This window comes from Vulpes lagopus, chromosome 7 (genome assembly GCF_018345385.1).
Source record: "Vulpes lagopus strain Blue_001 chromosome 7, ASM1834538v1, whole genome shotgun sequence".
Lineage (NCBI taxonomy): Eukaryota > Metazoa > Chordata > Mammalia > Carnivora > Canidae > Vulpes > Vulpes lagopus.
The window spans coordinates 109930737-110074915 of NC_054830.1; the positions used below are offsets into that span (position 1 = coordinate 109930737).

The 144179-nt window shown below is 39.5% G+C and overlaps 3 protein-coding genes across 6 annotated transcripts; 2 read left to right on the plus strand and 1 right to left on the minus strand.

Moving 5' to 3' along the window:
• Positions 1-32286: 32286 nt before the first annotated feature.
• On the plus strand, positions 32287-39610 carry CDKN2AIPNL (CDKN2A interacting protein N-terminal like). 2 transcript variants are annotated; one of them, XM_041764210.1, is made up of 3 exons: positions 32293-32587; positions 34084-34183; positions 39242-39610. In XM_041764210.1, exons 1-3 carry the CDS (start codon positions 32349-32351, stop codon positions 39251-39253), a joined length of 351 nt encoding a protein of 116 aa, XP_041620144.1. In that variant the 5' UTR covers positions 32293-32348; the 3' UTR covers positions 39254-39610. The 2 variants fall into 2 exon arrangements, with proteins under 2 accessions (XP_041620145.1, XP_041620144.1); XM_041764211.1 differs by lacking the exon at positions 34084-34183 and having other exon boundaries at positions 32287-32587.
• An 8000-nt stretch (positions 39611-47610) lies between these two features.
• On the minus strand, positions 47611-64733 carry UBE2B (ubiquitin conjugating enzyme E2 B). Of its 2 annotated transcripts, XM_041763098.1 has the most exons (6): positions 64562-64723; positions 62461-62541; positions 60525-60550; positions 56012-56101; positions 51081-51169; positions 47611-49420 (listed from the first exon to the last, which is right to left on the minus strand). In XM_041763098.1, exons 1-6 carry the CDS (start codon positions 64603-64605, stop codon positions 49292-49294), a joined length of 459 nt encoding a protein of 152 aa, XP_041619032.1. In that variant the 5' UTR covers positions 64606-64723; the 3' UTR covers positions 47611-49291. The 2 variants fall into 2 exon arrangements, with proteins under 2 accessions (XP_041619032.1, XP_041619033.1); XM_041763099.1 differs by lacking the exon at positions 56012-56101 and having other exon boundaries at positions 64562-64733.
• Positions 64734-67227: 2494 nt separating this feature from the next.
• Positions 67228-120884, plus strand: CDKL3 (cyclin dependent kinase like 3). Of its 2 annotated transcripts, none has more exons than XM_041760553.1 (12): positions 67228-68031; positions 73772-73966; positions 87742-87920; positions 101047-101159; positions 102927-103066; positions 110149-110237; positions 112822-112975; positions 113272-113603; positions 115043-115136; positions 117086-117248; positions 118038-118135; positions 120825-120884. In XM_041760553.1, exons 1-12 carry the CDS (start codon positions 67843-67845, stop codon positions 120882-120884), a joined length of 1806 nt encoding a protein of 601 aa, XP_041616487.1. In that variant the 5' UTR covers positions 67228-67842. The 2 variants fall into 2 exon arrangements, with proteins under 2 accessions (XP_041616487.1, XP_041616488.1); XM_041760554.1 differs by lacking the exon at positions 120825-120884 and adding an exon at positions 120092-120145.
• The last annotated feature ends 23295 nt before the right edge of the window (positions 120885-144179 follow it).

Consider the following 144179-nt stretch of genomic DNA (forward strand, 5'->3'; position numbering starts at 1 on the left):
GACCCAGGCAGAGGGAGAAGCAGGCTCCATGCCAGGAGCCCGATGTGGGACTCGATCCTGGGACTCCAGGACCACGCCCTAGGCCAAAGGCAGCCGCTAAACCGCTGAGCCGCCCAGGGATCCCCGACAGTGTGACTTCTGAACATCATAAAAGACATTGCAGCTTCTGTCTTCTTCTTCTTTCTTCTTCTTCTTCTTCTTCTTCTTCTTCTTCTTCTTCTTCTTCTTCTTCTTTCTTTTTTTTAAAGATTTATTTATTTATTTGAGAGAGAGAGAGAGAGAGAGGGTAAGTAGGGTGGGGGATAGGAACGGCAAAGGGAGAGGGAGAGAGAAGCTTTAGTAGGCTCTGAGGTCAGTGCTGAGTCCAACTTGGAGCTCTATCCCACAACCTGATCACGACCTGAGCCAAAACCAAGAGTTGGACACTTAACTCACTATACCACACAGGCACCCCTGTCTCACTTCTTTTTCAATCACTTGCTCTACATGTGTAGAAGCCAGCTGCCAGGTTGTAAGCACACTCAAGTAACCCTATGGAGGATGACTGGTGGTGAGAAATGGGAGCCTTATTGTCACCAGCTGGAACTTGTAAGCAGTATTGCAGTCCCAGTTAAGGCTTCAAATGACCAGAGCTCCATCTGACATCCTGACTGCAATCTCATGAGAGAGCTCAATCCAGAAGCACCCAGATAAGTACTCCTGAATTCCTGATGCACAGAAAGTGTGAAATAATAAATGTTTATTGTTGTTTTAAGCCAATGAGTTTTGAAGTGATTTGTTATGGAACAATAGAGGAGAGCAATAAAAGAGAAGGAGCCTTAGACTCTGAAATTGTGGAGGGCCACAGCAACCTTGACCCTTGATCTACCTCAGACTTTTTTTTTTTTAAGATTTATTTATTTGAGAGAGAGAGAGTGCACAAGGTGGAGGAGGGGCAGAGGGAGGGGGACAAGCAGACTTTCCACTGAGCCAGGAGCTGGACATAGGGCTCGATCCCAGAACCCTGGGATGATGACTGAGCCAAAACCCAGAATCAAACACTAGACCCATTGAGCCACTCCAGTGCCTCTCTCTCTTTTTAAAAATTTTTTAAATTTATTTTTTATTTTTTAAATATTTTATTTATTTACTCATGACAGACACGAGAGAAAGAGAGAGAGAGAGAGAGAGAGAGAGAGAGAGGCAGAGACACAGGCAGAGGGAGAAGCAGGCTCCAGGGAGCCCGACGTGGGACTCGATCCTGGGTCTCCAGGATCACGCCCCGGGCTGATGGCAGGTGCTAAACCGCTGAGTCACCCGGGCTGCCCTCTCTTTTTTTAAAGAGAAATAAACTGCTCTTATTTTTACAACTATTATCTTGAGTATTCTGCTGCTCCTACTCTTGTTTTGGCACCTTTCAGGAGATCCAGTCTCTACCCCATCTTGAGGAATCTCACTTAACATTTTGGTGACTCTACCTGGCATAGAGAGATACCATCTTCATATGGGTGTCCCTGAGATATCTATGAGGTTCAAAAGGATATGTAAATAAGCACTTTGGAGAGTGCCACGCTGCTCTACCAATTAAAGATAGCACTCTTGCTGCAGGTCAGGCTGATTCTGGTTGGAGTGAGCCTACCTCAGCATTTATAGGTGTTCCTTTCATAGTCCAGCTTTCAGGTGTGCATCTCAGGTGGCCTAGTGGGAAAATCCTAAGCAGCGACAGATGTACTGCTCAGGTCCAGTCAGCCATGGCACAGGACTGAGGGATGGCAGTCCTGCTAGTCTTTTCTTTTTTACTAAAGCACTCCTTCTTGGTGTCCTGGTTGCAAGAGGAGAGCCAGTCCTCTGAGGCTTACTCTCTACTCCACATCCTGCTTCATCACAGACTATGACATCCAAGTGGACTAACCAGCCAACACAATTCCTGACTTCCAGCATCACGATTCCTGAACCTGCTTACTGTTCCTCGCCTTCTTCTACTTGGCTCTTGCCACACAGCAGGATAGATTCTCTCTGAAATCTTAGCCTCCTGAATTCTACCAGAGGCTTTGATCCCCTACTTGTTAGATATTTCCAGTCCTCTCTCCACTTCTGCTCTTAGACTTTAACAAAAACCTTCTGTCCCTGGAAGCCTCAATTGTTTCCCCAGCCTAGCCCCATCAGAACCATCTGAACAATGAAGAATCTTCTTAAGCTCTGTAATAATTAGGGAAATGTTAGATGATGTAACAAACAAATCCCAAACTGTATACTGACTCAGACAATATAGTTGGTTTCTTGCTTACATTAAACCCAAACAGGAGTTCCTGTTTGGTTAGTGTCTCTCCTCTAAGTGATGAGTCAGGGACAACGAACCTTCTACCTTGTGGCTCTGCCATCTCCAACATGTGGTTTCCAAGAGGATCTTAATTTGGAAGCAGGAGAAAGGAAAGGTGGAGATGGTATGTCTGCTACTTAAATATCTTGGGCTGCAAAGGACACATGTCTTCCCTGATCAACATTCTATTGGCAAGAATAAGTCACTTGACTCTTCTGAGATGCAACAGATGTAAGGGGAGGGTGTGTTTTGAAAAATGTCATCTCTGCCAGGAGACTCCTTCCTACCCTCAATTTTATTCTATAGAAAGACAGAGGGTGACGGTTTTTTGGCAAATAGCTAGCTGTCTCTGCTCCATACCTCTTACTTTCTTCTGCCTCAACCTTCTAGCAAGACCATAAGCCCAGGCAATAGAGGCCAGCCTAGCCTTCTTGGCTTTTACGTCCTATAGAAAATCCTGAGGGGGACAGATCTGTGCCAATGCAGATGTATCACCTCCAAGCCAGCAGGGCCCCTGTGTTGCTAGGCCTGGATCAGATTCTCTCCTATTTCCCATAAGGAGGCTTTGCCCTGTCCCCTCCTCTCACCTTCCTTCTCATCAGGGGAGGATTTTGGGCCAAAGGTGGCCCCTCCACTTCTTTTCCTGCTCTCTCCTCCCTGCCACAGTCTTATAAATCTGTGTGTGCCCATGGTCATTCTAGCTTCACAGCCCGAACTGCTCCCTAGGTTTCAGACTTACATATCCACCTTCCCCCTGGATGCTTCCACTCAGATGCACGTAGATCTTTCATATTCACCATGTCTCAGACTGAATCATTTCACCCAGCCACTCCCCCACTACTTGCTTCTCTTCCTGTGGTTTCTCTTTCCTAGGGTGGTACCACTCTCCCCACACAGTCACCGTTGCTAATAACCTGAGGATCATTGTTGTCTCACTTCTCAGGTTAAATCTTGGCCCAACTATTTCTTGAATCAGTTCCCTATACTTCTTTCCTCAGGTCATTGCTTCTTGTTTGGATGCATATAACTATCTCCTGAAGGGTCCTTAGGCCTCTACTCTGTTCCCTTCAAATCTGTGCTCCATGGGCAGAGTAACTGATCTACAGTACAAATCTGACCATAACACTCACTTTCTTTTTTTTTTTTTTAAGATTTTATTTATTTATTCATGAGAGACACAAAGAGAGAAGCAGAGACACAGGCAGAGGAAGAAGCAGGCTCCCTGTGGGGAGCTCGATGTGGGACTCTATCCCAGGACTCTGGGATCACAACCTGAGCCAAAGGCAGACGCTCAATCACTGAGTCACCCAGGTGACCCAACAGTCACTTTTTTTTTTTCCAACAGTCACTTTCTTAAGCATAGAATTCCCTCTGAGGCCCCCAAGTCCCCACATGACTAGCCCAACTGCCCACTTCAGCCAGTCCCATGCTTCCCTCAATACTACAGCAACACCCAACTTTACTCGTTACATGCTCTGAAGATCCTTGAAGCCACTGGGGTCATAGGTGGGTGTTCTGCCTGGATGCTGCTGGAATATCCTCTGTCTGTGCTTATTATACCCTTCATAAAGCTTTTTGTATGTCTGCCTCCCAGTACCATAAGGGCAGGAGCTAACTCTTTATCTCAGAATCTCAGTGCCTAGGACAGTGCTTATCATACAGCAGGTACTCAATACATGCTCATGAATGAAGATTCTGAGAAGGTACCTGTTGAAGGTATGGAAAACACTCATTTAGATATGCTTGCCTTGCTCTGAATGAACATTTCCTTCTCAGGAGAGCCAAAGTGTGTGTGTGTGTGTGTGTGTGTGTGTGTGTGTGTGTGTATTTATCTGTGAAATCTGATCCTTTGCCTGAGAGCCTCTCCATCAATTAATCATGATTGGCCATTTGCACAAAACCTCTTCTCCCAAAGCACTTTGCACAGAGGGGGCGAGCTCTCCATCCTGCCAGAGCTGTGGGCTCATTTCCCACATGACTGGCCTTGGCAGTAGACTCATACCCGATGCCTCTCACTGGAACCCCATAGCATCCCTAGGAGGCAAGCCAGAAAGGAGTATTGCCCCCCCCCCCCCCATTTTTAAAATAAGAAAACTTGTTCATGGGCACTTGGCTGGCTCATTCAGAAGAGTATGTGACTCTTGGTCTCAGGGTCATGAGCTCAAGCCCCACATTAGGTGTAGAGATTACTAAAAAAATAAACAGGGAAAAAAAGAAAAAGAAAAAAGAAAACTTGTTCATAGGAGGTGAGGCGATGGTCCAAGGGTGCAAAGTGAGTCAGGTATTTGTTCTTTCCTACTGTATCGTGGACAATTCTGCCCTTTGCCCTTTGGGGCTGCTGTAATACTCTGTAGTGTCAACACAGACCATGAGCTCTGTGGGAAATTGCCTCAGACAAGGAGGATTGAGATGCTACCCCTGCCCATCAGTCATAATACATCTTACATGTCAGCTGTTCTCTTAGGTAGGGAACAGGCACCCACCCAAGCTGACTCAAACAATAAAGGAGGACTCAGAATCCAAATGCACAAAGTCATCCTAGGAACTAGACAAGCACTTTGTCTCTTGTGCTGGACCACAAGTCTTTCCTCTCTGTATTTCTTTTCTTTTTCTTTTTTTTTTTTTAAGATTTATTTATTTATTCATGATAGACATAGAGAAAGAGAGAGGCAGAGACAGAGGCAGAGGGAGAAGCAGGCTCCACGCCAGGAGCCCGACGCCGGACTTGATCCCGGGACTCCAGGACCACACCCCAGGCCAAAGGCAGGCGCTGAACCGCTGAGCCACCCAGGGATTCCCCCCTCTCTGTATTTCTAATCTGATCCCTTTTCATAAAACCTTAAGCATTGTTTTTACGAGGTCCCAAGTGACTGCCAGCCCTGAGTTGGCCTGGCTCACAACTGCAGGACCCACCACCACAAAAGCAGAGTCAGAGCCTTAGGAGCACTTGGCTGGCTCAGCCCAGGCAATAGTTGTTTCTCCCAGGTTGGGCTTCCAGCTTCCAGCTTCATCATCTGGAACATGGGCGAAGGAGTTGGGCAATCTGGTAGTGGGTAGCAGAGGTAGTGGGTAGAGGAAATCCTAGGAGGGATATAGGTAGGGAGCCAATTACAAGTGGAGGGAACAATTGTGCGATGTTGAGATTGAGTGGGTGTCCTGAGTAACCAACCCACTTAGGTTCTCTCTGCCTTCTGCTGTCTTTGACTAGACACCTCTCAACTCTAAAGATGGAAGTTAAGTTGTAGAAGCTTGACAGGAATGCAAGCAATTCCCATTCACTGAAACACAGACTGCTTGGTGGAGTACAACTGACTATTGCCTTGTGGGTATTGACCAGTTTCGAATCCATTTCTAAAATCACATCAGCATTCCTTATCTATCTATGGGTAATACTTTGAGTTCTCTTTTGAATTGGTTGTAATATTTTAGTGCTTCTCTCATTAATTGATGAATTAAAATAAATCTTCAACACATGTTAATTTTATATCTGAGGAGAATCATGATTGTATCCACTTTTAAAATGTATCATGGGGGACGCCTGGGTGGCTCAGCGGTTGAGCGTCTGCCTTTGGCTCAGGGCATGATCCTAGGGTTCTGGGATCAGGTCCTGCATTGGGTTCCCTGCATGGCGCCTACTTCTCCCTCTGCCTACGTCTCTGCCTCTCTCTCTCTCTGTGTCTCTATGAATAAATAAATAAAATCTTTAAAAAAAAAAGTATCATGAAGGGGCAGAGTCTGGCTGGCTCGGTGAGGTAGAGTGTGTAGCTCTTGATTTTAAGGTCCTGAGTTTCAGTCCCATGTTAAAAGAATTTCAGTGGAAGTTGTCCTGGCAAAAATTTAAGGGCCATTTTTTTCTTTTTCTTTTTCTTTTTTTATTATTATCTTTATTCTTTTTATTTATTTATATTTTTTAAAAGATTTTTAAATTTATTTACTTAGAGATTGAGAGAGATTGAGCATGAGTAGAAGCAGATTCCTCACTGATCAGGGAGCCCAATGTGGGGGCTCAATCCCAGGACCCCAAGATCATGATCTGAGGTGGAGTCAGACACCTAACTGACTCAGCCGCCTAGGCACCTCTCTATTGTTTGGACTTTTCAGACAATAAAAAAAATTTGCAAACCTAATATATGTTAAATTCTAAAGGAAAAAGCAAACTAAATAGTGCAAAATTACATTTTGGCATACTACTACAAGCCAGCCATGGGTAGGCAGAGGTAGTTGTTAGGACATGCTGCCTGCCCCTCAGGGAAGAGCATGAGGTTCAGGCTCCATCCATAGGCCAAAGTGTTCCAGGCACCCACAACAGTCACCTTGTGTCAGAAGCTGCCCAGGTGAGCAGACTTCCTCATTGTTCAATACATGCTGCATTTCCTCCCTCCTGCCCCTTGGCAGCCTAACCCTGGAACACTGATGGAAGCTCATGCCAGAATGGGATTTCTTCCTCCTGCCTTTCCTCCCCTAACAACCTGAGAGGTATCCTGCCCTCCCTAGCTTACAGTTGAAAGGGAGAATCACTGCCAAATCTCTGCTTCCACAACAATGCACTTCTGAGAAGAGGACATAGAATTTCAGTCAACTGAATCCTGTTTTCCTCCTGACTTACATGATGGTCTAGATATGCTCTGGCTTCCATTGCTGTGGGTGGTTCATCCACTGTCAATGGTCCCAACACTTCATATTTTTCTATCTTCATGAAACCAACCTATAAACTGGGATTTATTTAAGTACAATCTCTGGGATGCCTGATGGCTCAGCAGTTTAGTGTCTGTCTTCGGCCCAGGGAGTGATGCTGGAGTCCTGGGATGAAGTCCCACATCAGGCTCCCTGCATGCAGCCTGCTTCTCTCTCTGTGTGTCTCTCATGAATAAATAAAAAAATATATATATTTTTTAAAGTACAATCTCTTATAAAAACAAAACCTTCCTTCTAGGAATCCTTCTGTCAATCAAACCTGGACATTTGTCTATGCTGTTTTCTTTTCTTTTTTCTTTTTTAATTTTTATTTATTTATGATAGTCACAGAGAGAGAGAGAGAGGCAGAGACAGAAGCAGGCTCCATGCACTGGGAGCCCGACGTGGGATTCGATCCCAGGTCTCCAGGATCATGCCCCGGGCCAAAGGCAGGCGCCAAACCGCTGCGCCACCCAGGGATCCCTCTCTGCTGTTTTCTAAGCATATATGTATGGTAGGGGAGATAATATCCACAGGCAGTGGGACCATGTCTCAACCCCAGGAGGCCCCCTGACCTTTGGCATAAGTGCCTGTAGTCCTGTAGTCCCTTGCATTTATCACATCAGCACAGGAGTGCTTCCTTAATGAACTCTGGCCTAGAAGGACCAAGGACAAAGGAAGGCATGAGCCCTGTGCCTCCCATTACTTGCTGGACACTCAACTGGCCTGACAAGGGCTGGCCTTTCCCACTTTTACCCACTAAGCATGAAGCCACAGCCACCCCTGAATCCAGGGTAGGATGCTCCAGGTGCTCCAGAAAGCTTCCCAAGGAGCTTACCACTGTTGTACAGAGGGAGTCTTACCTTTATTGCCTCTACTTGAGAATGTTTGAGCCTGGACTCCCAGTGTTGTCTGACTACATCCCTTTCTCCCTTAAGTCCTTCGGTGGCTCCCTATCACTTGCATGATCAAGTATAAGCTTGGCTTTTTTTTTTTTTAAGATTTATTTATTTATTCATGACACACACACACACACACACACACACACAGGCAGAGACATAGGCAGAGGGAGAAGCAGGCTTCCTGCAAGGAGCCTGATATGGGACTCGATCCCAGGACTCTGGGATCACGACCTGAGCCAAAGGCAGACGCTCAACCACTGCGCCACCCAGGCATCCCTAAGCTTGGCCTTCAAGTCTCTTGCTTCCCAATATGGCTCCAACTATATTTCTGGCATCCTCTCCCTATACCATGTACTTAAATGTCCAACCCCTCATTCACTTCATGCATACTAGAGTCCAACTTTCATTTAAGTCTAAAGGTAGTTTCCAAGTTCTCTTAGCTGCTCAGAATGCCCCATTTCCATGACAGCCTCTCTCTTATTAATTGATATCATCAGAATTGCATTACTTTAGCTGCAGACGAAAGCATGCTAGTGCCTGTTCTAATGCAGTGCCTTATTCTGGTGTTCACATCACCTCCATGGCTGCACCTGGGTGAACATCACACAGACCACTTTTCAGAATGGCTCTCTCCACAGGAGCAGCTGCAGATTCCTCCCATCTCCTAAAAGCTCACTGCTGTGGAGCTGAGGCAGTTGTATTAGGACACATCACAGCATCTTGCTGCCAAAGTGACAGCTACAATTATGTTTTGGCCGACAGCTGTAGATGAGAGAATGTACAAACAGCCAAAGCCACATGAGCCTTCATGAATCAGCAGTTTGTAATGCATGTCCAGCTGGTAGGTGAGGTGGGGAACCTGCTGGCTACAGACCTCACATTATTGCCAGGAACCCTCAGGAGAGATCCTCTACTAGATGGTGATAGTTAATGCCTTCAAGGGCTACCCCAGGACCCAGAAGGGCAAGAGAGTAGGGTGATCAAGCACAGGTATAGTCTAACCTCAAGGGATAGGCACCTGATTCCCAGGCAAGGGAGGGAGCAGGCAATGCAAGGGGACAAACTTCCCAGTGGTGAAATCATTCTTGCTAAGCTGGCTGATGAGAGGTATATTCATACTGGGTAGAGGGTTCCTGTCGAGACACCAAGGGCACCACCTCCATAAAGGAGCCTCAGTGCCTTATAGGAGTGGGGTCAGGAGAGGGGCCAAGACAGCATAGCACAACCCAACACGGCAGCAGGGGCTGCAGCTTCCACATGCTGGGCACTGTGCTGACCCCTTTGCATACATTTCTTCTTTTCATCTTCCTCACAATCCAGTGAGGTAGGTTCTGTTACTATCTCCATCTTCCCAGTGAGGAAACTGAGTCTTAGCGGAATGTGATGGAGGCCAAGTAGCCAGCAATTATGGAGATGAAATTTGAGTTCAAACCGTCTGGCTCCAGAGATTGCCTGGTTTATGCCTCATTATCCTGGTTGGGTCCTTTCAACTCCGTCTTGGTTGAAGGAAGCTGAGATCCCTGGTGCATTCCACGCATAGGGTGAGTTGACTTAGGGCCTCCAAGTAGACTTTGGCCTGAAAGCCAAGACATTACCAAAGGAAAATAACAACAGCTATTTCAGGCAACACGTGCTGGGCTATGAAATTGGGGGAAAAAATAAAAAAGCTACCAGGATTTCCTCATTGTACCTTTTTGTACGTCCTGCGGAACAAGCATCATCCGGAAGCTGCTCCATGAGAGTGCTGCCTCTAGAGACAGAGGGCAGGAGCAGGAAGCGTCCTTTCTTTCTGGCAGCACCACAGGTGGCCTCCAGAGGCCAGGGCTTGGCTCTGACTCAGCCTGACCTGGGTTCTGGCCAAGGCCTCTGGGAGGGGTGGGCTCAGGCTCTTGGTGTCCTCCAGGGAGTGCTGCTGCCCTTCTCAGGCCCCTGGTTGGAGCAGAACCCACCTATCCTCACTTTCTGTCCACACACATGCAGACAGGGAGGCCGCAGGCTAGCAACTCTGTTCAACAAGCTTCCAAATGGGGCGTCTGAAAGGCGAGTGGGGCTGGGGCACAGAAATGTTTGTATTTCATGTGGCTGCTGCCCATGAATCACCAATTGCATTTTGTGCTCTCAGCTCTGCGAAGGCATCATTTCCAGCAGCCTCACACCGAGCTGGCGAGCTGGCGGCCAGAGCCTCTTAGTGTGGCTATAAATAGCAGATCATCAACTCACCTCTTCTGAGCTCAGCACAGGCTCCTCAGTTCACCGTGTGTCTTCCTGCTGCCTGCATGTCAACGTCACTCAGATTTCCCAGGTGAGGCCTGGCTGAGAGACTCAGGGTATGCTCTGGGGGTGGGGAGTGGGGGTTGCAGGGTTTGGGTTCCCAGAACTGATTGGGGTGACAGTGAGGGCAATGGCAGGCTTTTGAAGAGCTTGACATTTTGGGCGTCATAATTATAATCTCCTGTCTCTGAGCTCCTCTCCAATTAAATACAGCACCAAGGGACTGTCATTTCTTTAGGAGTCCTAGAAATAAAAAGCAAAGGACTCATCAAAAACACATCCAGGGAATGCCACCTGGAATGGGTAACAACAAACTAAAGGTTTCATGCCTTCCTGAGGACTTGTTCCCTAACACTGAATGAAATACTTTATGGCTCTCTGGCTGCTGGAGTGAGACACACTGAATGAAAGACTTGATGACTCCCTGGCTTGAGAAGTTAGCTTACATATTTTAGTATTACTACCAGCTTCACAGAGTGCTCCCTGTGTGCCAGGCTCTGTGCCCAGCCTCTGCAGGCAGCATCTCATCAAGTCATCCCAATTGCCATACTGCTAGCATCTTGCCTTTCTGCCGCTGAAGAGGCTGGGGCTTCTGCAGTCAAGTGAACAGGGCTGCTGACTTCCAGAACCCAATCTCTGAACCACCATGCTTTCTGACTTCTGCAAGAGAGGACTGTTGGGGTATCTACATGTACCCATGTGTGTGTCCACACACTTGGGTGACCAGCAGTGTGAACTGTAGTCTCCTTTCCCCAACTCCGTGCATTTCATGACTTTAAGTAGGAGCCAGATGCTCAAGTCCCAGGCTCCTTTGGCACTTGAATGTCGCCTAGCACCATCTTCTTCTAAATCTGATCTTCTTCTAGCTCTCTTGTAGGGAAGGCACCAGCCTCCACTTGGCTCTCCAAGCCCAGTTCGATGGTCTTCTTCATGTCTCCTTCCCCCTTAAGCCCTGAAACTGGCAGGGCTCAGGTGGGACTCCCTCCTCTCCTTCCCCTCCCTAGGGGGAAGCCTCCCTCCAAACTGTTTCCTCCTCTGCCTCCCCACTTTGAGGCCGGGTCTCCTTTATTGGTTTGTCACAGTAGCTCAGGGCTCCACCCAGGGAATGTCTTAAGAACACAGATTCTTATTCCCTCCCTCCCTTGGTTCAGACCACCTGAAACCAAATCTCAGGGTAGAGGCCCAGATCTGAATTTTTTTAAAAAGCTCTTCCAGTGATTATGCAGCCAGGGTTAAGAACCACTTTGTCTAACTGGCCGCCTAGATACTAGCCTCTTCCTGTTCTGAACCCTCCCAACCACAGCTATCAGTTTAATTTTTTTTAATGAAATCATGGATATGACAGCATTTATTCACTATAAAGAGTGATATCAGGCCACAGTATTATTACAACTTAAGGGTTTTCTTTTTTCTTTTTGCTGCACAAAATAAACTAAATGTTACTTTAATTTTCTTTTCTTTTTTCACTTAAATTTTTTTAAAGCATAGTTTATCTCATGTTACTCTCCTGCTAAAGATCCTTGAGTAGCTCACCCTGCCTATAGGAAAGTATGAAGTCCTTAGTGTGGTATTCAAGGTCCTCTCCATCCTGGTCCTTTCATTCTCCTGTAAACCCTATACTCCACCTACAGAGCTACCTCCCCCTGTGACAGCCTCCTGGCTCTGCTCTCTCCCCTTTGCTTATCTGGACTTAGTGTCAGCTGGGCACAGCAGAACACACCGAAACAACAGTGATCCCTCCTTAAGACTTTGAGCCCTCCAATAAAAGGAATAAGGAATTATTGCTAAAATGCCCCTCTTAATTCAAGAGCCACGTGTGCAGCTCTCAATGAAGAGAGTTTTGTGTGGCCTGTAGATGAAAGGAGATCCGCCAGCAGATACAACACAATAGCAGTCATGTGTAAACACAGAGAGCAGGGAGCGGTGGGGCTCGTGATTAATTCCAAGGAGAAGGTATTCAGCTTTCTTGCTTTTACTCAAGCTCGGGAGACGGAACAGGTCTGGTAAAGCACTGGGGCCAGGGTCATGTCTCAAAATACCTCTCATGCTTTTTGTCCCCTAGTCCTAGACATAAGCAGAGGGCCACATTTGGATCTTGTTCAAAAGGTCAAGAGTGTTTTACTAATATGATTAGTGTATGTGTGTGTGTGTATGTGTGTGTGTGTGTGTGTGTGTGGACTTTGAAATCCTTTTCCTATAAAGAATGACCTACCTCCAAGTAAAATAAAAAGTGATTGTGTTGACTGACAGCAAGTGTTATTTCAGAACGGGGTCTGGAAATTGTTCTCCTCAAGTACTTCAGAGTGAAAATGAACCTGAAAGAACTTCTGGGTAAATGAGGCAAAAGAGCCTCTTAGGAATCTCCATCTGCTCCCTCCCAAAACTCTGCTGAAAACACCTACAAAGGAGTAAAAAGAGTTGCAAATGCACAAGGTCCGTGAGAACAGGCGAGGAGACAGCAGCAGACAAAGGATGGTACACATTTTTGGAAGGTGGGAAGCAGAGGAAGGAGCAGTGAGTCACATAGCAGCAGGGGGAGGCTGAAGGCCTGATTCTTGCACATTGGCTCTGGAGGACCGCCAGGGCAGAGCTGCAGGTGGGAGGGCTGCTGAAGGCGGTGAGAGAGCACAGTTCCGGGGGCATTGGGGTCCCACACCTTGCCCATTCCTATAGGTCATCTGAGGTGCTCACTGGGGAGGGTGGGCATAAAGTGCAGAAACTGTAAAGAACAGACAAAAAATCTAGATGCTAAAAGGTCAAATCCCAGCTCCTTTTCCTCACCTTGTTTTCAGAAAACCTGTGGGTTCAGGACAACCCTTACCCCCAGGACAGAGACTACAGAATGCTTTTCTGTAGCAGCTGAGCAAAGTCAAGGGAGAGACCTACACATAAAGACACGATATGGATACAAACTGTCAATGGAAGAGCCAGGTCATGACCATCTATCCTCTACAGGGAAGTCCACTGTTCAACAGGTTCCACCCAAGCATGCAGACCAGCAAATCATTGCTTCAAAACATAAATCTTAGATATTATCAGACAGCCAAGATCCCCAGACATTTAAGGAAAGTGTCAGACATGAGAAACAGGTATGTGGGGTGGTGAGGAAAGGAAGAATGTCTAGGTTGAGGGAGAAGAAAGCTTTAAAAATGCTATAAAATCATCAGGGACAAAAAAATAAGATTTCTATTTCAAGATTTATTATCCATGAAATGTCAGAATACCAAGGATAAAGAAAAGACCCTAAAAGGACCCAGAGAGGGAAAACAGGTCAATTGAGAGGATCCGGAATCAGAATGGCACCAGACTTCTCAACAGCAACACTGGCAGCCGGGAGATAATGGAGTGAGGCCTTTAGAACTCTAAGTGAGACTTATTTATAGCTTAGAAATCTAAACCCAAACCATTAATTAAGAGAAATGGTAGAAAAAGAGATGCTTTCAGACACAAAAGCTCACAAATAATGGGCCTCTCATGCTCCCTTTCTCAGGAAGCTCTCTACCCAAACAAAAGAATAATTCAAGGAGGAGGGGTGCCTGGGTGGCTCAGTCAGTTGAGCATCTGTCTGATTCTTGATTTTGGCTCAGGTCATGATCTCAGAGTCATGGGGTCAAGCCCTGCTTTAGGCTCTGTGCTCAGCGGGGAGTCTGCTTGTCTTCTCCCTCTGCTCTTTCCTCTGCTTGTGCTGCACACACACTCTATCTCTGAAATTAAACAAACAAAACTTAAAGAAAAAGGGAGGAATCCAAGGATGAGGACAACATGCCCAGAAGAGACCAAAGGGATGCCCAGGGTGATGCTGAGGAAAGCCTTGATGACAGTGGGATGGAAGACCCAGGGGCAAGAGCTCCCCTCTGAGCCAGAGGATAGAGAGCTTCAGGTGAGAGATGGCCAGATCACCTGATAGGTATCCCCAGGTAGAAAATTATGTTGAGGGGCTATCAGACAGTTGTAAGAATTAGTAATAAGTTTATATATAAAAAAAACTGAGTAGGGATGCCTGCGTGGTTCAATGGTGAGTGCCTTTGATTCAGGTCATGATCCTGGGGTCCTGGGATTGAGTTCCGCATCAGGCTCCCTGCAGGGAGTCTGCTTCTTCCTCTGTCTCTCTTTCTGTGTCTCTCAAAAATTTACACAGCCATAGTAACATAAATACAGATTATTGATTTAGCCAAAGACTGTAATAAACAGTGTTGGGAAGCTGGAGGAACAAGAAGGAGGGTGCAGGTGCCAATGGATAAAAGAAGCAAATCCACATCTCCCATAATTGCAAGAAAACAGATAATGTCTAAAATTGACAAATCCACAAAATAGCACCTTAAGCGTATTATCTAGAGAAATGGAGGAGGAAGTTAAAACTGGGAGAAACAGCTGAAAGAGTTTATTTAACTGGGTACCTTTGGGTTATCAGTCTGGGGTAGGAGTTGCTATTTTTCACATATGTCTTTGAGAACTATTTCAATTTTCATGTATACATTATTTTCATAAAAATAAAAAATAATTTTAAAAGAAAAATAAAAAGAAAATATTATAAATTGACAAAAACGTGTTTGATATTCATTAATTACATCTCTGCAATTTCTTTCTGTCTTGTGGATCATTCTCTTCATCCATCCACTCACCCATTTTTTTCTTTCGAAGTCTAAATATGGATTAGAAAATGTTGTAGGGGGACACCTGGGTGGCTCATTGGTTGAGCATCTGCCTTCAGCTCAGGGCATGATCCTCTTCTGGGGATCCAGTCCATACCGGGCTCCCTATGGGGAGCCTGCTTCTCCTTCTGTCTATGTCTCTGCCTCTCTCTCTGTCTCTCGTGAATAAATAAATAAAAACTAAAAAAAAGAAAAAGAAAAAGAAAATGTGGTAGGGTTGCCAGAGAAAACACATTTGGGATATACTTACAACAAAAAAATGACTTGTTGTTTATCTGAAATTCAAATTTAACCGGATGTCTAGAACTTTTATTTTGCTAAATCTGGTGCTCTAAAATGTGAGATCCCCTGCTTACTCCACAGGCCAGGCAGGCCTATGGCTAAATAGATAATGGAACCAGAAAGTTTACCTACAATTTATATTCACAGCACAGGGGACATGTATATAGAAACTGTCAAAAAACTACGTGGTCAGATGCTGAGCAGTGATTTGTGATGTAGTCAAGATGAGAATGGTGTGGTGCCAACCAGTCCCTGGTCAGCTTCTGTGAGTGTATTAAAGAGGTGCAGTTCTTGCTCTGTGACTGGCAGCTAGGTCCCCCAAGGGCCCAACACCTGGAACTCATCCCTCCATTTGTTCCTCAGAGCTCAGGAGCTGAGCCCAGGGTTCCTACTCATCATCATCACCCCTCCTGCAACATTTTCTCCCCTAAGAGGGTCAAGGGTAGGATGACAAGTGATTTTAAATTTAGCTAAATTGGGGATCCCTGGGTGGCTCAGCAGTTTGGCGCCTGCCTTTGGCCTAGGGCGTGGTCCTGGAGTCCTGGGATGGAGTCTCACATGGGGCTCCCCGCATGGAGCCTGCTTCTCCCTCTGCCTGTGTCTCTGCCTCTCTCTCTCTCTCTCTCTGTCTCTCATGAATGAATAAATGAAATCTTAAAAAAAAAAATTAGCTAAATTCAGGAGTGGGATTCCATACGTCATCCCTTATTCCTCTCCCCCTTTTAAAATTATATTTTATTATTTTTTTAAAAAAGATTTTCTTTATTCATGAGACACACACACACACACAGGCAGAGACACAGGCAGAAGGAGAAGCAGGCTCCATGCAGGGAGCCTGACCTGGGACTCCATCCAGGGTCTCCAAGATCACGCCCTGGGCTGAAGGCGGCGCTAAACCGCTGAGCCACCCTGGCTGCTCCTCCCCACCCGCCTTTTAAAAACTATTTCTTGGGATGTTTGAGTGGCTCAGTCCGTACAGCATATGACTCTTGATCTCAGGGTTGCAAATTCAAGCCCCAGGTTGAGTGTAGCAATTATTTAAATATAAAAAAACAAAAAAAACTATCTGTTAAACAAATTCTTATAGATATGCCTTATCTTGTCTACAGTGTCCTAACTGAAGAGTTTCATTCTCAAAAGAGGATTTTTTAAAAAGATTTTATTTATTTATCCATGAGAGACACACAAAGAGGCAGAGACATAGGAAGAGGGAGAAGAAGCAGGCTCCATGGAGAGAGATTGATGTGGGACTCGATCCAGGGACCCCGGAATCATGCCCTGAGCCAAAGGCAGAGCTCAACCGCTGCGCCACCCAGGCGTCCCAAGAGGATTTTTTTCTTGAACTGTCGGGAGATTGTCTACCACCACTGACTAATTAATGGTAGGAATGATGTAATCATTTTCTTCTTTTTGTGCTGGGGAAAGTGGTCTTTGGAGTTAACAGAAGTAACGCTGAGGATATGTGAGTCCTCCAGAAGCAAAAATCATCTCTGGGATATGCAAATATATAATTTGGAAATACATAGATGTATATAGAGAATCAACTACAATCCAGATATTTTAAAATGAGGAAGAACACAAATATGAAGTATTTCTGTTGTTTTGCTATTATTTCTTATGTGAGTAGATGTCAAGGGTGGCCAGGCAGGCAAGAGTTTTCCAAAATCTGATTGGGATCAAAGTCATTACTTACAGGGTCCTTTTCTACAAAACTAGTGTGAGAATAACTAAAGAGTTTGCTTTGCTAAGGCATTTTTAAGATTTTCTAAAAACAAATAGCGTTGGCCATGTGTTTTTAAACTGTAAAATCATTAATTATGTATCTCATTCAAAATTAATTTATTATAGATGTGAGATGACTGGAAGCTCAGTTCAACCCAAGGAAGTTATTTTGTATTTTTCAGACAACTATAATTGTTTAAAGTCTTTCTATTTAAAGATAAGTCTGACTTCATATAGCTCTAAATCTTTGGCCCTATGCCTTCCTTGAACAGCAAAGAATGAGCTATCTTCTACAAAATAGCCCTTCAAAGATCTGAAGACAGTCCTAGGGCCTATCCAATTATGTCCTCTGCTGCCCTGCCACCTGGTCTCCAGCTCCCCTCTGCCATCTCCTCCCTCAAGAGCACAAAGTTCATCAATGTGTGCTTGCAAAAAGGCCCTCAAACTGAACTCCTGGTATGGCCTGAGGCGTACAAAATAGGAAGAGCTGTAACTTTCTGTGATCTGAATGCTGAACATTCATTTGGTTAGGTAAAAGCAGCCACTAGATTGCTGTTTAAGAACATCAACTTCATGGTTTCTGGCAGGGAGACTTGTCTAATTCAATAGAAAAAAACCTTACATTTACAACAGATTAAAATATTCATGCATTTGGATACAGAAACACCAACTTTTATGAATATAAATAATGGATTAACAGAAAAACTTTTGCACAACAGAAGCTAACCTGATTTTTATGTCCCTACCTTGCAGTTACCTTTGCACAGTAACTTCCTGCACTAGGAAGCCTTTGGGGAATGTAATTTCCACTGCCTTGTGATGTTAATTTGAGGCAATTATCATAAGTAGACTAAAAAAAGTTTTGCATATTATTTGTTCTTGTGGGAGCCCAGGGCTGTTGGCGAGTCAGGATACAGGAGAGACCATGGGAGAGGAATATTCAGAATTTAGAAATTTCTTTAATAGCAGTGGATCATAAGGTTTCAAAGCTTTTAATGTTTCCCAGGCTTTGGCTGGTAAAACCTTCCTCTGCAGATGCTGGAAAGCCAGCTTGAAGGGTTCTGAGACTTCTGCAGACTCTCTGCACTTGATATTTTTAATGCACTTGCATTTTCAGGTTTTCCAAGGCAGGATGGGCAAGAATAAAACTGCTTCTCTAGTCCATTTAGCTGTTTTAGAATAGTTCTGTCAGGTATAGAGGGGAAAATATTACCTATTTTCCAGGTAGGAGTGCTTCCAGGATCACTATGAATTTGGGTTACTTGCTGAGCTTATCAGTGATGGGAAGAAATAGGAAACCCTGGCATCCATGGTTCAGTGCACTCATCTGACCACCCTCTAGGAGACTTCCTTGAGCCATTTCCAGGGGCATTTCCACCTGTTGGACTGGCCCACCTTTTCAAGACCAAAATCCGAAGAGCTTATGGTGCTCTTACTATTAAGTGACTTTCTGTATTTCCAGACACCTGTCCCTATATTAGGGCATCTAGGCCGGGGGCTTCTGTGTATCAGTCTCAAAGCAGGAGGTTTATCTATTTACTTTTAAAGATTTTACCTATCCATTTATTTGAGAGGGTGGGGAAAGAAGCAGGAGAGGGAGAAGCAGACTTCCCGCTGAGCCTGATGTGAGGCTCTGATCCTCAACCTGGAGATAAATGACCTGAACTGAAATGAAGAGTTGATGCTCAACCAACTGAGCCGCCCAGCCATCTCTACCCACTAGCTTTAAAAAGGAAGTCCAGGGATCCCTGGGTGGCGCAGCGGTTTGGCGCCTGCCTTTGGCCCGGGGCGCGATCCTGGAGACCCGGGATCGAATCCTGCGTTGGGCTCCCGGTGCATGGAGCCTGCTTCTCCCTCTGCCTGTGTCTCTGCCTCTCTCTCTCTCTCTGTGTGACTATCATAAATAATAAAAAATAAAAAGGAAGTCCACAACTGGTACAAACGTTCTACGGTACTTTGGCAAAACACAGTGAAAGCTTCAGAAGTGTGCCTGCTCTTTTAAATCAGGAATGTCACTTCTACAAGTTTATCAGAAGGAAATGCAGACAAATAAATCTATTTTTATTTATTTATTTATTTATAATAGTCACAGAGAGAGAGAGAGAGGCAGAGACACAGGCGGAGGGAGAAGCAGGCTCCATGCACCGGGAGCCCGATGTGGGATTCGATCCGGGTCTCCAGGATCGCGCCCTGGGCCAAAGGCAGGCGCCAAACCGCTGCGCCACCCAGGGATCCCCAGACAAATAAATCTAATGTCCTTAAAAGTTCAGTTGAGGGATGCCTGGGTGGCTCAGCGGTTGAGCATCTGCCTTTGGCTCAGGGTGTGATCCTGCGGTCTCAGGATCGAGTCCCACCCACGTTGGGTCCCTGCATGGAGCCTGCTTCTTCCTCCGCCTCTGTCTCTGCCCCCCCACCTCTCTCTCTGTCTCTCCTGAATAAATAAATAAAATCTTAAAAAAAGAAAAAGGAGAAGGTCCCATTTCAGAAGGAACACGGAAGTATCTTGGCTCGGAACTGTCACACTCAATCAACAAGGATAACAACACTCAATAAGGATAACAACAAACCCACCAACTGCTTATTTGGTGAAATCAGGACGCAACTTTCAAAGTGTTAAGAGTTGTTGGAGATGAAAAAAAAAAGATAGTTGTTGGGAGATGAAAAAAGGCAGAATAGATGTTGAAAAACCTTGAGGAGGGGATCTAGGGCCTTAGAGAGTTCAGAAATCTCCAGCAATTATTCCCTTTCAGAAAGAGAGGATTCTACCCTGAAGGGAACTACAAGAACCAGGCCCAAACTGAACAAAGTGAGATTGCTGGGGATGGTGGGAAGTCTTGGAAAGCAGTGAAGGGGGTTATAAAAAAACTTTAAAAAGTGCTCTTAGAAACAAAGGCTGTAAAAAATTCTGAGAGAAAGACGAACAGAGAAGCTCTCCTCAACCAAACTCTGAAATCACAGAAGCCTTTGTGAGGTCCATCATCATGCTAACAGTGAGGGCTCCCCTGATCCCACCTCTCCACTCCTCTAGCACTTTCTTAGGACAAAAATCACTACAACAAACAGTGGAATAACACCTGCAAGATACTCAAAGTCAGAAAACTATGGGGTAAGAATTTTATCCACCAAACTGATCTTCAAATAGAAAGCTTAAAGACAAACATTTTAAAACCTGTAAGAAATTAGAGAATATTATTTTCATGAGTTCTTTCTGAAGAACCTCCTAGAATCATAAATCAGCAGTCAGAGCACCACTTGGCAAGGCTGATGAAATTGGGGTAAAGGGATCTTCCTTGAGTGTTGGATGTATTTAACTGTAGAAGTAAGAGTAAAACAAACATAGATCAGGGTGCCAGATCAGAAGGCAAATGTTACACACCTAAATCATGTAGAAATTTCTCATAATTAATAAAATACTGCAGAGAGAGAAGATAGGGATAAAAATGAGCTTGCTAATTGCCTCAAATCAATAGATTCAAGGGATAGTATTTAAAATTTCCAAATCAGGGCAGCCCGGGTGGTTCAGCGGTTTAGCGCTGCCTTCAGCCCAGGGTGTGACCCTGGAGAACCGGGATGGAGTCCCACATCAGGCTCCCTGCATGGAGCCTGCTTCTCCCTCTGCCTGTGTCTCTGCCTCTCTCTCTGTGTCTCTCATGAATAAATAAATAAAATCTTTAAAAAAAATTAAAAAAAATAAAAATTCCAAATCAAGTAGAATCTTAAGCATATTTAATATAAATACTAAGATTGATAATATATTGACTGTATGATGAGGGGGGAAATGGATTAGATTACAAGATAATTACATTGTGCTCATGGTAGGAAATCAAAAGATACCGTGCCAAAAGAGAGTAAATCAAGGGTATTTTTACATAGGAAACTTCTAGAGCAAAATTACAAACCTTCCTAAATATCAAAACTACATTTAGAATAAGGAGAAATACAAAACTACATTATCAAGCGTGCCTGGGTGACTCAGTTGGTTAACTTTGATTTCAGCTCAGGTCACGATCTCATGGGTCCTGGGATCAGCCCCACTTCTGGCTTCTCAGTCAACACGGAGTATGCTTGAAAGACTCCTTCTGCTTCTCCTCTCTCCAAAGATAAATAAATAAATCTTTAAAAAATACATTATGAAAAGACAATGTAACATAATGACAGAATTGTGAACAAATAGATGTCATCTCAATAAAAATAAATGAGTTTAACTCATTTTTTTAAAATGGTTGTCAAAATGGAATTCAAAGTACAATCCAACTTTACACTGTACACATCTAAGACAAAATGATTTAGAAAGGTTAATGATGAAAGGATGGGCAAAGAAAGGCATACCAAAAGATTGCAAATATTAAAAAGCTTAGGATCTGACAACATAAAATTCAGGACCAAAAGCTTTAACCAAGATAAAGATAAGTGCCTCTTAGGGACACCTGGGTGGCTTAGAGGTTGTGTGTCTGCCTTTGGCTCAGGGCATGATCCTGGAGTTCCGGGATTGAGTCCCACATTGGGCTCCCTGCATGGAGTCTGCTTCTCCCTCTCCTATGTCTCTGCCTTCTCTCTGTCTCTCACGAATAAATAAATAAAATCTTTTAAAAAAAGAGAGAGATAAGTACTTTTTAATGCTAAAGACTACAACTCAATGTGAAAATTTAAGTTATAAATATCTATGTACCAAATAATAGCAGGAACTTTCACATAATAGAAACTATAGAGATTCAAGGAGATTTAGGCAGAGAGACACTAATAATAGAGGACTTTGATTTATGTTTTCCAATCCAAAACAGATCAAGTGGTCAAAATTAATGATCTAGAAGTCCAAACAACATAACCCAAATAGTAGGTGTTATTGATATGTATCAAACATTGTGCCCTGAGAATAGAGAATATACTTTCTTTTCAAGTGCTCTGGAATATTCATACACACACACTTACACACACAGAAAAGATATTAGGCCACAAACCAAACTTCATTAAATTCCTACAGTAAAAAAATACATCTAGATAGCATTTTATAATACCAATACAACAAACATGGACATTTACAACATGTTCAGAAAACAAAAATTGTCCTTCTCTTTGGATATGTATGGGGGAGGTGTCTATATTATGTAACTCCATGATCAAAAGGAAAATATAAATTAAAAATACAGAATTTCTAGAAAATAACAATAATGAATATACCATATAGAAGGATCTATGAGTTCAGCTAAAGTAGTACTCAAAGAAAAATTCATTACCTTGAATAATTATATCAACATAAATGAAAGAAAAATAAATGGATTAAACTGGCTCAAAAAGCTAGGAAAGGGGGCACCTGAGTGGTACAGTGGTTGAGTGTCTGCCTTCAGCTCAGGGCATGATCCTGGAGACCTGGGATTGAGTCCTGAGTTGGGCTCCCTGCATGGACCCTGCTTCTCCCTCTGCCTATGTCTCTGCCCCTCTCTGTGTGTCCCTCATGAATAAATAAATAAAATCTTAAAAAAAAAAAAGTTAGAAAAAGAGTTTTAAAATAAGCCAAAGGAAAGCAAAAGGAAAAATTAATAAAGATAAATACTGAAATTAGTTAATATAACAAAACTATAGAGGAACCTATTAATAAATAAGCTTGTTCTTAGAAAAATTCAATTATGTTAACCAATTGGAATTTAAATAAAAACTTGAAAAAAGAGGGATGCCTGGGTGGCCCAGCTGTTGAGCATCTGCCTTTGGCTCGGGTATGACCCCAGGGTTCTGGGATCGAGTTCTGCATTGGGCTCCTTGCAGAGAGCCTGTTTCTCCCTCTGCTTATGTCTCTGCCTCTCAATCTGTGTCTCTTATTAATAAATAAAATCTTAAAAAAAAAAAAACTTGAAAAAAGAAAAATTTAATTCAATGAATTAGGTAAGCCACAATCTAAATTAACTTGTTAAAAAACAGAAAATGTACACTCAAAATAAAAAATTACAAGCAGGAGGGAAATAGTCACACAAACATTAGGAAATAAAAAAAAAAAAAAACAATACACTGTAAGAGAGGGACTCCTGGGTGGCACAGTTGGTTAAGTATCCAACTCTTGGTTTCAGCTCAGGTCATGACTCTGATCTCAGGGTCTTGAGATGGATCCCTGAGTCAGGCTCTGAGCTCAGCACAGAATCTGCTTAAGAATGTCTCCTCGGGCAGCCTGGGTGGCTCAGTGGTTTAGCGCTGCCTTCAGCCCAGGACGTGATCCTGGGGACCCAGGATTGAGTCCCACGTTGGGCTCCCTGCATGGAGCTTGCTGTGTCTCTGCCTGTGTCTCTGCCTCTCTCTCTGTCTCTCATGAATAAATAAAATCTTTTTTAAAAAGAATGTCTCTCCCTGCGCACCTGGGTGGCTCAGTGGTTGAACATTTGCCTTTGGCTCAGGTCATGATCCTGGAGTCCTGGGATGAAGTCCCATATCAGGCTCCCCAGAGGGAGTCAGCTTCTCCCTCTGCCTATGTCCCTGCCTTTCTCTCTGTGTCTCTCATGAATAAATCAATAAAATAGCTAAAAAGAAAAAAAAAGAATGTTTCTCCCTCTCTCTTTGCCTCTCACCATCTCTGTGTTCTCTCTCCCTCTCTCAAATACATAAATGAATCTTAACAAAAAAAAAATTAAAAACTAAGAGACTACCTTATACAATTTTTTTAAAAAGACTGTATTTATTTGAAAGTGAGAGAGTGAGGGGGAGGGGCAGAGGGAGAAGGAAAAGCAGACTCTCCACTGAGCAGGGAGCTCCACTTAGGCTCCATCTCAGACCCTGAGATCATAACCTGAGCCAAAGGCAGATGCCATACCAACTGAGGCACTCAGGCGCCCCAACCGTATACAATTTAATGCAAATACATTTTAAAACCTGTAAAAAATGTACAATTTTATCAGAAAACTAAAAATAGAAAACCAAAACTGACATATCTGCATAAAATAGTCTGTTAAAATAATTTGAATAAAACATGCATAGATACATGCAGATATAATATTGTATAAAATATAATAAATAATTTTAATAAACAATGTCAAAATAATTGCTTACCCCCTCCCTCCCAGAAAACCCCCAAACACCAGGACCATTGTTTTATAGGTAAACTCTACAAGTCTACTAACCTTTAAAGAACAGATGATTCAATGATTTTTAAAATGCTCCATAATCTAGGAAAGAATAAAGACTTAACAGTTTCTTTTCATAAAGTAAATAGAAGTATATCCAAACCAAAATTAATAAGAATAAAGACAAAAATAAGATAATATCATTTATAAATATCAGTGCAAAAATTCTACATAGAATTTTAGCAAGTAGAATCCAAAAGCACATTGGAAGAAAAAAATTGTGGCTAAATGGAGTTTATTCTAGAAATGGAAATGAAGTTCAATATTAGAAAATCTACCAATGTAAATCATCATAAATCATCATATTAATAGTTCTAAATATAAAATTATATGATTGTGTTTGTAGGTACTGACAATGCTTTTGATAAAATTAAATATTCTTGATTAAAAACAAGACATTCAATGAAATGGAAACCAATGGGTACTCCCTCAAAACGAAGCAGTATGGTTTTTTCATACCAGAAAAGCAACAATTTACTTAACAGGGATATAGTAGAGACTCAAATATTTAGGATATGTTGGACATAAAAACCAATGCAATGTAGAAACAAGAAATAAATTTGTGGTAAAAGAAACAGAAGAGAAACATTCTAGATCTTTTTCTAGAGTATCTTCTAGAATTCTCTTAAGATTTTCAGGGTCACAATCAAAAGAACTGATGAGGAAGTTTCTAGAAGATAAACTGAGGAGATGGAAGAAAAGATGAACAGAAGAGGGCAGGGGAGAGGGAGAGAGAAACTTGCAGACTCCTTGCCAAAGGCAGAGCTGGTTATGGGCTTTGATTCCACACTCCTGAGATCACAATCTGAGCTGAAACCAAGAGTCTGACACTTAAGCAAGTACACCATCCAAGTTCCCCCTAAATTACTGTTTTATGCAGATTGTGAAATAATAAATGTTTATTTTTCTTAACTCATTAGGTTTGGGGGAAACTTATGTAGGCATATAAGTAATAGAGGACAAAATAATGTCATTTTCAGATTGGCAAAGTGAGCTTGTCTCCAGCAGATCTGTACTAAAGGAAATACTAACAAAATTTTTCAGGTCAAAGAAAAATGATACCATACGGAAGGTAAGAGATAGGGGAAAAGTGAAGGACAAATAAAGTAGTAAATATGTGTATTAATCAAGTGTTTCATCAGGTTTCATTTTTAATTTTTATTATTTTTTAAAGATTTTATTTATTTATTTATTCATGAGAGACACAGAGAGAGAGAGAGGCAGAGACACAGGCAGAGGGAGAAGCAGGCTCCATGCCAGGAGCCCGATGTGGGACTCGATCCAGGGACCCCAGGATCATGCCCTGGACTGGTGGCAGGCACTAAACCGCTGAGCCACCTGGGCTGCCCCTCGTCAGGTTTTAAAATACACAACAAGGGATCCCTGGGTGGCTCAGTGGTTTAGTGCCTGCTTTCAGCCCAGGGCAAGATCTTGGAGTCCCAGGATCCAGTCCCACCTCGGGCTCCCGGCATGGAGCCTGCTTCTCCCTCTGCCTGTGTCTCTGCCTCTCTCTCTCTCTCTCTCTCTCTCTCTCTCTCTCTGTCTCTAATGAATAAATAAAATATTAAAAAAAATACACAACAAGAAGACCTAATAAATGGAGAGATCTACCATATTTATGTATTACAAGATTCGATATTATTAAGTGTTAATTTTCTCTAAATTGATCTATAGATTCAATACACCCTCAATTAAAAACCTAGCAGCCAGGGATGCCTGGGTGGCTCAGCAGTTTGGTGCCTGCCTTTGGCCTGGGGTGCGATCCTGGAGCCCTGGGATCGAGTCCCGTGTCGGGCTCCCGGTGTGGAGCCTGCTTTTCTCTCTGTCTGGGTCTCTGCCTCTCTATGTCTATCATGAATAAATAAATAAAATCTAAAACAACAACAACAACAAAAAACAACAGAGGGACGGCTGGGTGGCTCAGTGGTTGAGCATCTGCCTTCAGTTCAGGGCATGATCCTGGAGTTACCGAATTGAGTCCTGCATCGGGCTCCCTGAATGGAGCCTGCTTCTTCCTCTGCCTATGTCTCTGCCTCTCTCTTTCTGTGTCTCTTATGAATAAATAAATAAAATACTTTTTAAAAATTTAAAAATTAAAAAAAAAAAAAACATTAGAAAAGGTTTCCTAACTTCTGAGTCACAATAATCAAGACAGTATAGTATTGGTAAAAAGATAGACACATAGATCAATGACACAGAATAGAGAGTCCAGAAATAGACATACACAAATATGGTCAATTGATTCTTGACAAGGATATCAAGGTAATTGAATGGAAAAAAGATAGTCTTTTCAACAAATTCTACTGGACCAATTACCTGACCATATGAAAAAAAAAAAAAAGGAGAAGGAAGAGGAGGAGAAGAAGAAGAAGGAGAAGGAGAAGAATCTCAACATCTGTTGGGAGACAATTCTTACAATTCTCAGTGAGTCTCATGTATCTGCACATCTTTAGATTTAGATACTAATTGCTCTTTTGTTGCAGACTGTCTTCTTAAGGATGTTTGTCCATTAAACAGCTCAGAGATAGTGTCCACCTTCAGAGTAAAAGGCAAGTTTGTTTACTGTCCAGATTAAAAAGGTAATGTATTGTTCTGGGCCAAAGGTTGGACAGGTTAGCTTGTAGTGCTTTATAAAAAGACTGCTGTTCCCTAAGCTTAGGGTTTCTCAGCTGTGATGCAAACCTACTGTGTGTACCTCCTGTACTTCAGCCACCTGACCCTTCAGCATAGCTTCTCTGGGACTTGTGGACAAGGGGAACCACCATAAGCCTGAGGCCCATGCTGCTCCCTATGTTGTGAGTCATAAAGTTCTTTGTCTCTGTCTAGGAGGCTTTCATCTTTTGCTAGCAGCCACTGAAACTGTGGCATGGATCTTATTAACTTGCCAGTAGAGTAAAATCTTATATCCTTTACCCCTCCTGACAACCCATACCTTGCATCATATACAAAAATTAACTTGAAATGAATCATACAACTAAATGTAAAATCTAAAACTTCCAGAAGAAAACAGAAAATCTTCACATCATTGGGTTAGGCAAAGGTTTCTTAGACCAAAAATCATGATTCAGGGGCACCTGGGTGATTTAGTTGGTTAAGCATGTGCCTTTGGCTCAGGTCATGATCTTGGGGTCCTGGGATCAAGCCCCACATTGGGCTCCCTATTCTGTGGAAATTCTGTTTCTCCCTCTCCCTCTGCCTACTGCTCTCCCTGCTTGTGCTCTCTCTCTCTCTCTGTGTGTCAAATAAATAAAATCTTAAAAAAAAAAAAAAAGCATGACTTGGAAAAAATAAGTTGTATTTCATCAAAATTTAAAACTTGCTGTTTTGGGATGCCTGTATCACTCAATGGTTGAGTTTCTGCCTTTGGCTCAGAGCGTGATCCTGGAGTCCCAGAATTGAGTCCCACATTGGGTTCCCTGCATAGAGCCTGCTTCTCCCTCTGCCTATGTCTCTGCTTCTCTCTCTCTCTGTGTCTCTCATGAATAAATAAATAAAACCTTAAAAAAATAAAAATAAAACATTTGCTCTTCAAAAGACAGGATTTTTAGGGCAGCAAAACTATTGTGTATGTTACTATAATGGTGGAAGCATGTCATTATACGTTCATCAAAATGCATAGAATGTACAATTCCAAGAGTGAACTCTAATGTAAACTATATGGACTTAAGATGATAATGATGTTCCAATGTAACAAACGTACCACTCTGGTGCTAGCTATTGACAGCTGTGGGGGTCTGGAGAGAGAGGAGGGAAGGGGGAGATGGAACTGCATTTTCTGCTCAATTTTGCTATAAACTTATAACTGCTCTAAAAAATAACATCTGGGTCTTTTTTATTTTTAATGGCAAGAAATCTAAATAGACATTTCTCCAAAGAAGATATACAAATGGCCAATAACCACATGAAAGATGCTCAACATCATTAGTTCTTAGGGAGATACAAAACCACAATGAAATACAACTCTGTACCCACTAAAATGACTATAATCAAAAAAAGGGAAAATAGTAATCGATGGCAAGGATGTGGAGAAATTGGAACCCTTATACAGTGCTGGTGAGTATGTAGAATGGTGCAGACACTGTGGCAAACAATCTGTTAGCTCTTCAAAAGATTAAACATAGACCAAGCAATTCACTATATATCCAAGAAAATTGAAAACGTATGTCCACACAAAAATGTATACATGAATGTTCATAGAAGCATTATTCATAATAGCCACAATGTAGAAACAAACCCAGATGTCCATCAAATGATGAATGGATAAACAGAATGAGGCTTATCCATATAATAGAGTGTTTTTCAACCACAAAAAGGAATGAAGAACTGACACACACTACAACATGGATGAACACTGGAAACGTAAGTGAAAGAGCTAGTCACAAAAGACCACATACTACATGATTTCATTTATGTTACACATCTACGATAGGAAAACCATAGAGACAAAAAGTAGGTTAGTGGTTGCCAGGTGTTGATGGGAATGGGGAGTAATTTCTAATGGTATGGCGTTTCTCTTGGGTTTTATATTCAGCTTGTTTTGATACTTGGACAAATCTGTGAATATACTAAAACCATTGAATTACATACTTTAAATGGGTGAGGTTTATGGGATGTGAATTATATTCCAATAACAATTAAGAAAAAAAAGATGAAGTAGGTGGGCGTCTGGGTGGCTCAGTTGGCTAAGTGTCTGACTCTTGATTTTGGCTCAGGTCATGATTTCTGGGTCATGAAACTGAGGCCCATGTGGAGGCTCTGTGTTTAGAGGGGAGTCGGCTCAAGATTCTCTCTCTATCCCTCTGCCCTTCCACCTCCCCTACTCTTACATGCTCTCTTTCTAAAATAAATAAAAAAATCTTAAAAACAAAAAGATGAGGTAGGAAAATTGATCCTTGTCTATGTAAGTACTCCATTTTGAGGAAATTTGAATCATAAACAAGTTAGAAATAATTACCCGTGGGGCACCTGAGTGCCTCAGTCAGTTAAGCATCTGCCTTTGGCTCAGGTCATAATTTCAGGGTCCTGGGATCAAGCTCCATATTGGGCTCCCTCCTCAGCAGTCCCCTGGTGCTGGGCCTGCTTCTCTCTCTCTCGCTCTGCCTGCCTGTATATGAGTTCTCTCTGTGTCAAAAAAATATATTTTTTTAAAGAAATAATAACCTGGGCAGTAATTGGACTTGCCACAGGGTCATATTAAATGTTAATACTAACATTTTTAGACAACTTCAGATTTTTTTTTTTTAAAGATGTGGGAATTGTTTTTTTTTTGTTGTTGTTGTTGTTTTTTTAATTTTTATTTATTTATGATAGTCACAGAGAGAGAGAGAGAGGCAGAGACACAGGCGGAGGGAGAAGCAGGCTCCATGCACCGGGAGCCTGATGTGGGATTCGATCCCGGGTCTCCAGGATCGCGCCCTGGGCCAAAGGCAGGCGCCAAACCGCTGCGCCACCCAGGGATCCCCAACTTCAGATTTTGAAAGAATAATGTAACAATATATTATTTTTTATTTTTAAAAAATATTTCATTTATTTATTCATGAGAGTGAGGGAGGCAGAGGTAGAGGGAGAAGCAGGTTCCCCGCAGAGCAGGGAGCCCCAAGCAGGACTCAAGCCCTGGACCATGGAATCATGATCTGAGCTGAAGACAGATGTTTGACTGAGTCACCTAGGTGCCCAATATATTATTTTTAATAATACCTATTTGTGCACTTTTGGGTTCTTATAACTTGCATGCATGTTTGAATATATTAGTATGTAGGTATATAGACATATATGCATATGTTCCATCATTATCAAAATGATGCTAAATAAGTTATTTGCTGGGTGACCCCTTAGCTTTTCCCACCTCAGTGGCCAAGTTAGCTGTGTAGCTATAGTTGTTGATAACAAAGCCTAGGTTCCTATTTTAGGGCCAGCTTCTCAACGGTACATCAGATGATTAAGAATTTGGTTCACAGAAGCCTGATCAATGTTTTTCTTTTCTTTTCTTTTTTTTTTTTTTAAGATTTTACTTATTTATTCTTATTTATTCATGACAGACACAGAGAGAGAGAGAGGCAGAGACACTGGCAGAGGAAGAAGCAGGCCCCATTCAGGGAGTCTGATGTGGGACTTGATCCTGGGTCTCCAGGATCACACTCCGGGCCAAAGGCGGTGCTAAACCACTGGGCCACCAGGGCTGCCCTCTTTTTCTTTCTTTCTTATTTTTTTTTTTTTTTAAGATTTTATTTATTTATTCAGGAGAGACACAGAGAGAGAGGCAGAGACATAGGCAGAGGGAGAAGCAAGCTCCTCTCAGGGAGCCCGATGCAGGACTCTATCCCAGGACCCTGGGATGACACCCTGAGCCGAAGCCAGATGCTCAACCACTGAGCTGCTCAGGCATCCCAATCAATGTTTTTCAAAGTCTGGTCAGTGGCAGATGGAATCAGTTACCTGGAACCTTGTTTCTGAGCATCCAGTGATAGGCTTGAGAATCTGCTATTTCAACAAGTCCCTTAGGGAATGTGATCTGCACTCAGTTTTTAGAGCCCCAGCTGTGGGCACCTATTCCTGATTGCTGTGGAGAAGCTAAGATTGTCTTTGGTTTCAAGGTCCTGTTCACATTTTTCCTGCTTGCCAGGGTGAGAGTGGTATGCCTCCCTATTGTTAACCATAATGGGACTTTGCTGAGCCTGGTACTGGGCCTGCAGGCACAGTCTCCTCATTACACCACCTGGTATTTCCATTTTGGATGGGGTTTCTGCCTGCTGGGGTCCTGACATCCTATCAGGAGCTGCAGAAGCAGCAGACAGCACAGTTGGCTCTGCCCCTGACCCCTACTCACAATATATTACACTGGAGCCCTGGATTGTGAGCTACTCTAGGCCTAGCTCTATAACTTTTTAAAAATATTTATTTATTTATTCATGAGAGAGACAGAGAGATAGGCAGAGGGGAGGAGCAGGCTCCATGCAGGGAGCCCAACGGGGAACTCGATCGATTCCAGGTCTCCAGGATCACGCCCTGGGCGTGAAGGCAGGTGCTAAACCACGGAGCCACCGGGGCTGCCCACCCCCCCCAGCTCTAGATCTTGACCCACAAGTGATGAGGGATGAATAGGCATCCTCTTAATCTCTCAACAATCTCTCAATGGGGGATCAAATGATTTCCCAAATATTGTACTTGAATGCTTCCAGGGATGGGAAATTCACCATTTATAAGTAAGCTCTTTAGTCCATAGATCTGCTACCTGACCCTTGAACAGGCAGCAGAATTATGCTAGTTCACCTGCTCATCTCTTGTGAACATATCTATTCTGGCTCTTTCCAACATCTTTTGGAAACAGAGGTGTCGTTGCTCTGGTTAATGTCCTTCAGAGGCTCCCATTCCTCTTAGGATCTAGACTACAGCCCCTACCATGGCCTAGTATCCTTGCTGATCTTTGCAGCCTCATCTCCTCCACTGTCCTCCACTCTAGGACCCTGTCATACAGATTCTGGCATTCTCTTCTTAGGCCAGTCTGTGTCTTCCCATGGCCCAAGTCTCTTTAGTGGTTAACTTCTATTTTTTTTTTTTTAATTTATTTATTCATGAGAGACACACAGACAGAGGCAGAGACAGAGGCAGAGGGAGAGCTTCCTAGCCCGAAGCAGGACTCGATCCCAGAACCCTGGGATCACGACCCGAGCCAAAGGCAGATGCTCAACCACTGAGCCACCCCAGTGCCCCTATGTGGTTAACTTTTGTTCATCCCTCCACCCTCCAGCATCATTTCCCTGATCCCCAAGTCTGAATCAGGTCCCTTGCTTATTCATGCCAACACTCTGGGCCTCCCCTTACTAACATCTGCCAACGCTGAAATTCTTCACTCAAGCAATTCACTGTCTCCCCCAGTAGAAGCAAAGTTCATTAGCGAAGGGATCTGAGCTTGCTCTCTTGCATTCCCGGCATCTAGCAAAGAGGCCTGGCAGGTATTCAGTTGGAAGGATGGCTCGATCCAGCGGGGCGGGCCACCACCTGAAAGGGTGTCTAGACCTCTGGGAATTCATCAAAGACAGACCCCCCCAGCAAGCAAGCTACACGTATAAGCCCTCCGAGCGGGCCGGGTGCCCGGGGAGCCACCAGGGCAAGGACACAGCACAACTCTGGCTGGCACCTAGCAGCCACGTGGGAGAGGGGCGCTCCGTCTTTGCGCCGCGGGACCTCAGTTTCCCTACCGGTTCCCCGCAGGGTCGACTGAGAACCGGCCTGCCTCTACCGCAGAAGATGCACGCCAGGCGCCGCAGGCTGGGGAGGTCTGAGCGGGCAGGAGCCGGCGAGGCCGCCGGTCCCGCGGAGGGCGCTCCAGGCCGGTCCTCCGGAGCAGTCGCGCGCCGCCGGGGTCCCTCTAGCGGCGCGGAGGCGGCGCGGTGCGAGTCGGGAAGGCGGCGGGCGGGTGCGGCCCTCGGCGGCGGCGGGCGCCATGGTGGGTGGCGAGGCAGCCGCCGCGGTAGAGGAGCTCGTTTCGGGGGTGCGGCAGGCTGCGGACTTCGCCGAGCAGTTCCGCTCCTACTCGGAGAGCGAGAAGCAATGGAAGGCTCGCATGGAATTCATCCTGCGCCACTTGCCCGACTTCCGCGACCCTCCCGATGGCGGTGGCCGCCTGGACCAGCTGCTGTCCCTCTCCATGGTGTGGGCCAACCACCTCTTCCTGGGTTGCAGGTGCGAACCCCTGCGGGAGGGCTGACCCCGTCCTCCGCCTGCAGACCCGCAGCCCTCCCCTAGGGCTGCCTGCTGCCCAGGGCTGACCCCGCCCCCAGCCCCCAGCCCCCAGCCTCCAGCCGCACCGGCCCGGCCGATGGCAGATTCGCGTGCTCTTGGGAAAGACGATTAACCTCTCCGAGCCTCAGTTTCCGCCTTTGGAAAATGAGTTGTGATGGCTACAATATTAAAGAGTTAAAAAAAAAAGGGGGGGGGGCATCTAGTACAGGCTGCTGTTTAGCAAGAGCTCAATTTATGGTGGGCACTAAAATGCCATTGTTATTTGTAGTATTTTTAGCTTAAACCATCACCTTTGTGAACTCCATTGTAAGTGTCTTTGCTCCTTCCTCCCACGTGGCAAACGTGCAGAGACAGAAACCGAGATTCCTTCCACGTCCATACGAAGAAGCTGAGAGAGGAGGTCTTCTGGCAGGATTGTGGATTTTACCATTTATGGCAGCATGTAATATGTGGCCTTTGGCTTTTTCTCCCCACTCCCCAGTCTGCTGGCCTCTTAGTAAGAGCCAGCCTTTGCCTCTCTGCTTTTCCTGTTATGAAAATAACAGATGCCTTCAAAGTACTGTTTCTGAAAGTGCCCCCTCAAATGAAGGTGTCAAATCTTGAGGCTCCCACAATCTTCTGTTTGAGTGTCCCGGAATTGTGTTAGGATAATAAGATGATTTGTCTTCGTCCTGATTTCTCTGCCCCTTATGACCGGCTGACTCTAGTCACCTGCTCCCTCCAACTCTTAGCCACTTGGTTTTGTTGTCAGATGTTGGCATCAATAGAACAGGATTTGGAGAAGCAGTGCCAAAGGCTTTTTCTCTATTTTTCTGGGTGCCCCTGGGAAATCATAGTTAATGGGTTCCAAGATTAGGAAGGTGTCCGAGATTGGACAAAATGAAGAAATGATGTTGTTTACATTAGACCAAAATTCCGTGTTTATAAAAATAAAAAATTTTGGCCTTCATACCGTATCCACTAATATGTACTGCCAGATGTATAGTTACCTCTATTTTTGTAAATCTTTTTTGTTTTGTAAATCTTGAAACACCTGCTCTATTGGCATTCCTACAGTCACTTCTGAATCCACAAGCCAGAAAAAATGGTTTCCAACCTGCTGCTGAACATGTGGCCGTTTCCCCTGTAGTATCACATCAGAACTCTGAGAGTTGGAATAGCTGCAATTTCTTGTTAGCCCACAGAGACAAGTAATTCCTCCAGGGTTTTTGATTTTTTTTTTTTTTAAAGATTTTATTTATTCATGAGAGACACACACACAGAGAGAGGGAGAGACACAGGCAGAGGGAGCAGCAGGCTCCATGCAGGGAGCCCGATGTGGGACTCGATCCTGGAATTCCGGGATCATGCCCTGAGCCAAAGGCATATGCTCAACCACTGAGCTACCCAGGCATCCCTCCTCCAAGGTTTTTATCTAACTACTTTTTATTGTGCAGTTACAACAAAGACCTTTTAGACAAAGTGATGGAAATGGCTGATGGGATTGAAGTAGAAGACCTGCCACAGTTTACTACCCGAAGTGAATTAATGAAAAAGGTAAACAGGATTTCTAAGTGCATTTGAAATGATATAGAGTTAATGGCCTCTGCTTTTATGTTGATGTGTTAGAGCATATTGTTTACTGCTCAAGGATCTAAGTCCTTTTATTAAATTTTTAAAAAAAATTTCCTGAAGTATAATTGATATGCAATATTCTATTCATTTCAGATGTACATTCTAGCGTTTTTATACATTACAAATAATCTCTACTTATTGTCTGGTTACCCATCTGTCACCATACAAAGCTGTTACAGTATTACTGACTGGATCCTCTGCTATACATCATTTCCTCATGACTTGATTTATTTTGATTGGAAGTTTGTAGGTCCTAATCTCCTTCACCTCTGTGCCCCGCCCCCCCAATCTAGTAACCCAACAGTTTCCTGTATCTATGAATTTGTTTTGTTTGTTCATTTGGGGTGTTTTTTGTTTTTTAGATTCCACATGTAAGTGAAATCATACAGTATTTGTCTTCATTGGTCTTCATTTAGCGTAATGCACTCTAGACCCACCCATGTTGTTGTAAATATCAAGATCTTCCATTGCCAAGTTGTATTCCATTATATATACATATGTATAGCAGCACATTTTCTTTATCCGTTCATTTATCTGTGGACACTTAGGTGCCTTTTCACTTTTATTTCTCTGTAAATGGTATAAACCTTTTCATAGCTAGATAACTAAATTATACATTGTTAGTGGAGTAATAGATAAATTCAGCCTCTAAGTTTCCTTTATGAACATTGTTTTGAGCTTTTTGCTTAATTTTTAATTTGTGGTGAGAGTGCTACAGTTTCCACTTACTAAAAAATCTTGTTGGTAAAAAAAAAAAAAAAAAAAAAAAATCTTGTTGGTAACATTAATTCATCTTTACCCCAATGGGTTAGGGCCTAATAAGACCTGTTTGGCCCATCTGACTTGTTGATGGGAATGTAGATGGAATAATGCCCACATACAGCTGTTCCCTGTTCTGTAGGACTTAGTCTGATCTGAGATTGAGGACTTTACATGGTGAGTTTATTGCCTGTGGAGCCTTGTATCTGGGTTCTGGTGCTAGAGCATTGGAAAGAGTGTGGTAGAAAGCAGCTCAGATTATGGGCTGGGCATCCCAGTGGCTTTTCAAAATCCCCTAAGACCTGCTTTTTTTTTTTTTTTTTAAGATTTTTATTTTAGAGCAAGCATGAGCAATAGGGGGGCGGGGAGGGCAGAGAAAGAGGGAGATGAGTCTCCAACAGACTCCCTATTCAGTGCAGAGCCAGATGGAGGGCTCCGACCCAGGACCCTGAGATCAAGACCTGAGCCAAAGTCTGACACTTAACCGACTGAGCCACCCAGGTACCCCTAGACATGTTTTTTCTCATTTGCCTGGGCCTTTTCAGGCAGAATTAATTGCTTCCTCTCCCCCAAAGTTTGTTTCTTTTGTACTCTACCTAGGCCTCTTTTGAAAGGTTGTAAGCTTTTTTGAAAAAAAAAAAAAAAAAAGCTCTTTTTTTGAAAGGTTGCCTAAAGTTTTAATCATGTTTCTAAAACCTAGTGTAGACTTATCTAAGAGCAGCTCAGAAAATGTTTACAAAATTGACCAGAACAAGAGAGTGAAAGGTTGCAGGCCCCTTGTTTTATTTCTGTCCTCAGAAACATAGGTAAATCCTTTCCTCACTCCTGTTGGATCTTGTTTAGGTAGGGTGTATAAAGAGGTTCCCTTCTGTATGGATATCAAGGAACTAATCAAAGCCTTAGCTTCCCAGAAAGTACTTCAGTCTCAAATAGTACACCCCACTTGATTTCAGATAGTTTTGCTAAAGAAAGTACTATTTAAAATCTGGATTTGGGGGATGCCTGGGTGGCTCAGTGGTTGAGTGTCTGCCTTTGGCTCAGGGCGTGATCCCGGAGTCCTGGGATTGAGTCCCACATCGGGCTCCTCCTGGGGAGCCTGCTTCTCCCTCTGCCTATGTCTTTGCCTCTCTTTCTGTATCTCTCATGAATAAGTAAAATCTTTAAAAAAATAAAAATAAAAATCTGGATTTGGGGTCAGGAATTGGAAGTTTGTGACTCTTTGGGTTATCTCATGTAATACTTTAAAAAAATATCTGGGCAGTCCATCAGTGTCCCATAGTGGTGAGGTTCCTTAGGGCTCCGTCACCACTAGATAGTTGCTGGCTACCTGAGTGCACCCCACAGGGAGGGGTAGGCAGGAGAAGAATGAGCTTTTACTTCCTAACTGCTTGTGGCAGATTCTTTCTTTGCTTTTTACTCCCAAGAGGTATTTTGACCTCCTTAAAACTTTTTTCTTTCTTTCTTTTTTTTTTTTTTTTAAGATTTTATTTATTTATTCATGAGAGACATAGAGAGGCAGAGACATAGGCAAAGGGAGGAGAAGCAGGCTCCATCCCCAGGACTCCGGGATCATACCCTGAGCTGAAGGCAGATGCTCAACCGCTGAGCCACCCAAGCATTCCCAAAACTTGTTTTTTCAAATCAATTTTTTTGTTGTACTTCTCTTTTTTAAAGATTTTATTTGAGAGAGAGAGAATGACTGGGAGGGAGGGCCAGAGGGAGAGAGAGAGAGACAGATTCCCCCCTGAGCAAGGAGCCCAATGTGGGGCTTGATCCAAAGATCCTGGGATCATGACCTGAGCCAAAGGCAGACACCTAATCGACTGAGCCACCCAGGCACCCCTGTACTTCTGTCTTGTAAATAGCTGTAGTCTTTCTAGTTATGCTGGAATATTAGAGATCAGAACCCTTCATGGTGTTTGAATCGCAGACCAGGGGAGACTAAGACTTTGTAATTGATAGGCATTTCCATAGACCAATGTGAAGAAAATATATGTATGAAAGTTGGGCCAGGGTGTTTCTCTAATCTGTTAATTGTAAATTAATTTTGTAACTTTGCCAGTTTTTAAGACTTCTAGATTTCTAGATACTTCAGTCCTGAGAAGGAATCTTCTGACGCATGTGCCATGACAGACTTGTGTGGTGTGGAAGGCTGTCCCTTCTTCATTGAAGGCCACCCTGGGAGGCCACTGGAAAGACTCATGGGAACTTCCCAGCAGTTCTTTTGTTTCTTGCCTGAAGTTTTTGCATGTAATAGAGGCTGGCGAACATTAAGCAACATTGCCAGCCCTCATACCAAGAAAAAAAAAAAAGAAAAAAAACCTTGATAGTGAGCCATGCACCTGAAAGTGTCTGTCGTAGTTCTGCCTGGAATAGATCCCCAGCTCTAAAATTAGAGTTTAGGTGGGTCTTAATGCTAGCTAGCAAGTAGAAATGAGTCACCTGGTATCGTTAGCATCTTGAGACTGGACAGTGAAGGTAACTTAGGACATAATTTCTTCAAAGTAAATTAAAAAAAAAGTGTGTGTGTGTGTGTGTGTGTATGTGTGTGTATTCTGTAGTTTTGAGGCAAGTAAATCTTTGTAGTCTATCCAATTCTTATTTTTTTGATCTGAGAAAAGAAATGAGCATTGTTCTCTGACAGGTGGTATTTATCAAACAGTTGCAGTGTATGATTTTTCTATGGATTCAAATTCATTGAGCAAACAATCTCAGTTATCTATCTCAGTCATCCCTAGACACCTACGAGGAGCCTTTGTGGTGGACCAGCTTTACCCACTAGCAAACAGTAACAGCAGCAGCTCACTCAGGAAGGGTGTCATTACTAGGACTGTCAGAGTTAATATTTCCAAGCCATTGTCTTAAGGAGAAAAAGAGGAATGATTAACTAGAAAGCTATCATTATTGGCTCACAGAAAGAATTTGTTAACTTACTTTCTTGGCCCTTTTTTCCTGAGAACATTTTTATCCAACAAGAAAAATGGCAGTATGGAAAGTGACTGAATATGAAATGTGAATGAGAAGGTAGGAAAACAAGCATACTTGCATTTCAAGAAGTTCTTTTCTGTGCACTGTGTCCAGTCTTGGCAAGGTCTAAGGTAATGGAATAGCCACTCCCTTGGTGAAAGATGATGTGATTTTAAGGCGGCAGTATTTGTGAGTATTAAAACAAATACAGCCTGTCAGATTAGTGGAGCTACCTTTTCCCTTTATCCACTAGAAAGAGAAAAAGCTAGAAAAGCTGTATCTGACCCCATATGCAGTCTGTTACCTGGTGCCCAGGATGAGTAAGTCACATGCCAACACCTTGTGTCAAAGACCATACTTGGAGCAGCCAAAACTGTGGCAGCTTCTGTGCTGCTGTAGTCTTAGTCTGTCCTATGGGAAATCTGAAAGATGTCTTAGGGGATTTTCTTTTCCTTTGGAGTAATGATGGTTTCCTTAGGTGATACTGCATTCTCCTAAAAGGGGAAGGACATTTTACATTTTGTTTTTCCTGAGGAATTTTGCTTTTTCATTGCTCAAAAAGACTGGAGTGACAGGCTTAGCTAGGAAATAGGTCATACCTTGAAAACTCTGATTACTAAAAAGACTCTCAGATTGATTCACTTCCACTGCTAAATGTTAAGGAAATCCATTCAAATACAAGGTGACAGCCAACCATGATTTCTTCACACCCAGCTTAGAAGTTGTCTAAAGCCAAGTTTAAATTTACCAAAGGTGCTAGAGAGCACCCAGAAAGAATATATCTGTTTCAGTTCGCCACTATTTGAAGACATGCGTTTACAGTTTCTAATAGTGTGAAATCCAGAAATACATAACCTTCACATCTCCTAAATATCCTGAGTCAGTATGAAATCTTGTGAATTACTACCTGGATTCAACTGATTTTAATTTAGAACAGTAAGTGTTTGTGTGATTCTGCTTTTAGAACCCTTCACTGAAGAGCATGCCATGAAGAAAGTTATATTTTAGGTATTTCTGTTATCACTTTAAATTGTGAACATTTATAGATCACAGGTGTCAACAAAAATTAGGCTCTAGCATCCAAATGGATAGTATGTTCAATGTTTTGTTGAATTTTCTGTATGTAATAAAATGATTTCTGAGTTTACTTTCCATCTGAGTAGTACATAAATATTATATCACTGCTGTGTTTTAATTTATAAATTTGATTTGCTGGACTACATGGCAAAATAACCTTTTCTCTTTTTTCCCCAGCATCAAAGTTAAGGCAGAAGATTCATCACATTTTTCAACATCAGCTACAGGCTCAGGAAGGAGGCGGGGATGAATGTGACATTGACCACAGGAGCTCTCATAAGATCCCTGATATTTCCAGCATGTAGGAAAAAGGCAGTTGGAATGACAATCTTGTCTAGATTGTAGTTTTAAAAGGTCTCATGCTTCCAGTAGCTATCATTGTAAAAGTGTGCATGGATATTTATGTATTTATAAATCATGCCCTTTTTAAAAAAATTTTTGAATGTCAAACTTTTTGTTAAAAATGCCTATTTTTTTATCTTGTAATAACTGCAGGTAATGAATTTTATAATTTGGATTTTTTTAATAATGTATCTTCAAGTCTGATTCTGTTTTATGGTCTTTTTCCCCTTGCACTGAAGCAAACCGGCTCTTATTATATTCCTTTCTGAAGTTTATCCCATCTTTTTTCAAGAGATGAGTAAGAATCAAGTCATAGGCCTCAGGTACCTACCAGCTCATGGGGAGAGGCAGTTTTGAAAAGGCATCTGGCCATATTTTAAAATGGACACCAGAGGGCAGCCCAGATGGCTCAGCGGTTCAGCACTGCTTGTAGCCCAGGGCATGATCCTGGAGTCCTACATCAGGCTCCCTGCATGGAGCCTGCTTCTCCCTCTGCCTGTGTCTCTGTGTGTGTCTCTCATGAATAAATAAATAAATAAAATCTTAAAAAAAAAAAATGGACACCAGAAGCCACAGCTTAGTCCAGGCAGCCAGCTGATTTATAGAATCTCTAGAGGTCTCCCAGGCAGCTGAGTAAAGCCCACATTCTCTTTTTATGGAGGGAGCCTGAAGATTTGGTCTTCTAGACTTGAGATCTTCTAGACTTGCATATAGCCCCTGAAGAAATACCTGTTTAGTACAATGTTATTTTGCTCTGAAATTCTCACAGTAATTTTCCCCTTTTAGTTAATTTGCTCTTTATCCCTCCTCTTCCACTCACATTCATTATTTTTTAAGATTTTTAAGTAATCTCTTCACCCAAGTTGGGGCTCAGACTTACAGCCTTGAGATCAAGAGTTGCCATGCTTTACCAACTGAGCTAGCCAGGAGCCCTCTATTTCTTATTTAATACTCACCATTAAGAACTTACCTCCAGGAGAGAAAAAAAAAAAAAAAAGAAATTACCTCCAGGCATAATTACTGAGAGAGGGACTTCATTTGGGGTCAGCAATATAACAATCACAGCAGGATTCACTCATCACTGAGCTTGGTATTGGGGATAATAGTGAATAAGACAGTGCCCCAGTCTTAGCTTAACCAACAGTAAACCGAGATAATTAAAAAACCAGAAATCGGGATCCCTGGGTGGCGCAGCGGTTTGGCGCCTGCCTTTGGCCCAGGGCGCGATCCTGGAGACCCGGGATCGAATCCCACGTCGGGCTCCCGGTGCATGGAGCCTGCTCCTCCCTCTGCCTGTGTCTCTGGCTCTGTCTCTCCTTCTATCTCTCAAGAATAAATAAATAAAAAAAAATCTTAAAACCAAAAACAAAAACAAAAACAAACCAGAAATCCTGACAAGGAGAGCTGGCTGTGGGAGCATGTTGCCTGAGAACAGATGAGTGGCATGACTCACCCATCTCTCAAGCCTAAGGCCAGGCATCACACCTTGGATGGGCCACATCTCTGCAGCTCTAATCTGTAGTGATCACTGGAGTGGACCAAGTGAGGTCAAGGTCTCTGATATAACCTTGGACAAGTGACTTCTTTCCCTAGCTTTACCTGGGAAATGGAGATCATAGAAATACCTAGCACAAAGAGCTGTGGCAAAGACAATGATGTTGCAGGGCTATGCCAGTGCTCAGTGAGCCTGAGACTCTTCCTCACATGCACCCTAGCCTCTTTCTCTTTTGGTCACCTATATAAATTTGTGAGGCTTAAAAACCATATTACAAGTTGGGAAATACAAGAGTGGGGGTGTGAGAGCATCTTTTCTGTTCAAGACTTAAGTCTCAAACCTTGTAAGAAGCAAGTACTAACAGTACAGTTTAGGGTGCTCAGTTAACCATGATATCCTTTTGTTACCCAGAATTTTTTTTTTTTTTTTTTTTTTACAATATTCATTAGAGTCTATAGCCCACCTGATGAGTTCTGTGCCTTTGCAGAGGCACAGATTTTCCCCTGCCCATCCTGAGGCTTTGCTATTTGTAGTAAACGGCACTGAAAATACATTGTCACATCTGAAATGAGATTTATACTATTCTAAATGTCAGGTAATTCTGTGTTTCTCTGTTCTTCGGCTCTAAAGTCTCTGCTGGGTATTCTTGTCTGGAAAGAGCCTGTCAACTTCTGGAGTCTGAAGACTATGGTCTAAGTATATCATCTAGTCATGGCTCTCATCGTTGACTAGTTCAGGGACACCTTTTGGTTCTGTAGGACTAAACACAGATCTTTAAGAGGCAAGAGTTTTAGAACTTAAACAGTCATGGAAATTGCTTCCTTTAATGAATGCTAAATGCACAATAAGAAAACTGCTCTCATGGAGATTATAGATATATATATGTGTGTGTGTGTGTGTGTGTGTGTGTATATACACATATTTATATAAATAAATGTTACAAAATATATATTACATATACATAATATATATTATGTAAAAATTATATGTTACATAAACTCTGGGGGAAGAAAAAAATCTCTCTGGGCTTTTCATTAAAATAAATACAGAGGGATCCCTGGGTGGCGCAGCGGTTTGGCGCCTGCCTTTGGCCCAGGGCGCGATCCTGGAAACCCGGGATCGAATCCCACGTCGGGCTCCCGGTGCATGGAGCCTGCTTCTCCCTCTGCCTGTGTCTCTGGCTCTCTCTCTATCTCTCTGTGACTATCATAAATAAATAAAAATTTAAAAAAAATTAAAAAAAAATAAATACAGAGCAAGCACGTTAAAGAGCCTATTTATTGATTAAGTGAAAAGCAAGCCAGACAAGATTCTGTTTCTTCCCCAAAGTTTACTCTGTCCCTTCCAAGTTAGGACTTCCAGGTCTAGGGGTGGCAGTGTGTTGGCTACCCTTTCTCATTTTGGTTGTTTTTCTCACGATGCCAGCAGTAGGGACAGAGTTCTTTGCATATGTGCTCTTGTCAGGGAGGTCGGTCGGCCTGAAGCCTTGCCCACAGACAGGAGGACCAGCTGAAGAAGTGGGAGTAACAAAATATATCATCTGAGGGACACCTGGGTGGCTCAGTGGTTTAGTGTCTGCCTTCGGTTCAGGTCATGGTCCCAGGGTCCTGGGATCGAGTTCCACATTGGGTTTCCTGCATGGAGCCTGCTTCTTCCTCTGCCTATATCTCTGCCTCTCTGTGTCTCTCATGAATAAATAAAATCTTAAAACACACACACACACACACACACAAAATATATCATCTGAACAGACTCCCTTAGGAATCAAGAAAGAAAGATTGAGACTATTAAGTTCCCTTTACAAGGAACTATAAATTAGCTTAACATATCCTAGACATAGGCATGTGAACCAGAACTTTCTTCCTTGACAATACTGTCAAGGAAGGATGGGTGGCTCTTTAGAAATAATCCAAGTGGAAGCAGGCTCCATGCGGGGAGCCTCATGTGGGACTGGAATACTGGGTCTCCAGGATCACGCCCTGGACTGAAGGCGGTGCTAAACCGCTGAGCCACCCGGGCTGCCTAGGGCATCTTGAGGCAGGTCTTGGTCTTCCTGGTTTAGTGAAAGGGCAATTAACAGTTCAACCTTGCACTCTTAGGCCTGTTGATTACTAAAGACTTTGCGCTTTGCTGTGAATCCTAGGACCAGAATCTCACTGCTTAGGCTGCATTTCCTTTCTCTTTGACATCTTCTCATATTAAGAATATCTAACTGAACCTAGATGTGAACTGGTAGATAATTTCTTCTTCCTGATTTACTTCACCTCAGTGTAAGGATCTTCAAAGTGGGGGGGATGATCCTTTTAACTTTTTTTTTTTTTTTAAGATTTTATTTATTTATTCATGAGACACAGAGAGAGAGAGAGAGAGAGAGAGAGAGAGAGAGAGAGGCAGAGACACAGGCAGAGGGAGAAGCAGGCTCCATGCAGGGAGCCCGACATGGGACTCGATCCCGGGACTCCAGGATCATACCCTGGGCTAGGCGCTAAACTGCTGAGCCACCAGGGCTGCCCTGATCCTTTTAATTTTGATCTTTATTGGAGAATTCAGTGGAAAATTTCCTTTTTAAGTACCTGGCATTTAGTGAGCTGTCCCTGCTTCATTCTAGCCCTTCTCTCCCTTTGAGGCCAAGTGGGGAAAACACAACATGTTTTAAATAACAAACTTACACAAAAGAAAAATGAGCAGCCACAATAAGCCCCACAAGACCAGGCTCCATCCCCAGGGCTGCAGAAGGGCAGACCACTTCAGTTCCAGTTGTGGAGTAGGGCCGAACATGGATTGGCACCCATTAAGTACTATGTAGTTATGCTGACAAAATGAATGCCAGCTGGCCCTGAACGACGTAGCCTCAATCAAATGCCTGGCAGTCCTGGAGAGGGAGGTAGAAGCAGAACCTCTGGCGGGATAAGGAGAGAGGGTCAGCAGATGGCCAGAGCTTACAGGTCCACCGCAGTTCTCCTCTAACACTAGGCACCTTGGAACCCCTGTACCACCTGTATCTAGGGTCTGGGGCTTGCAAAGGCAGAGGATATGCTCCTTTTTCCATGAACATGGCCTTTGCCATAGAACTGGCTGCACTGCAGATTGCCCAAGTCTCACCGCGTAAATCGATGAGACTGTACCACTTGGTGTGAGTTGTGGGCCCCAGATGACTGGGAACACTTGGGCTTGGACTATCACCTACAGTCCCACTTCCCCTTAAACCAGTTGTTTTCAACTTCTCAGGTGGCAAGACAATGACTCATGCTTCCTTCTACCTTTGTGTTTACCAAATTATTTTTTATGATTACATTTCTCCTTTTATAACAAAACCCAGAAACCTGCTAATCAGTGTCTCCAGAGGATTTGGAGCTAGGACCCTGGATGTCCTCTGCTGTCCTACTGGCCTCCTGCCCAGGCCTGTGCACGGATTTCCAGAGGCTACCTGAAAAGGAGGTTCCTTTTATTTGGATTTATATTCCGATCTTTGGAACTGTACTTGTATTGTTGCTCTTTTTTTTTTTTTAATTTTTTATTATTTATTTATGATAGTCACACACACAGAGAGAGAGAGGCAGAGACACAGGCAGAAGGAGAAGCAGGCTCCATGCACCGGGAGCCCGATGTGGGATTCGATCCAGGGTCTCCAGGATCGCGCCGAACCGCTGCGCCACCCAGGGATCCCGTATTGTTGCTCTTATAACCTGATCTGTCACACTTGGTCTTGAGAGAGTGCCCTGAGGACTGTGCTATTCTCGAGCTGCTCTGTGCAAAGGAATATGTAGCTCATCAAAGAACCAATGTGTAAGGGCTAATAAAAGCCAGGGAGGGGAATTGTCTCCCTGGACAGATGGGTTCATCAACCTCTTGCTAGCTTGCAAAAGATCCCTTGTACTCATCCCTGGGATCGACACTGTCTTCATTCTAAAGGCAACCTTCCAACTGTTCTGAGGAGTCTCGACCTGAAACCAGATTCAGGTGCTTGTGCCGGTACAGGCTTATAACCACAGCCCACTAAAACAGCAAGATTACTAATCCAGCTTTTATTTGGAGGTGATATTCTGAGCCTTTGGCCTTAGCTGACATGGGCTGGAATCTGATTTCTTTTCTTATTCTCTGCCCAGGATATTACCAGGACAAGAAGCTTCCAGTTTCTTGTGGTCTTTATACTCACAACTACCACAGTAACATAAAATCTCCCAACTCAGTTTTGTAAAATGACTATACAGAGGCCAAAGAGGTATAAACCTCTCTGCATTTGACATTCTCTTATTCAGGAGTGCAGCCAATCCAATTCAGTTGGTGGGCTGTGCAATTCTTGGCCAAAGGCATGGTTCGTAAAGGGGGAAGGGAAAGGCAACTTACACCTTCGGCTGTAGACAGGAAGCAGCATTAAGAGGTCTGCCTTAAGTGCTCTTAATGTTTGCATTTTGGCAGCCTTCAAGATACCACAGAAACCCTCCTGCATCCCAGAAGACTGACAACTAAATGGTAAAGGATGATGGACCCTGAGGAGATCCTTTTAGAGATAAGCTCTGATCCTCTCTAGACAAGTACCCAACCCAGCAGCTTTAAGGATCCCAGTCTTCCAGGTAAGACTTTATTTAGATGGCTAACCTTTCTGCAAAACACTGCAGAAGCATCATACTTGTAAACCAAGACTGTCACCATATAAAGACTTCTCTAACCAGCTAAAAAGTTACTTGCTTTGTCAGCAGAGTACATTCTCTCTAGTCTTTTCAAACATATTATTCTACAAGTGACTGATAAAAGCATCATGTGGCCAAGCTTTACCACTCAACTCAGTGGCAGTTCCTGAAAGTCAGCCCACACAGGCTTTTCACCCAGCCTGAATCCTCCATATGCCAACGAGGAAGCTTGGAGCCCTTCTTTCCAGGGTTCTTGATTTCAACTGGCAAGGAGCTCACGTTGCTGAGCCTGAGGTGAGTCATATACTCAAAAAGGTTTGTGCAAGGCACAGCTCATTTGGTCTTCCTGGCCCAACTAAAAAAAAGGCCTAGCCTATGCTATGAATAGGAGATGTAAAAACCTCAAGACATTATTAAAACCGTTTTAAACCAATGCAGCTGGGGGAAGGGAGAGGTAGGAAAATTACTGAAAGAGGAATGGCACACACACTTCTATCTTCTTTTTCAAAGATAGAGAAGTAAACAATAAAATTTTGTTTCTAATCTCTTTTCTCTGTCATACACTTGAACTAAAGATAACTAATCTTTTTACTCCTATCGGACAGACGCTGTTTTTTTCCTAACTAGATGGGAACTGAAGTAACAGGGCTACCCTTGGCACAAGGCCCTTGCTCTTTGGACAATTTCATTTACCTTTAATAGCTTTCCAACTACTGACTTTTCCATTTACATAATAATCCCCACATAACTGAGATTCCCTTGGGACTCTGCATTACACTAAATGCAAGAAGAAAGGAATTGTAATAAATACCATGGAGACCTAAAAAGTTGATCCCTATCTCTTAAAACCTGGGAGAACTTAGAGCTCAAAATATCTTAGACATCACTCTAAATTGTACTTTATGAGTCCCAGGGTTCTTTCTTAGGAGTACTAAGTGAATCGATGAAGTAGACAGGTAGCTTTGTTTACTGAGCAGAAAATACAGTTATTAAATAAGGCACCTTTAATAGATTTCCCCCCCACTATCTTCCACCTACAGGAATAAGACTTTTTAGATCAGTTTTAGAAGTTATTCGTGGAACTTTTATTGGTGTGGGGACTGGTACTGGCTGAAGGATGAAGGGGAAAAAAATGTGATCTATAGAAAAGTCATAGGTCTTTTATATCGGAGACTAGAAAGTGTTCCTATATGCAAAACAAAAATGAAGAGGGAGAAAATGGTGGTCGAGAAAATGTCTTCACTGGGTAGATACCAGTCTGTACCCAAGTCTAAACTCAAGTATTTTTAAAAATGGGAGGGCATTTTAAAGTCTATTAGACTTTAAATAATTAGACTAATAGATTAGTATTTTTAAAAACAGGAGGACATATTAAAGTCTAATAGATTTTCTAAAATAGAACTCAATCCCTTAATATCTCTTAAGGAATAGTCTACTTCTTGGCTAAAAGACCAGATTGCCCAGATACAAATCCCAGCTCTATCACTTGCTAGCTTGCTGATCTTGAGCAAGTCACTTAATCTGTACACTATACTCATCTGTAATTTAATTGTACCAACCTCACAGGATTACCGTGTGTCTGAAATGTGGTCATATATGTTAAAGTGCTTCAAATAGTGCTATGTGCTCAGAGCATTCTATGTTAGTACTACTGGCAGAGAAAATGCACCACAAATGCATTTAAACTTTAGCATGAATCCAACTTCATACCAAAATAAGTTATTAACTTAGTTCTAGCCTCCTGCTATGCCACACATTTAGAAGATTTCCCTAGTTTAAAATTAAACCTTTTTAGTACGGTATAACCTTGTAAATTGAAGGTTTACATCTAGTACTTAACTAAAGAAACAGGAATCTGTTCCAAAGCTGAAGAAAAAAATGGAGGAGTAATTGGGAGAGGAATATTCCTAAGAATTTTCTCCAATGGGAATGTGAACTTGGTGGTTTTAGGTGTTGAATTTAGGACCTAGAGCTCAGAGACTTCCTGCAAAGTGAGATGTAACCCCCTTCTAAGTATCAATACTTGAAATATTTCAATTTTACATAGGGAAAGGAAAAGAGATTAGGATAAAAATAGATTCTGAAGCAGTACAAACAGCATTTAATAAAATAAGAGGGGAGACTCTCGTATACCTACTGTATATTAAGAGTCAGTCATTGGAGTAAATGTCTCCAGAAGCTACACTTTGTCTCAGAGCTGAATATGAAAGCATCACATTTACTATGACCAAAAAAGTAACTGTAAGCATCTTTTTTTTTTTTTTTTGGCCATTAATTCCAGTGAATGGACTCTCATTTGTATGAAAAGCTTTCTAAGACCATACAATTACTCCCAAATTTGCCAAGTAATAACTTTTAAAGGGAAACATCAACATTTAGTCTTCCAGTGTCAAACTTGGCTTAATAAACAGAAGCTGTAGACACTGCCATCCTGCAGTCTTCCAACAGAGAAACTGTTAGCTTACTAAACTAGTAAGAACAGGACAAGAAACTATTGGGGTTACTCAAATAGCTGTTTTTAACTACTAGAAAGACTACACAGGTGGTTCAACAGAATTTACTTGTATATTTTCCATTTTCTGTACTATTTGAAGGCATAGGATAGCTTTGTATAAGCTTTCTACAATACTGTGTTTTAAATTTATCCAGTAAACTAAGATGCAGTACAACTTTTATACAACTTAGGAGATTAAAAAAAAAAAAATCTCCACAAGAGAAAGCAACTCAGCAGGCCCTGATATTAAAACATTTTTCCAGAATAAACAGATATGCAATTGCATTAAAAGGCAGTTTTCAAATATTTTAAGTTACACCAAGAATCCTTCCAAGTATCTGCCTTACTAAACCAATGCAACCAATTCTTACTCAGTGTTAATAGTGGGGCGTGAATTTTAATAAATGTTTACTGTTTTACTTTCTTCATTATCAAAAACCTTTTAAAGTGCTATCAAGCAGCAAAGTAAGTTGCATTAGCTCTCTATTCCCGTAGAGGTGCCAATTCCTCATGGCAGAGGTACAAACTGTGAAATTGCAAAAGGTACAGTTTAACAGTAAGTAGTGCATGAAGAAACAGTAACAAGTGGCCTAAATACAGAGTTGGACAGAATCAAACCAGTTATGTCTATAATTGCTCAAGTGAAATGGATATAGTTTCATTCAAACATTCAAAATAAAGTTTGAAAATTATAATTGGTGGTTAGAATCAAATTTGAAGAATTTCTTGATAAAATATAAATCTGTTCTTTTGAAATTGGAAATGAAACTACTATCAATTGATGGAGAGCTAGAGACTTATTAACCCCTCCTAAACAGATAAGGAAATAAGTGACAAAGTCTCTTGCACTGAAGTTATGTATTTTAACAGCTTTACATGTAATATTCATATATAAAAAACTTTAAGTGCTTTTCTCCAATTTAAAAATCTAAAGAATTCAAAAATAAGGCATTCAATATTTGAAAAAAGTACAGATTTACAAAATGTGTATTATTCTGTCATGAAAACTCCACACCAACATTATACACTTGGAAAAAAATACAAACAGGATATATTACAAATTTATGTAAGCAATAACTTAGTTCACACCATGCAATAAAAAGTACATTAATCAAGATACACAAGCTTTTGTAGGTTCTAAACTGAAGGACTTTTTTTTTCTGCAGAATCCTTAAAACCTGTGGCACTTAAAATTTGTTAGCCTTTCTACTGAGAGGTAAATTATACACAACAATGATGAAAAAAATTAACAGACCAGTTGTCTATTATGAATCATTCCAGCTTTGTTCAACAATGGCCGAAACTCTTTTCTCATATTCTCGTTTGTTTTCCTGATAAAGCTGTGCTGCCTGGCTATTGGCTGGACTGTTTGGATTCGGTTCATCCAGCAGAGACTGAAAGGAAAGAGAAAAGGGAAAAAAGGATTAGTTGAATTGCTCTTTACATTAACATGGGTCAGATATGGAGCAGAGAGGTTGTATAAAAGAACAAATTACTCAGGAAAGAAATGGCAGATATTAGTATTATCTTCTGTATTTTTAGGTCTTAAATACTTTCAGAAATGGCTTGATCAATTTAATAATTTCCTGCTGCTAGAGAACTGACGTTTCCAAAACACAGTACTCAACTGCAGACCTCTAATTTCAAGGAAATTAGAAAAGTATATATGTATGTGTGTATATATATATATATATTTTTTTGTTTTGTTTTAAGATTTATTTATTCATGAGAGACACAGAAAGAGAGAGAGAGAGAGAGAGAGAGAGAGAGAGAGAGACAGGCAGAGGGAGAAGCAGGCTGCATGGAGAGAGCCCGACGTGCGACTCAATCCCGGGTATCCAGAATCACACCCTGGGCAGAAGGTGGTGCTAAACTGCTGAGCCACCCAGGATGCCCCAGAATATTCTTCTTTAACATACTTAAGCATTAGCCAGGAAATAAACAGCTTGATTTGGTTAATATACAATATTTGGAAATAGCACAGCAACTAACATAAGTTAGCTGTATAATATTAGTTATTGTATAATAATATACAATACTTGGAAATAATAGCATAGCAACTAACATTTTCCAAAGTTAAACTTTATTTTTATGGTTTACTTTGCAAATGTCTGATAGTAAGCTGGGTGGGGAATCTTGTTTCCTTTAATATAGAAAATATATACACCTAGCAGCAAGGGAATGAAATAGAGAAGTTCAAAATGTTTATAAAATGACTTGAATTAAAGCAGAAATGCAAGAGAAAAAGTTTTAAAAATATCACAAACCAAAATTTGACTTCTGCTCCTTTTACACCCACATAAACTAAAACATCCCTCACTTTACTTCTAAAACTGTCATTCAGGATCAACTCTGAAATAATCTGCCAGACTGGTTTGGCAAATGGTTACACTATCTTTTCTTTCTTTTTTTTTTTTACACTATCTGTTTTTAAAAAAGGATTTCTTGGATGGGGTAACATACTTAATGCTTCTCTGCACTTGGCAGTTTCCTGAGGTCACTATGGTTTTTCTAAGCAATCATCTTTATTTCCAAGAAGAGTTTTCCTTCTCCACATCCTCTGGCTATCCTTGATGGTCATAAATAATACTTGACCTGTGAGAACACTTGATTTACACAAGGACCAGGAAAATGACTGTAGGTTTGATCCAATGTGATCACTAAGAGAAAGGTAGGCCAGGGATGCTGGGTGGCTCAGTGGTTGAGCAATCCACCTTTGGCTCGGGGCATGATCCTGGGGTTCCAGGATCGAGTCCCGCATCGGGTTCCCTGTATGGACCCTGCTTCTCCCTCTGCCTCTCTCTCTCTATTTCTCATGAATAAATAAAATAAAACCCTAAAAAAAAAAAAAAAAGAGAGAGAGAGAGAGAGAGAAAGAAAGAGACAGAAAAGCAGACCAGCTGTCTGAAAATCATGGGATTATCCAAGCTGTGCTATTGGTTACATGGGTGCTAGGAAGCAAAGTTTCCTCATGTGGTCTTTAGACTGCTCCTAAAGAAGCTGACTATCCCACAGAATTTTGAAAATTCATGATGCAACCTAACATACACTTACCTGAATTGATGTTAAGATAGAAGATACATCATATGTTGGACTCCATCGATTCTGAAGGATATCTAAACATATGCTACCATCAGCATACACTGTAAAGACAATACTAAAATTGGTTACATATTGACTTTATCATATTTAACAGTTAAAGAGAAATCTTTGCCACAAACAGAATGCTTGGCCCAGTCAGAAGTTTTGAACATTATTTACCAAACCCTCTTGTCTCACAGAAAAACCACTGTTATAACTAAGGTCTCTTATTTTGCATCTTTTTGTCAGGAGGCTTTGTCACAGTTAAATTTTTTCAAATACCCATCTTCTATCCAATCTTTTTAAATCCCCTATTTCTAAATTCCTTAAATAAAGCTCCGGAAAAAAAAAATATTTTTTTTTTTAAATATTTTTTAACATCATAATTACATTCCCAGAAATTACATCTAAAAGAAATAAGTGTAAACATATGAAGTTTTATTTATAGGAAGTTCACTATAATACTGTTTATAAGAGTATAAAATTAGAAACTACCTTGTGATTCATAAAGAAGTGACTGGCTAAATAATAGTACATTCATATCACATAACCAACAGCAATGTAGCCAAGAGAAATGATACATATCTACCTTCTGTTAACTAATGCAGAAAGACCTCCACAATGCATTACACCTAAGATTCCATTTTTAGAGGATGTCATTTTTTTTTTTACAAAATATTTAAATATTTTCACTTGAACCACGTAAATATTTTGACATTCTGTGTAGTCACAAAACATCTGTAAGACTAAATGCCAAAATATAAGTACTGGCTCTCTGTAAATAAAAGGATTCTTGTATTTCATGATTTGTTTTTACGAATATGCATTCCTTTCATACTCAAAAAACAAACTAAAAATCAAGTGATTAATAGTTTTTTTTTTTTTTAAAGATTTTATTTATTTATTCATAGAGACAGAGAAAGAGAGAGGCAGAAACACAGGCTCCATGCAGGGAGCCCAATGTGGGTCTCGATCCAGGGTCTCCAGGATCACGCCCTGGGCTGCAGGCCGTGCTAAACTGCTGCACCACCGGGGCTGCCCTGATTAATAGGTTTTAAGTCTTTAATATCTGGACGGTTCTCCTCCCTCTGAAACTGAATAAATTTTTTTACCTGCTTGTGAGACTCTTGTCTATATGACAAATTTCCGTAACTGCTGTGTTGACAAAGAATAAATGCATTTAAATGTTATACTTTCAAACTTTGGAAAGTTTCACGGAGCAAGCCAGATCCTCTACATAAAGACACAACTAAGTAAGGCTTTTGGGAGGAAGAGGAGGCAAATTATATCTAAATACTGTCATTTCTCAGGGCTCTATCCTCTATCCTCTTCCTCCTTGCCCTCCTGTATATATACTTTCTGGGCATAGTTATTCACTCTCATGGCCTCAATCACCATTCATGTGCTAGCTACTTCCACTTACTAGTTTTTTGTTTTGTTTTTTTTAAGATTTTATTTATTCATGACAGACACACAGCGGGGGCGGGGGGGGGGGGCAGAGACACAGGTAGAGGGAGAAGCAGGCTCCATGCAGGGAGCCCGACAACGTGGGACCCGATCCCCGGACCCTAGGACCACACCCTGGGCTGAAGGCGGCGCTAAACTGCTGAGACACCCAGGGCTGCCCGACTTACTAGCTTTAGAGCAGATTTAAATCTCCACTTTAAAGCAGCCCAGTCAACTGTCTAGTATTTATCCCGCATGAACATCAAACTTGGCAAGCCTAAAGAACAATGATCACCCCTGTAAAATCCATAAAAGTACAAAATGATTTTAAAATTCTGAACTAGTAACTACTTCTAAGAAGTAATCCAAAAGCAAACAAGAAATAAACATCAACTAACAAATGAGTAAACAAAATATAGTATATACCCATAAAACGAAATTTCAGCAATAAAAGGAAATGGAATAAATACAGTTACAACATGGATGAATCCTGAAAAACTATCCCAGCTGAAAGAAGTAGAGACAAAAGACTATATTTATTATAGGATTTCATTTTAATGAAATGTCCATAACAGGCAATCCTTTTTTTCTTTTTTTTTTTTTAAGATTTTATTTCAAATAGAGAGAGACAACATGGGCAGGAGGAAGGGCAGAGGGAGAGGGAGAAGTAGGCTTGCCACTGAATGTGGGAGGCCAATCCAGGCTCTATCCTAGGACGCTGAGATCATGACCTGAGCGAAGGCAGATGCTTAACCAACTAAGCCACCCCAGCACCCCCCCTAACAGGCAAATCTATAAAGAAACTACAACTGCCTAGGGCTAGGGTGCTGGGAGAAAAGGGAGTGAGTGCCAACTGTCATGGGATTTTTTTGGAGATGAAAATGTTCTAAAATTGATAGGGTGATGGTTGCACAACTCCGTGTACCAAAACTCCGTGAGTTGTAAAATTTAAATGAATGAACAGCATGATACGTGAATTATATTTCAAGTAAAGATGTTTAAAAGGTAGACCAGAAAGTTAATAAAAGTACTGATAAAAGACAAAAGAGAAACCATTGTTATAATACATTGTTAAATTGTATATAATACAATGTATATATAACATTGTTATAAACCATTGTTAATACAAAGAGATGAAAAATAATCTAATACATTGTTTCCCTAAGGATGAAAATACTACACCTATACACAGATCCCCTCTGCACATTCTACAGTCTTTCCCACCTTGATTTACAAAACCTTACTATATTGTGGGTCAATTCAATAACAAGTCTAAGTCAGACAAAACTAAAGTGGAATAAATGTAAAGTGACTCCTTCTAAAACTAAGTTAACTGATGGAGAAGTCCATATTTAAATGAGCAAAGGCTACAAAATGGGAAGCTTAAATATTTTGGAAAATAACTTTTGTAATTTGTAATCCAGATATATACATGCATTAGAAGTGAACAAGAAGTTACGGAAGAGCATATCAATTACATAGAGTCACTCAGCATTTATGGAAAATAGGAATAAAAAAAATTTCTCCAAATGAAAATAGAAATGAGAGAAAAAAATGGAAAACTGTATTTTAAAAAGCCTTAAAAACATATGAACTTAAAAAAAAAAAAGATCTTATTTATTTATTCATGAGAGAGAGAGAGAGAGACAGAAAGAGACACAGGCAGAGGGAGAAACAGGTTCTCTGCAAGAGCCCGATTTGGGACTCAATCCTGGGACTCCAGGATCACACCTTGAGCCAAAGGCAGATGCTCAACCACTGAACCACCCAGGCGTCTCAATGTATGAATTTTTTACCCAATAATACCACTTCTAAAAATTTATTCTGTAATACTCTCACAGGTATTTGGGAAAAATTTTCAGGAATGTTCAAAGTGCTGTTTAAAATTACAAACAGGGGCATCTGGGTGATTCAGTGGTTGAGCCTTTGGCTCAGGTTGTGATCCCAGGGTCCTGGGATCGAGTCCCTTATCAGGTTCCCTACAGGGAGCCTGCTTTTCCTTCTGCCTATGTCTCTGCCTCTCTCTCTCTCTGTGTCTCTCTCATAAATGAATAAATAAAATCTTTAAATAAAATTACAAAAAACTTGGGGTACCTGGGTGGCTCAGTTGGTTAAGCAACTGACTCTTGATTTTGGCTCAGGTCTTGATCTCAGGGTCATGAGACAGAGCCCCAAGGCAGGCTCTGCTGAGTGTGGAGCCTACTTAAGATTCTTTCTCCCTGAACATAAAGACTCCTAACTCTGGGAAACGAACTACGGGTGGTGGAAGGGGAGGAGGGCGGGGGGTGGGAGGGAATGGGTGACGGGCACTGAGGGGGACACTTGACGGGATGAGCACTGGGTGTTTTTCTGTATGTTGGTAAATTGAACACCAATAAAAATTAATTTATTAAAAAAAAAATTCTTGGGATCCCTGGGTGGCGCAGCGGTTTGGCGCCTGCCTTTGGCCCAGGGCGCGATCCTGGAGACCCGGGATCGAATCCCACGTCGGGCTCCCGGTGCATGGAGCCTGCTTCTCCCTCTGCCTGTGTCTCTGCCTCTGTCTCTATCTCTCTGTGACTATCATAAAAAAAAAAAAAAAAAATTCTTTCTCCCTCTCCCACCTCACGCTCGCACTCTCTCAAAATAAAAAGTCTTAAAAAAAAAAACCTGAAAATCACCAACAACTGGACATCATTAATTATGATAATCGCAGAGAACATTTTGTAGCCATTAAGAATGATGCAAAAGAAAAAAAAATGATGCAAAGGATATTTAACAAGGAAAGATGTTCAATATATTAAAATAAGTCATTTTATATACATGACCTCAATTTTGTATAAGCATTAATTTGTGTTTTTTAAAAAATATTTATCTGAGAGAGAGAGACAGAGATAGTGAGAGAGCACAAGTTGGGAGGAGAGGAGGGAGAAGCAGACTCTCCGCTGAGCAGGGAGCCTGATGTGGAGCTCAATCCCAGCACCCTGGGATCATGACCCAAGCTGAAGGCAGATGCTTAAGTGACTGAGCCACCCAGGCACCCTTTTTTGTGTTTTTTAAAAGCTAAATTTTAAGTGACAAGTTCTTTTTGGTATCCTTCACATTTCTACACATGGATAGTATTTTAAAATCAAAAGTATAGGAGCATCTGAGCTCAGGTCATGATCCCAGGGTCTTGGGATTGAGTCTTGCTTCCGGCTTCCTACCAGGGAGCTTGCTTCTCCCTCTGCCTATGTCTCTGCTCCTCTCTGTGGGTCTCTCGTGAATAAATATATAAAATCTTAAAATAAAAAGTATTAAAACCTCACCTGAAATTTGGAACCTTCTAAAGATTCTAGGGTACAAAAATGTAGCTAATACTGACATGGAAGCAACATCTAGAATAGTGGCCCCTAGCAGTGAGAAGTATGGGTCAACTCTTAAAAGGAAGGAAAAAACTACCCCCCATCATTTGTGAATTTTAATAAAATGTTACTTACCATTTGGATGAAACATTTTGGATAAAAACCTAACAGTTGGTGGTTTATTTGGATACTCTTCAGAAAATTCTATTACTAGTTTAAAAGTACCTAGATAGAAAACAAACCAAAATAATTATGGTAAAGACAAGCATTAATTTTTAATCTCTTCATCAATGAATTCCCAACCCATACTAATTTTTGCACAACCATACAAAAATTAAAGTCACTTCTGGCTTAGCACATAAAACATACTAAATATACTTTGATTTACATTAGACTGGTAACATGCAGCATTGGCAAGCACTTGGGAACACACTTTCATGTGCTATTGGTGGGAATGTGAAACTGCCATACTTTTGGAAAGCAATTTGGCCCTAGCTACTGAAGTTTAAAATGCACATTTGGGGAACTACAGCTAGTTTATTATAGCTTAGAAGAGGGTATGTAAAAGATTTCAAGAGGGGCTAACGACCACATGACAAAGGACTTAGATTGGAGGCATGGACATTAATCTAAAAGGTCTCTTCTGTCCACACATGAATCCTTCCACTTAAATATGCCAAAACCCAGTAAGTATTAGTGTAACTGCCTATAGACCAATGTGGTACATTCTGCAAAGCAGTATTTTATGGTCAGTACAGACACAGGCTTTTAAAAAAATTACACATCTCTAACAAAGTCAATCTGTTCACAGGGTACAAAGTAGAACTCTCAACTCCCAATTCCAAATCTGTTTTGCAGAAATGACCATTATTACTGGTTTGGTAGGTCTTTTAGACTTCTATTTATTCATTATTTAGAGTTCTTTTATTTTGAGGAAATCCACCTGAAGGTTGGAGAGGTATTTTAACTACAGGCCCTTAAACATACTTGGTAAATTGAGACTTTTTCCTAATGAACTCAATAAAAGACATTCCAGATGTCCCTACAAGGTTCTTCCCTTATTTCATCAATGTAGTTTTAGAAAAACTAAACAATCTTCTCTAATTATTTTATCTGATATTTTATCTTTACGTATTTGGTATACAACCGCTACCTTTTAATCTTTTAAAATTATTATTACTATTATTTTTAAAGATTTTTATTTATTTATTCATGAAAGACACAGAGCGAGAGGCAGAGACACAGTGAGAGGGAGAAAAGCAGGCTTTCATGCAGGAAGCCCGATTTGGGACCTGATCCTGGGACCGCAGGATCACACCCTGAACCAGAGGCAGACGCTTAACTGCTGAGCCACCCAGGTGTCCCAACCTCTACCTTTTTACATTTTTTTTGCCCTTTGGAAATTTGGCATGAGGGAAGCCAAAGATACAAGCAAAATCTGTTATCTATTTTATATTCCAAATATATCAGATTATTATGAAACATAGTGAAGACAGCCTTGTATCTAACCTGTATTTTGAAGGTTTGAATTTTAATTAAAAAAATGTAATTTTAAGAATTTCAGCCTACAAAATATGGAACAGCCATTTTCAAGTTTTTTTCCTTCCACTTTATGGAGTCTCAGGACCCCCTTATACTCCTATTCCCAACCAACACCAAGCTTCCAATGGGAAGTCAACTGAATGTGAAGCTGGAAAGAGATACATGGGACAGCATACCATTTTATGTATTTCCAAAGATGAAAAATCATTTCACTTTTAAATATTGGTTCTTTAATAAATAGCCTGCAGAAATTCCCCCAATTTTTAACAATCTGTTCTCACGAACTCGTACAAACTGCCTCCAGTGCTACTGGATGTAACTATTAGTATTTCCTGTATTAGACAGTATTTAACTTATGAATTTCCTTAAAAAGTAATTTCTATTTTCAATGTGAGGCTGTAACTCATGACCCCGAGATCAAGAATCACATGCTCTACCAACTGATCCAATCAGGCACCTCTAACTCAGAAAAATTTAAAAAATTCACTAATTACTGTAAACTCACTACAAAATAACCTGAGTAACATTTAATGAGAAGTAATATATTTCCCCACAAAGTTAGTAAAAAGCTTAGCACTGTTTTACATTTTTGCAAATCTCAAATGATTGACTTAATACAAGACAGCTGGATTCCCTCAGCTGCCTCTGCATTCGATTTGTTGCAGTATGTTGTTTTGGGATGAGATACAGAAGAAAATAAGGCCTCACAAAAATACATAAATGAAAAAATATTTTCATAGTTTTCTCAGATAACTGTAGATACTCTTTTTTGGTTACTATACTAAGGAAGTGGTAAGCTTTTAAAGGTTAGCTGCAATGTAGACTGAAATCATATAAACTTTTTGCATCAGTTAAACTAAAATCTGTTACTCATTGCATAAATGTTTTATCCATCCATAATCTACTAACATGATACACTGGTCATTCAGAAAATATTGGTTCAATGAATTATACAAATCTTGTAAATGTTGCCACATTTCATTACACACTATCCATAAACATATAACAACTAGGTAATACTGCCTACTGATGTTTATCAGAGAAGTCTTGAAGTACTGGGAAACCATTATTTTATCAGCAGCAACAATACTGTCAGTTACTTTCCTTGATCTAACAGCTCATTTCAGTCACTTATGAGTCTAAACAGTTGAGTCTAAATTATCAGTTTGTCTCTCATTCAAGTAAAAATGTTCCATGAAAAAAAGTGTAAGTTGCAACTCAAAACAACTGCAAAAGTGCTTTTGCCTCCAGAAAATCATGAGAAGTGTTTTATGTATATTTCCCACTTAATCACACAGATTATTTTAAAAAGGCATACTCAAAGGTCAACAATTAATAATATCTACTTTTTTCATCAAGATGAATTTCCTTTGCTATCAAGACATTTTTAAGTGAAAATGACAAGTTTTTTAAAAATGCAAAGAATATGGGGCACTAGGCTGGCTCAGTCAGGCTCTTGATCTAGGGGTGTGGGTTCAAGCCCCACATGTTGGGTGTAGAGATGACTTCAAAACAAAACAAAACAAAAAACAAAACAAAACAAAACAAAACAAAACAAAAACCAGGGACGCCTGGGTGGCTCAGCGGTTGAGCATCTGCCTTTGGCTCAGGTGTGATCCTGGATTCCTGGGATAGAGTCCCACATCAGGCTCCTTGCATGGAGCTTATTTCTTCTCCCTCTGCCTGTGTCTCTGCCTCTCTTTCGGTGTCTCTCATGAATAAATAAAATCTTAAAAAACCAAAACTGAAACCAACAAATAAAATGCAAAGAATAGGGGTGCCTAGGTGGCTCAGGTCAAGATCTCAGGGTCCTGGGATTGAGCCCAATGGGCTCCCTGCTCAGTGGGAAGCCTGCTTCTCCCTCTACCTCTGCTCCTCCCACTATTTATGCCCTTTCTCTAATACATAAAATCTTAAAAAAAAAAAAAAAAGCAAAGAATACCATGACTATTTGTACGTTTAGAGACAGTCTTAATTTGTACCAAGATGCTAAACTGCATAGGTCCAAGTTTAGCCACTAATGTTTTTGTACCATCACTGCAAACGCTGATAGAGCAAAAAAAGACAAATGCCTCAAATTATAAAGACAGTTTTAATTATAAGGAACCCATGAAAGTCTCAGGGACTTGAAGGGGGTTTATGGACCACCTGAGAACCCCTGGTACAGTGCAAAAAGTTGAAGTCCTTAGAGCTACTTCTCTTCAATTCCTTATCCCCACTTAGAAGAAACCACTGATAATGGTGTGGTTTGTAACCCTTTAATACCCACACACTTGAATATATGTGTTTAGTAAAAATATACGTTATTCTAAAACTGTCTCGAGACATATGTCCAGATTTGCCTTACTATTCTTCAACAAGTACATAATATTCCATAATATAGATACCTCGTAATTTGCTTAACCATTTTCCCCTATTAAGCATTCAGGTTATCTCCTTAAAAAATAGTATCTTTGTTCAAATATCTTCAATGGGTTAATTCTGGAGACATTTTGATAATTAAAACAAATCTGTTCAATAATTCTTAAAAATCTATGCTGTAATTAGAGAAAATCTAAGAACCCGATTACAATCAATTTGAAAAGTGCAATTATAAATACGTATCAGGACCAGTTTCCCATTTTCCTGGCTTTTGGTGGAAATACTAAATTTAAGAAATAAAAGATTACACAGAATGCTACTTACAGGTGTCAAAAGCCAGCTGTATGTGAAGCTACTGGCAGGTCTTTCTTACTTTAATATTTCAGTTATTTTATTTTTAAGTAATCTCTGCACCAAATGTGAGGCTCGACCTTACAACCCTGAGACAGAGTCACGTGCTCTACTGAATGAGCCAGCCAGATGCCTCAGCTATGAAAGTTTAAGAACAATTTCAGCTTGACACCTTATCAACATAGATAACAATATTAAAAAAGCACGATTATCCACCATTAACCTACTATCTAGGCCTTCAGTTCTACAGCCAAATACCAAAGTAACACAAAGAACTGGCAATGGAGGTGGTCAAGCTGATACAGAAAATAGTTTTAAGTATGTTGGTGTTAACAATTATGTACTGAAACGCAGCATCCTAATATTACAGAAAACATAATTGAGAATGACTTACCATCTTCAAAGGGTGTCCCTTCTGGTCTGAAAACAAGAAGATTTCTGATTAAAAGATGTTTCATTCTGCCTTTTCTTGATTTTTTTTTTTTTTTAAAGTAGGGTCCAGGCCCAATGCAGAACCCAATACAGTGCCTAACTCCAGAGATCTAAAACCTGAGGTGAGGGATCCCTGGGTGGCACAGCTGTTTAGCGCCTGCCCTTGGCCCAGGGCGCGATCCTGGAGACCCGGGATCGAATCCCACGTCGGGCTCCCGGTGCATGGAGGCTGCTTCTCCCTCTGCCTATGTCTCTGCCTCTCTCTCTCTCTCTCTCTCTCTCTGTGGGACTATCATAAATAAATAAAAATTAAAAAAAAAAAACAAAACTTTTTAAAACCTGAGGTGAGATGATGAATCAGTTGCCCATACAAGCCACCCAGGCACCCCTCTTTTTCTTGATTTTTAAGAGTCAAAAGGATAAACACACAGAGAAAGAGGGGGCTTATTCTAATGATTTGTGGAGTTTTAAAGATACTGTTAGTTTAGTACCATCTTAGCTCTAGATTTTTATAGAGATAGGCATAAAGGATAACTATTCTATGTTTTCATTTTAGGGGGGATTTACAAAGACAAGCCTCATAGTTTTAGCACCAAAACAATTCAGTTCATAAATACCAACCAGTCACTTTGTAAATGTATATTCTTAAGAGAAAAAAATCATATTTTCAATTCACATCAATAAGATGGAAATGCCCCTGCAAAATAATTATATAACACCAAACCAAGCATCCTGCTTCCCAACAAAGCAACACTTCTTGTTCAAAACAGCTAGAGAGAACTGATGTAACCAAGAAAACCACTTTCTTTTGCTCAAACCTTTTCCCTGCCTCCATACCCCAATTTGATCTTTCCTAAGCAGCACCATCAAGCGTTATTTCTTCTTGCAAGGCACATTCAGGACCTCAAAGCATGTTAGCCTGAATTTAACGTAATCTATTTTTAAAAAGATTTTATTATTCATTCACGAAAGAGAGAGAGAGAGAGACAGGGGCAGAGACATAGGCAGAGGGAGAAGCAGGCTCCATTGGCAGGGGTGGGGGTGGGGGGGTGGTGGTTCCTGCTTGATGCAGGACTCCATTCTAAGACTCTAAGACCTGAGCCAAAGGCAGATGCTCAACCGCTGAGCCACCCAGGTACCCCAAATATAATCTCTTTAGAAGAATACACTCATTTTTCCACTATTATTTAAGATAGTTTCATAACTAATTCAATGGCTACTCAGAACTGTTTATGAAGGTGTTCCTTTAAGGTTTTAGTACAAACCCCTGGTTTTAAAAAGTGTGAAAGAAAAAGAGATCAAGTCCAGAAAAATAAAAGGCATAAGGAAATTTTAAATTAAGAGGCATATATACAGGGCACCCATATAGCTCAGTGGTTGATTTGGGCTCAGGTCATGATCTCAGGGTTGTGATATGGAGCCCTGTGTTGGGCTTGGCACTTGGTGTGGAGTCTGCTTGAGATTTTCTCTCTCTCTCCCCACTCTACTCCTACCTCTATTTAAAAAAAAAAAAAAAAGTGTTATATATATAACACGTGATACATTTCTCATGAATTCTTGCCACACTGGAAGCTCTGGGTATTTTTTAGTTTTTAGTCTTTTTACAGTTCCAAAAGAATGCAAGCATAAACATTTGCTTGGTACATTTTATTCTGTACAATAATTTACCTTTTCTTGTTTAATTTTTATCAGATAAAACCCAAAGTGATTGTAAAATCATAAATAATACAACACAAATTTTAGTTAACTGCAGAAACACTTAACAGAATTTCTTTTCTAATTTACTTTGCAGTTTCTGTAAGAGCCCTCAATTCCACCTCAGCCTCTTTGCCTACTTGCTACATTCACTTTTCTTAAAGAATTACTATACCTATCATTTGTTATATCTTTCCACTCACCCAAATATAACTGCATTCCACTGCATAATGTTGTTTTCAGATGGTGCGCCACTGACACCCACAGGTGGGTCCTCTTGCAATCTAGAAATCCAGAGTAGTAATTTTCAAAGTTGAACATTAAGGTCGCTATGAAGGCCAAAGAGAACCCTTATGGACTATTCTACCTACTTTAACACCATTTCCTTGTTCTTGTGCTTAGGAGGAAAATAATATGACTTAAAAAAAAAGAAATCAATCACATATATACTTCTTAAACACCTCTCCAAATTGACTAAAATTCCAAAGGCCTTTGGACTCATCCTTTTTTGAATATCAAGCTTAAGATGTACCTTTGAGAAGTGATACACATAGAATGCCATCAACAACAAAAATTAAAGGCCCCAAGTCCGATTTTCACAGACCACCTTTTTTCGTGCTCTAAAGATGCAAAGACGGTCTGATTCCAAACCACAGCTACCTGTGCAACATGACCACCCCCACCAAAACCAAAAAAAGGATCCTCAAGGCAAACACTAAATGACTGAAAACACTTATATTCAATTTAATTAGGAAACTAGTTTTAGGAGAGTAGCCTTCTCTTATTTGCTTCAATTAGCAGTAGCTTTTAAAGTAATCAAGCTTCAGTTAGGTTTTTTTCATCAGTCGCTATTTTAAAGATCTGCCCTACAAGCTAAATCTACCTCTTTTATCAAGAGACTCGATACAAAGCTACCTTCCAACACTTGTCATAATCAAATTTTTGTAACCTGAAGCCCCTTGGAAAACTACCAAAGGTGCCATGTGTTCAATTCAGAATTAACAGAGAAAGGCAGTAAGAAACCAGAGTAACAATGGACACGAACTGCAAGTTTTATTATTTGGATTTCACTCTTTGGAGCTAAGCTTTGATTTGACTTTAATCTTCAGAAGACAAACTTTTAAAACAAATATAGCATTTTATATACAGATATCAATATGTAGTGATTGTCACATAATAAGATACTTTGAAATTAGTCTACATAAAAATAGTTCTCTCCAGTCAACCTCAAACACATCAATCCAGAAGCCTTAATGGATTTATTCTGCTTCTAGCCCACTGAAGGTACATTAGGAATATATTCAATGATAAACTGCCCAAAGCCTAAAACAATGGCTTCCAAATGCCTCACCTATGGCTTTATAATGGCGAAGTTAAAAGGTTGCTTCCTGGGCAGCTAACCCAAGTTTCTATATTTTGTCAGAGCAGGTCTCCCGAGGAAAGCAACAAAACCCCCACAAAACGTGCAGTGGATCGTAATGGTAAGTTTTCTTATTTTTTTCCGCCTCCGTACTTCCAAGTATCCAAAGGTAAACTGAAAAAAAGGTCACTTCCTCCTTACTAACCCCAACACCTCCTAACAAAACCCTATTTTACAAAAGGAGGCCGAGCGAGTATCAGGTTAGCGCCAGTCTCGAGGAAGGCATTTTTCCAGACTTTGGAGGCTATAGATAGGGCTTTAGACACCAGGCCACAGAGCTGAGTTCCAGAAGGCCCTGGCAGCCCAGCCCGGGCTCCCAGCCCGAGACCCAGCTCTCTAAGCCAGTTCTCAAGGTCCTTTCGGGCGGCGAGGGAGAGTCGGGTTTCCGAGGATGGGTTAACAACCTCCGGACCTCGCGCTGCAGACCCCACCCTCGCTGCAGAGAGAATGAGAGGGGGGGGGCGCTTTTCATCCCAACCCTGCCCCTCAGCTAAGACCACAGGGCCATCCAGCAAAACTGGTGCAGCAAGCAGGGAATAGGATTCTGCAAGGGTTTGCTTTTGGGGGACAGAGGAAGGGGAAATGAAGCTTGAGCTCTAGGACTAGACGTCGGGGGGCTGACCCAAGTGGGCAGCGGGGAACCCTAGGACAAACCATAGCCATCTTTTTACTTTTGGGGGAGGGGGTACCGAAATTTCTTACGTCGGCAGAGTGAGCAAGGATGAAGGAGTGCGAACCGGGACTAGGGCTGGGCTTCCTTCGGGACCCCTGGGCCCAGAGGAGGCCCTCTTAGGGTTAGGAGAAGAAGGTGTCCCGGATCCCCGCCCTGCAGCCCCATAGCTGTGGGGAGGAGCCGTCATCCAGGCGGAGGTGAGCGCCCTTACCGCTTGAAATCCCGCATGAGCCTCCTCCGGGCCGGAGTCGACATGCTCCCCAGCTGCCCCGCGGTCAGTCTGAGAGAAAAGAGTCCCGCGCAGCCCCCCCACCCCCCGGCGCGGCGGCCGAATCACTGTGGGTCACCGCCGCCGCCGAGGCTGCACAAACAACCCTGCAATGACGTCTCCCTCCGCCGCCTCCAGATCCCTCCGCCCTCCGCCAGTACCACGGGGGGAGGGGGTTGGGGGAGAAGGGCACGGGGCGTCTGGACGCGTTTTGGGAGCTCTGCGGCAGGGCTCTATCAATCTTGGCTTCCTAATCTAATGGATAAATTAGTCCTCTCTGTTCTATTATTGGAAGTTGTGGATTAAGAGACCCCGAAACCGAAACACCATCCTATGCCTCCCCCTTTTAGTAGTTTAAACTCGACCGGGTGGGGACAGAGAGCCGCATCCGGGGCCAGAGATTTCAGGGAAAGGAGGTGGGATGACGTAAGGTCACGTGACCGCCGGCGGCGTTGTCAACAATCCACCCCTGAGGGGGAGGGGACGAAGTATCTAGAACCACGTGTCCCTATGACGAGGTTGGAACGGATCACGTGAAAGTGTCGTCTGAATGAGTCTCAGGTCTAGGCAGCACCGGGTAGTTAAGTTTATGGGGTTGAGGGCGCGTATGGGTCTTTACTAAGTTTTCCCTCCAGTTTGTTTCATGAAAAGGGTCGGCGGTCGTGGCAGAAGCAAAAGCTTGTTTTGCTTAAGTTTTAAAAACAGCTCAAAGTAATACGGACTTAAAATCTTTTCTGGTTGATTCAGTGGCTTATCAAATCTGGTACATGGGGCAGAGTGAGGGAACCTCTGTTTTTTATAAGTAGCCCAGCATTGAAATGTTGAGGCCCACACCAACTAAAATTCCCCGAAATGCTTCCATGAGGCCACCAAAGAGCCTGTATGCGCATCACAATGGGGTTTGCAGGGTTGGAAATTCCGGAGACAAAAAAAAAAAAAAAATGGTATAGAGATTGTCTTAAGGTTTGTTGACTATCTCTATGGAATTACAGAATTTTATTTTAACATAAGCCTCATTTGAGGATTGGTGTCAAAATGTGTCAAAGTCCATGACTGGCTAAGATAGGGTACATGGAGATGAGATCGCAAAGCATTTAGAAGGGTGGCTGGATGTCACGAAAGCCTAAAAACTTGGATGTGGGGAAGAGATTTTGCAGACGTGGGTGGGAGTTATATAGCTAACCTGGATAACTCATTTCAGGTTTCCTACACCAGCAAGTAAGGTGCAGATGGGTCTGAGATGTCCACCAGGTTGCTCAGAGGTGTTGAGTTCCCTCCTTCCATTGCCTTTGATTCCTGGCCTCAGGGCTTTGCTGGTCTGGAGGACTCTGAACACCTTATATCCTTCTGGGTAATTCTTCAGCCCAAGGCATAGTGGGAGCGTTGCACCAAGTTGCCCATAGTTTCCTGGAAACTGAAAGCGTTAATTTCCCTCACTTTCTTGCTACCTCTTTTTCTCAAAACCCTGAATTCTGTCTTTTGCTTTTATAACTTCATTGGTGATCAAGTAAGCCAAGCCTGACTCTTGATAGGTTCTGCGATGCATCCACAAATGAAATTCTGTAAGTTAAAAGCTGAATATTCTCATCTTTTGCCTCCCCCAGTAGCGATCCTAATCCTCACCGTAGCTAAGGATGAAGACATACGGGTCAGTATGTATGCAGTAAAATGCCAAAGAAAATCTTCAAAAAATATCCCTATCGGGTCATTAGCTAGCAATGTATAATTGTTCTGGAATCTCACAGTGTATGGAGGCTGTCAGGCCAGCAGAACCCCATGTCTAGTTTTTAAGCAATTAGATAATGTTTATCCCCCCTTTGCTGTGTCCTTTTATGTCGTTTTTTTTTTTTTTCCTCAAGGAGGGCGTTTTTAAAAAGGAGTACTACGTGGGATCCCTGGGTGGCGCAACGGTTTGGCGCCTGCCTTTGGCCCAGGGCGCGATCCTGGAGACCCGGGATCGAATCCCACATCAGGCTCCCGGTGCATGGAGCCTGCTTCTTCCTCAGCCTGTGTCTCTGCCTCTCTCTCTCTCTCTCTGTGACTATCATAAATAAATAAATAAATAAATAAAAAAAAAAATAAAAAGGAGTACTACGAGTTCGAAAAAATTTCTAAGCATATAGCAAGTGTTCAAGAAACATTAAGAACCGTCTTAAGGATGAATGCCGACCCCTGTGGTCGAACTCACGTCTATGGAATATTAATATAAATAGGTAACTTAGACGACCGTAATTACACAAGACTTCCCTGGAAGACTTGTTTTACAGTGTATCTCTATTTCACGACTCAAACCATCCTTTTAGGACCCAGCACCTGCGGCAGAATTGTTCTTTGGCCTGGGGGCAAGCTTCCACCCTTCTCTAGGAGACAGACTCTCGGGGCAGTAAAATGTGGATCCTCCCCTCCCCTCTGCTCAAAACTCAAAACCAACCTTGTGAGTTGGTCTCAACCCATATAATCCCCACCCTGACCCCCAGAAAGCTTTCCCTGAGCCTAAGCCCACCGGCAACTCGTTTTCAACCCTTTATGATTTTCTCTTCCGGGTCGGGCCGGGCCGGGCCGGGCGGATGTTCCTGTCTTGCGCAGTAGGTCCCGAGAGCGGGGTCTGCGGCGCCGTTGCCATGGTAGCGGGCTGCCGGAAGCTAGCCGGGCTCGCCGGCTGAGAAGCCTCGGTGTCCGGTTGTTCCGCCGGGTCTGCGCGGAGCCAGGCCGGCGGGGCTACAAAATGGGCTGAGAAGTCTGCGGCTTGACCGGACGAGGTCGACTGCGGGGGAAGGGGCGCAGCGCAACACTGGTCCGGGACCATAAGACGTCGGGTTTGAGGAGCCGGTGGGGCTGAGGTTTTCTTGGGTCCGGGGGCCAGAGCTGTAGGTGACTTCCGTCTTTCGGAAACCATGCTTTTGACGGGGGTATGGCAGGAGGTGTGCGGACCACGCTCCTGATGGCTAGGTGGCACGTAGTGAGGGGCTCTGAAGCCTTCGTGTGGACGGGGATGCCTGAGGCAACAGGAAGCCCCCTCGTGGCTGTGAGGTGTGCAGCCCCACACAGACACCCTCCTGCCTCGTTGGCGGAGTTCCTCAAGACGAGCAGAGCAACCGTCTGTGGAAAAAGAACAGTTTTCGCGTTCACGAATGTCAAAATACAGGTTTATTGTGGAGATGCATTGGCCAGCTTGTATGCATGAACTTACAAATGTCTAACTTTTTTTTCCCCCCTTTCTTTTTATGAAGAAGAATCCGGGCTTGAAAATGGAGATGTATGAAACTCTCGGAAAAGTGGGAGAGGGAAGTTATGGAACAGTCATGAAGTGTAAACATAAGGATACTGGGCAGATAGTGGCCATTAAGATATTTTACGAGAAACCGGAGAAATCTGTCAACAAAATTGCAACAAGAGAAATAAAGTTTTTAAAGGTTTGCTTCTTTTACCTTCGTTGGTGTAAGTCAAAAGAGGAATTGTTAATGGAACAGAATTTTTTTTTTCCTTTAAAGATTTTATTTATTCGTTCATGAAAGACACAGAGAGAGAGGCAGAGACAGAGGCACAGGGAGAAGCAGGCCCCATGCAGGGAGCCCGACGTGGGACTCGATCCCGGGTCTCCAGGATCTCTCCCCGGGCCAAAGACAGGCGCTAAACCGCTGAGCCACCTAGGGATCTCTGAAACAGAAAATTATATGGGGAATCTTTTAGGTAACATGTATCAAGACACAGAATAGGGGGGAAAAAGTGTAGTACCCTATCTTATTGTCTATATTTTGGAATTTTATAGTGATACAAGATGTTTATGCTTATATCTAATGTAACAAAAGCTTTGCCAAATATTATGAAATATTTATTCATAAATATCCAGGTATAGTTATTAATAAAAATACTTGCTTCATGTGAGGCATTTTGCCAGATGCTGAGATTATAGTGTGGCAAAAGAAAGATGGGAGGGCACATGACAACAATATTGAATAAAAAGTGACTCATAATAAATGCCAAGTGATTAACAAAGTCCAGTTGGGTAGAGAAATTTTCTTGGAGGAAGTGGGACATGCATTTGGCCTTAAAGGATGTGCACAATTTAGGTAGGAGAGAAAAACTATTGTATTCTAGGTTAGAGGAACAATATAAACTTAGAGATGCTCAAGCAGGACAGAGGACAGAGAGCAGAGACATTGGGCTGTAGAGTTTTTGTACAGAAGTAGAAAGAGGTGAGATTAGAGAAGTAAAGTAGAGTTAGGTTTTATTTTTTTGTAAAAGATTTTATTTATTTATTCATAAGAGACACACAGAAAGAGGCAGTGACCTAGGCAGAGGGAGAGGCAGGCTCCCTGTGGGGAGCCCAATGCGGGACTCGATCCCAGGACCCCAAGATCACAACCTGAGCCAAAAGCCGACATTCAACCACTGAGCCATCCAGGTGCCTCTAGGTTTAGGGCTTAAAGTCTTGTCTTAAAGGGACAAAATTTGGTTTTGTAAGACATGGAAGATTTTAAATTCAAAATAAAGCAAGTATGCATATTAATCTAGAACTACCTTTTGGAAAAGATTGGAACACTGGAAAAAAAAAAAAAAAAGATTGGAACACAGTAAAAATAGAGAGGTCTCTTGTAAGTTTAATTCAAGAATCCTGGTAGGTAATACCTGGGTGACTGGGAATCCCTGGGTGACTCAGTGGTTTAGCGCCTGCCTTTGGCCCAGGGCATGATCCTGGAGTCCTGGGATTGAGGCCCACATCGGGCTCCCTGCATGGAGCCTGCTTCTCCCTCTGCCTTGTCTCTGCCTCTCTCTCTCCTCTGTGTCTTTCATGAATAAATAAATAAAATCTTAAAAGAAAAAAAAAAAAAAAAGAATCCTGGTAAATAATGAGAGCCCTTGCTGGATTGCAGCAATTTGAATTTAAAGTTAGGAAAGCAAAGTTAAAATAGAATATATTGCAAAAGAAGACATGAAAGAATGTAGAAGGAGACAGAGGGAGACAAAAGAATTAGTGAAGTTCAGTGACTGTTCTCACTGATGGAAATATGAGAGACCCAAACAAGGAATGGTCAGGGAATTACTTCAGTTTTAGAAATGCTGAATTTCAGATGGCAAGAACACATTTAAGTGAAGCTAACTAGTATACTTTTAGAGATGGGGAGGAAAATAGAATATTGTGTAGGTATGACACGTCAACTTGGGAAAGAACTCAGGAGTGTGAAGAAAGAAGCATTAACATTCCTTGGGGTACAAAACTAGTGATTAAGTAAATACTTAAATCTACATATTTTATTTATTAGAATTTATCTACATGCTTTAAGGTTTATGATTTTGACAACATAGGCTAGATGTTTTACATGGTGAAGAAAACAAATACTCTTTCATTTTTATCTGATACAAAAGTAATATTCACCTCTTTATAATTGAAGAAGAATTAAAATACAATGTTATATTAATTTCAGGTATACAAAGTAATGATTTGACATTTCTATACATTACTGAGTGCTCATCATGATGAGTGTAGTGGTCATCTGTCACCATACAATGTTATTGACCATATTCCCTGTGCTGTACTTTTCATCTCTGTGACTTTTTAGTTTTATCACTGGAAGTTTGTACCTCTTTATCCCTTTTATCTATTTCACCTACCCACTGCCATCCCTCTCCTCCCCTCTGGCAACCTCCAGTTTGTTTTCTGTATTTAAGAGTCTGTTTGATTTTTATATGTTCATTTATGTTTTTTGGATTCCACATGTAAGTGAAATCATATGATATTTGTCTTTCTTTGACTTATTTCACAGTGTACTACTTTCTAAGTCAATCCATGTTGTCTCAGATGTTAAGATCTCATTCTTTTGGGGGCACCTGACTGGCTCAGTCAGTAGAGCATGCAACTCCTGACCTCAGGGTTGTTTGAGCCCCACGTTCGGTTTAAAATACATTGGGCAAAAAAATAACTCATCCTTTTTTTATGGTTGAGTAGTATTCCATTGTGTATGTGTGTGTGTGTGTATGTATATATACACATACCAAATTTTCTTTGCTCATTGTGGATGGATACTTAGGTTGCTTCTGTATATTGGCTATGCAGATAACACTGCAGTAAATGTAAGAGTGCATGTATCTTTTTGAATTAGTGTTTTCACTTTCTCTGGGCAAATACCCAATAATAGAATGACTAGATCATATGGTATTTCTCCTTCTAATTTTTTTTTTTAAGATTTCTATTTATCCATTCATGAGAGACACAGAGAGAGGCAGAGATACAGGCAGAGGGAAACATAGGCTCCCTCTGGGGAGCCTTATGTCGGACTTTATCCCGGACCCTGGGATCACGCCCTGAGCCAAAGGCAGACGCTCAGCCACTGAGCTATCCAGGCATCCCTCCTTCTAATTTTTTTCAGCAACCCTCATACTGTTTTCCATAGTGGCTGCTCTAATTTATAGTCCCCTCCCCTGACAGGGTACCCTTTCCTCCACATCTTTGCCAACACTTGTGATTTTTCTGTCTTTTTTTTTTTTTTTAAGATTGTTTTTATTTATTCATGAGAGACACAGAGAGAGAGACAGAGACAGAGGGAGAACCAGGCTCTTTGCAGGGAACCTGATGTGGGACTCAATCTCAGAACTCTGTGATCACATCCAGAGCCAAAAGCTGAGCCACCCAAGCGTCCCTTTTCTTGTCTTTTTAGTACTAGCCATTCTGATTGGTGTGAGGTGATATCTCATTGTGGTTTTGATTTGCATTTCCCTGATGATTAGTGATGTTGAGCATCTTTTATGTATCTGTTTGCCATCTGTATATCTTCTTTGGAAAAATGTCTATCCAGGTTCTTGACCCATTTTTTTAAATAGTGTTTATCATTTTTAGTGCTGAATTGTGTAAATTTTTCATATATGTTGGATATTAACCCCTTAGCTGATACATCATTTTAAAGTATCTTTTCCCATTCAGTAGGTTGCCTTTTTGTTTTGTTGATGGTTTCCTTTGCTTTGCAAAAGCTTTTTACTTTGGTGTAGTCCCAATAATTTATGTTTTGCTTTTGTTTCCCTTGCCTGAGGACATAGATCCATAAACATGTTACTAAGGGGGACCTTTAATAGATTCCTAATGTTTTTTTTTAGTCTAAAAAGGTTGCCATAATGACTTCATTTGTATTAAATTTTCATCTGCTAGAGTTCTATTAAATAGATTACAGTTAGAGTAGTGAAAATATCTGTGGAAAAGTCTGGTAATGAAGGAAAACAAAAGTAAACAACGTTTGGAGCAATGGAGGATTTCTAGGACCTTCATGGTTAATCTGAGGAAGTACCTGATGCCTTACTTTGGGGGATCTTCTGTAATCCTTACTAACTCACGTTAACTCTTCTTTGCTTTAACCTTTAAAATAAAGACTGGAAAAAATTTTAAAAAGACTGGACAGGGAACCAGTAATTTTCCTTATTTGAAGGATTAGTAGTGTAGTGTCCAAAAGCAGTCAGTTGTTTTTTGCTGCAGCTAGCATGGTGTCACTGCAGCATGCTGGCATCTTGCCAACCAGAGAAATTGGGAGCAAAAATAGGAAAGGAATCTGGCATTATATTCTGGCATGTTTTTCTTTTAGTCATATTTTAAGAACTTTGATCTATGTGTTAGTACAGATAAACAGAAAAATGGATGTTTTGCTGTTAGAATACAGACAAATATTTTTTCATAAAAAGTATAATTTTGTAATGAATCTAACATTAAAAATATATCTCAATATTTAGTCAAATGAATAAACAGTTTTGGTAATTTGAAAATGTTAAATATTTGAGATTGGTAAAAATTAAATTAGTGTGTTAAAAAATAAAGTGGGCAGAATAAAATACTGAATCTCATTTGTTTTCTAAGCTGATAAATTCTATTTTGATCTTTTGAAGCTTTTTTTTTTTAAGATTCTATTTATTTATTCATGAGAGACACACAGAGAGAGGCAGAGACAGGCAGAGGGAGAAGCAGGCTCCCTGTGAGGAGCCCGATGTGGGACTTGATCCCAGGACCCCAGGATCACGCCCTGAGCTGAAGATAGATGCTCAACTACTGAGCCACTTAGGCATCTCAAGAACATCTTAAATTTCAAATGTTAAATTTAAGTATAAACCGAGTTAAAGGATAGAAAGATATGTCTTTGTGGGCACCTGAGTTATGCAGTCAGTTAGGGGTCTGACTCTTGGTGTTCTTGGCTCAGGTTGATCTCAGAGTTGTGAGATTGAGCTCCACATGGAGCTCCATGCTCAGTGCGAAGCCTGCTTGGGATTTGCTCTTTCCCTCTCCTTCTGTCCCTCCTGCTTTTTTTTTTTTTTATTCATCTCTGAGAGATACACAGAGAGAGACAGAGGCAGAGACACAGGCAGAGGGAGAAACAGGCTCCATGCAGGGAGCCCGACGTGGGACTCGATCCCAGGTCTCCAGGATCACACCCTGGGTTGCAGGCGGCGCTAAACCGCGGTAAACCGCTGCGCCACCAGGGCTGCCCCTGTCCCTCCTGCTTGTGCATTTTCTCTTTCTCTCTTTCAAATAAAGAAAAAAAAAAAGATGTCTTAACAGCATACCAAGTTGCATTATAGTATGTTAACTCCACAAATTATTTTAATAAACAATCAAATGGCAACTTGAAGTAAGGCAACACATCTCCCCTTGTTCTATACATATTAATTATGAAATATTTTACCATTTTTAAGTTTATTATTTTTTTTTAGTAATCTCTACCCAACGTGAGACTCAAACTCATGACTGCAAGGTCAAGGGTTGTATGCTCTTCTGACTGAGCCAGCCAGGCACCCCTAGTTTAGCATTTTAAAAGATAGGAATGTAAACAAATAAGTCGAAAGTTTTCTATTGAAATGCATGGAGTAAAATAGGCTGAGGGTATTTCTGCTTTTAAAAATTGTATAGGTGGGATCCCTGGGTGGCGCAGCGGTTTGGCGCCTGCCTTTGGCCCAGGGCGCGATCCTGGAGACCCGGGATCGAATCCCACGTCAGGCTCCCGGTGCATGGAGCCTGCTTCTCCCTCTGCCTGTATCTCTGCCTCTCTCTCTCTGTGTGTGACTATCATAAATAAAAAAAAAAATTAAAAAAAAATTTAAAAAAAAAATTGTATAGGTATTATATGTACAAATTACTGTTCACAAAATAACTTATTATAAATCTGTTTCTTTTACCAATAGCAATTTCGTCATGAAAACCTGGTCAATCTGATTGAAGTTTTTAGACAGAAAAAGAAAATTCATTTGGTGTTTGAATTTATTGACCACACAATATTAGATGAGTTACAACATTATTGTCATGGACTAGAGAGTAAACGACTTAGAAAATACCTCTTCCAGATCCTTCGAGCAATTGAATATCTTCACAATAATAACGTGAGTGCTTCAGAGTAAGCCAAAGTATAGAATGTGTATGAATCATAAGTGCCCTTTAATGAAGGTTTTATTTTTTATTTATTTTTTATTTTTTTTAATTTTTTAAATTTATTTATGATAGTCACACAGAGAGAGAGAGAGAGAGGCAGAGACATAGGCAGAGGGAGAAGCAGGCTCCATGCACCGGGAGCCCGACGTGGGATTCGATCCCGGGTGTCCAGGATAGCGCCCTGGGCCAAAGGCAGGCGCTAAACCGCTGCGCCACCCAGGGATCCCTATTTTTTATTTTTATTAAGATCTTATTTATTTGAGAGAGTGCGAGCATGAGTTGGGGGGTGGGGAGGAGGCAGAGGGAGAAGAAGACTCCCAGCTGTGCAGGGGGAGCCTGACTTGGGGCTCAGTCCTGGTACTTGGGGATCATGACCTGAGCCAGCCAGGTGCCCTTAATGAAGGTTTTTTTTTTTTTTTTTTTTTTTTTTTTTTTTTTTTTTTTTTTTTTTCTTAATGAAGGTTTTAAAAGTATTTTCCTGCGTAGTCATTATTGACACCCTGAAACTGGGGTCACTATGCTATAGTTGCAGAATTGCAAAACATGTTAAGTACATAGTGATAAAGCTGTAACTCTAACAATAGGGCAGACCAAGTATGGGATGCTAAAGGAGGTATGGTAATTTGGTAAGGAGGAATCAGCAGTCAATTGGGGCACCTTTTATTGCGGGGAAAGTACAGCAAAATGTTTGTGGGTGGGAATGAGGGGAAGTTTGGAGGTGGGAACTGGAAATTAGGACAGGGAAACAGCAAGTTAATGTGGATGTCTTTAGGAAAAGAAAGCAGAAATTAAGTAGCTAAGAAGTATAGAGTCTTGTTTAAGATGAAAAAATCAAGACAGTAAAGATCAACTGTTCTGATTTTTATTTTTATTTTTTTAATTTTTATTTATTTATGATAGTCACACACAGAGAGAGAGAGAGAGAGGCAGAGACACAGGCAGAGGGAGAAGAAGGCTCCATGCACTGGGAGCCCGACGTGGGATTCGATCCCGGGTCTCCAGGATCGCGCCCTGGGCCAAAGGCAGGCGCTAAACCACTGCGCCACCCAGGGATCCCTGTTCTGATTTTTAGTGTTTCCTTTGACATTGCCTAGTAAGTGAAGTAGGGCTCAGCAGGCTTTTATGGAGGAATTTCATTCCCAGCTCTACTTTCTGGAAAGTTAGATATATATTCAGGAAATAACAGGAAGAGCCTCAAAAAATTTATTAGTAAATAACATAGGTATAACGTCCACATGTCCTAAGCTTTTTAAGATACCTTGCTTTTAAATTTTCTATTTTGCTAATAGTGCATCTCATTTTGTGGTTTTGAAAAATGAGGTTGTGAAAGTGACTGAAATTCAGATTGTCATTTCCTTGCCGGCTGGATCCATGGGGAGGCAGTATAACAGTTAAGAGCATAGTCTGTGGAATTAGACTATCCTATGTTTTCACCCACCAGCTTTTCTCTGGATAATCACACAACTGTGCAGTTCATGGCTCACTGCAATAGTGCACAATGATAAGCAGCAGACCCATTACCTCTGGTCCCAGGAAAGTTACCTAACCTCTCTGAGCCTCATTGTCCTCATCTGTAAAATCATGTAGTACTTCACAGAATTTCTGTAAAGATCAAATTAGGTGGTAGGTATAAAGTTTTTAGTGCCATGTCAAGCATATTTTAAGTGCTTAATAAGTAGTGCTGGTAGGGAGCCAGGAATAGTTGTGTTATTCGTATCCCTATAGTGCCTTAAGTATTTGAAAGTATTTCTTGAATCAAGGGAGACACCAGTACTGCCTCTACTCAGAGTAGAGGATTTCAAAGAGGAAGTAAAACTAAAGTAAGTAGAAATTGGAATTGTAGCTAGGATTTCTCTTTCTTTCTTTCTTTCTTTTTCTTTTTCTTTTTTTTAAGATTTTATATTTATTCATGAGAGCCTCAGAGAGAGGCAGAGACACAGGCAGAGGGAGAAGCAGGCTCCATGCAGGGAGTCCAATGTGGGACTTGATCCTGAGTCTTCAGGATCATGCCCTGGGCTGAAGACGGTGCTAAACCACTGAGCCACCTGAGCTGCCCTGTAGCTAGAATTTCACTGGAATAGTAAAGGAAATAAATTCAGTTGGGGTCCCACCATGAGAATAGCGGCAGGCCTGAGCAGGGGACTTCAGAGAGTGGTGGTAAGTAAGCTTTACAGAGACTGAGTCAAGGGTGATAAGATTGCACAGATTCCCTGAGAAGTTTCCAGAGTCTTGAAATAAATGCTGAAGAGTTTAGACTTTTTCCTGATGATACTGGAAAACCACGGGATGGTTTTGAACTTGGCTGTTAACAGGATTACAACAAAACCTAAGTTTATTTTGGCAAGCGTAGAGGATAAATATGGGCAGAAACAGATCAGGTGAGAGGCTATTGTGACAGTCCAGCTATAAAGTGGTAAGGGTTTGAAATAGGAAGAGGAAGGATGGCAAAGGGAGAGGATGGAAAGACTTCAAAAGAGAATAGGATATGGGGACTAAGGATGTTATCTAGGAAAGGGATGTGAGCAAAGTGAGAAATCAAAGATAATTACAAGATGTTTGATTTGAGTGTAGGAGAATTATGGTGCCATTGGCAGTAACTGGTTTTACGAGGGAGATTGCTTTTAGAAATACTGATATATTTTAAGAGAGAATTTCTAAGTCAAAATAGTGGTTGACTTATTATTTAACATGGCCTTCCTAGGAATTTGCCAGAACTGGATATACAGTTTGGGGAATATTCCTCTTAGAGACTCTGGTTGAAGAGGTGAGGGTGCATTATTCTCCAAGGGAAAAAAAGAAAAGTAAAAGGTAGTTCTAAGCACCAAATATGGAAGAATATCCATGGGATTGTGGAGGCAGCAGCAAAAAAGGCCTAGACAGTAGAACCTCATCAATTCTTTTATTCTCTTGGTCTCACCTAGGGCCTAAGGTAAAACTATCCCTGTCCCTTCACCTGACAGAATATTGTCAAGTTAGTTACTCCTGAGAATTAAGGCAGCCATGAGTGAAGTGGCTCGTTTGAATATTATTAGGCCTATTGTCTGGATATCTGGGTTCTAGCCTTGATGATTTAAGGTTACCTTCACACTGATAAAAATCAAGAATGTAAAACTTTATTTTCCTAATATCTTCAAATTTCAGATGAATGTTTTTATGTAACTGAAATGTCAGAGATAGTGTCTACCATGGATACTCCTATGTTACTTCTCATAAGAATTTTTGAATTCAGATATGGCCCAGTACCTGAAAAAGCTTTTAATCTCCAGAAGTATTTGTCTACCTTCTTTTATTTAATAATGAAAATATATCTCCTATATAGGTTTCGAGGCAGCTCAAATAAAAATTTACTATTCAGTTACAGTAACTAGTTAATTACAGGAATTTAGTTTATCTTTTTCATTCTGGTTGTTTTGTTTTTAAGATTTTATTTGTTTTTTCATGAGAGACAGAGAGACAGACATAGGCTGAGGGAGAAGCAGGCTCCCTGTGGGGAGCCCGATGTGGGACTCGTTCCCAGGACTCTAGGATCACGACCTGAGCCAAAAGGCAGATGGTCAACCATTGAGCTACCCAGGTGCCCTCATTCTGGTCATTTTTTAAACTTTAAAATTTTGATGTGCCTGAATGGCTCAATCGGTTACATATCTGCCTTTGTCTCAGGTCATGATCCCAGGGTCCTGGAATCACGTCCTGCATTGGGCTTCCTGCTCATCAGGGAGTCTGCTTCTCCCTTTCCTGCTCCTGTTCTCCCTGCTTAGTCTCTCTCCCTCCCTCTAGCTCTCTCTCTCTCAAATAAATAAATCAAATCTTTTTAAAAAAAATAAAATTTAAAATTTTGAGCTGGTTAATAGCATAAGCCTCTTACACCTGAAACAAATGTAACATTGTTTGCCAACTACAATAAAAAATTTTTTTAAAGATTTTATTTATTCACAAGAGACAGAGAGAGAGAGAGAGAGAGAGACAGGCAGAGACATAGGCAGAGGGAGGAGAAGCAGGCACCCTGTGGGGAGCCCGAAGTGGGACTCGATCCCGGGACTCTGGGATCACGTCCTTTTTTTTTTTTTTTTAAGGACTTTATTTTTTCATGAGAGACTGGGGGCGGGGGGGCGCACAGACACAGGCAGAGGGAGAAGCAGGCTCCATGCAGGGAGCCTGATGTGGGACTTGATCCTGGGTCTCCAGGATCACACCCTGGGCTGAAGGCGGCACTAAACTGCTGAGCCACCCGGGCTGCCCTGGGATCACCTCCTGAGCTGAAGGCAGACGCTCAACCATTGAGCCACCCAGGCATCCCTCAATAAAAAAATTTAAAAGATATTTTATAAATTATTGAAACCATGTAGCATAAGATTACATGCTGTTTCTGCTGACATGCACTGCTGGTCTCCCACTTTCAAACATGCAAGTGAGAGTTGACTGTGTTTGGCTTTAGCAAGTGAGATGTCATGTAATTTTAGTTCATTATTTTAGCGCTAATGGGTTTGACAGATTAAAAGTGTGTAAATAGGGCAGCCCGGCTGGCTCAGCGGTTTAGCGCCTCCTTCAGCCCAGGGCCTGATCCTGGAGACCCGGGATCGAGTCCCGCGTCGGGCTCCCTGCATGGAGCCTGCTTCTCCCTCAGCCTATGTCTTTCTCTCTCTCTCTCTCTCTCCTGTCTCTCATGAGTAAATAAATAAAATCTTAAAAAACAAAACAAAACTGTGTAAATAATAAATCTTACCATGCTAATTATTAAAAAATACTCAAAATACTCCAAAAAATACTTTTGGAATTCCTGTGATAATTCAGACTGCTTATTGTTTACTTACAGAGAAAATAACATACTGTACACAAAGTTTTGAACTTCATACAAATCAAAATAATTCTTCAAAGATAGTCCAAGTCCTATAAGCTTGTGAAACTTACCTAAGTGATAGGTAAACAGCTTGTTAATTCTAAATGGATAAAGTTTTGTGAATCCTGACAAAAAGAATATTATAAGCTTCTTTGAAACCATTTTGGAAGCAAATTTTAAATGCAAGTATTTGATTACTTATGGGGAAGAAATAGTTATTCATTCCCTCATTCATTTATCCAATAACTATTCATTGAGCATCTTCTGGTAACAGTCATTGATTGTAGTAGGAGCTGAGGATGCAGCCTAATAAAAGACTTGTTCCTACCCTTCTGGAGCTTCCTAAATTTTATTCAGCTTTCAGTAATCTTTATGAATTGTGAATTATTCTAATATCTAAGGATTGTTGATCTTTCTTACCCCACCCACCTCCTTTTTTTTCCACCCCACTTCCTACTGTACAAAGCCTGTACTCCCTAAATTTAGGCCACTTTTCCATAATTCCTTAACTCTGCTTTGAATTTTAAACTCATAGCCTTCCAAATAAGAAATTGTTGTTATTTGAATAATGTTATTGTCAACATTTTACTATTATTTAGTATGTTTTGGGGTGCCTGGGTGGCTCAGTCATTTCAGTGGCCCACTCTTGGTTTTGGCTCAGGTCATGATCTCAGGGTCATGAGATAGAGTCCCAAATTGGGCTATGCACTCAGCATGGATTCTGCTTGAGATTCTTCCCTCCCTGCCTCCACCGTTTGTGCACACATGTGAACACACATCTCAAATAGATAAATCTTAAAAAATAATATATTTTAATATATTAGTATTTTGCTATATGTGCTTCATCTATTTTGTCTTCTGAGGTGTTTTATTTTTTTAATTTTTATTTATTTATGATAGTCACAGAGAGAGAGAGAGGCAGAGACACAGGCAGAGGGAGAAGCAGGCTCCATGCACCGGGAGCCCGATGTGGGATTCGATCCCGGGTCTCCAGGATTGCGCCCTGGGCCAAAGGCAGGCGCCAAACCGCTGCGCCACCCAGGGATCCCTTCTGAGGTGTTTTAAATTATAGATACCTTAATGTTTTATCCCTAAGATACCTAAGATACCTAAGGTTTTAGGTATCTTTTAGGTATGTTTTATCCCTAAGATACCTAAGATACCTAATGTTTTATCCCTATACATATCACTATGTATCTCTTTATAAAAACATTTTTCTGTGTAACTCAGAGTTGTGATTACATCTGCACAATAAGCAATAATTCCTTAATGTCATGTAATACCAAATTTATACTAAAATGTACCCAGTTGCTCCTAAATGTCTTTTACAAATGATTTATTAAGATCAGGATCCAAAAAAAAAAAAAAAAATCAGGATCCAATCAAGGCCTGCATTTTCCATTTGGTTTTTAGGGCAAACAGGGAATTCCTAGTTTTTTGGTCTACCTCATACATCCTTATTTAGTCTCTTTCTGGAATTTATTGGCTTATTTTTTCACATACACATTAGCATTCAATTGTATAACTTTCCAACTGGAAAGTTTATCAAATTGAAGTTCTAGGTGATTTAGAATCAGGTTCTCTAAGACTGTTAGATGATATGGAAATTTAAGCTCTCTCCTCAAGTGACTTATATTCAAGTACATAGGGCTGCATAAGCAGAGGTGTTATAAGTCAGATTTTTAAAAAAAATTTTAAATGTATTTTTTAATTTATTTAAATTCAAGTTAGTTAACATACAGTGTCATATTAGTTTCAGGTGAAAAATCAGATTTCGACATGGAGTTTTACATAGTTCTGGAGCATTCCACTACAAAGTAAAGGAGAAGCAAACTCTTTGAATCCTAGGCCTGCTAGTTCACCCTATATACAAAAATTAACTCAAAATGAATCGAGGACATAAATATAAGAGCTAAAACTATAAAACTCTTAGACGAAAATGTAGATGAAAAACTGTGTGAGCCATTTATTGGGTATTAGTTCCTTTTTTAAATGGATTTTATTGTTAAGTAATCTCTACACCCAGCGTGGGGCTTGAACCTACAAACCTGATCAAGAGCTGCATGCTCTGCTGACTGAACCAGCCAGGCATCCCTAGGCAATAGTTCTTTAGATATAGCATCAAAAGCAAGAGCAATCAAAGAAATAAATGAACAAATTGGACTTTGTCAAAATTAAAAATGTTTGTGATTCAAAGGCCACTTTTTTTTTTTTTAAGGTTTTATTTATTTATTCATGGGAGACACAGAGACAGAGAGACAGAGACATAGAGGGAGAAGCAGGCTCCTCACAGGGAGCCTGATGAAAAACTCAATCCCCGGACCAGGGATCTCACCCTGAATGGAAAGCAGATGCTCAACTGCTGAGCCAGCCAGGCGTCCCTCAAAGGACACTATTAAGAAAGTAACAAGTTGGGATGCCTGGGTGGCTCAGTGGTTGAAAGTCTGCCTTTAGCTCAGGGTGTGATCCCAGAGTCCCGGGATCGAGTCCTACAGCGGGCTGGAGCCTGCTTCTCCCACTGCCTGTGTCTCTGCCTCTTACTCTGTGTCTCTCATGAATAAATAAATACAATCTTAAAAAAAAAGTTAAAAATTTTACAAAATGGGAGAAAATATTTGCAAATCATATATCTGATAAGTATCCTGTATATGTAAAATACAACTCAAGAGTAAAAAGACAAGCCAATTTAAATAGGGGCAAAGGACTTGAATAGACATTTCTCCAAACAAGATATATAAATGGCTGGTAGCATATGAAATGATACTCAATATCATTAGTCATTATGAAAATACAAATCAAAGTTACAATGAGAAGTCACTTCACGCCCACCAGGCTGGCTGTAATTTAAAAAGCAGACAATGACAAATATTGGCGAGGAAGTAGAGAAATTGGAACCTTTGTACACTGCTGGTGGTACAGTAAAATGGTGCAGATGGTATGGAAAACAGTTTGGCAGTTCCTCAAAAAGTTAAATATAGAGTTACCATATGACATAGCAATTCTAGTTCTAGGTATCTATACAAGAGAATTGAAAACGTGTTCACCTAAAAACTTGCACAAGAATATTCATAGCAGCATTATTTGTAATAACCATAAAGTGAAAACAACTCAAATATATATCAGCCAGATGAATGGATAAACAAATAAGGTATATACATACAATGAAATGTATTCAGCTGTAAAAGGAATGAAGTACTGATACCTGCTACACCATGAATGAACCTGGAAAAAATCATGTTAAATGAAGAAATTCAGATGTAGGGGCACCTGGGTGGCTCAGTAGGTTAAGTGTCTGCCTTCAACTCAGGCGTGATCCTGGGTCCTGGGATCCAGCCCTGCATTAAACTCCCTACTTGGCAGGGAATCTGCTTCTCCTTCTCTCTCTCTGTCCCTTCCCCTACCTGTTTTCTCTCTCTTAGTCTCTTACGCATGCTCTCTCCCAAATAAATAAATAGAACCTTAAAAAACTTCAGATGTAAAAGACCACACAGTATAAATTCCATTAAAATGAAAACTTCAGAACTGTCAAATTCATATTTGTATATATTCTTTGAAGAAATGTCTATTTGAGTCCTTTGCTTATTTTTAAACTGGGTGATTTGTTTTTTTATTGTTGAATTATATTTTTATATATTTTGGGTATTAGATACCTATCAGGTATAGGATTTACAAATATTTTCTTCTGTGGATTGTCTTTTTGCTCTCTTGATAGTGTTCTTCTGTATTTAGTTCTTTTTAACAATTTTTATCTCTATGGATATTCTTTATTTTTAATTTTTTAAAGACTTTATTTGACAGATAGAGGAGGAGAGCACAAGCAGGGGGAGCAGCAGAGGGAGAAGGAGAAGCAGGCTCCCCTCTGAGCAGGGAGCCTGATGTGGGCCTCGATCCCAGGACCCTGGGATCATGACCTGAGCCTAAGGCGACGTTTAACTTACTGAGTCACCCAGGCACCCAAATTTTATCTATTTAAAGTGAGAGTGAATGAGGGGAGGGACAGAGAGAGAGAGAGTCTTAAAGCAGAGTCTCCCTCTGGGCGTGGAGCCCAATGGGGTGCTCAATCTCACAACCCATGAGATCATGACCTGCACAGAAACCAAGGCACACAACCAGCTGACCCACCCAGGCACACCAGGGAAGATTTCTTAGTGACTGCTTTTCTTTCCATTAATGGGCCATACTTTTCTTTGCATATCTTTTTTAGGGGGAAATTTTTTTGAAATTTATAATTTTTTTTTGTTGAAAAGTGAATTAAAAATAGTATAATGTGGAAACTCTGGAAATCAGTTTCCCATCTCTCAGAGTTTGTTGTTGTGGCTGTTTGTTTAGTCACTTTACTGGACTAATTCTGCCAAATATGTATTCTTCCTCATGTGTGACAGAAATCTCTGCTCATTTGGCTTAGTGGTTAGCTAATGGTTGGACAGAAGTTTCCTTAAATGCCTGAAACCAAGAAATCTCTCAGCCTTTTTTACCGAGGGGCTCTTTCAGTGTGTTGGGACATGCCCTCGATGTTCAGGCAGGCAGTTTGGCTCTAACTTAGCCTCACCTTGCTTGCTCAGAACCTCAAGGTTGTCCACAGGTAAGAGCTTCCATACCATCTCAAATCTTTCCTGGACATGTGCACAGCTCTGCATGTGGCCTTTTGCATTCTCAGGAATATGTTGAAGCTTTTTAAACCCTATATGGACATCTTAGTCCCAACCCTTCTTTTTAAGTATTTTGGTCAACTTGTTGTTTGTCCTAATTGTTATAGCCACCTCAGGTGGCTATCATGTTATAAAGTGGCTGCTGATTATTTTTGACCAAGGCCTCAGGAAGAAGGCTGTTTGAAGGCAAGCTCTGCCTTAGGTCAAATAAAGGGAAGGGTTCTGGTGGGATTTTCCAGTGACTTGTCCAAAGGCCAATGACAATTACCTGGGAATGGAGCTTTGGAGGAGATACCACCCATTTTACTTTCTCTGATGGCTGCTAGGCTACTGGTTTTCACCATGATTTTGGGGACTGTTGATTTACAAAGCTCCCAGGAGCGAGGGAGAAGGAAATAAAATAAGGCAATCAAGAATACTATATGGGGGAGTGATTCAGTCAATTAAGCATCCAGGTCTTGGTTTGGGCTTAGACCATGATCTCATGGGTCATGAAATCAAGATACCCACCCCCACCCTCATTGGGCTCAGAGTTCAGTGAGGAGCCTGCTTGAAGATTCTCTCCCTTTGCCCCTCCCTCCACTCATGCACTCTCGTGTGCATACTCTCTCTCAAATAAATAATGAATAAATCTTAAAAAAATAAAAATACTACATGGGTAGGAGTGACTGGTTTCATCAGTAGAGCATGTGACTCTTGATCTTGGGGTTCATGAGTTCAAGCCTCATGTTGGTTGTAGGGTTTACATTAAAACAAAAATAAACCATATGAGTTTGTGATTTATGTTTTAACGAAACTGTCAAACTATTTTCCAGAGTGGCTATATCATTTTACATTCCCACTATCAATGCATTCCAGTTTTCCACTTCCTCCCCAATATTTGTTTATTGTCATTTTGGTTGTAACTATTCTAGTGGGTGTGAAATGGTACCTTTTTTTTTTTTTTGAGAAGTAAAACTGTCTTTATTTATAGATGATATGATCATCTATATAGAAAAGCCTGTGGAATCTGCAACAAAATTAACAGAACTAATTTGTAAAGTTTATCAAGGTTGTGGGATATAAGCTCTATATAACAAAATTAATTATATTATGTATTGGCAATCAGCAATCAGAAATTAAAATAAAAAATACCATTAAACAGGAGTAACTGGCTTAGTCAGGAGAGCCTGTGACTCTTGATCTCAGGGTTCTGAGTTCAAGTCCCAGGTTGGGTGAAAAGATTATTTAAAAATAAAATCTTCCTTTTTTTTTAAACATTTATTTATTTTAGAGAGAGCACAAGAGAGAGTGCATTGGGAAGATAGAGGCAGAGAGAGGAAGAGAGATAGATTCTCAAGCAGACTCTGCACTGAATACAAAGCCCGATGTGAGGGCTCACCTCATGACCCTGAGATCATGATCTGAGCCAAAACCAAGAGTGGGACACTTAACTGACTGAGTCACACAGGCGGGCCAAAAATAAAGTCTTTTTAAAAAAGTAATTAAACAGCTTCAAATATAAGAAATGGGGAGAATCTGATAAAAGATATATAAAACCTACAAACTGAAAACTACTACACATTAAGAGAAATTAAAGAATACCTAAACAAATAGAAATCCCCTATTTATGGAGGTCGTAGTATAATAGTGGAAGACCAAGGAGGATGTAGTCAAACAAAGAGTTTTAGAAATTGGGATTTGGAGAGTGCTTGGTCCTCAAGGATCACAAAGTTCCACATATAGTCATGGTGTTAGTTGTGGAAAAGAAGGAGAATATTAGGCTATCAACCGGTGGATCTTTCTGCCCTGTGTTTAAAGGACTGTGGAGGAGGGTGATGAATGTGTAGTGAGCAGAATATGTGAAGTGTGGTGTCTTGATGTGCTTTTCTATGTCAGTTTTTGGTCATATTCTTAGGTCTTGGTATGGTGCCTGGCATATAGTAGTCATCTAATAAAGCTTACAGAAATAAAAAAGTTGTAGATGGCACATTTAAGGTGGCTCATTAACCCTCAAGTTAGATTATTGACCATTTATAGAGTAAGACTGAGGCAGAATAAGAGCCAATCCCAAAGACTTATAGGAGTAAGCTGTATAAGCAAGGAAAGATCTTAGATTTCTGTCCCTGAGACATTTTCACCTGTGCTCTGACACTTTGTTAGTGATGCTTCATTCATTTCATAAAATTTTTAAATGCTTTCTTTGTTTTAGGGACTGTATTGGCCACTGGAGATATAGCTTGAACAAGACAGACATACATCTTGCCCTTGTGGACCTCACAGTCTAGTGGGAGTTATAGACAAGGAAACAGGCAATTAGTAATATGGCATGACAAATAATGCGATGAGGGAAGAGCAAAATGATGTGAGACTATATACAAGGAACATCTAATATAAATATCTAAGCTAAGACTTAAGAAAATAGTTGGCCAGCCAAAGTGTTCTGGGTAGTTGGAACAGCATCAGCAAAATCTCAAGAGGTGAGACTAACTGTGGAAAATTGGGACATATCCTATAGGTTAGGGAAGGAAGGCTGAGGAAGTGAACAAGGGCCAAATTCTACAAGGCCTTAAAAGCCATTTTCAGGAGTTTCAAATTTGTCCTGCGGAATGGGGAATCCTTAAAGGATGTTAAGCAGAGAAGTGACATGATCACACGTGATTTTTTTTAACTTTAAAATTTTTTTAGTAATCACTACACACAGTATAGGGCTCAAACTCATGACCCTGAGATCAACAGTCACATGGTCTTCCTCCTGAGCCAACTGGGTGCCACACACGTGTGATTTTAAAATAGTATCGTGACTGCTTTTTGTCAACAGTGGATTGGAGGGCATCAGAATGAATTCAGGGAGACCAGTTGGCAATGTAGTAATTTTGGTGAGAGAGTTGAGGAGACTTGAACAAGGGAGAAAAGTATATATGGGAGCTGAAGGAGAAAGATATCTTGGTTTCTGGCTTGAGCTATGGGGCCAATGTTTGTTCCATCCACTGAGCTAAAGGACTGTTGAGAACAAATAGGTTTGGGGGAGAAGATGCAATCAGTTTTGGATTTGCTAAGTTTGAGGGGAATGTGAGTCAGCATTGCTGGACTTCTTGCGGACTTCCACTCCTTGTGGAAATCAGGAGAGAGATCTTGGTTACAGATAGAAATTTGGAAATCATCAGTATATTGTTAGTTACTAAAGGTAGAAGAGTAGATGAGATTGAGATATAGCAGCCATTAGGTGAGAAGAAAACCGAGAGAGTATGGTTTCCCCATAACAAGTGAAGAAAGTGATCAAAAAAACAAATGAGTATATATGATTGCCCAAAGAACATGATGTATGAGAAAAGAAAGGCTGAGGCCAGAATCCTAGTTTTAAGAGATACATAGAGAAAGAGGAAATGCCACAGAAATAAGAGGGACTGGGAGAATTCTAGGCCCCAGAAATCAGGAAGGGAGGAGTAGTTGGCAACATTTTTACACTAGGATATCAAGTAAGTTGTGTATTGAGGGGTGTATATTGGATGTAGCAACAATGAAGTTCATGATGATTCTGGTTAGGGTGGTCTAATAGAAAGTAGAAGCAAAAGACAGATTATATTTAAGGACTGAGTGAGAGTGGTGAGAAAGAAAAGACTTGGTAGAGAGAATGTCTTCAAGAGGTTTAGCTGTGAAGGTTTGAGAGGGCAGTTAGAATGACGTGGGGTTAAAGGAAAGTTAACCTGTTTTTCATTAAGTTCTTTTGATTACTTTTTGAGAATGTGGTTTACCTTTTTAGTTTTATGTTTGTTTTCCTGGCTGCATTTCATTTATTTTTTATTTTTTATTTTTTTTGCATTTCATTTTTTAAAAAAATATTTTATTTACTTGAGAGAGAAACAGAGAGCAAGCAAGAAAGCACAGTGGGAGATAGGGGAAGGGAGAGGGAGGGGCAGAGTGGAGAGACGGGGACAAGTGGACTCTGCGCTGAGCATGGAGCCCAATGCAGGGCTCAATCCCACCACCTTGAGATGGTGACCTGAGCCAAAATCAAGAGTTGGAGGTTCAAACCAACTGAGCCACCCAGGAGCTCCTGGCTTCATTTCATTTTGAGACGATGGATGGGGCAAGAATTGAAACTGTTTAGCTTTTGCATTGTGTAGTTAATCGTTTGCATGTAGTAAGAAAAAAGCTTTACTGGCTTAATTAGTTAGATTTTTCTCTATATAATTTTTGAATGATCCTCTAGATAATGAAACTTCATTTTAATGTATTGCATCCTCTGTTTGTTTTTTAGATCATTCATCGAGATATAAAACCTGAGAATATTTTAGTATCCCAGTCAGGAATTACTAAGCTCTGTGATTTTGGTTTTGCACGAACTCTAGCAGCTCCTGGGGACATTTATACGGACTATGTGGCCACACGCTGGTATAGAGCTCCAGAATTAGTATTAAAAGATACTTCTTATGGAAAGTATGTATATTTTGGGGTCCTGTCTGACCTTTCTTGGTCATCCTTTTTTTCCCTTTGTGTATCTGTCACCCCTTCTACCGACCCTCTGCCTTCTGTTTGTGGATTAGGGATAAGAAAGGGACATGTCTAAAAAACAAGGGACCCTGTAGGCACCTGCCATGCCAGATAATGATGTTACCACACTTGCTCTGTACCATTGAGTGGCCCCAACCCCCGGTGATCTATGCAGACATCCCTCAAGTTATATCCAAGCTTGCTTTAAACTGTGCCCCACCCTTGGCAGAGTTGCCTCCTCTGCTTATCTTTAGCCTCTACATTTACCTCACTCTGCCACTGTTACCATAGGAACTGCCACGTTTCTTATTTTCTGGAATATGGTACCCTCTTTACAAAATCTGGTAAATAATTTTTAAAGTGTACTGTTCTGGATGCCTTAAAAAAGTATCATGGCCTCAGTCTATTGTGAAACAGTAGAAACAGTATATGAAATCGCAATCTAATATACGAATAACAAATCTTGAAGTACATAAAGGGACTAAATGATTGAAATTATTACAATAAATAAGAGAAATAAGTGAATAATTTTCACACACTTTTCTTAGAAACCATTATTCTGTTTTGACAATGGTATCTAACTTTGGGGCACCTGTGTGACTCAGTTGTCATTAAGCATTTGCCTTTGACTCAGATCATGATCCTGGGGTCCTGGAATTGAGCCTGGCATTGGGCTCCCTGCTCAGTGGAGAGCTTGCTTTTCCCTCTCCTCCTGCTACTACCCCTGCTTGTGCGTGTGTTCTCTCTCTCTCTCTGGGAAATGAAGAAATAAATAATCTTTAAAAAAATAGCAAGGGGATCCCTGGGTGGCTCACTGGTTTAGCACCTGCTTTCAGCCCAGGGTGTGATCCTGGAGTCCTTGGATCGAGTCCTGCATTGGGCTCCCTGCATGGAGCCTGCTTCTCCCTCTGCCTATGGCTCTGCTTCTCTCTCTCTCTGTGTCTCTCATAAATAAATAAATAAAATCTTAAAAAAAACCCACAAAATAACAAAAATACTTCCTAATTAAAGGTAAATTATTTGAGAATAGACATAATCTCTTGTAGTCCACAGAGCCAAAATTGGTGACTTGTACATGGTAAATTTGGATTCTATAAGATTTCACATTATTTTTGAAATAAATTTGTGGTGTGTGTTTGTTTATTTATTTTTAAAGATTTTATTTATTCATGAGAGACAGAGAGAGAGAGGGAGAGACACAGGCAGAGGGAGAAGCAGGCTCCATGCAGGGAGCCCGACATGGAACTCAATCCCGGGTCTCCAGGATCACGCCCTGGGCTGAAGGCAGCACTAAACCGCTGAGCCACCCGTGCTGCCCCTGTGGTGCATATTTTAAAAAATCCTTTTATTGAAAAACAACACCCAGAAAAAAAGATCATACAACAAATGTATATAGCTTCACTATGAGATAAAAAAAGAATTTTGGGGCAGAGGGATGGGTGAAATAGGTGAAGGGGATTAAGAAACATTTATCATGATGAGCAATGAATAGTGCATAGAATTCTCTAATCATATGCTTGAAACTAATACAGCATTTTATATAAATTATACTTGCATTAAAAAAATAGAATTTTTCTGCCTCTCTGAAAACCCTCCATGTACCCTATTCCAATTATATCACTCCCTATCCCAAAAGTAACCATGATGTTGACTTTTATTATATTCAGTTCCTTGCATTTCTTAATAGTTTTATCTACTTATCTACATGTACTTAGTTTAGCCTTTTTTTAATGACAGCTTTTTTTGAGATATGATTCACATACCATAAAATTCACCCATTTAAATTGTACAATTCAGTTGTTTTTAGTATATTCACAAAGTTGCACAATCATCACTATATTAAATTTTAAAACATTTTTATCACCCCAAAAGAAACCCTATGTCTGTTAGCAGTTACTTTCCCTTTCCTGCCAAGCCTTCCAGGCTGAGGCAATCACCAGTCTACTTTTATTCTCTATGGTTTTGCCTATTCTGGACACTTCATATAAATGAGATTATGCAAAATCTGTTTTGGGGGACCAACTTCTCTCACTTTGAATATTGTTTTTGGGGGTTCATCCATGTTGTTGCATGTATCAGTACTTCATTTCTTTTTATGGCTGAATAATATTCACCCTATGGATTATACCACATTTTATTTATTTATTCATTAGTTGATAGACATCTTGATTATTTCTGCTTTTTGGCTTTAATGATTAATGTTGAGAACATGTGGGGATCCCTGGGTGGCGCAGCGGTTTGGCGCCTGCCTTTGGCTCCGGGCGTGATCCTGGAGACCCGGGATCGAATCCCACATCAGGCTCCTGGTGCATGGAGCCTACATCTCCCTCTGCCTATGTCTCTGCCTCTCTCTCTCTCTCTCTCTGTGACTATCATAAATAAATAAAACTTAAAAAAAAATGTTGAGAACATGTGTAAACATATCTGTTTTTTTTATAGATTTTATTTATTTATTCATGAGAGACACGAGAGAGGCAGAAACATAGGCAGAGGGAGGAGCAGCCTCCCTGCGGGGAATGTGATGTGGGACTCGATCCCAGGACCCCAGGATCACAACCTGAGCTGAAGGCAGACTGGTTACTGAGCCACCCAGGGATCCCTTTGTGTACATGTTTTATTAGTGTGGACATGTGTCTTCATTTCTTTTGGGTGCATCTCTGGGAGCTGGAATTATGGGTCTTGTGGTAGCTCTATGTTTGATCTTTTGAGGAGCTGCCAGACTGGTTTCCACAGTGTCTGGATTGTTTCATATTCCTGCCAGCAGAATGTAGGGACTATGATTTTTTCATATCCTTGCCAACACTTATTGTTACCATTTTTTATGGCCACCCTAGATTTTCTCCTCCACCCCCCAGGCATCCTTTTTAAAATACGCTTTTTATTTTGGATTAATTTTACATTTATAGAAAAGTTGCAAAGATAGTACAGAGAATTCCCATACAGCCCTCACCTAATTTCTGCTTTACCCAACATCATAATCTTACATTACTGTGGTATATTTGTTAAAACTAGTTTTGCTTTTTTATTTAAGTAAGATCTGCTATGTTTTTTAAATTTCCTCTATCCCTTTATTTTTCTTACAACTTAACCTGTTGGAGAACCCAGATCATTGAGTTTCTAAGGCTGAATTTTTTTTTTAATTTTTAAATTTTTTTATTTATTCATGAGAGACACAGAGAGAGACAGAGAGGCAGAGACTTAGGCAGAGGGAGAAACAAGCTCCCCATGAGGAGCCTGATGCGAGAGTCAATCCCAGGACCTCAGGATCACGACCCTAGCCAAAGGCAGACACTCAACCACTGAGCCATCCAGGTGCCCCCCTACTTGTTTTTTTTTTTTTTTTTTTAAGATTTTATTTATTCATGAAAGACAGACAGAGAGAGAGGCCGAGACACAGGCAGAGGGAGAAACAGGCTCCATGCAGGAAGCCTGACTTGGGATTTGATTCTGGGTCTTCAGGATCACACCCTGAACTGAAGGTGACACTAAACCCCTGAGCCACCTGGGCTGTCCTTGTTCTTTTTTTCTTTTTTCTTTTTTCTTTTTTTTTAAAAAAGCTTTGTTGAGGGATCCCTGGGTGGCGCAGCGGTTTGGTGCCTGCCTTTGGCCCAGGGCGCGATCCTGGAGATCCGGGATCGAATCCCACGTCAGGCTCCCGGTGCATGGAGCCTGCTTCTCCCTCTGCCTGTGTCTCTGCCTCTCTCTCTCACTGTGTTCCTATCATAAATAAATAAAAATTTAAAAAAAAAAAAAAAAAAAAAAAAAAAGCTTTGTTGAGGGATCCCTGGGTGGCTCAGCAGTTTAACGCCTGCCTTTGGCCCAGGGCATGATTCTGAAGACCCGGGATCAAGTCCCACATTGGGGTCCCCACAAGGAGCCTGCTTCTCCCTCTGCCTCTCTCTCTCTCTCTCTGTGTCTCTCATGAATAAATAAAATCTTCAAAAAAGAAAAAAAAAACTTTGTTGAGATAAAATTCATACACAATACAATTAATTTAAGATATACAATTCAATGGTTTTTAGTATATTCAGAGAGATATGCAACATCACCATAATTTTTGAACATTTTCATCATCTAAAAGAAACCCTGTATCCTTTAGCTATTACTTTCCCATACCCCCACCCCTTTTGTTCTAGCCCTGATCAACCACTAACCTACTTTCCGGCTTTATAGATTTCCCTATTCTGGATTTCATATGGATGGAATTATATAATATGTAGTCTTTTGTGATTGGCTTTTTTACTTGGCATAATGATTTCAAAGTTCACCCTAGTTGTGGCACATATTAGTACTTCCTTTCCTTTTTTTCTTTTTTCAAGATTTTATTTTTAAGTAATCTCTACACCCAGTGTAGAGGGGGCTTGAACTCACAATTCCAAGACTAAGAGTCACATGCTTTTCTGACGGAGCCAGACAGGCAACCCCTTCCTTTCCCTTTTTTATAGCCCAGTTATTTCCCCATGATTTGGATAGATCACTTTTTTAAAAAAAGATTTTATTTATTTATTCATAAGGGACAGGCAGAGACCTAGGCAGAGGGAGAAGCAGGCTCCCTGCAGGGAGCCTGATGCAGGACTCGATCCCAGGACGCTGGGATCACGACCTGAGCTGAAGGCAGACACTCAACCTCTGAGCCTTCCAGGTACCCCGATAGATCACTTTTGTTTATCCATTTGTCCATTGATGGACATTTGAGTTGTATTCACTTTTTGGCTATTATGAATAATGCTGCTCTACATATTTATGTACCAGTTTTTATGCAGACATGTTTTAATTTCCCTCGAAGTAGAATTAATAGGTTTTGTGGTAATCTTATGTTTAATCATTTGAGACACGCCCAGCTGTTTTCCCAGTGTCTGCATCATTTTAAAATCCCACCAGCAGAGTGTGAGAGTTACAGTTTCTCTGATATCTTCATCAACATTGTTATTATCTGAGATGGATTCTAGTCATCCTCTTGGGTGTGAAGTGGTATCTCATTGTGGTTTGATTTGCATTTCCTTGATGACTAATGATGAGCATCTTTTCATGTGCCTATTGGCTATTTATATATCTTCCTTAGAGAAATGTCTGTTCAGATCCTTTGCCCATTTTTTAAAAAATTTTATTTATTTATGATAGTCACAGAGAGAGAGAGAGGCAGAGACACAGGCAGAGGGAGAAGCAGGCTCCATGCACCGGGAGCCCGACGTGGGACTCGATCCTGGGTCTCCAGGATTGCACCCTGGGCCAAAGGCAGGCGCCAAACCGCTGCGCCACCCCGGGATCCCTTTTGCCCATTTTTAAATTGTATTGGCTTTTTATTATTGAGTTGTAAGAATTCTTTGTATATTCTAGATTCAAATCCTTACCAGATAATACATTTTAAAATTTTTTCTCTCATTCTCCCTAATTTCTCTAGCCAGAACCTCCAGCACAAAGTCAAAAAGAAGTGAAGGGCACCTGGTGATTCTTGATCTTTGTGTTGTGAGTTTGAGCCCCATGTTGGGTTAGAGATTACTTAAAAAAACAAACCTTAGAAAAAGATCAACAAAACAATATTCACACATTATCATTATAGTCCATCACTTTATATTAAGGTTCATTCTTTGTGTTGGATTTCCTGTGGATTTTGACAAATGTGTAATGTCATGTATTCACTATTACAGTATTGTACAGAATAGTTTAACAGCCCTAAAAATCCTCTGTGTTCTGTCTTTTCTTTTTTGTGTGTGTGTGTGTGTGTGTTTCTATCTTTTCATCCTTTCCTCCCTCTCCCTGAACTTCTGGCATTCACTGATTTTTTTACTGTCTCTATACTCTTGCCTTTTCCAGAATGTCATGTGTGTGGGGTCATATGTTATTTAGCCTTTTCAGACTGGCTTCTTCCACTTACCAATGTATATTTAAGGTTCCCCCATTTTTTGGTTTTGCTTTGCTTTGTGTCTTGATAGGTCATTTTTTAATCACTAAGTAGGGGATCCCTGGGTGGCGCAGCGGTTTGGCGCCTGCCTTTGGCCCAGGGTGCGATCCTGGAGACCCAGGATCGAGTCCCACGTCGGGCTCCCGGTGCGTGGAGCCTGCTTCTCCCTCTGCCTGTGTCTCTGCCTCTCTCTCTATCTCTCTGTGACTATCATAAATAAAAAAAAATTTAAAAAAATTAAAAAAAATTTAATCACTAAGTAGTACTCCATTGTATGTGTATATATGACAGTTTATCCATTTATCTAATGAAGGGCTTCTTGCTTGCTCTCAAGTTTTGGCAGTTACGAATAAAGCTGTTGTAAACATTCATGTGCAGGTTTTTTTTAAGGATATAAGTTTTTCAACTCATTTGGGTAAGTACCAATTAGTGCAATTATTTTTAAAGATTATTTATTAGAGAAAGAGGGGGGAGCGAGACAGTGAGGGGAGGAGCAAAGGGAGAGGGACAAGCAGGCTATACGCTAAGCGCGGAGCCCTACTTGGGGCTCAATCTCAGGACTCTGATATGATTTAGCCAAAACCAAAAGTTGAATGCTCAGATGCTCAACCAACTGAGCCACCCAGGCACCCCTGAGGCATGCTAGTATTGCTAGGTTGTGTGGTAACACTATGTTTAGTTTTATTGGAAACTGTCAAACTGTCTTACAAAGTGGCTGTATCATTTTGCATTCCCATGGAATGAGAGTTCCTTTGCTCCATATCCTCACAAGCATTTACTATTGTCACTATTTTGGATTTTAGTCTTCCTAATAATAGGTGTGTATTTATGGTATTTATCTTATTGCTTCAATTTATAAGTCCCTGATGACATATGATGTTGAGCATCTTTTCATATGTGTATTTGCCATTTGTATATCTTTTTTGGTGAGCTATCACCTCGTATTTTTAACTTGATTGTTTATTTTCTTATTGTTGAGTTTTAGGTGTACTTTATATATTTTAGACACAAATTATTTATTGAATATTTGTTTTGCAGATATTTTTTCCAACTCTGTGGTTTCTTTTTTCATCCTCTTATCAGTGTCTTTCACAGAACAGAATTTAAAAATTTTAATGATGTACCAGAGCTCCCAGGTGGCTCAGTCGATTAAGGTCTGCCTTCAGCTCATAACATGATCCCAAGGTCCTGAGATCAAGTCCCGCAGTGGGCTCCCTGCTCAGTGGGGAGCCTTCTTCTCCCTCTCCCTCTGCCTGCCAATCCCCCTGCTTGTGTTCTCTCTCTCTGACAAATAAATAAAATCTTAAAAAATTTAATGATGTACCACTTATCAACTTTTTTTCTTTTGTGGATTATGCTTTTGGTGTTGTATATAAAAACTCATCACCTAAGATCATCTAGATTTTTTCCTATATTATTGTCTAGAAGTTTTATAGTGTTGTATATTATATCTGTTGTCCATTCTGAGTTAATTTATGTGAAAATTGTAAGATCTATGTCTAGGTTCTTTTTATTTCTTTACATATGGATGTCCAGTTGTTCCAGTATCACTTGTTGAAAAGACTTTCTATTCTGTGTTGAATTGTCTTTTCTTCTTTGTCAAAGTTTATTTGAATATATTTTTATGAGTCTCTTTCTAGATTCTGTATTCTGTTCTCTTGATCTGTTTGTTCTTTCACCAATACCAAACTATCTTGATTACTGTAGCTTTATAATATGTCTTGAAGTCAGGGAGTATCTTTCCTCTGATTTTGTTCTTCAACAATGTATTCTGGGTCTATTACTTTTCCATATTGTTAAAACCAAATTTCAGCTGAGTAAAATTTAAAGATCTAAATACTTTTATTCAATGATTTGTGAATCAGGCAACATTCCATCTAGCAGACAGAAAGGCACACCAAAGGGCTATACAAATTAGATTTATATAGGCAGAGTGGGACAGAACAAGGAAGTTACTAGTAAAGAGTAGATTGTGGCAAGGTCACCTTCCTTTAGGGGATGGCAGGGTTCTGTCAGTTTACCTCACTAGTGCTGATCATGTAATTCCAGATTGACTGGTATAAGAGTCCACTTCTGGAAGAAGTTGAAACTGATTAAGTATTTTTTTTAAAGAATTTATTTATTTACTTATTTGAGAGGGAGCATGTGCATGAGCTGGGGGAGGGGCAGAGAGAGAATTTTTCTTTTTTTCTTTTTCTTTTTTTTTTTTAAGATTTTATTTATTTATTCATGAGAGACACAGAGAGAGGCAGAGACATAGGCAGAGGAAGAAGCAGGCTCCCTGTGGGGAGCCTGATGTGGGACTTGATACCAGGACCCCAGAATCATGACCTGAGCTGAAGGCAGACTCAACCACTGAGCCACCCAGGCACCCCTCTTTTTTTTTTTTTTTAAGATTTTATTTATTTATGAGAGACACACAGAGGCAGAGTCATAGGCAGAGGGAGAAGCAGGCTTCTCTCTGGGAGCCTGATGTGGGACTTAATCCCTGGACCCCAGGATCACTCCCTGAGCTGAAGGCAGATGCTCAACCACTGAGCCAGCCAGGCATTCCTCTTTTCCTTTTTTTTTTTTTTTTTTAAGATTTATTTATTTGAGAGAATAGGAGCAGGAGGAGAGGAAGAGAATCTCAAGCAGACTCCCTGCTTAATGAGGAGCCTGAAGTGGGGCTCCATCCCACAACCCTGAGATTATTACCTGAGCCAAAATCAAGAATCAGATGCTTAACCAACTGAGCCTCCCAGGCACCCTGAGAGAGAGAATTTTAGGCAGACTGTACTGAATACAGAGCCAGAAGTGGGTCTCAATTACATGACCCAGAGATCATGATCCAAGCCAAAATCAAGAGTTAGTTGATGGACTGAGCCACCCAAGCACCCCTAAATTAAGTATTAAGTCTCAGTTTGGTGATGTGGGCTTAGCACAAGTGACTCCATTTTGGGCCTATGGTCTCTTTTTTAACAATATAAACTTTAGAATCAATTTGTTGATATCCAAATTGTATTTTGACTGGGTTTGCATTGAATCTATAGATCAAGTTGGAAAGAGCGGACATTTTGACAATATTGAGTCTTCCTATTCATGAACATGCAATATCTCTCTATTTATATACATTTTCTTGGAATTGTTCAGTGAATTTTACTTTTTTCACTTGAGGATTCACCTTGGAGATAAATTTACATTGGCATATACCTTCTTTTTTAATACCTGAATAATATTTCATTGATTGTACAAAATATTACATAGCCATTCTCATATTGATGGATATTTAGGTTGTTTCCAATTATTTTCTACCACAAACAGTGCTTCAGTGAAATTGTCATATCATTTATTTTTGTGCATGTTAGTAGATCTTTGGATAAATTTCTAGGAATAAAGTTGTTTGGCCAAAAGTAGGTACACTTTTAATTTTGGTAGCTTTTGCCAGTTTTCCCTTCAAAGTAGTTTTGTGATTTACACTCCCAGGATGGTACACGAGTGTTCATTTTCCATGGCTTCACCACTATAGCAGTTATTGATTCTTACAGTTTTTATCAGTTGCATTATTGAACGATCTATCTCATTGTAATATTTATATTTCTTCTGCATGTGAGATTGGGCTACTTTTTATCTGTATAAAATTCCTACTGGGGTGGTGCCTGGGTGGCTTAGTGGATTGAGCATCTGACTCTTGGTTTTGGCTCAGGTTGTGTTCTTGGGGTCCTGGGATTGAGCCCTGTGTCAGGCTCTCTGCTCAGTGCAGAGTCTCTTTGAGATTCTCTATTCCTCTCCCTCTCCCCGCTCTAGTCCACTCACTGTCTCAGATAAATTAATCTTTTTAAAAAGTCCTAGTGGGTGCCTGGCTGGCTTAGTCATTGGAGCATGTGATGCTTGATCTCGGGGTTGTTAAGTTTGAGCTCTATGTTGGGTGTAGAAGTTACTTTAAAAAAATAAAATCTTTATTTACTCGAGAGAGACACAGGCAGAGGGAGAGGCAGGCTCCAGATGGGGAACCCAATGTGGAACTCGATTCCAGGAGCCTGGGATCATGACCTGTACTGAAGACAGACATTCAACCACTGATCCACCCAAGCATCCCCCCAAAATAAAATCTTTAAAAGTCCTAGTAATTTAAACTATCTTTTAAAAAACTGATTATGTGGGGGGAAAAAAGTCGGAATTATGGAAGACTCACAATACCTTAAATAAATATGGGTGCCTGGCTGGCTCAGAGCATGTGACTTTTGATCTTAGGGTCATGAGTTTAAGCCCCACATTAAGCATGGAGCCTACTTTAAATAAAGTAATTAAAAAAATAAATGTAAGTGGTAAAAAATTTAAGATTTTTAATTTTTACTTTTTATTTATTTTCTTTTATTGTTTTAAAGATTTTAGGGCAGCCCCAGTGGCTCAGTGGTTTAGCGCTGCCTTCAGCCCAGGGCATGATCCTGGAGACCCGGGATCAAGTCCCACATGAGGCTCCCCGCATGGAGCCTGCTTTGCCCTCTGCCTGTGTCTCTGCCTCTCTCTCTCACTCTCTCTCTCTCTGTCTCATGAATAAATCAGTAAAATCTTAAAAAAAAGATTTTATTGGTTTATTTGTCAGAGAGCACAAGGAAGTGGAGCAGCAAGCAGAGGGAGAAGCAGTCTCCCTGCTGAGCAAGAAGCCCAATGCAGAACTCAATCCCAGGACAGCAGATGCTCAACCGCTGAGCCACCCAGGCACTAACCCCCACCCCCGCTTTTTTTTAAATTTTTAAATTTAGCTTCCTCACTTTCCTTCATGAGTCTTCTATAGTTTTCTAAGTACAGATCCTTTGCCTCTTTGGTTAGGTTTTTTCCTAGGTGTCATATGGTTTTTGATGCAGTTGTAAATGGGACTGACTCCTTAATTTCTCTTCTGTCTCATTGTTAGTGTGTAGAAATGCAACTAATTTCTATGCATTGATTATATATCCTGCCACGTTGCTAAATTCCTGTATGAGTTCTAGGAATTTTGAGGTGGAATCTTTTGGGTTTTCCACGTCTAGTATCATGTCATCCACGAAGAGTGAGAGTTTGACGACTTCTTTGCTGATTTGGCTGCCTTTTATTTCTTTTTATTGTCTGATTGCTGAGGCTAGGACTTCTAGTACTGTGTTGAACAGTGGTAGTGATAGTGGACATCCCTGATGTGTTCCTGGCCTTAGGGGGAAAGCTCTCAGTTTTTCCTTATTGAAGATGATATTTGTTATGGACTTTTTGTAGGTGGCCTTATGATACTGTTATGTTTCCTTTATCTCTACACTGTGAAGAGTTTTAATCAAGAAAGGATGTTGTACTTTATCAAATACTTTTTCTGCATCTATTGAGAGGATCATATGATTCTTGTCCTTTCTTTTATTAATGTAGTATATCATATTGATTGATTTGTGGATGTTGAACCACTCTTGCATCCCAGGAATAAATCCGACTTGATTGTGGTGAATAATCCTTTTAATGTCCTATTGGATTCCTGTTGGCTAGTATCTTGATGAGAATTTTTATATTAATGTTCATCAGGAATATTGGTCTATAATTCTTTTTGGTGGGGTCTTTGATTTTGGAATCAAGGTAATGCTGGCCTCATAGAGAGAGTTTGGATGTTTTCCTTCCATTTCTATAATTTGAAATAGCTTCAGAAGAATAGGTATTAATTCTTCTTTTAATGTTTGGTAGAATTCTCCTGGGAAGCCATCTGGACCTGGACTCTTGTTGGGAAATTTTTAATTACTGCTTTGATTTCCTTGCTGGGTATGAGTCTGTTCAGGTTTTCTATTACTTCCTGTTTCAGTTTTGGTAGTTCATATGTCTCTAGGAATGCATCCATTTCTTCCAAATTCCCTAATTTTTGGCATATCGTTGCTCATAATGTATTCTTATAATTATTTGTATTTCTTTGGAGTTGGTTGTGATCTTTCCTCTTTTTTTTTTAATGTTTTTTGATTTTATTTTTTTATTTATGATAGTCACACAGAGAGAGAGACAGGCAGAGACACAGGCAGAGGGAGAAGCAGGCTCCATGCACCAGGAGCCCGACGTGGGACTCGATCCCGGGTCTCCAGGATCGCACCCTGGGCCAAAGGCAGGCGCCAAACCGCTGCACCACCCAGGGATCCCGATCTTTCCTCTTTTATTCATGATTTTATTTATGTGGGTTCTTTCTCTTTACTTTTTGATAAGTCTGGCCAGAGGGTTTATTTATCTTATTAATCCTTTTTTTTTTTTAAGATTTTTATTTATTCATGAGAGAGAGAGAGAGGCAGAGACATAGGCAGAGGGGGAGGCAGGCTCCCTCTGGGGAGCCTGATGTGAGACTCCATCCCGGGACCTTGGGATCACAAGCTGAGCCAAAGGCAGATGCTTAACCATTGAGCCACCCAGGTACCCATATCTTATTATTCTTTCAAAGAACCAGGTCCTGGTTTCATTGATCTGTTCTATTGTTCTTTTGGTCTCTATTTTATTGATATCTGCTCTAATCTTTATTATCTTCTTCTGCTTAGTTTAGGTTTTATTTGCTATTCTTTGTCCAGCTCCTTTAGATGTAAGGTTAGGTTGTGTATTTGAGATCTTTCTTATTCCTTTAGAAAGGCTTGTATTGCTGTATACTTTTCTCTTAGGATAGCCTTTGCTTCATCCCAAATGTTTTGGACAGTTGTGTTTTCATTTTCATTTATTTTCTGAAACAATTTTAGAATTATAGTTACTTTTCATCTGGACTACTACATGGCTTCTCATGTGATTTAAATACAAGCTAATTTTATTAGTAAAATGTGATGATAATGTTTAATATATATATTCTAAAGTTGGCATATGATATTAAAGTGAAAATTTATAAATGAGACTACCTAACTATTCTTTTTTCTTTGGCTGGAACTTTATTTAAAAAAAAAATTTTTTTTTTTGGAACTTTATTTTAAAAAAATTTAGGGGCACCTGGGTGGTTCAGTGATTGAGTGTCCGTCTTTGGCTCCGGGCATGATCCTGGGTTCCTGGGATCAAGTCCCACATTGAGCTCCCTGCGTGGAGCCTGCTTCTCCCTCTGCCTATGTCTCTGCCTCTCTCTTTCCGTCTCTCTCATGAATGAATAAATAAAATCTTTAAAAATTTTTAGAAGAGATATTTTATATATTTCTCTATGAAAAAAGTATTTACTCTTGTTTGTTTCAGACCTGTAGATATCTGGGCTTTGGGTTGTATGATCATTGAGATGGCCACTGGAAATCCCTATCTTCCTAGCAGTTCTGATTTGGATTTACTTCATAAAATTGTTTTAAAAGTAGGTAGGTACTACTGAAATACACTGTTACATACCTAAAGTAAATATTGCTATATCAGTTGTGCTTGATTTTCAGTTTCAGAGTTTTTTCTTTATATGAACAGGGAAGCACATTGTTTTGATAGATGGCAGGAAGTGTTCACCTTGTGCTGATAAAGAAGGTAGAAAATTCATCTCCGTTTTTGTAAATATTTTCTTTGCCAGGTTGCAAATAGCTAAGTCATTTGATAATGGCTGATACTAAGAAAAATGGTGCCATAGGAACCCACTTCAATTTGTCTAAAAGTTGTTTTGAAATTTTGGTTTCTACAAGTATTTGCGTCTCTCAAAGAGGACTTTTATTTTATTTTTTATTTATTTTATTTTATTTTTAAAAAGATTTGATTTATTCATTTATTTGAGAGAGAGAGAGGGATAAGCAGACCCCCTGCTGAGCAGGGAGCCTGATGTGGGCCTGGATCCCAGGACTTTGAGATCATGACCTGAGCTGAAGGCAGGCACTTAATCAACTGAGCAAACCCAGGCACCCTTCAAAGAGTACTTTTAAAAAATAGAGTTGATCTAGATTTTTTGTAAGCACTTAGAGATAGAAAGTTACTTATTGAGAAAACTTTTTTTAAAAACCACAGTGGATATCCAGGTAGCTAAATAACTTATCCAAAAATACATTTGATGAGCAGTTTTACTTATTTGATGATCTGCTTTGACTACCCAAACATTTTGCTGGATAACCTTGATCATGGAGTTTCAATATTTTTTTTTACATATTTCTGAATGATGAGCTTGAGGAGCCCCTTTTGTGGTAGAGAAGCTATACATAAACATGTAATTACAGGATCATGAGGAGGATACTGTACGTGACTATAAAAATCATGAAGTATGGATAAACATTAATTAAAGATACAGTTTGAAGTCTTAAAGCATCACACCTTTTTGGTTATGTTTAAAGTTCTAATTATGAGAGTAATGTTAGAAAAAAATGCTAGAGGTGGGACTAATTCTGTCACTTTCCAGGTAAGGAAACTTAGAGAAGAAGCATACAGAGGGAAGGAATTTGCCCAGGGTCACAGAACTGGTTGTAGCAAAACTGGCACTGGGACTTAGTTCTCTCCATTCCTATTTACAATTCTTTCTATTCTACCTCTACTCTATAGCCTTGTTTCTTTGTAATATTTCTATTTCTAAATAATGTTTGAATAAGGCTTTGAAGCTGTTTGAATAAGGCTTTGCTGATAAACACTTGTTAGACCATTTAGATACCCATATAGAAATGTGTAAGAGTTTGTGCTTTTCCTGATAACATTATATGTCTTATATTTGGGGAAATGAAAATGAACCTGGTGGTTTTAAATTTTCTACTGCCTACATGCTATCAAGAGATTACTGGGGAAATTTCCAATTTTTTTGCTATATTCAGATAGTTTCTTATTCAACCTTAAAAATTAAAAGAACATGGGACGCCTGAGTGGCTTAGTGATTGATACTCTGCCTTTGGTTCAGCATGATACTGGAGTCCTGGGATTGAGTCCTGCATGGGCTCCCTGCATGGAACCTGCTTCTCCTTCTGCATATGTCTCTGCCTCTCTCTCTCTGTGTCTCTCATGAATAAATACACAAAATCTTAAAAAAAATTTAAAAGAACATAATTGTTACTCTCTTTTTAGTAATTTTTTTTTTAGTAATTTAATGCAGACCACATAGTAACTTGTTTATTTTGATTGTAGATTAATTTCCCTGTTTTCTTATATTCATATTTTTTTTCTTTTTTCAGGCAATTTGACACCTCACTTACAGAATATCTTTTCCACGAGTCCCATTTTTGCTGGGGTGGTTCTTCCTCAAGTTCAACACACCAAAAATGCAAGAAAAAAATACCCAAAACTAAATGGATTGTTGGCAGATATAGTTGACGTACGTTAAGAATTAAGGACTTATTCCTGGGAAATTTGCATAAATTATAATATAGTTTTAAGTTATTATTTTAATGAAATTCTAAAAGGATTCAATAACATTCATTCATATTATCTCTTAAAAGTTACTGTATTTCTACTTTCTGTCTTTAGTCCAGAAAAATTAAAATTCATAGATTGTTAGAACTGAAAACTCCCTAGGATGATCCTGTCCATTATTTTTAGTTTATCCCAATTTTAATGATCAGTAGGGATAAATTGGAAAATTTTGCAGGACTTAACCATGTTTATCACCACCTTTTAATAGCCAGTCTACCCAAGTTCCTTATGTACTTGTATCCTGAGAGATCTACTAGGCATTGACAGCTGCAGTTTTAATGTTGTTTGAGGTATACCAATGCCAAAATTTACCTTGAATTTGGAGAAAACAAAAACATTATACTATATATAATACTTGCTAATTATTTTTAAATGTAAATTTCTTTTTGAACTAGGTAATAAAGATAGTAATATACTTAGTGCAAAATTCAAAAAGTAAGAGAATTTACTGTGGAAAGTAATGTGTTTCTATTTATTTTGTCTATCTAGCTAATTTCCTTTCCCAAGGTCAACTGAAGTATCTTATTTCTGATGTATAGCTCTTTAAAAAAAGTGGTTACCTAAATTTCAAAGCAAGTATGGTGTAGTGTTTATAGGAAGGAGCTCTGGAATCACATAGACTAAAACTCAGATCTGTCACTAATTAGCTCTGTAACCTTGGGAAAGTCACTTAATCTCTGTGACCCAGATTACTGGGCTATAAAACAACATTAACAGTCTTTATTTTGGGGGGCTGGAGGATTAAATGAAGTAATGGTGAAAATGTTCTGAGCACAGGGCCTTGATTAAGCTGTTGACAAGTTTTGTCAATTTTAATTGTTGCTGTTATTGTTTAGGTAAACTTGTTAAACATATAATATGTAGCATCTAAAGACTATTCTTTCTTTTTTTAAGATTTTATTTATTTACTCATAAGAGATACACAGAGAGAGGCAGAGACATAGGCAGAGAGAGAAGCAGGCACCCTGTGGGGAGCCTGATGTAGGACTTGATCCCAGGACCCTGGGATCATGACCTGAGCCAAAGGCAGAATCTGCTCAACCACTGAGCCACCCAGGTGTCCCTCTAAAGACCATTCTTAATGGGGAAAATTATTTCATTGTTATCTGGAGAAAACTAGAGTTTATTAATAATCTGATTTGTCGGGGTCCCAGGTAGCTCACACAATTGAGTGTCTGACTCTTGTTTTTGGCTCAGGTCATGATCTCAAGGTTGTGAGACTGAGCCCCATCATGGCCTCCACCCTCAACAGGGAGTCTACTTAAGATTCTCTCTCTCTCTGGAGGCACTTGGATAGTTCAGTTGGGTAAGTATCTGACGATTGATTTTGGCTCAGATCATTGAACTCATGATTGTGAGATCAAACCCAGAGCTGGGCTCTGCACTCAGTGAGGAATCTGCTTGAGATTCTCTCTCCCTCTCCCTCTCCCACTCATGCTCACTCTTGCTCTCTCTCACTCAAATAAATATATTATTTTAATGAATGAATTTAATGAAACATTCACATGGTAGGAAACTTTACAATTTCTTTTTTGTTTTTTAAAGATTTTATTTATTTGTTTGAGAGAGAGAAAGAGAGAGAGAGTGCATGAGTAGGGGGAGAGGGGCAGAGGGAGAAGCAGGCTCCCCACTGAGCGGAGAGCCTGACTTGGGGCTTGATCCCAGGACTCTGAGATCATGACCTGAGCCTAAGGCAGATGCTTAATTGACTGGCCACCCAGGTGCCCCTTTATTTATGTACCTCATTTATTTTTTATTTTTGTAGCCATAGTGTCCATTTTCCAATTTTATGACTGCTGAGGTGTTCTGACACCCTGTCTTAAAACCTGAGTTGATGTGTGGTGGGAGCCGCCGGACACTTAAGATATTTTCACTTAAGATATTATTCTTTTTTTTTAAAAAAACTCCCGCCTTTTTTGTATATGTAATGATGAAACATGCTCTAATGGTTGAACAAGGAAGGAGAAAGAAAGACTTTAATTTCTGAGTGGAGATGTCTCCTTCTTTGTAGAAAAGTAGATCAAGACTGTTATCAAAATTTTGTCTGTTATATTGCACCTGACTTTAGGATGCCCCCAAATTTTGTGGCCACGTTGTGCCTTTCTTCCTAGAATTGTAAGTTGAACCCAAAGTTCAGTAACTGTTTACACTGTGAAGTGGACATTGTTACAGAGAATACACTGGAGCCTTTCTTACTATTAAGCAAATAATGCCTATGTGAATGTATGATCTGTGGAAAAGCCCCTGTATTTTTACCTGCTGATGCTGTTCTGTTGGAGAATAAATTTTGGATATTTTAAAAAATTTCCCCCAACAAAACAAAATAAAATAAATCTTAAAAAAAGAATTGAGGGGCTCCTGGGTAGCTGTGTTGGTTGAGTTTCTGACTCTGGTTTTGGCTCAGGTCATGATCTCAGGGTACTGAGATTGAGCTCCACAGCCAGCTCTGCACTCAATGTAGAGTCTACTTGTACGTCTCCTTCCCCCTAGGGGAAGGTTTTGCTTCTCACGCTCTCATTCTCTCTCTCAAATAAATAAAATCTTTTAAAAAAGTAGAAGAATCAAATTTGTTTACTACATTTTCATTTGAATTTATTTTTTATATCATAGTTTTAATTATACAAAGAATACATAATGATTACAGAAAAAGTAGAGAATGCATGATAAAAAGAAGTTAAGATTTTTCCCAACTCCTACACTCTGGGAAAAATTACTTTTGACATTTTGATTTATATACTTCTAGACTTTTGTGAACCAAATATGTGCATAGAAATTTAAGCTTTTTTTTCCTCCCCACCCCCTGAAATTTATGCTTTTAAAAGATATCATACTTCACATAGTTATGTGACCTGTTTATGTTATGTAACCATGTCAGTGAATATGGAACTACATCATAATTTTCAATGGTTGCATAGTATCATATAGCCTGACTGTTCCATAGTTTAACTGATTTATAATTTTGAACATTTGTTTTCAGGTTTTCTCTCTTTTGGTAAAGATGCTTTAGTGAACATTTTTTAGATAAGTCTTTTTGAACTTGTTTTATTATTTGTTTAGGATAAATTCCTAGAATTGTGATTAGTGGGCCACAGTGTTTATACTTTTTCAGAATTTTTAAATCTATTTTGCTATTTTTTCCTCTAGAAAGATTTTACTGATTTATGTTCAAGTACTCTCAAATAACACTGGATATAAATTCCCACTCTCAATCTAACATTGGATACTATAATTTTAAACATATTTTCCAATTTTTTAAAAAGATTTTATTTATTCATAGAGACAGAGAGAGAGAGACAGAGACAGAGACACAGGCAGAGGGAGGATAAGCAGGCATCATACAGAGAGCCTGACATGGGACTCGATCCAGGGTCTCCAGGATCACACCCTGAGCTGCAGGCGGCACGAAACCGCTGCGCCACCGGGGCTGCCCATTTTCTAATTTTTTAAAGTAATCTCTATATCCAACGTGGAGCTCAAACTCACGACCCCAAGATCAAGAGTCACCATACTCAAAAAAAAAAAGAGTCACCATACTCTACCAATTGAGCCAGCTAGGCGCTTCAAAATATTTGCCAATTTAAGAAGCTTAAAATAGCATTCTTTTTTTTAGTTGCACTTATATCATCACAGGAAAGGTTGAACATTTTACTAATATTAATTGGCCATTTGTATTTCTTATTTTAAGAGTCATTAAACTGGGGACACCTGGGTGGCTCAGTGGTTGAGTGTCTGCCTTTGGTTCATAGCGTGATCCCAGGGTTCCAGGATTGAGTCCCATGTAGGCCTCTCTGTGAGGAGCCTGCTTCTCCCTCTCTATGTCTCTGCCTTCTCTCTGTGTCTCTCATGAATAAATAAACAAAATCTTTAAAAAATCATTAAACTATTTCTCAGACTATCTCTTTTCATATAGATTTGTAAAATAATAGGCATATTAGTCTTTTGTCATGTGTATTGTAAATATTTTTCTTTACCTTGAATAATCCAGTGACTTAGAATGCCACATTTAGCATACACAAAATGCTTATATACGCTTGGGTCTGTTTCTTTTTCATTGGTTTCTTTTTTTTCTAGTATAAACATCAGTTTGATTACTGTAACTTTAAAATACGTCTTAATATCTGGGGCAAAGCATGTATCATTTCCTAGATTTAAATTCTCTAAATAACTTTATTGTGATGTAATTATGTACATTAAACTACACATACTTAAAATGTATAATTTGATGAGTTTTGATAGATGTATACACCTATGAAACCACCATCGCAGTCAAGATATCTAACATTTCCATCACCCTCCAAAATGTCCTTTTTTTTTTCTTTTTTATAGATTTTATTCATGAGAGACAGAGAGAGAGAGAGAAAGGCAGAGACACAGGCAGAGGAAGAAGCAGGCTCCATGCAGGGAGCCTCATGTGGGACTCGATCCTGGGTCTCCAGGGTCAGGCCCTGGGCTGAAGGCAGTGCTAAACCACGGAGCCACCCGGGCTGCCCCCAGAATGTCCTATTATCCTTTTGCAATCCATCTTTTCCTCCATTTCTGTTCCCAGACAACCTCTAAGTTGCTTTTTATCACTATAAATTAGTTTACATTTTCTAGGATATGTATATGTATATATATACATATATATATGGAATTACATAGTATATACTCTTTGATACAGCATTATGGTTTAGAGATTCATTCATGTTTTTGTGTGTTTCATAGTGAATTCCTTTTTATTGCTGAATAGTACTCCATTGTACAGATGTATACAATTTTTATTTTATTTTATTTTTTTTATTTTTTTTTTTTAAATTGTTTTTTTTTTTTAATTTTTTTATTTATCTATGATAGTCATACAGAGAGAGAGAGGCAGAGACACAGGCAGAGGGAGAAGCAGGCTCCATGCACCGGGAGCCCGACGTGGGATTCGATCCCGGGTCTCCAGGATCGCGCCCTGGGCCAAAGGCAGGCGCCAAACCGCTGCGCCACCCAGGGATCCCGTATACAATTTTTATTAATCCATTCCCTGTTTTGGGTTATTTTCTATTTTTGTCTGTTACAAACAAGTGCTATGAACATTCATGTACAAGTGTTTGTAGGTGTGTATTTTTATCCTTCTGAGTAAGTAAGAGTGGAATGGTGGGTTTAAGCTATGTGTATATTTAATTTTTAAAGAAACTGCCAGTCTGTTTCTCAAAGTATCATATTTTACATTTTCCAAACTAGGGCATGAATATAAATTTTCTTTTTTAAAAAAAAGACTTTATTTATTTGAGAGACAGAAAGGTAGCAAGAGCAAGCACAAGTGGACGTAGGGTGTGGAGAGGGGGAGAAGCTGGCTCCCCACTGAGCAGGGAGCTGATGTGGGGCTTGATCCTAGGACACCAGGATCATGACCCAAGCTGAAGGCAGACGCTTAACCAGCTGAGCCACCCAGGAGCCTCAGATTTAAAATTTAAAATTATTTTATTCAGAGAAAGACTCATTTCTCTGCCTCTAATAGGCTATGACTTGAGCAGATTTTTAAGACATTTTTATTAGTAAGTTTTACTGATGGATTACTATCATATTCTAAAATAAGCACATATATTTAGTTAGTTGCAGTTTTAACAGTCAGGGTATTCCTCCATCATAAAGTAGATAATACATTCAGTTTTGTTTTGTGAGCCAATGTATTATTATTGTGGTAAAAAACATAACATGAATCTACCCTCTTACCAAATTTTAAAATGTGTAGCACAGTACTATTAGCTATATTCTTTTTTTTTGTATAGCAGATCTTTGCAAGTTTTTTCATGGGTCAGTTTGAGCATATACATTTTTAAATAAGCAAAAATGTAATATTATATTAAATTACCATTGATTTTCTGGATTTTAATTCTACTCTTCTATTTGTTAGATCTAGACAAATAACTTCATTTCTCTGGGCATCAGTCTCCTTACCTGTACAATGGGAATAATAATAATACCTACCTTGTAGGGTTGTTGTTGGCATCAAGTAATAGGAAAAGGATAAAAAAAAAAAAAGGAAAGGTCTAGGTAGAGTGTTATGTGGCACATAGTAAACATCAATAAAATTTACCTATTATTATTATGTTTTGCCTTTTTTAATGTTTTGCCTTTTTCTAAGGGAAGAAATGAAAACTATAAATAGCTTTTATTCAAATACTGTCTTTAATATTTTGGTTAAAAATATCTTCTATTTACAACTAGTTATTTGATTATATATAAATTTATGATATTTGACTTATTTTCAAAACTCATCCTTCCATCATCTGTTTTTGTTTTGTAGGTTTGTTTGTTTCTCTATTCAGTTGAAGTATTCCCAAGATAGGGAAACAAAAAGCTGTTCTCATAATGGTTTATTGAAAGATTCGGGGGTTTGAATGTTTGTGAAGTTGCGTTATGCCATAGAAAAGGCACTGATGGGCAGGCAGCCCAGGTGGCTCCGCGGTTTAGCGCCACCTTCGGCCCAGAGTGTGATCCTGGAGACCCAGGATTGAGTCCCAGTCTGGCTCCCTGCATGGAGCGTGCTTCTCCCTCTGCCTGTGTCTCTGCCTCTCTCTCTCTTTCTCTCTCTCTGTGTGTCTCGCGTGGATAAATAAAATCTTTAAGGAAAAAAAAAAGAAAAGGCACTGATTAAGATTCAGACAATGAGTTAAGATTCTCATATAGTAAATCACTGATTATGCTTCTAGCTCTATAGAATGGAAGTAATAATCCATGAACTTTCCACTTTACAATGCTGATACGAGGATCAAAATGAACTAATTAATTTCTGCTAATTCCAACAGAAACAGACTGACTTCTGTTTTGGCTAGAATCATAGGACATTTGAACTATAATAATGCTTTACCCAGTACAAATTTCTTAGGGAAATAAATGGTCAGAACTCACTTTCAGAAATTCCTAAGGTCTAAAGCCTTCTTTTCAAGATCATTTTTAAACTCTGGGTGATTATTTACTTCTACATATGTCAAATGAATTTTTTTCATTTTCTAGGCTTGTTTACAAATTGATCCTGCTGAGAGGACATCATCTACTGATCTTTTGCATCATGAGTATTTTACTAGAGATGGATTTATTGAAAAGTAAGCAAGTGAAGTGTGGACTTCTTAGTGTTTTATGTTACAGAATTCTACTAGCATGAGAATTGTTAATGTTACACACCCAAAAAAATCAATTTAAGCAAGAATTTTACTGAGTTCCTCTATTAACTAGGTCTGTGGTAGACTTACAGGTGTCCTAATGAAAATTCTACTAATAAAAATAATTGTAGTTAACATTCATTACAGTTACAATGTCCTACGTGGTGTGCTAAGCTTTTTATACACATTTTCAATGGTAATCATAAACCTGAAGATAGTAAATAAACAATCAGTACTTTTTAGCTTTATTTCCATTTGGACCTCTGAATAGTCTAGATTTTCCTTTTCTGATAGCATCTCTGATCTATATGTTATAATTGGCATTTATTTCCCAAATGATTTTTTTCTCTGCTTTGTTTACTCTCTGTTGTAGTGTTTGTTGTCATATTTTCCCTACCAAAGTGAAAGTTCCCTGAAGAGAGGGACCATGCCTCTAGCACTTCTGTGTTTTACATTATATGTATAATATATAAAGACAGTGAAGATATAGAAATCAGTTGTATTTTTAAAAAATTTTTATTTAAATTCAACTTAGTTCACATATGGTATATTATTAGTTTCAAGGGTAGAATTTAGTGATTCATCAGTTGCATTTTACACTCAGTGCTCATCATAAGTGCCTTCCTTAATGCCCATCACCCATTTAGTCCATTCCCCTCACTTCCCTCCAGCAACCCTCATTTTGTTTCCTAGAGTTAAGAATCTCTTGTGGTTTGCCTCTCTGTTTTTATCTTATTTTATTTTTCCTTCCTTTCTCCTATGTTCATCTATTTTCTTAAATTCCACATATGAGTGAAATCATATGGTATTTGTCTTTCTCTGACTGACCTATTTCGCTTAGCATAATACCCTTTAGTTTCACCTACGTTGTTGCAAATGGCAATATTTCATTCTTTTTGATGGCTGAGTAATATTCCATTAAATATATACCACATCATCTTTATCCATTTATCCATTGATGGACATTGGCTTTTAATGTATTTTGCCTAAAATCAGCTATATTTCTAAAAAACACCATTTTCTATTTGGGCTTTGAAAGAAATAGAAAAGAGTTTTCTTTAATTGCAGAGTCATTCAGTTGGGCTTTGAATGTGAGGTCAGAAAAGATGGACATCATTTAAAATGTGATGGACTGGGGATCCCTGGGTGGCGCAGTGGTTTAGCGCCTTCGTTTGGCCCAGGGCGCGATCCTGGAGACCCGGGATCGAGTCCCACATCGGGCTCCCGGTGCATGGAGCCTGCTTCTCCCTCTGCCTGTGTCTCTGCCCCTCTCTCTCTCTCTCTCTGTGACTATCATAAATAAATAAAAAATAAAAAAAAAAATAAGACAAAATAATTTTGATATGAAAAAAAAATGAAAAGATATATTGAAAGTGCCATTGATGAAAAAAATGCCAGTTATTGAATTAAAAAGTTGCTTATATCAGTTCTATGTAGACCAAATTGATTTCTTTTGGGTACTTAGGTACTAGGATTTTAGTATGTTGGGGTGAAAGTTCTTGAATTACAGTGATTGAATCCTCAGAAATTGTTTGGGGGAAGACCTTTTCCTTTGAGAAGAGGCCTCTCTCTTTCACAGAACCTTCTGCAATACAAGGGAGTTTTGACAGAATTATGATAGGTTCTCATTCAGCCAGATAAATCACACTGGTTATTTTCTTCATCTCTTCACACTACACTTCACTTTGACATGTGCCCTGCACAGCTCTGGCAAGATTGGGCTAAACTGGGGAAGAATTCACTCGTGTAATGATATTTTAAAATTTCCACAAACTAGGGGACACCTGGCTGTATTGGTCAGTAGAGCATGTGACTCTTAATCTCAGGATGGTGAATTCAAGCCCCATACTGGGTGTAGAGCTTACATACAATAGAGTACAATACAATACAATACGATATGATAAAATTTCCCCAAATGGATAATTATATCTATTTCAGGAAAGGGAACTGTGCAAGTCAGGAGCAGGGTGGGAAGGAGACTTTTCAATACAGCCTTTTGAATTTTGAGCCATGTGAATGGATTTTCTATTAAAAAATAAATAACTTAAAACAATTCAAACCAAAACCAAAACAATCTCCCTTCAATATTGATGCATTCTTTTACATTTTATACTAAAAATATTTCTCTAGAATAAATTTCAGAAACTAATTGGTTCATCTTTTAAGTATTACTACTTTAAAAAAAAACACAAAAAGGACAAAATGGCCTGAGTTTTCCTTGAAAGAATAACATATTTATCAAAATTAAAAATAATACTTTTACTAAGTAAAGTTTGCATTACAAGAGGAATGTAATTCATATAAACCTATTTTGTAAGATTTTTATCTAGTAAATTCCCGTGGCAAAGTTTTTGGAAGCTGTGTCTTTACCAGTAAGCAATCTGTATTAAGTATTGTACCATTTCTTGACATGCATTATTGAGAATTTATGTTTAGCTGATATGTAAATTAATTGATTAAATGATCCTTTAAAAATAAAATACTTTACATAAATAAAAAAGAATATTGGTTGATATTGTTTTATCAGATTCATACCAGAACTGAGAGCTAAGTTACTGCAAGAAGCAAAAGTCAATTCATTCATAAAGCCAAAAGAGAATTCTAAAGAGAACGAGCTTATGAAAGATGAAAGAAAAACAACTTATACCAATACACTGCTAAGTACTCCAGTTTTGGGAAAGGTAAAAACTGTTTTCTTTTTAGCCAGTATAACGTTATTTTAGTTAGCACTGTAATGATAAAAATGACTATCCTTTTTTTTTTTTTTTTAAAGATTTTATTTATTTATTCATGAGAGACACACACACAGAGAGAGGCAAAGACACAGGCAGAGGGAGAAACAGGCTCCATGCAGGGAGCCCATTGTGGGACTGGATCCTGGGTCTCCAGGATCATGCCCTGGGCTAAACTGCTGTGCTACCTGGGCTGCCCAAAATGACTATCCTTCTGACTCAAATTTTGGATGTTTCTATTCCAGGAAATGGAGAGAGAGAAAAAGCCCAAGGAGATCAAAGTCAGAGTTATTAAAGTCAAAGGAGGAAAAGGAGATATCTTAGAACCAAACAAGATAGAGTGTGAAGGTGGACATTGTCAACAGGATGCCATTGAAAATGCTCATTCTATGTCTCAAGATACAAAACCTGTAATCAGTGAATCACTACCAAGCCCTGTCAATCCCAGCACTAATTCTAATGGCATGAAAGATGATCCACATGCTGGAGGTAGTATGATGATGCCACCCATCAATCTAACTAGCAGTAATTTGATGGCTTCAAATCCCAATTCAAATCTTTCCCATCCAAATTCAAGGTGAGTTATAACAGAAAATAGAAGGAAATAGACCCAAGTTATACAACGCTCCCATATAATGGCATTTCAAAGAATCAAGTTCATAGTGTCTGATATAAACTGGATTTGAAGATATATTGAAATTATAATCATATAATGGGCCATTACTGTTTCTTAAAAATGCTACACAAGAAGCATTTCTTAATCCTGTTTCTTAATGCTTAAGAACTGTTTCTTAAGAATGCTACAGAAGAATGTTTAATTTTTCACTAATGCCTTTTGGAAAAACCTCATAGAAAGAAAAGACTCTCGGAATAATTTCTTCCCATCTGAAGAGGAAAAAGGTGATATGACCTAAGTTCTGGCATTGATGTGCCTTAGTATAACAAAGTAAGCATTTTGTCTGTATCAGCAAATTTTCTAAATGGAGAAAGAATAGTTGAAAATAATCTTTTATACTCAAGTAGCTTTTAAAAATCAAATATTTGGGGGGTAAAACAACATATTGGGCCAGTTGTAGTTTTAGCTACTGATACAGATTGGCAGACTGTTACCACAAGTCTGCTTAATCAAGGGCAGTGTGTTATATAGCAAAGGTCTATCTAGCAAGGCATCACGGCCAGTCCTAAATTTAGGGAAACTACTGTGAATCTAGATGAGGAAGGAGACTGTGTTCAGTATCCCAAACTAATACTAAACTAATACTTATAGCACACTGATTTGGGCTATAAGTTGTGAAGCTGAGAGGCCTGCAGAGATGGGCAAGTAGACATTTCTGTTAGTTCAGAGGTACAGCAGATTACAGACAGCAAGAACCCATTTGTTTTTGAGATGATTCCAACACCATGGTTGCAATAACCATGGTTGTCAACGGCCTTGGACAGCAAGCTCAGAAATTCAGAAACCCAATATTTAGGAGAGCCAGATTTAGAGGCACCTGGCTGGCTCAGTTGGTAGAGCATACTACTCTTAATCTCAGGGCTGTGAATTCAAGCCCCATATTGGGTGTGGAGACTACTTAAAAAATTAGAGGGACACCTGAGTGGCTCAGCTGTTGGGCTCAGGGCATGGTTCTGGAGTCCCGGGATTCAATCCCACATGAGGCTCCCTGCATGGGGCCTGCTTCTCCCTCTGCCTGTGTCTCTGCCTCTCTCTCTCTGTGTCTCTCATGAATAAATAAATAAAATAAAATAAGAAATTAGAGAGAGAAAGAGAGAGTGGGATAGATACAGATTTAGAATAGAGACAAGGGCCCGAGTAGGACAGCTAGCATAAGCAAGTTGTTCTTTGCTCTGTTTTTGCCTACTTAGAGCAATTAGCAGTTACACACTCACAATTGCATTTTGGCACTCACTGTTCAAACTTTAGACTACCATGATACAGCTTCCTCATTATTGAAGCCCAAACGGAAATACTTCTGAGGGAGTTCTAATAACTTTGTGTTAATTTTTAAATAATAGGTTGACTGAAAGAGCAAAAAAGAGACGTACCTCTTCACAATCTATTGGACAGTTTATGTCTAATTACAGGCAAGAGGATGCAGGTCCCATTCAAGTAAGGCAAGAAGCTAGTCATTAAAACATGGCTTCCCTCAATATTATCCTTGACTCCTTCCCCCACCAAATCCTTCTTTCTATCTTTGGGGCTTCTGCATTTAAAAAAAATGTGCTTTGGGATCCCTGGGTGGCTCAGTGGTTTAGCGCCTGCCTTTGGCCCAGGATGTGATCCTGGAGACCCAGGATCGAGTCCCATGTCGGGCTCCCTGCATGGAGCCTGCTTCTCCCTCTGCCTGTGTCTCTGCCTCTGTGTGTGTGTCTCTCGTGAATAAATAAATAAAATCTTTAAAAAATTTTTTTTTAAATGTGCTTTTAGGAGTGCCTAGGTGGCTCAATTGATTAAGTGTTCGACTCTTGATTTCAGCTCAGGTCATGATCTCAGGGTCATAATACCAAGCCCTGCATGGGGCTCTGCAGTGAGTGTGAAGCCTGTTTGAGATTCTTTCTCTCTTTTTCTGTCCCTACCCCCCTCCCTGCTCTCACTCTCTCTAAAATAAAATTTTAAAAAATGTTTTTAATGTGCTTTTAGCATTTTTGTTTTTCCTGAGGTGAAAATAGGCCATTGTTTCCTTAGTGCTTTCACAATTTTAGTTAACTTCTTATAATTTGATTTCTGGATTTAATGTCTGACTTGCACCAAAAAAGTTAAGATTTTCGGGACACCTGGGTGGCTTAGCGGTTGAGCGTGTGCCTTTGGCTCAGGGCATGATCCCAGAGTGCCAGGATCAAGTCTCACATTGGGCTTCCTGCATGGAACCTACTTTTCCCTCTGCTTATGTCTATGCTTCTCTCTCTCTCTCTGTCTCTCATGAATACATAAATACATAATTAAATAAATAAAATCTTTTTAAAAAGTTAATATTTTAACCTTTAAAAGTTATAAAACTTGGGGCACCTGGCTGGCTCAGTCAGAAGAACATGCAACTCTTGATCTCAGGATTGTGAGTTTGAGCTATATGTTGGATATAGAGATTACTTAAAAAAAAATGAATAGAATCTTAAAAAAAGTCAGAAGACTTTTGGGTCTTTAACTCCCCCAAAAATGTTTTTAATATCTTATTTTATAGATTAAAGGCAATTGATACATCAAACTTTTCACTAGAAAAATGTAGTCAGTGTCGTTCATTCTCTCATTTTTTACATAGGGAAGTAGCTTATTCAAAATTGATATATAATGTTATTTATAATAATAAAAATTGAGAACAATATAAATATATCTAAGAGCAAGTGACTTATTAAGCACATTAATATATATCCACATAGAGGGATACTTACACATTGCATTGTAGCAGAATGTTTATTAATTTAGGAGAATTTTCATTATCTGTTACCAAATGACCAAAAATAGGTAAAAAATAGGTAACATGGGCAGCCCGGGTGGCTCAGTGGTTTAGCGCCACCTTCAGCCCAGGGTGTGATCCTGGAGACCAGGGATCCAGTCCCACATTAGGCTCCCTGCATGGAGCCTGTTCTCTCTCTACCGGTGTCTCTGCTTCTGTCTCTCTCTTTTTGTCTCTCATGAATAAATAAATAAAATCTTTAAAAAAAAATAGGTAATACTAAAGGTATTCTAGAATGCTGGATTCTCCTTGTGTCCAGAATACATGGTTTTGTAAATAGAAAAATAAAATGAACTGAAGCAATTTGTCCAAAATCGGGGTACTATAAATAGGATTACGTATTAAAAGTTAAGATTGTGGTTTTCCTGATCAACACTATTATTCTCAGAATATCCAACATGTTTTTAAAAGTTTGCTTCATGAAACTTTTATTGGAATTTGATGTTTATGTGTTTAAATGGTATTCTATTTCTTAATTACTAAAATAACTGCAAAGATAGATGTTTTGTGCCTATCTTATTACCTCCCAAATGGCTAGCAGTTTTGGGCTTGTCATTCAAATAAGTTACACATATTTTTTCATATTAACTCTTGTTTGTTTGTTTAGAGCCAAATGGAGAAAAGTGTATTTAATGAGCGAACAGGTCAAAGTGACCAAATGGCAAATGGACACAAAAGAAAGCTGAATTTTTCCAGATCTGACAGGAAGGAATTCCATTTCCCAGAACTGCCTTTCACAATACAGCCCAAGGAGGTGAAAGGAATGGAAGGTACATATTTGTTGGCAAGCTTTACAAATTTACAAGATCTTTTTTTTAATAGGACAACTTACATTTATGGTATGATTTAGATAGAAGATAGCAAATTGCTTTGAAAAATATTTTCAGCTGAGAAGAATTTTTCCCTCATAGTCAAATAAGGAGAATTGAAGGAGAGAGTTTTTAAAGAATTATTGAGGAAACTTTAAATGGCGGATTTTTTTATTAGCTCATTATTGTTGAAGTGTTAGAACAGTGTTTGCGGAAAGTGGTTTTGGTTTGGTGTATGACCTGGAGTAAATAAATTTCTTTTGTTTCCCTATGATTTTTGCCCAGATAATAGCAAGAATGATGTATGCGCTTCAGGTATCCAAAGATGTAGTAGATTAAGCTTTATAACATGTACTGAGCTCTTAAAATGAAACTTCTTTTTTTGCTGAGTAAATGTTTTGTTTCTTTGAAGAACAGTGACACCTTGTGAAAAGTTAATATAATAGCAAGAAAATAGTACTTGTACAGTTCAAGAGGAATTATCTGATCCACTTACCAGTTATATGCAGAATTAAAAAAAATAAATATCTTCTTTTAATACCTGGTAGACTATTTATAAAGTTATAAAACAGATCATTTATGATTGGCATATTTTACATTACAAATAATGATTTATTCAGTTCCTTTATAATAAACTGAGAAACTGACTTTAGTGGATATCAGAATTTCTATTTGAACCTCTTGAAAAGGAAAGTAAAATTTCAAGGTAGGAATAACAAGTTGTTGTTGTTGTATATATTTTTGTAAAAGTTAAACAGATAAAAGTGCTGAAGAGGGAATCAAGGAAAACAGATTCATCTAAAATACCAACTTTACTTAATGTGGATCAAAATCAAGAAAAACAAGAGGTAAAACTTTTTTGTTTATAGTTTTACTATGGAGTGCAATTTGGAACCCTTGACTTGGTGTGTAAATTTAGTTATCACTATTGGAAAGTTATATAAAAATACAAAGTGATGTAGTCTTTGAACATGAGAAACACCTGTTTTCTCTTAAAACGGCATATTAGTAAGAGTTTTTAAAAGTTATTTTTTGGAGAGCAGTTAATACCAGCCCTCATTTGAATGTTGAATGATTAGAGTATATAGTACCCAGGGAAAATATTATGTGTATTACATAGGATTGGGCAGAGGAAACAAATAATGGTGTGAACAGAGAGTTATGCTGTCCACAAGACCATAGGTATTTATCTTTAGCCCCTTTCTTCCTGTTTTCAGTTTATCTCTGCTGTCCACCTACTGTTCTATCTTCACAAAGATTTGTTTTCAGCCATCTGTCAGAAAACTGTGTTGGAATGTCCCAACCCCCACCAACCAGAGTCTTGAATTTTATTGGAAATACTTGGAAATCTCAGTATCCAAATGCATACTTTCTAAAGACCTTCTTTTAAGGAAAGGGGATTGTGCTCAGCTCCCACTTAATTAAAGCATATAGATGGCCTTCTATTATACACATCTGTAGAATACACATCTACACATCAATTTCATTATATCAGTTTCTTATTTTATAAATAAAATTAATTATATTTTTATTCATAATAAAATTAGAACATGCTTATTAAGGAAATTTGGAGAAATTAGAAAAAATAGAGAAACTTTAAAACCATATAAAAAGGCATTTTCACTAAGTCTATTCCATCTCTATGTCATTGGATTAAAGAGTTAGCAGATACCATTAGCATATCTGGTATGCTAACTAGCATATACCAGATAGCAAGATTAGCATAGTGATGCTTAATGTCTTAGAGCTTATGGCTTAGAACTTGTTAAGAACTCCACAGGCCACTTTGTAGGAAAGAAATATTTTCTAGACAGAACAAGAAAGTCATTAATGGTCAACTTTTAGTTCATTATAGAAAATAATAAGGTCGCTTTAAATTTTTAAACTTGAGCAACTTACTGATGTCCCAGCATGTTGAACAGCACACCCTTTGCACATATTTTGAGTGATTGACTCATTGAGGCTCCTAATCTGTGTATTAAGCTCCTAGTATGTGCTTGCATGTGTTTATCTTACTGTCATCTGAGAGCTTCTGGAGCTAAATTTATATATTTCAATGCAGGAAGAAAGGAGCTCTCCAGACAGTTTTTTTTCATTAAACAACCTACATAAATAAATTGGAAGGGAAAATCCTGTCTTGCTCATGTGGTGTAGAACTGCTTAAAAGATGACCTTTTTAAAGTGACCTTGAAATAAGGCTATGAGAGTAGTAGTCATCAAAGATAGCCATAGATTCTTCGTGTTGCCTATTCATATGCAGTTCTGACAAGCTGGTGAAATTGCATGTAAGGCTGGTCCAGACATTTTTAGTACATCAGTGTCAGAATTAAGAAAATGTCCTAAATTTTGAGTTGGTAGTTTGTTATTTTTGAGCACAAGGGAACATGACATGTTTTTAAAAGTGTGAGATAGGAAATAGCAACTTTTTTGTTCTATTGGCTGTGCCACTGAGTTGTTTTTGAATTACCTACTCAGATCCAAGTGTTTCGTTCGAGTTGTATCTTCAACTCTTTCAGGCATCTTAAATGTATGCTCAATTAGTGTATACGCACATTGAATGGACAATATGATCTAAGAGAAACCCTAAATTACTGCTGATGAAGTTAGGCAAGAGAGGAAAGAGTCCATGCAAGAGCCACCTTCAAATCTGTTTCATGATGATCGTGAGGAATACTTTACTAAATAGTCTCCCATATAAAATAAACCCCAGGTGCAAAGTACAAGTGCTTATCTGTGGCTATATTTTCCTTAGCCAAAGACTCACCATTTCCTCAATTAAGGTCCTGCTTCTATTTACTTTTTAGAATACAGGAAATGCACAAACTGAAAGGAAGAAGAACCTGCCAGATGTAGAGTAGAAAATGCAGCATCTGAAAATTCAGGGAATCCCAGAATCATTGTATGGTTAAAAAAATCCTTTTTATTAATATTACATACACAAAAAATGCTGACTAGAGAATTCTACAGATACATCAAAAATACTTTGTAGTTATGTGTATATTTACCTATTTGATTTTAAATTTATTAATATTTAAATTATTCATGTTTTCTTAATTTGAACACTAATTGACAAAAATTGCCTGACTGGTACATCAAAATAAAACTGCAGCTTACATTAAATCATATAATTTTATTTGATGATCTATTTTCTTAGTCATGTATGATAAATGGTCATTCTTAGCTTTGGTTTAGAACTTTATAGAAGGAAAAGTTTCTAATTGTGTAATAAAGTGAGATCCCAATGTTTGGGAACACCAAACATTTCTGAACAAACAATTATACTTGATAAGCATGATATACAGACTTGGTTCCACGCAGAACATTCTAAAACAACATTTAAACATATCATGAAGGTCGTTTAAAAGGACAGAAATGGAGGAAAGCATTGAAGCAAATCTTTTGGCTTGAGCAGCATGTTTATCAATTAGTAGTTTACATAGAATATATTGTTACATATGATTTAACATTATTACAGTCAAGGTTTTGGCAGCATATGTTCTTATTGCTGGTTCTTACTGGCTTGGTTTCTGATTTTAGGGTGGAGATGGCCATTTTAAGGGGAAGAATTTGAAGAGGAACAGATTTTTTTTCTGGTAGTGTCTTTTCTTTTAAATCTTAAAAATACAAATTGTCAAGTCTTCTTTTATTTTATATACAATAGAAATGTAACGGGCTATCAAGACAGCCATGCGCCTTGCATTAGCATCTTCTAACTTTGTTTTGTTAGCAAACCATTCACTTTTTTCTTCTAAGAATTCTGTCGGTTTAGAATTGTGGAGTCATCTCCTGTCTCTGCTACTTCTTTACTTGCCATGATTACTGAGTAGGTAACACATACTGTCATATGACACACACTGTACTTATACTGATCTCTGCCCTCTGCTGGTCACATAACCTTTAGTGTCTTTTATTTCCTGGAACGCTCAGGCTTCCTGAAGTGAGTTCTTAATGAAATATCTGATCGGTTGCTTTAAAGCCTGTTCTTACCCTTAGATGATTAAAAATATGTTCTCAGCTATAACATCATTTATAGTATTTATAAAATATGTGAAAGTTATGTTATTTAAATGTTAAATTCTTTTATTCTTTCTGTTTTGTTTTATTTTTATTAAATTCCATTTAGTTGAGAATTCTTTTATTCTTTTAAACAACTCCCAGCACTCTTCCAAGTTCCTGGTTCTGATAGTGGCTTTTATGTGGTACAGACTTTTTCTGTTCCACAAAATAGATTGTATACAACCCAGAGGAGGCACACTACCAAAATTCTTGATTGTCCTATTCTAAAAATAAACAAAACAAAAACACAACACACAATAAAATGGGATTATCTGGTGTTTTACCGGGGATGTACCTGATTTGTATTTACTAAATAAACATGAAGAACAAGGGAAAACATAATTTCTTTATTACAATATTGTAGGCTCTTTTCATCCCTTTTTAAGGCTGATTGGAATTCATACCTGAGGTTTTTATACATAATATACCTTTCTAACAGAATTCCTGTTACTTTTAGCAACTAATCTCCTCCAAGGAACTGAAAAGTTGATCCTTGTGGTAGATTCGACTGGTATGTCTGCCTTTTACCTATTGCATTTATATATTTGTTGATCCTACATCAATATCAAAGGATTCAATTTCTCAAAAATGCCTACTTGGATTTTAATTGGGGTTGTGTTAAATGTCTACATCAATTTGAGGAAAATTGGTATCTTGATAATATTAAATCTCCCAATACATGAGCATGGTGTAAACTCCCTATTTATTTGGATCTTCTTTAACTTCTGTCTATAATATTTTGTAGCAGTCATACAGTAGTCATTAAATTTATTTCCATGTGTTTTGTTTTTTGATGCATTATAAATGGTATTGTTTTTTAATATCATCTTCCAGCTAGTTTTGCTAATACACAGAAGTACAATTTGTTTTTCCATATTGATTTTGTATTCTGAGACTTTGCAAAAATTCACTTATTGGTTCTAGTAGGTTTTCTTCCCTTGTTTTTTCATTCCTTTCTTCCTTCCTTTTTTGCATGTTCCTTAGGATTTCCCACATAAGTAATCATAACATCTGCAGATAAAAATAGTTTTACTTCTTCCTTCCCAATGTTTATGCCTTTTATTACTTTTTCTTGACTTGTACTGACTAGGACATGTGATAAAGTTGAACAGAAGTAGTGAGAGTGGACATCCATGACTTTTTTCCTATAGTAGAGAGAAAACATTCCGTTTTTTCCCATTAAGTATGATGTGAGTTGTAGATGACCTTTATAACATTGAGGAAGGTTCTTTCTGTTTCTCTTTGCTCAGTGTCCTTACCATGAACAGATGTTAAATTTTGTTAAACGATTTTCCCCACATCAACTGAGATGTTCATATGATTTTCCTCCTTTATTCTGTTAATGTGAATTATACTGATAATTTGAATGTTAAATCAATCCTACATTCCTAGGATTAAATTTCACTTGATCCTTTTTATGTTTTGTATTGGATTTGATTGGTTAATGTTTTATTATGTATTTTGGCACTTATGTGTGTTTTTTTTTAAAGATTTTATTTATTTATTCATGAGAGACACAGAGACACAGGCAGAGGAAGAAGCAGACTCCCTGCAAGGACCCCGATGCAGGACTCTAACCCGGACCCACGGGATCATACCCTGAGCCAAAGGCAGCCACTCAACCGCTAAGCCACCCAGGTGTCCCTGCACTTACGTTAATGAAGGATTTTAGTTCATTTTTTTTCTTATATTGTCTTTGTTTGGTTTTATAAATGAGTTGCTTTATAAATGAGTTAGGAAGTGTTCCTTCATCCTATTTCTGAAAGAATTTGTGAAGGACTGATTTTAAATTCTCCTTAAATGTTTGTTAGAAATCTCCACAGAAGCCAATGAGGCCTGGAATTTTCTTTGTGGAAATATTGTAATGTACAAATTCAATTTCCTTAATTTATTTAATAAATATGGAGATACCCACATCTGTTATTTCTCTTTATATCAGTTTTGGTAATTTGGCTTTTTCAAAGGATTTGTTCATTTCATCAAAGTTGCTGATTTTTTTGGCATAACGTGGATTATCATTTTTCTGTGGTTATTTTACAGTTGGGAAGATCTATGGTGATGTCATCTTTATCATTTCTTGTATTGGTGATTTGTGTTTTCTTTTTTTTCTTGGTAACTCTAGCTATATATAGGTTTATCAATTTTAATATTTTTTTCAAAGAACTAGCTTTGGGTTTCATTGATTATTTCTATTGTTTTTTTTCCTTTTCTATTGATTTATGATTTATTGATCTTTGTTGGTTTTTTTTTTTCCTCTGTTCAATTGTGACATTGTGATACAAGAAATATGTATATTTGGTCTTCATCACCTGTTCCTGGCACATAGTTCCCAAAACCCTTATAATTTCCTAACTAATGGGGATGAGAAGAGCATCTTTTGTTATTCCTAATAAGTTCCTTACAACCATACTTGAGTTTATTTATTTACTTATTTATTTTTAAGTAATCTCTACACCTAATGTAGGAGCTCAAATTTATAACTCAAAGATTAGGAGTCTCATGCTCTATGGATTGAACCAGCCAGGTGCCACCATACCTAAGTTTATGATAATGAAGTCCCTTTCAGCTACACCTGAGTTTATGTTAATGAGGTGTGACTCTTAGAGGAAGGGGGCTGGTTCCCAGAGGAACTGTCTGTGTGACGGGAGGATTAGAATTTTCAGCTCTGACCTCTTGGAAGAGGAGAAGGGCTAGAGATAGAGTTCATCACCAGTGGCCAGTGATTTAATCGATCGTGTCTATATCATGCAACCTCCATGAAAACCCTGAACAATTGGTTTGGAGAGCTTTCTAGTTGTGAATACATTGAGATCTTGGGAAGATGATGCACCCAGAGAAAGCATGGGAACTCTGCTCTCCTTCCCACATACTTTGCTCTATGCATTTCTTTCATTTGGCTTTCTCTGCATTATATCCTATATAAAAACTGATAATAGCAAGCAAAGCACTTGCCTGAGTTCTGTGAGCCATTCTAGCAAATTATAAGACCCAAGAAGGAAGTTGTGGGAGCTCCTGCTTTATAGCCAGTTTGGTGACAAGAGGAGGTCCAAACTTGTGACTGGAGTCTGAAGAGGGGGATAGTCTTAGGCTGAGTCCTTAACCTGTGAGTTAAGTCCTGCTAGTGTTAGAAATGTTATGAATAGAGGAAGAAGTTTTTCCATTTGCTCTTATTTTTCTAGCTCCTGAAGGTGAAGCTGAGGTCAATGACCTGAGACTTTTCATCTTTTCTAATATCATTCAAAGCTTTACATTTCCCTTTTAACTGCAAGCCACAAATTTAAGTGGTATTATTACAATCAGTTAAAAATATTTCCCAATTTCCCTTATGTGTTGTTTGAGGGACCCCTGGGTGGATCAGTTGGTTCCCTTAAAAAGAATTATTCTTGAAAATATATATATATTTTGCTGAAGTGTTGGGTGTAGTGTTTTATAAATGACAATTATGTCAAGTTGTTTAATAGTATATTTAGGCCTCATATCTTTACTGTTTTTTAGTCTACTTGTTTTATCAGTTGCTCATTGGGAAATATTGAAATCTTCACCTATATTTATAGATTTGTCTGTTTCTCCTTTCCATTCTTTTAGTAGTTGCTTTTTAAAGCTCTGTTACTAGGTGCATATATATTTAGGGCCTTTATATTTCTGATGAAATTGACCTTATCTGCTGTCCAGTATCTGAAAACAGTTGTTTTATATGTTTTGTCTGGTTTTATTATTTAAGGTAAGACCAATACCTGCTACTCCATTATGGCTAGAACTAGAGGTTCAGTTTGAGTTCTGATAGTAGAGGGGTGTGTCAGGGAGGCTCAATTGGTTAAGTGTCCAACTCTTGATTTTGACTAAGGTCATGATCTTGGGGTCATGAGGTCCAGCCTTGCGTCAGGCTCTGTGCTGTGTATGGAGCCTCCTTAAAATTATCTCTCTTTCTTTCCCTCTGTCCCCACCAATCCCATGCTCACAGATGCATTCTCTCTCTCTCTCTCTCTCTCTCTCTCTCTCTCTCTCTCACACACACACACACACACACACACACACACACAAGTTCTGGTAGTGGAGATCTAGTCAATATTGTGAATAAGAGAGATCTATTGAATAACATACGTTATTTATCTTAAGAATTTTAAAGAAGCTTCAATCATTGCTAAAAGTCACAGCCTTTTATAAAATGTCCCTGCTTGATTTTCCTTGTTTCAGTTTAAGACCATCCCTAAGGATATGGATATGTGGGGAGAAATTTGTTGCCTTACGTGTAAATAGGGGCCTATACCTTTTGTTATTGTTGTCCTTATTCTGGTTATTGGAATGATAATTTATTCTGTGAACTCTTTGCCAATGGCATGAAAGCTTGCAGCATGAAAGTATGAAATGAAACTTTAGCAGTGGACATAGTTGGTAGAATGGATAGTTAATTGGTTGATAATACTTGTCAAAAGGTATTAGGCCAAGTGTGTTTCAGTTGTATTTCTGGTCTGTTTTCATTTCCATATATGACCCTGTCTTATAAATATTTGTTACAAAGCATTTTTAAAGCAAATTGTTGAAGCAATGAGTTGCTTACATCAAAACTGAAAATGTTCCTTGGTGGCTAGAACATGATGACATTAGGATGGAGCTTGGACAATCTTTGAAAGAAGAAATAGTCCTGATTTCTATGTTTAAATTATTTCTTTTCCATTCCTACAACCCTTTTATCAACTCTCCCAGAGTAGTTGGATTTCTAGGGCCTGAGTGATCGTAGTTTACAAAGTAGTTTCAGTGCCTACCAAGGCCCCAAATGTGGTAGACTGCTGATGCAGAGTTGACATTTTCATGAAATTCAAGTTAGGAAAGTCAGATTTTTTAACTCATAGTTCTGTGAACAGGAAAAACTAAAACAAATACACAGGAATGCCAAGAAGAGGAGAAGTTAGCTTAATACAGAATTGTACAGCTGCTCAAAGTATAAAAGGGCCTTAAATGGAAATTGGCCCATGTTAATGAAACTACTAGCAGAATTGCATAGGGAAATGATCAAGAAATTTTAAGTGATGTACAAACCATAAGTACAAGATGATACAAGACAAGAAGGTATTCTTTCCATTTTAATAAAAAGCAAAAATATAGGGATACCTGGGTGGCTCAGTGGTTGAGCATTTGCCTTTGGATAGAGTCCCACATCGGGCTTCCTGCATGGAGCCTGCTTCTCCCTCTGCCTGTGTCTCAACCTCTCTCTCTCTCTCTCTCTCTCTCTCTCTCTCTGTCTATGAATAAATAAAGTCTTTAAAAACAAAAATATAGAAACAAAATAAAATATCCTACTATCCTGCTAGCCTCCCAACTGCCTACCTTCCCCCTCTACAGTATTAGGAAAAGATGATAACTGATGGCAGAGAATTATAATGATTTTTCTTCATTTCTGAAAAAATCCTGAAGTTAGATAACCAGAAGTATGTATTTAATGATGAGTGGGTTGAAAGCCAAACGAAAAGAGAAGAGGACAAAACTACTTAAAGCTGTGGTGTATTCAGTCTTGTCTAATATACCCTCATTCATCCTAGGATTGCTGAGAAATAGTTGCTATAGATTAGTTATAAGTGATTATTTGGGAGATCTCTCAGAAGGCAGACAAATGTTAGCAACCTTGTTTAAAATGTCATTGGCAGAGGTGTCTGGGTAGCTCAGTTGGTTAAGCATCTGACTCTTGGTTCAGGTCATGATCTTACAGGTCATGAGATAGAGTCTCATGTTGGGCTTCACATTTAGTGGGAGTCTGCTTGAAGATTCTCCCTCTCCCTCTCTCCCTCCCCTACGTGCTCTCTCTCTCTCTCTTAAAAATGAAATATCATTTAAAAGAGAGAGAGAGAAAAAAAAAAGAGAGAGAGAGAGAGATAACAGATTTATTTACTTTAATTTTGAAATCTGAAGACCCAAGAAAAATCACCAGTTGATTTATAGCTATCTGAAGGAATAACAGATAATAATCATCATGAATTTATTTTATCTGATTAGTTTCTCTTAGTGAGCCCTATAAACAAAGGGAAAGCAGGAGATATAATGGTTTGTAGTTTAAATAATCAAAAAGCATTTGGACTCAGTTCTTAGGCCTTTTCTTTTTTGTCTATACTCCCTTAGTAAGCTCATCCAGATTCCTGGCCTTAAATATCATCTACATACTGATGACTCTCAGTTCTTTCTCTCCCGCCTGGACTTGACTCCTAAACTCCAGATTCTTTTTTTTTTATTTTTAAAAAGATTTTATTTATTTATTCATGAGAGACACACACAGAGAGAGGCAGAGACACAGGCAGAGGGAGAAGCAGGCTCCATGCAGGGAGCCCAACGTGGGACTTGATCCCAGGACTCCAGGATCAGGCCCTAGGCTGAAGGCAGTGCTAAACCACTGAGCCACCCGGGCTGCCCTAAACTCCAGACTCTTATTTCCAGTTGCCTATTCAACAGCTCCACTGAAATATATAATAGATATCTTAAATTCAGCATGTCCAGAATTAAGGTCCTGATCTCTTCCTTACCCCTGCTTTTCAGTATTTCTCCCATTTTAGTTAAGGGCAACTACATTCTTCCATTTGCTCAGGAGAAACATCTTGGAGTAATTCTTGACTTCCTTTTCTCTCATACCCTATATTCTTTCAGCTGTACCCTCAAAGAATTTCCAGAATTTGAGTACTTTTTACTCTTCTATTACTATGCATAACATTTCTTGCCCATTGTTCAGGAAAACTTCCTTACTGGTTTTTACTCATATATGAAGCCTCTTCTACCACTTTACTTAAAATCACAACTTTTACCATTCCTATTCCCTTTTTAGCTTTTTGGTATAGCATTTCTCTACCTGAGAAGCTACATAACTTTACTTGTTTTGTTTATTAATGGTCTTCCTCCACTAAAAATATTCCAGGTACCTTTCTAGATGTGAGGAGTACAACAATGAACAATACACTAAATCTCTGCTCCCAGAGTTCCTGATTTCTTTGCCTAAATGTATGGATACATATGGCATTGAAAGAATAAATGATCCTGTGAAATGTATACTCAAAGCAGTAAAATGCATTTTGCCTTTGATTGACTTTCACACTGACTTTGGGTTAAGATTCTTTCTTTTCATAAGTAGCTTTCATTTAGTGGGTAGCCTTATGTAGATTGTAGGTGTCTAGTGGTTATTACATAGTCTATGTACCCCTGTACTCCAAGAGCAAAAACAATTTTCAACTTCTCTTTGAAATCAGATAGTCCTAACCTCCTCCAGAGGGAGCCCAAGGTCCAGCATTTCAGGCTCTAGAACCAGTCTCTGCCCTGGTTAAACAGAGGACAAACCATTCAGTCCTCTGTTGGATTGAACTCTAGTATGTGAAGATGGGGTAACACAGCAATATTTTTTACTCTAATCAATTTTTTTGCTCCCTAGATGAGAGATACTGTAAAAATGCATGCTAGTAATTAGTTTGTTTCACATGAAAGACTCCAAAGTCTGAGGACATTTCAAACCAAGACAAATTATTTATTATACATTTCAGACAACATCTCTTGGGCTTCTCTGACTAATTTGTTTATGGCTAATTATTACATTGGACAGTATTATCAAAATCTTTAAAGCATATGGGGCATCTAGGTAGCTCGATCGGTTAAGTATTTGCCTTTCACTCAGGTCATGATCTCGGGGTCCTGGGATAGAGCCCCCTGCCAGGCTCCATGATAGATGTGGAACCTGCTTAAGATTCTCTCTCTCCCTCTTCCTCTACCTCTCCACCCTCCCCCATCCCCTAATGTATGCACTCTCTCTTTCTCTAAAAAAAAAAAAAAAAATGCTTTTTTTCCAGTGTTAGTTGTTCACAGGGACCTTGGAATCTCCTTCAGAGATGCAGAATTATGATCTTTAATTTTAGTTCTGTTGTCCAAGCTGTCTGAATTTATCCTGACTTCATTCCCTTTGATAGAATATTTGGTCTAGAGATGCTCTCTACTCTTATTGCATGCTACCTGTGGAAATTCTCTACTCTTATTGCATGCTATCTGTGCCTTGTTCTCCACTTGTTTAGATAAGTTGGCCACAGTGACAAATATATCAACTATCTACTCTTTGTGTATAAATGTTCCATTAAATACAAGAACAAACATGGCATTTAGAGCTTTAAAAAAGAACTGTATAACATAGGTCCTTTTGTAGTTAGGAAAAAATAAATCTCTGCAGATTAATTATCTCTTTCTAGAGTTGTGCTATGCTAAATGGGAGATACTTGTATTATAGTTCTCTTCCATCCTGGGAAAAACTAGTGTAGACCAGCAGTTCCCAACTTTCATATTTTGAGGCTACATTGGATTTTCTCAGACTCTGTATGTTAGTAGACCAGGTAAGATGATGTTACAAACATGACTACATTAGAGTGTTGAAAGGATGAATTACTGGTTAACATACGGAGATCCACGTATTATGGAGCCTGAAGCTTTCCTAATTCAGAGCCCTTTTTGGAGAAAAAACACAAAATTTCAATTTAAAAATTGCTAGGGCTATTTTTTTAAATTTTATTTATTTATTTGAGAGAGAAATGGAGAGTACCAGCAAGGGAAGTGGCAGCGGGAGAATTAAGACTCCCCACTGAGCAGGGAACCCAGTGCAGAGTTTGATCCCAGGACCCCAGGATCATGACCTGAGCTGAAGGTAGATGCTTAACTGACTGAGCCACCCAAGCACCCCCAAAATTGCTAGGGCTATTCTCATGGCCTTGGAAGAAGCCTATTCAAGGGAGAGGTCTAAATGGCTTTTTGGCAAAAATACTCCTGCTATAGGGATTGCCATTACTTGGTTGTCGATGGCTACCAAAAGTCATGGAGAGAAATAGGTGATGGCAAAGGCAGTGGCAGCTGAATTGGCAATCAACAAGGTCAAATTTTGAAATCTTTTGGGTAGATATCCATGTGATAATTGGAAGTACTGATTCCAGTCTTTGACCAAGTGGAGTTGTTATAAGTGGAAGGAGCTACAACTCATAGCTCAGTAGGTTGCTGCTGTGTGGCATTCATTTCCTTTCATTTGGAAGAAGGAACACAGAATATAGTTGGAGGGATAGGGAAGCACCTTAACACCTTGAAGAATAAAATTAAAATTTGATTCATTACATATTGAGTCTGGCTTCTGTTTTTACCACAGTATTAAAACCTTGCTTTTGTTGGCACCAGTTATTTCCTAATTGTCAAATTCAGTGGCTTTCTTTAAGTCCTTATTTTCCCTGATTTTCTGTCACATTTGATACCATGAATCATCTTTTCCTTCTTGAAATGCGCTCATCTTTTTTTGTCACATCTTTTGTTTTCTTCTCACCTCCAAACACTTTTCTGCTCTACTGATAATTTATCTTCCTACCCTCTTCCCTGTTGGCATTCTCTGAAGTTCATTTCTTAAGCTTTCTTCTTATCCCTGTTTCTTGAGAAATGTGTGTTCTTCTATCTTGACTATCACCACAGTTGGTATTTGAGAATATACTTTCCCTGAACTGACATTTATCTGAAGCCCCAGTTTCCACATTTTGCTAATATTTCTACTTTATTATTTTGCTGTTTCTTCAAATTTACCATATCTGAATTAGATTAATTTTCCCCAAACTAGCTTTCCTTTCCCTCCTGGATTTACTTGTTTCTAAAGTGGTAGCATGGTTTACTTGGCTTGAAACTTGGCATCAACTTGACTTTTTAAATTCATTTTCCATGTATCTGATAGCCATTAGGGTGTCAGGTCTATCTGATTCATTCATTCTCATTTGATCCTCCTACTTGTATTAAGTTTTCACGCTTAACATTATGAGCCTCTTTGTATGATTGGGACTCTATTTTTCCTCTAGATTCCCATTTTTTATTGCTTGTACTATATCTAAACAAATACATGTTTCACATCCTGCTTTGTGATGCTAGTTACCTCTTAATTATATCTTTGTAACTTTATCACTCCACCCAAGTGCTTTTATATAATTAAATACCTTAATACATATGAAACAAATAACTTGAACTCAGAACAACCTTGGTAGTTTGGAGACTTACTAAAAAATCAATGAATGATCTTAAAAATGATCAGTAAGAATCTGAGGCATGGTTCTTAGAAGAAATATTGAGACAGGAGTTAGTAGTGTCAAGCTGAAGTTCCTTGTTAAAACTTCAGAGCACTCCCAATTCTGTTTGCCTTTAGGAAGGTAAAAGAAGCTTTCCTGAAGTTTCAGACTTCTTAGATGAAAAGCAAATCTACTTTTCCATCTCCACCAGTATGCTTACTAGCTTATCTGACAAGATGTGTGCTGGATATCCTAAAAATTCCAATTATAATAACCTCTTATCAAAGGCCAAAAAGTACTGGTGGTTTAGAGAATGGTTTTAGCAGATCACTCAGATGAAATGAGATAAAGTCTGGGCCTATACAAGGTGGGAAGTTGTTTGGAAACTGCACATAAAGCTGAGTCCTTAAAAGTGATATGCTTAGTAAAGGGTGAGTAAGACAAAATCTATTCCTTAAAGAGAGATTGTAAAGAAGTTTGTCTTGCCCTTGGTTGTGGATGGTAAAACAAACAAAACAACCAACAAACTTTCCATTGAGAATTCATAACCATCCTTCATACAGGTTTGGTGTCAGAATTTGTACTGCATGTGTTATCCCAGAAACCGAAGATTAGAATGTAGCTTCAAGTTCTCATGGATTAGTGACGAAACCAGGTGGCTGGCAGAAGCAAAAACAAATCCTCTCTGGAAGAATGCACATTAAACTAGGATCTTAAAGAATTTTCACAGATGTGAACATGAGCTCACTATTAAAAATAAAAAACACAGGGGATTCCTGGGTGGCTTAGCGGTTTAGTGCTTGCCTTTGGCCCGGGGCGCGATCCTGGAGTCCTGGGATAGGGTCTCGTGTGGGGCTCCCAGCATGGAGCCTCCTTCTCCCTCTGCCTGTGTCTCTGCCTCTCTCTCTCTCTCTCTCTATCATGAATAAATAAATAAAATATTTAAAAAAAACCCAACATGAATGGAAGTTTCCAGAAACAGTAAACAGAATCAAATCTTCGAAGACTTTTTAACTTAAACTTGTCATATATGTAACAGGCAAAGGTTTATTTAATATATATAAAGAAATAAAGATATTGACTGTAGGCTTGAAAAGCAAGAGACTATCAAAAATAATCAGGCAGGTTTAGAAGAAGAACAAAGTAGAACATCTAGAAATAAAAATATAATAATTAAAATTAGAATCCTAGTGGATTAGTCCAAATATAAGTTAATTAGTAAATTAGAACTGAAGAGAGAATTAGTGAACTGAGAAATGGATATAAAGAAATTACTCAGATTACAGGCTAGAGAAATAAGAAGTGGAAAAGATAAAGTGGAAGTTAAGAGACTTGGATGAAATGTGTGAAAGTCCAACATATGACTAATTAGAACTCTGAAAGGAAGACATAGAAAGAGGGCAATAATAAATGGTAGCTGATAATTTTCCAGAATTGATAAGAATTCTCAGATTCAGGAATCCCAGTGAATCCTAAGAAAGATGAAAATGAAACCTACTCTCAGACACATCATCCTTAAAGTACACAACACCAAAGAAGTGAAAATATTGAAAACAGTCAAAGAAAAAGGCCAAGCCCTGTAAATGAATGGCAGATAGAATGACAGCTGACTTCTCAAAAGCACAATGGAAATCATAAAATGGTTGGAATAATATCTTCCAAGGACCAAGAAAAAATAGCTATAACTCTGGAATACTGAGGCAGATTAATCATCGTCTTTCAACATCTATTCTTTGCTGCTGCTTTTGTAATAAAATTTATGATTTTTAACTGAACCATGAATGCCTAGAATAAAAACTACTTTTCCTAGCCTTCCTTACAGTTAGCATTATCAGAGGAGTAGTGAAGATACTTCACTAATTTATGTAATTTATGTTAAAGTCTAACAAGTCAAAAGGTTTGCTTTATTTTAGGCAATTACTAAGATAATAGAAAAAATACAGAACAACAGTCTTTGCTGTTGGACAACAGGCAGCCCAGAACTATGATCCTTGATAAAAGGAAGATGAATTAGGTGGTTGCTATGATCACACCAGCTTCCCACAATTTCTGGATCACAACACGAGGGGGTGATCCAAGGAGAGCCTGTCAATTTTGTTGAGTTGATGAGGTAGGGATGAATATAAGCTCAGAGAGGCGGTGGCTACAGTTTGCAAGGCAGCATACTAGAGAAGAGAAAAGGAACTTAGAAATAGGTTCCCTTCCAATCTTTGAATACTAATCTGTGGATGTGTGGCGGCCATGAAAATGCATCTCTTAGAGCTCCAAATGCAGACATTATAATTGACCTGATATCAAAAGTGTAAGAATTAACTACCAGCAGAAGCCAGGGAAATATCCCTGGGATTAGATTTTTAGGGTATTTGATCAAGGGGACTGAAATATAAGTTTAGACATGGAAGAACTCAGTGACTTGGGAGCACCATCTCAGAACATGAGATTTAACACCATCACAAGAACGTCAGGGGATGTAGCAAAATCACTGCTGGAGTGGCATAGAAAATGCTATGGCAAACAGTCAGGAATGTAGAAATACCTGAGTTGCCCTTAGAGATGAAATGAAAAGGCTAATTGAAGTGGGCAGAATAAATCATGTAAGATCAGAAAACCAACCAGAGAATGATGTTCTATGGGAGGACCCAGTGGACACATTATTCACTAAGGCCCTGGTGAAAGAAGGTGCAAGGCTTGTACACTGAAAATTGCAGCAACAGAGACTAAGGTTAAGCTCCTGACATATTGTTATTCTTTGGGAAGATCAACTGGCTACTTAGTCCAGTATATCAGAATTGTTCCATTCTTGATGGTCTAGGGTTTCATTTTCACAGAGGGGGATACCTATTCTGAATATGGCTATACTTTCCTTCCTGAAGATTCTCAGTAGCCTGGGGCTTCAGAATACCTGATCCATATGTAAATAGACAAAGTGTAGCATCTAACTGTTTCACATTGAAGGAAACGTATTAGTGGTCCCATAACCATGGAAGTGGCAGCTCAATCTTATAAAAGGATGATGTGCCATTCTTTAGGGTACAGAATGTATATTAAATCAGATATTTATAGAGTGCTATATCCCAGTAGATGTAATAGGATGCTGTATTTCCATGGATCTGGGAACCAAGGCATTGAAGGAGGAAAGGCTCCTATCACTTCCAATGACCTACTTTGGGAATTTGTACTTCTCATCCTTGCAGCCTTGGGGGTTGGTGGAATTGGAGTTCCTGGTCTTCAAAAGGGGCATATTCTTGCTAGAGGCCACAGCAAGAATGCTACTGAACTAAAAGTTATACTTGCCACTGGAATTTTGGATTCCTTGTGCCTAGGGACTGGTGGTGAAAAAGAAGAGTCACCATATTCTTAGAGGTAAGGTCTGGATCAGCAGGGGGAGGTAGGCCTGCTGTTACATGAAGAGGGTAGAGATATGTGTTAAACCCAGCTATCCATTTGAGCGCCCTCCTGGTACTTCCTTACACTTTGTAACCATGAATGGACACATGTAGCCACTTCTGACTGAGAAGGGTGTATTACCAAAGTTTCAGGCTTCCTAGATTTGGCTCACACTACCAGGTGAGCCACCAAGTCCTGCCAAAATGATAGGTCAGATGAGGAGAATTCAGAAAGAATCATTGAAGAGAATGAGTACAGTTGTAGCCCTGAGATCAATTGCACTTATGAAGGCTGTAATTTGTCTCATTATTTTCAAATTTCTGAGCTTCCTCTCAGGAATAAAGGATAATAGGAATCATGGAGGAGTCTTTCTCTAAATTATGAGGAGGGGCACCTGGGTGGCTCAGTGGTTGAGCATCTGCCTTTGGCTCAGATCATGATTGTGGGGTCCTGGGATCAAGTCCCACATTAGGCTCCCCTTGGGGAGCCTGCTTCTCTCTCTACCTATGTCTCTGCCTTTCTCTGTGTGTCTCTCATGAATAAATAAATAAAATCTTTGAAAAAAAATAAAATTCTGAGAAGTCTTTCTGTGTGGTGCAATGAGTGAACCTCTGGTGGCAACAAAATTGTACCTCTTGGATCTCTGACTTTGGAGAGCATAGTTGAGTAGTGGCCCCAGTTGCTGCAGCCTGACAGTTGGCACGATATTTACAGTAAAGCCACACTTCCCACATGTTAATCCTTGCTAATGACTGAGTTCATCAGGGATAGAGGCAGGCCTGTTCCTGAGAAATGCAGGAGGAAGACCTTGATGGGAGACTTTGTTGCGAAGATTCCCCATTAGCTTCTCAAACTTCCTTAGATCTATGGTGCTATCTAGATGTCTTACACCCAGTCTTTCATTCCTCTCTTTCTGAAGATCACAACTGTATTGCAATCTTATGACTCTCTTAGCTACACCTGGCTCCCTCCCATTTTTCTTTATAGGCACTTACTTCATGTCAATTCCCTTCTTGTCATCTGCTTTTTGGAATATCCAAGCTGACAAGGCATGTATAGAGTGAAATTTACATGACCAATCAAAGATCATCTGCCTGAGCTGAATAATTCTTAGAGATCACATAGCGCTAGGAAAAGACTCAGATTTCTGACAGCCACTGTGGAAGGATCTTGTTGGATAGCTGGGGCATTCAGTAGAGATCTCAGAAGGATTATACCTTAGTAGTAGAGTTAAGCTAGCCTTAGGATAAAGGCCAATTTAGATCTGCTCTTAAAAGCTTAGAAACGAGTTCTCTTGGACCAAGCTGATCTTCAAGTAACTCAATTACCTGTCAAAATAAACTTAAATGCTTTAAAGAAAATTAACACAAAAAAATCCTAATCATCTCTTCATGGTCATAATGCTTGCCATTCAAACTAAAATTACTAGATTTTAAAACAACCCAGAACACAGTGACCCATAATGAAAATTAAAAATTAGCCAATAAAAAGAGATAAATAATAGATTAATCACTGCTATTAACATCACTGTTAACTATAACTATAGAAACCATCCAAATTGAAACATAGAGGAAAATTGAAATAAAATGAAACAAAACTGAAATAAAACCAAAATGACTGTGGGACAATATTAGTTCTTCTAACATATGTATTCTCAGAAACAGAGGAGAGGGAAGAAAGGGCAGAAAAGATATTTGAAAAAAGAGGAGCTGAAATTTTTTTTCCCCAAATGTGATAAAAGCTATAAATCCTTAGATCCAGGTAGGTCAATGAACCCCAAACAGGATAAATACAAAGAAAATTCCAGCAAGGCACATAATAAATTGCTAAAAAACCAGGATGTATTAAAACAGAGGTTTAGGGCAGCCTGGGTGGCTCAGTGGTTTAGCGCTGCCTTCGGCCCAGGGCATGATCTTAGAGACTGGGATTGAGTCCCACGTTGGGCTCCGTGCGTGGAGCTGCTTCTCCCTCTATTTGTCTCTCATGAATAAGTAAATAAAATCTTAAAAAAAAAAAACCCAAAGGTTTATAAACTATTCAGATAGGGTGAGGTGAACAGATCAGGAGACTCCCAGTGAAAACATAAGTTTGCTATATTCATAGATTTCAAGAGGAAAGGGATCACTTCACGCCACAGGGGAATCAGCAATGTTGGTCAGGAGGCAGAAGGAATGAGGAAGAGCCTTTATTTTGGTTTCTATGGGAAGGAATATATAAGTCAGGGTAAGCAGTTTTAAGATTGGCTAATTTGAACAATTTCAGCAGGTTCTGGGCTGGAGAAGCTGTCCATAATTGTCTTGTACCGGGCCCTGAGGTGATGAGAGCAAAGGAATGGTGGTGACCTATAGTGTAACAGTCTCATGAAGAGGGTAGTCAGGGGAGATAGTGCATATAAAAGGCATGCTTACAGGGGAGTTCTTTACTTTCTCTGTGAATTGGCTAGCCTTAGGAGGGGAGGTTCCTCCAGGGTCAACAAGATCTCAAGATGACAAAGCATCAAAAATACAGAAAGTAAAAATATATGATTAATATGCAAGGATATGGAGAAAACTTAAAAGCAGAGGAACACAATCCACAGAATGGCAAAAAATATTTGCAAATCACATATGTGATAAGGTACTAGTATCTATGATATATAAAGAACTCTTAAAACTCCTTAATACAAGCCAACCCAATTTTTAAAAAGATTTTATTTATTTATTTATTTATTTATTTATTTATTTATTTATTTATTTAGGGGGTGGTGAGCAGGGGGAGGTGCAGAGGGAGAGGGAGAGAATTTCAAGCAGTTTCCTCGATGAGTGTGGAGCCCAATTCGTTGCTCAATCCTATGACCTCGAGATCATTACCTGAGCTGAAATCAAGAATTAGACATTTAACCAACTGGGCCACCATGGTGCCCTAAGTGCCCTAAGTCAACCCAAAGTTTGGGATAGGCAAAGGACCTGCTATAGACTGAATTGTGTTCTCCCACAGAATTCATATGTTGAAGTCCTAACACCCACTGTGACTGTATTGGAGATAGGGCCTTTATAGAAATAAGGTTAATAAGATCATAAAGGTTGAGTCATGACTTAATAAACGAGTGTCCTTTTTACAAGAGACACCAGAGATCTATCTCTCTTTCTCTTTCCATTTCTTCCAACCCTCATGTGCATGCCCTGAAGAAAGGCCTTGTAAGGGCACAGTGAGAAGGTGGGGTCTTAAGCCAGAAAGAGAGACTTCAGTACAGCCCAACCATGCTGGTGCCCTGATCTTGGACTTCCAGCCTCCAGAATTGTGAGAAAATAAATTTCTATTGTTTAAGCCACCCCGTCTGTGGATTTTATTTTGGTAGCCTGAGCTAAGACAGGATCTGCTCCAAGGACTATAGAAAATGGCCCATATAAGCACTTGAAAATATGCTTAACATCATTAATCATCAGTAATATGCAAATGAAACCCCCAGGGACATACCACTCCACATCCATTAGGATAATTAGAATCCAAAAGTCTGATAATAGCAAATGTTGGTGAGGATACGGAGAAACTGTTACCTTCATTTCAGGTACTGGAAATATAAAATGGTGCAGAGACTCTGGAAGAATAGTCTGGCAGTTTCTCAAATAACTAAACATAGAATTACCTTATGACCCAGCAATTCTATTCCTAGGTATGTACCCAAGAGAAGTGAAAACATATTTCTACACACTGGAATTTGTACACAAATGTTTATAATAATAGCATTATTAACAATAGTCAAAAAGTGGAAACAACCCAAATGTCCATCAACTGGTGAATGGATAAACTAAATGTGGCATTTCCATACAGTGGAATATTTTATGGTCACCAAAAGAATAAAGTACAATGCATGGTACATCATGGATGACCCTTGTGAATATTTTGCTCAGTGAAAGGAGCCAGTCACAAAAGTCCACATATTATTTGATTCCATTCATATGAAATGTCTGGAACAGAGAAACTACACAGACAAAAAATAGGTTATTAAAAGCTTTCTCATACTTTTGCATATTGCCAAAGTCAGTATGCTAGTATTTTGTTTAGGACTTCCACATCTATGTCATGAGTAAAGCTGAACTATAATTTTTCCTTTCTTAAAATGTGTTTGTCAGATTTTGGATCAAGTCATGCTGATTTAATAAAACTGGTTGGAAAGTGTGCTATGTATTGCTCTTCAAATATTCACTCCCCTTTTCTCTAAAAAGATTATACATCCTTGCTTACTACTATGTGGTTTATAGTGGTGCCTCCTATGAAAGAAGTATATTTCTTGACCCATGAAATAGAGATTGAACATGTGACTTGCTTTGGCAAATGGCATTTAAATTGATAGGCCATACACCATGTCTGATAGGAGCCATTAAGTCTTTGTGCCAGCTCTTGCTCTTTATCTTCTGACATTAGTTGATGAGAACAGTCAGTCCCAAATACGGTTGTTCCTTCAACGTGGATCCTGAACAAAAAAGACACAGGGATGAACACCATAGTATCCCCACAGCGTGGAAGAGAGCTGTAGCAAATTCACATCTGACATGTATCATGAGAAAGAAACCTCTTTTGTTTTGCGCCACTGAGACTTAGGGATTATTTGTTTCTACAGGGTTAGAGAACAAAATTTGACTATTTTCTGAAAGATTTTGTATAAGATTAGATTTTTTTCTTATTAACATGAAAAAATTTATCAGTGAAGCCATCTGGGCCTGAAGTTCTCTTCGTGGGAGTATCTTCCTAATCTCCTTCCCTCAGCCCTCTCCTCCGTCTCTTTTCTTTCATTTTGTTTTCATGGTTTTGTTTTATAAGGAAGCATTCATACATTTGAACAAATTACTATCTGGACTTTGAATTAGCTATTTAACTTTTTTGTTATTAAAGAAACTTGTCAGTAGATTTTTTTTTTTGTAAATTTATTTTTATTTGAGAGAGAGAGAGGGAGAGAGCATGAGTGGGAGGGACATTAGGAGAGGGTCAGAGAATACCTAGCCGACTGAGCTGAGCGCAGAGGCCAAGTTCACAACCTGAGTCAAAACCAAGAGTTAGCCACTTAAGTGTGCCACCTAGGAGCTCTGATTTTTTTTTTTTTTTGAATAGGCTCTATGCCCATTGTGGGGCTTGAACTTACAACTCCAAGATCAAGAGTCATGTGCTCTACTGACTGAGCCAGCCAGCTGCCCTACTTGTCTATAGATTTTTTTTTAAGTCCATTATGTACTCTTTCTACAGGTTGTGCTGGTATCACACAAACTTATGTCAGATAAAAAAACTATAATCCACATACACCGTATGACTCTTCAATGGCAATAACACAACAGCATCACTATTACTATAGCCCTACTTATTTGTGCACGATTTTTGGAGTATCTAGGGGACTGTGAATCATATTAGGAAGAAGAGGGAGGAGGAAATAGTGTGGTCACATGGCTGAGAGATCAGCCTAAATTGTAGAGGACAAATCTGAATGTGCGATTGGTGCAAAGCTAAACATCAGTAATGTACTTCAATAAAAAGATGAGGTTTATAGGGTGCCTGGGTTAGGGGGCACTCAGTTGACTAAGTGTCTCCCTTCGGCTCTCGTCATGTTCTCAGGGTCCTAGGATTGAGCCCTGTGTTGGGGATCTCCCTGTGCCCCTCCACCCAGCTTGTGCTCTCTCCTTCAAATAAATAAATCAGATCTTGGGATGCCTGGATGGCTCAGCGGTTGAGCACCTGCCTTCAGCCCAGGGCATGATCTTGGAGTCCCAGGATTGAGTCCCACATCGGGCTCCCTGCATGGACCCTGCTTCTTTCTCTTCCTATGTCTCTGCCTCTCTCTCTGTGTCTTTCATGAATAAATATATAAAATCTTTTAAAAATGAATAAACAAGGGATCCCTGGGTGGCGCAGCGGTTTAGCGCCTGCCTTTGGCCCAGGGCGCGATCCTGGAGACCCGGGATCGAGTCCCACGTTGGGCTCCCGGTGCATGGAGCCTGCTTCTCCCTCTGCCTGTGTCTCTGCCTTTCTCTCTCTCTCTCTCTGTGACTATCATTAAAAAAAAAAAAAAAAAAAAAAAAAAAAAAAAAAAAAAATTAAAAAAAATGAATAAACAAATAAAATCTTTAAAAAAAAAAAAAAGGTTGGGGGGATCCCTGGGTGGCTCGGCAGTTTGGCGCCTGCCTTTGGCCCAGGGCGCAATCCTGGAGTCCCAGGATCAAGTTCCACGTCTGGCTCCCTGCATGGAGCCTGTTTCTCCCTCTGCCTGTGTCTCTGCCTCTCTCTCTCTCTCTCTCTCTATGTCTATCATGAATAAATAATAGATAAAATCTTAAAAAAAAAAAGGTTGGGGTTTACATTGGGCTTGTACTGAGGATGTAGTTATTTGGTACAGGCTAGAGGTCTTGTGCTATGGTACTATGCTAGATTTTCTAAAATGAAAATCTAGAACTCTTCTCCATGAGTTCATCATTCCCCAGGCACTGCTATCCTTCTCACATTGGCAAAATGCATCAAGATATCCTGCATCTGGGGACTCCTGGGTGGCTCAGTGGTTGAGTGTCTGCCTTCAGCTCAGGGTATGATCTGGGATCCTGGGATCGAGTTCTGCATTGGGCTTCCCATAGGGAGCCTGCTTCTCCCTCTGCCTATGTCTCGGCCTCTCTCTCTGTGTCTCTCATGAATAAATAAATTTAAAAATCTTAAAAAGATATATACATTCTGCATCTAGATGGGTTTCTTGTTATTAAATATTTAATGATAATTATAGATAAGGCTGGATCCACATTTCCCTTAAATTGGCTTGTCTCTCATTCCAGAGTGTCACCTGACTTCATTAGAATCCAAGAGGCTGTATGATGTTGACAACAGCAGCAATGTGTGGGAAAGTTTTAAATGATGATCTCATTTTATTTGAATGTTAGAGCCTATTAAGATTTTCTTTTTTCTGCTGCTGCTGCTTGTTTGCTATGTTTTTTTTTAAGGAATTTGTCCATTTCACCTAAATTTTTTAATTTATTGGGATAAAATTGTTCATAATATTCTCATTATCTTATAAAAGTCTGTGGGATTTGTAATGAAGTCCTCTTTTTCATTTTTGATGGTGGTAATTTCTATTTTCTCTCAATTTTTCTTGGTGAGTTTTGACAGAGGCTTATCAGTTTCAAAGTTTTCAATGAAGTTGATCCTTTCTCTGTTTGCTTTCTATGTCATTAAAGTCCACTTTTATCCTTGTTATTTTTTTTCCTTCTATCTTGGCATAAATTCTGTGTTCATTTTCTAACTTAAATTGTTATCAGCCATTGTTCTTTTTATAATAAGCATTTTAAAGCTATATATTTATCTCTAAACACCACTTTAACTGTGTCACACAAGTTTCTATATGTAGTATTTTCATTATTTTTCAGTAAAAGATATTTTCTAATTTCTCTTGTAATATCTGTTTTGACCCATAAGCTACCGAGACATTCTTAGTATACAAACGTGAAAATCTTTGAAATTGATATTTAGTTTAATTAGAGTGTGATCAGAGAATACAGTCTGTGTTATTTCAGTCCTTTGAAATGTATTGATTTGTTTTATGTGCCAGTATATAGTACATTTTTGAACTTTAAAATATTGTGTATTCTCTAGTTGTTGGGTACAGTGTCACAGGCATCAGCTCAAGAGTGTGAATTGTGTTATTCAGATCTTTAAATCATTTCTGAGGGAGATCCCTGGGTGGCACAGCGGTTTGGCGCCTGCCTTTGGCCCAGGGCGCGATCCTGGAGACCCGGGATCGAATCCCACGTCGGGCTCCCGGTGCATGGAGCCTGCTTCTCCCTCTGCCTGTGTCTCTGCCTCTCTCTCTATCATAAATAAATAAAAAAAATAAATCATTTCTGATTCTTTGGCCTGTGCCTCTTCTAACAGGTATTGATGGTATGTGTGTTTTTTTTTTTTTTTTTGATGGTATGTGTTAAATTTTCTGACTAAGATTATGGAGTTGTCTATTTCTCCTTGTAATTCTATCAGCTTTTTTTTTAATGTACATTTAACGCTGTGTTTTTAGGTGCATAAAATACAGATTTATTACATTTTCCTGCTGAGTTATACCTTTTTTAATTATGAAATATTGTGTTTGTTCATTATGAAGTATTTCTATATACCAGCTTTTTCTTTTTAGATTTTATGTGGTACATTTTAATTTTTTTTGACTTTGAATATTCCTATATATTTATATTTGACCTAAATGGTTCTTTTACAGTATATGGTTGAGCTTAATTGTTCTTAATCTAGTTTGACTGTTTATATCTTTTATTTGAAACATTTTATTTGGAGCCATTTATATTTAATGTAGTTATTGATATGTTTGGTTTTAAATTTATTAGCTTACTATTTACTTTCCATTCTTTTTATTTTTCTTCCTTTTATTGCTTTCTTTGGATTTATTGAGTTTTTTATTATTTAGTATTTCCCCTTTATTCATTTGTTAATAATTATATATTCTTTCACAAATCTCTGTAGATTACTGCATGCACCTTTGACTTACTAGAGTTTAATAATAAAATTAGTACTTTTACTTGTTTTTGGTCAATGAAAGGACCTGAAAATATTTTAACTCCTTTTACTTCTCTCCTAACTTATGTGCCATTTTTGTCACGTATTTTAGTTTTGTATATTTTAGTTCACTACTGTTTAATTTTTTATTTTTAAAAATATTTATTTATTTTAGAGACAGAGAGCTAGTGCAAATGGAGGAGGGGTGGAGGCACAGGGTGAGAGAGAATCCCAAGCAGACTCTGCGCTGAGTGAGGAGCCCAAAGTGAGGCTGGATCCCACAACCCTGAGATAATGACCTGAGCCAAAATTAAGAGTCAGCAGCCCAGATGCCCCTATACTATTACTATTTTTTTTTTACTATTACTATTTTAGATGGTCAATACTTAATATTTTTTTGCTATTTTCCTCCCTGAATCTCCAGGCTTACATCTGGGATCATTTTTCTCTGCTTGAAAACTACCCTTTCATATTTCCTTTAGCACAGACCTGTTGGTGATAAATCCACATATTTATGTTTTTCTGAAAGTATCTGTATTTCATCTTTATTTTAGGGCTTTTTGAGTTGATTTTAAGACTTCAGTTGAATGAATTTTGGATTTTTTAGAAAAATATTTTATTTATTTATTCATGAGAGACAGAGAGGGGCAGAGACATAGGCAGAGGGAGAAGCAGGCAGTTCTAACACCATAGATTAGTTTTGCCCATCTTTAGACTTCATGAAATTTGAATCATATAAATAGAATACAGTATATATACTTTGGTGTGATGTTTTTGAGATTCATTCATGGTTTGCAGGTGTCAGTTATTTGTTACTTTTTATGGCTATGTAGTGTTCTAGTGTATGGATATAAAACAATTTCTTTATCCATTCTCCTGTTGATGCATATTTGAGTTGTTTTAATGATGA

What these genes read in the sequence shown, in the direction of transcription:
- CDKN2AIPNL (XM_041764210.1), top strand. Translation starts at nt 32,349, where the DNA reads ATGGTGGGTGGCGAGGCAGCCGCCGCGGTAGAGGAGCTCGTTTCGGGG. An exon ending in CACCTCTTCCTGGGTTGCAG is followed by an intron (nt 32,588 to 34,083) that starts GTGCGAACCCCT and finishes TTTATTGTGCAG; the next exon opens with TTACAACAAAGACCTTTTAG.
- CDKL3 (XM_041760553.1), top strand. Translation starts at nt 67,843, where the DNA reads ATGAAGAAGAATCCGGGCTTGAAAATGGAGATGTATGAAACTCTCGGA. An exon ending in GAGAAATAAAGTTTTTAAAG is followed by an intron (nt 68,032 to 73,771) that starts GTTTGCTTCTTT and finishes TTTTACCAATAG; the next exon opens with CAATTTCGTCATGAAAACCT. An exon ending in TGTTGGCAGATATAGTTGAC is followed by an intron (nt 103,067 to 110,148) that starts GTACGTTAAGAA and finishes TTCATTTTCTAG; the next exon opens with GCTTGTTTACAAATTGATCC.
- UBE2B (XM_041763098.1), bottom strand. Translation starts at nt 64,605, where the DNA reads ATGTCGACTCCGGCCCGGAGGAGGCTCATGCGGGATTTCAAGCG. An exon ending in CTCATGCGGGATTTCAAGCG is followed by an intron (nt 62,542 to 64,561) that starts GTAAGGGCGCTC and finishes CTGGATTTCTAG; the next exon opens with ATTGCAAGAGGACCCACCTG. An exon ending in AGGGACACCCTTTGAAGATG is followed by an intron (nt 56,102 to 60,524) that starts GTAAGTCATTCT and finishes TTTTCTATCTAG; the next exon opens with GTACTTTTAAACTAGTAATA.